This window comes from Parasteatoda tepidariorum, chromosome 8, assembly GCF_982258835.1.
Source record: "Parasteatoda tepidariorum strain Cologne lab strain chromosome 8, Ptep-v5.0, whole genome shotgun sequence".
Taxonomy (NCBI): Eukaryota; Metazoa; Arthropoda; class Arachnida; order Araneae; family Theridiidae; genus Parasteatoda; species Parasteatoda tepidariorum.
The window spans coordinates 112,185,806-112,329,984 of record NC_141762.1 but is presented as its reverse complement, the minus strand read 5'-3'; the positions used below and the strand labels follow the sequence as shown (position 1 = coordinate 112,329,984).

The following is a 144,179-nucleotide window of genomic DNA, read 5'->3' as shown; positions in this document are numbered from 1 at the left end:
GTTAGTTAAACAAAAGACATGAGGGGTGACTGCGACCTCCCTAATCTATCTATAAATATTTACTTAAGTAGGGTGGTTTGGTTCATAGAGGCCTACTTCCATTCCGAGTTTGAAAATTATAGCTTAATATTCAAGGGAGTTAGGCGGTCTTTAAATCTGAGCCTTTTTCCCGCCAATTTATTTTATTTAATTTTTTAATCTATTGTGCGTTCTTCTGCAAAGAAACACAATTGGTTTTATACATAGAACACCTTTGCTATGCTAAACTGTCGTGAATATATCGTAAAACAAGTTTAGAAAAATAATATAATTTAAACAAACTACTTTTCCGGGTTTTTTCCAGTTTTTAAGCATTATTTGAATTTTCCCGAACAGAAAAAAATATTTTTTATATATAGAATCCCTTAAAACATCGATAAACACGTTAAATAAATAATATAATGCAAAATAAACAAAAGAAAAAAAAATTTAAAAATTGACCACAGCCGAGGTTCGAACCCGGTCCCCCACGCTCCAATCGTAAGTCACTAGCGCATGGTCTTAGCCATTGGACCACGCTTATACGACGTTCGTGCTACTACATAGCTTTAATTACCCTCTCCCCGTTAGTTAAACAAAAGACATGAGGGGTGACTGCGACCTCCCTAATCTATCTATAAATATTTACTTAAGTAGGGTGGTTTGGTTCATAGAGGCCTACTTCCATTCCGAGTTTGAAAATTATAGCTTAACATTCAAGGGAGTTAGGCGGTCTTGAAATTTGAGCCTTTTTCCCGCCAATTTATTTTATTTAATTTTTTAATCCATTGTGCGTTCTTCTGCCAAGAAAGACAATTGGTTTTATACATAGAACACCTTTGCTATGCTAAACTGTCGTGAAAATATCGTAAAACAAGTTTAGAAAAATAATATAATTTAAACAATCTACTTTTCCGGGTTTTTTCCAGTTTTTAAGCATTATTTGAATTTTCCCGAACAGAAAAATATATTTTTTATATATAGAATCCCTTAAAATATCGATAAACACGTTAAATAAATAATATAATGCAAAATAAGCAAAAGAAAAAAAAATTTAAAAATTGACCACAGCCGAGAATCGAATCCGGTCCCCCACGCTCCAATCGTAAGTCACTAGCGCATGGTCTTAGCCGTTGGACCACGCTTATACGACGTTCATGCTACTACATAGCTTTAATTACCCTCTCCCCGTTAGTTAAACAAAAGACATGAGGGGTGACTGCGACCTCCCTAATCTATCTATAAATATTTACTTAAGTAGGGTGGTTTGGTTCATAGAGGCCTACTTCCATTCCGAGTTTGAAAATTATAGCTTAATATTCAAGGGAGTTAGGCGGTCTTTAAATCTGAGCCTTTTTCTCGCCAATTTATTTTATTTAATTTTTTAATCTATTGTGCGTTCTTCTGCAAAGAAACACAATTGGTTTTATACATAGAACACCTTTGCTATGCTAAACTGTCGTGAATATATCGTAAAACAAGTTTAGAAAAATAATATAATTTAAACAAACTACTTTTCCGGGTTTTTTCCAGTTTTTAAGCATTATTTGAATTTTCCCGAACAGAAAAAAATATTTTTTATATATAGAATCCCTTAAAACATCGATAAACACGTTAAATAAATAATATAAAGCAAAATAAACAAAAGAAAAAAAAATTTAAAAATTGACCACAGCCGAGGTTCGAACCCGGTCCCCCACGCTCCAATCGTAAGTCACTAGCGCATGGTCTTAGCCATTGGACCACGCTTATACGACGTTCGTGCTACTACATAGCTTTAATTACCCTCTCCCCGTTAGTTAAACAAAAGACATGAGGGGTGACTGCGACCTCCCTAATCTATCTATAAATATTTACTTAAGTAGGGTGGTTTGGTTCATAGAGGCCTACTTCCATTCCGAGTTTGAAAATTATAGCTTAACATTCAAGGGAGTTAGGCGGTCTTGAAATTTGAGCCTTTTTCCCGCCAATTTATTTTATTTAATTTTTTAATCCATTGTGCGTTCTTCTGCCAAGAAAGACAATTGGTTTTATACATAGAACACCTTTGCTATGCTAAACTGTCGTGAAAATATCGTAAAACAAGTTTAGAAAAATAATATAATTTAAACAAACTACTTTTCCGGGTTTTTTCCAGTTTTTAAGCATTATTTGAATTTTCCCGAACAGAAAAATATATTTTTTATATATAGAATCCCTTAAAATATCGATAAACACGTTAAATAAATAATATAATGCAAAATAAGCAAAAGAAAAAAAAATTTAAAAATTGACCACAGCCGAGAATCGAACCCGGTCCCCCACGCTCCAATCGTAAATCACTAGCGCATGGTCTTAGCCGTTGGACCACGCTTATACGACGTTCATGCTACTACAAAGCTTTAATTACCCTCTCCCCGTTAGTTAAACAAAAGACATGAGGGGTGACTGCGACCTCCCTAATCTATCTATAAATATTTACTTAAGTAGGGTGGTTTGGTTCATAGAGGCCTACTTCCATTCCGAGTTTGAAAATTATAGCTTAATATTCAAGGGAGTTAGGCGGTCTTGAAATTTGAGCCTTTTTCCAGCCAATTTATTTTATTTAATTTTTTAATCCATTGTGCGTTCTTCTGCCAAGAAAGACAATTTGTTTTATACAGAGAACACCTTTGCTATGCTAAACTGTCGTTAAAATATCGTAAAACAAGTTTAGAAAAATAATATAATTTAAACAAACTACTTTTCCGGGTTTTTTCCTGTTTTTAAGCATTATTTGAATTTTCCCGAACAGAAAAATTAATTTTTTTATAAAGAATCCCTTAAAACATCGATAAACACGTTAAATAAATAATATAATGCAAAATAAACAAAAGAAAAAAAATTTTAATAATTGACCACAGCCGAGATTCGAACCCGGTCCCCCACGCTCTAATCGTAAGTCACTAGCGCATGGTCTTAGCCGTTATACCACGCTTATACGACGTTCGTGCTACTACATAGCTTTAATTACCCTCTCCCCGTTAGTTAAACAAAAGACATGAGGGGTGACTGCGACCTCCCTAATCTATCTATAAATATTTACTTAAGTAGGGTGGTTTGGTTCATAGAGGCCTACTTCCATTCCGAGTTTGAAAATTATAGCTTAATATTCAAGGGAGTTAGGCGGTCTTGAAATTTGAGCCTTTTTCTCGCCAATTTATTTTATTTAATTTTTTAATCCATTTTGCGTTCTTCTGCCAAGAAAGACAATTGGTTTTATGCATAGAACACCTTTGCTATGCTAAACTGTCGTGAAAATATCGTAAAACAAGTTTAGAAAAATAATATAATTTAAACAAACTACTTTTCCGGGTTTTTTCCTGTTTTTAAGCATTATTTGAATTTTCCCGAACAGAAAAAAATAATTTTTTTATAAAGAATCCCTTAAAACATCGATAAACACGTTAAATAAATAATATAATGCAAAATAAACAAAAGAAAAAAAATTTTAATAATTGACCACAGCCGAGATTCGAACCCGGTCCCCCACGCTCTAATCGTAAGTCACTAGCGCATGGTCTTAGCCGTTATACCACGCTTATACGACGTTCGTGCTACTACATAGCTTTAATTACCCTCTCCCCGTTAGTTAAACAAAAGACATGAGGGGTGACTGCGACCTCCCTAATCTATCTATAAATATTTACTTAAGTAGGGTGGTTTGGTTCATAGAGGCCTACTTCCATTCCGAGTTTGAAAATTATAGCTTAATGTTCAAGGGAGTTAGGCGGTCTTGAAATCTGAGCCTTTTTCCCGCCAATTTATTTTATTTAATTTTTTAATCTATTGTGCGTTCTTCTGCAAAGAAACACAATTGGTTTTATACATAGAACACCTTTGCTATGCAAAACTGTCGTGAATATATCGTAAAACAAGTTTAGAAAAATAATATAATTTAAACAAACTACTTTTCCGGATTTTTTTCAGTTTTTAAGCATTATTTGAATTTTCCCGAACAGAAAAAAATATTTTTTATATATAGAATCCCTTAAAACATCGATAAACACGTTAAATGAATAATATAATGCAAAATAAGCAAAAGAAAAAAAAATTTAAAAATTGACCACAGCCGAGGTTCGAACCCGGTCCCCCACGCTCCAATCGTAAGTCACTAGCGCATGGTCTTAGCCATTTGACCACGCTTATACGACGTTCGTGCTACTACATAGCTTTAATTACCCTCTCCCCGTTAGTTAAACAAAAGACATGAGGGGTGACTGCGACCTCCCTAATCTATCTATAAATATTTACTTAAGTAGGGTGGTTTGGTTCATAGAGGCCTACTTCCATTCCGAGTTTGAAAATTATAGCTTAACATTCAAGGGAGTTAGGCGGTCTTGAAATTTGAGCCTTTTTCCCGCCAATTTATTTTATTTAATTTTTTAATCCATTGTGCGTTCTTCTGCCAAGAAAGACAATTGGTTTTATACATAGAACACCTTTGCTATGCTAAACTGTCGTGAAAATATCGTAAAACAAGTTTAGAAAAATAATATAATTTAAACAAACTACTTTTCCGGGTTTTTTCCAGTTTTTAAGCATTATTTGAATTTTCCCGAACAGAAAAAAATATTTTTTATATATAGAATCCCTTAAAATATCGATAAACACGTTAAATAAATAATATAATGCAAAATAAGCAAAAGAAAAAAAAATTTAAAAATTAACCACAGCCGAGGTTCGAACCCGGTCCCCCACGCTCCAATCGTAAGTCACTAGCGCATGGTCTTAGCCGTTGGACCACGCTTATACGACGTTCGTGCTACTACATAGCTTTAATTACCCTCTCCCCGTTAGTTAAACAAAAGACATGAGGGGTGACTGCGACCTCCCTAATCTATCTATAAATATTTACTTAAGTAGGGTGGTTTGGTTCATAGAGGCCTACTTCCATTCCGAGTTTGAAAATTATAGCTTAATATTGAAGGGAGTTAGGCGGTCTTGAAATTTGAGCCTTTTTCCAGCCAATTTATTTTATTTAATTTTTTAATCCATTGTGCGTTCTTCTGCCAAGAAAGACAATTGGTTTTATACAGAGAACACCTTTGCTATGCTAAACTGTCGTTAAAATATCGTAAAACAAGTTTAGAAAAATAATATAATTTAAACAAACTACTTTTCCGGGTTTTTTCCTGTTTTTAAGCATTATTTGAATTGTCCCGAACAGAAAAAAATATTTTTTTTATATAGAATCCCTTAAAACATCGATAAACACGTTAAATAAATAATATAATGCAAAATAAACAAAAGAAAAAAAATTTTAAAAATTGACCACAGCCGAGATTCGAACCCGGTCCCCCACGCTCTAATCGTAAGTTACTAGCGTATGGTCTTAGCCGTTATACCACGCTTATACGACGTTCGTGCTACTACATAGCTTTAATTAACCTCTCCCCGTTAGTTAAACAAAAGACATGAGGGGTGACTGCGACCTCCCTAATCTATCTATAAATATTTACTTAAGTAGGGTGGTTTGGTTCATAGAGGCCTACTTCCATTCCGAGTTTGAAAATTATAGCTTAATATTCAAGGGAGTTAGGCGGTCTTGAAATCTGAGCCTTTTTCCCGCCAATTTATTTTATTTAATTTTTTAATCTATTGTGCGTTCTTCTGCAAAGAAAGACAATTGGTTTTATACATAGAACACCTTTGCTATGCTAAACTGTCGTGAAAATATCGTAAAACAAGTTTAGAAAAATAATATAATTTAAACAAACTACTTTTCCTGGTTTTTTCCAGTTTTTAAGCATTATTTGAATTTTCCCGAACAGAAAAAAATATTTTTTATATATAGAATCCCTTAAAATATCGATAAACACGTTAAATAAATAATATAATGCAAAATAAGCAAAAGAAAAAAAAATTTAAAAATTGACCACAGCCGAGGTTCGAACCCGGTCCCCCACGCTCCAATCGTAAGTCACTAGCGCATGGTCTTAGCCGTTGGACCACGCTTATACGACGTTCGTGCTACTACATAGCTTTAATTACCCTCTCCCCGTTAGTTAAACAAAAGACATGAGGGGTGACTGCGACCTCCCTAATCTATCTATAAATATTTACTTAAGTAGGGTGGTTTGGTTCATAGAGGCCTACTTCCATTCCGAGTTTGAAAATTATAGCTTAATATTCAAGGGAGTTAGGCGGTCTTGAAATTTGAGCCTTTTTCCCGCCAATTTATTTTATTTAATTTTTTAATCCATTGTGCGTTCTTCTGCCAAGAAAGACAATTGGTTTTATGCATAGAACACCTTTGCTATGCTAAACTGTCGTGAAAATATCGTAAAACAAGTTTAGAAAAATAATATAATTTAAACAAACTACTTTTCCGGGTTTTTTCCTGTTTTTAAGCATTATTTGAATTTTCCCGAACAGAAAAAAATATTTTTTATATATAGAATCCCTTAAAATATCGATAAACACGTTAAATAAATAATATAATGCAAAATAAGCAAAAGAAAAAAAAATTTAAAAATTAACCACAGCCGAGGTTCGAACCCGGTCCCCCACGCTCCAATCGTAAGTCACTAGCGCATGGTCTTAGCCGTTGGACCACGCTTATACGACGTTTGTGCTACTACATAGCTTTAATTACCCTCTCCCCGTTAGTTAAACAAAAGACATGAGGGGTGACTGCGACCTCCCTAATCTATCTATAAATATTTACTTAAGTAGGGTGGTTTGGTTCATAGAGGCCTACTTCCATTCCGAGTTTGAAAATTATAGCTTAATATTGAAGGGAGTTAGGCGGTCTTGAAATTTGAGCCTTTTTCCAGCCAATTTATTTTATTTAATTTTTTAATCCATTGTGCGTTCTTCTGCCAAGAAAGACAATTGGTTTTATACAGAGAACACCTTTGCTATGCTAAACTGTCGTTAAAATATCGTAAAACAAGTTTAGAAAAATAATATAATTTAAACAAACTACTTTTCCGGGTTTTTTCCTGTTTTTAAGCATTATTTGAATTGTCCCGAACAGAAAAAAATATTTTTTTTATATAGAATCCCTTAAAACATCGATAAACACGTTAAATAAATAATATAATGCAAAATAAACAAAAGAAAAAAAATTTTAAAAATTGACCACAGCCGAGATTCGAACCCGGTCCCCCACGCTCTAATCGTAAGTTACTAGCGCATGGTCTTAGCCGTTATACCACGCTTATACGACGTTCGTGCTACTACATAGCTTTAATTACCCTCTCCCCGTTAGTTAAACAAAAGACATGAGGGGTGACTGCGACCTCCCTAATCTATCTATAAATATTTACTTAAGTAGGGTGGTTTGGTTCATAGAGGCCTACTTCCATTCCGAGTTTGAAAATTATAGCTTAATATTCAAGGGAGTTAGGCGGTCTTGAAATCTGAGCCTTTTTCCCGCCAATTCATTTTATTTAATTTTTTAATCTATTGTGCGTTCTTCTGCAAAGAAAGACAATTGGTTTTATACATAGAACACCTTTGCTATGCTAAACTGTCGTGAAAATATCGTAAAACAAGTTTAGAAAAATAATATAATTTAAACAAACTACTTTTCCGGGTTTTTTCCAGTTTTTAAGCATTATTTGAATTTTCCCGAACAGAAAAAAATATTTTTTATATATAGAATCCCTTAAAATATCGATAAACACGTTAAATAAATAATATAATGCAAAATAAGCAAAAGAAAAAAAAATTTAAAAATTGACCACAGCCGAGGTTCGAACCCGGTCCCCCACGCTCCAATCGTAAGTCACTAGCGCATGGTCTTATCCGTTGGACCACGCTTATACGACGTTCGTGCTACTACATAGCTTTAATTACCCTCTCCCCGTTAGTTAAACAAAAGACATGAGGGGTGACTGCGACCTCCCTAATCTATCTATAAATATTTACTTAAGTAGGGTGGTTTGGTTCATAGAGGCCTACTTCCATTCCGAGTTTGAAAATTATAGCTTAATATTGAAGGGAGTTAGGCGGTCTTGAAATTTGAGCCTTTTTCCAGCCAATTTATTTTATTTAATTTTTTAATCCATTGTGCGTTCTTCTGCCAAGAAAGACAATTGGTTTTATACAGAGAACACCTTTGCTATGCTAAACTGTCGTTAAAATATCGTAAAACAAGTTTAGAAAAATAATATAATTTAAACAAACTACTTTTCCGGGTTTTTTCCTGCTTTTAAGCATTATTTGAATTGTCCCGAAAAGAAAAAAATATTTTTTTTATATAGAATCCCTTAAAACATCGATAAACACGTTAAATAAATAATATAATGCAAAATAAACAAAAGAAAAAAAATTTTAAAAATTGACCACAGCCGAGATTCGAACCCGGTCCCCCACGCTCTAATCGTAAGTCACTAGCGCATGGTCTTAGCCGTTATACCACGCTTATACGACGTTCGTGCTACTACATAGCTTTAATTACCCTCTCCCCGTTAGTTAAACAAAAGACATGAGGGGTGACTGCGACCTCCCTAATCTATCTATAAATATTTACTTAAGTAGGGTGGTTTGGTTCATAGAGGCCTACTTCCATTCCGAGTTTGAAAATTATAGCTTAATATTGAAGGGAGTTAGGCGGTCTTGAAATTTGAGCCTTTTTCCAGCCAATTTATTTTATTTAATTTTTTAATCCATTGTGCGTTCTTCTGCCAAGAAAGACTATTGGTTTTATACAGAGAACACCTTTGCTATGCTAAACTGTCGTTAAAATATCGTAAAACAAGTTTAGAAAAATAATATAATTTAAACAAACTACTTTTCCGGGTTTTTTCCTGTTTTTAAGCATTATTTGAATTGTCCCGAACAGAAAAAAATATTTTTTTTATATAGAATCCCTTAAAACATCGATAAACACGTTAAATAAATAATATAATGCAAAATAAACAAAAGAAAAAAAATTTTAAAAATTGACCACAGCCGAGATTCGAACCCGGTCCCCACGCTCTAATCGTAAGTTACTAGCGCATGGTCTTAGCCGTTATACCACGCTTATACGACGTTCGTGCTACTACATAGCTTTAATTACCCTCTCCCCGTTAGTTAAACAAAAGACATGAGGGGTGACTGCGACCTCCCTAATCTATCTATAAATATTTACTTAAGTAGGGTGGTTTGGTTCATAGAGGCCTACTTCCATTCCGAGTTTGAAAATTATAGCTTAATATTCAAGGGAGTTAGGCGGTCTTGAAATCTGAGCTTTTTTCCCGCCAATTTATTTTATTTAATTTTTTAATCTATTGTGCGTTCTTCTGCAAAGAAAGACAATTGGTATTATACATAGAACACCTTTGCTATGCTAAACTGTCGTGAAAATATCGTAAAACAAGTTTAGAAAAATAATATAATTTAAACAAACTACTTTTCCGGGTTTTTTCCAGTTTTTATACATTATTTGAATTTTCCCGAACAGAAAAAAATATTTTTTATATATAGAATCCCTTAAAATATCGATAAACACGTTAAATAAATAATATAATGCAAAATAAGCAAAAGAAAAAAAAATTTAAAAATTGACCACAGCCGAGGTTCGAACCCGGTCCCCCACGCTCCAATCGTAAGTCACTAGCGCATGGTCTTAGCCGTTGGACCACGCTTATACGACGTTCGTGCTACTACATAGCTTTAATTACCCTCTCCCCGTTAGTTAAACAAAAGACATGAGGGGTGACTGCGACCTCCCTAATCTATCTATAAATATTTACTTAAGTAGGGTGGTTTGGTTCATAGAGGCCTACTTCCATTCCGAGTTTGAAAATTATAGCTTAATATTGAAGGGAGTTAGGCGGTCTTGAAATTTGAGCCTTTTTCCAGCCAATTTATTTTATTTAATTTTTTAATCCATTGTGCGTTCTTCTGCCAAGAAAGACAATTGGTTTTATACAGAGAACACCTTTGCTATGCTAAACTGTCGTTAAAATATCGTAAAACAAGTTTAGAAAAATAATATAATTTAAACAAACTACTTTTCCGGGTTTTTTCCTGTTTTTAAGCATTATTTGAATTGTCCCGAAAAGAAAAAAATATTTTTTTTATATAGAATCCCTTAAAACATCGATAAACACGTTAAATAAATAATATAATGCAAAATAAACAAAAGAAAAAAAATTTTAAAAATTGACCACAGCCGAGATTCGAACCCGGTCCCCCACGCTCTAATCGTAAGTCACTAGCGCATGGTCTTAGCCGTTATACCACGCTTATACGACGTTCGTGCTACTACATAGCTTTAATTACCCTCTCCCCGTTAGTTAAACAAAAGACATGAGGGGTGACTGCGACCTTCCTAATCTATCTATAAATATTTACTTAAGTAGGGTGGTTTGGTTCATAGAGGCCTACTTCCATTCCGAGTTTGAAAATTATAGCTTAACATTCAAGGGAGTTAGGCGGTCTTGAAATTTGAGCCTTTTTCCCGCCAATTTATTTTATTTAATTTTTTAATCCATTGTGCGTTCTTCTGCCAAGAAAGACAATTGGTTTTATACATAGAACACCTTTGCTATGCTAAACTGTCGTTAAAATATCGTAAAACAAGTTTAGAAAAATAATATAATTTAAACAAACTACTTTTCCGGGTTTTTTCCAGTTTTTAAGCATTATTTGAATTTTCCCGAACAGAAAAAAATATTTTTTATATATAGATTCCCTTAAAATATCGATAAACACGTTAAATAAATAATATAATGCAAAATAAGCAAAAGAAAAAAAAATTTAAAAATTGACCACAGCCGAGGTTCGAACCCGGTCCCCCACGCTCCAATCGTAAGTCACTAGCGCATGGTCTTAGCCGTTGGACCACGCTTATACGACGTTCGTGCTACTACATAGCTTTAATAACCCTCTCCCCGTTAGTTAAACAAAAGACATGAGGGGTGACTGCGACCTCCCTAATCTATCTATAAATATTTACTTAAGTAGGGTGGTTTGGTTCATAGAGGCCTACTTCCATTCCGAGTTTGAAAATTATAGCTTAATATTCAAGGGAGTTAGGCGGTCTTGAAATTTGAGCCTTTTTCCAGCCAATTTATTTTATTTAATTTTTTAATCCATTGTGCGTTCTTCTGCCAAGAAAGACAATTGGTTTTATACAGAGAACACCTTTGCTATGCTAAACTGTCGTTAAAATATCGTAAAACAAGTTTAGAAAAATAATATAATTTAAACAAACTACTTTTCCGGGTTTTTTCCTGTTTTTAAGCATTATTTGAATTGTCCCGAAAAGAAAAAAATATTTTTTTTATATAGAATCCCTTAAAACATCGATAAACACGTTAAATAAATAATATAATGCAAAATAAACAAAAGAAAAAAAATTTTAAAAATTGACCACAGCCGAGATTCGAACCCGGTCCCCCACGCTCTAATCGTAAGTCACTAGCGCATGGTCTTAGCCGTTATACCACGCTTATACGACGTTCGTGCTACTACATAGCTTTAATTACCCTCTCCCCGTTAGTTAAACAAAAGACATGAGGGGTGACTGCGACCTTCCTAATCTATCTATAAATATTTACTTAAGTAGGGTGGTTTGGTTCATAGAGGCCTACTTCCATTCCGAGTTTGAAAATTATAGCTTAACATTCAAGGGAGTTAGGCGGTCTTGAAATTTGAGCCTTTTTCCCGCCAATTTATTTTATTTAATTTTTTAATCCATTGTGCGTTCTTCTGCCAAGAAAGACAATTGGTTTTATACATAGAACACCTTTGCTATGCTAAACTGTCGTTAAAATATCGTAAAACAAGTTTAGAAAAATAATATAATTTAAACAAACTACTTTTCCGGGTTTTTTCCAGTTTTTAAGCATTATTTGAATTTTCCCGAACAGAAAAAAATATTTTTTATATATAGATTCCCTTAAAATATCGATAAACACGTTAAATAAATAATATAATGCAAAATAAGCAAAAGAAAAAAAAAATTAAAAATTGACCACAGCCGAGGTTCGAACCCGGTCCCCCACGCTCCAATCGTAAGTCACTAGCGCATGGTCTTAGCCGTTGGACCACGCTTATACGACGTTCGTGCTACTACATAGCTTTAATAACCCTCTCCCCGTTAGTTAAACAAAAGACATGAGGGGTGACTGCGACCTCCCTAATCTATCTATAAATATTTACTTAAGTAGGGTGGTTTGGTTCATAGAGGCCTACTTCCATTCCGAGTTTGAAAATTATAGCTTAATATTCAAGGGAGTTAGGCGGTCTTGAAATTTGAGCCTTTTTCCAGCCAATTTATTTTATTTAATTTTTTAATCCATTGTGCGTTCTTCTGCCAAGAAAGACAATTGGTTTTCTACAGAGAACACCTTTGCTATGCTAAACTGTCGTTAAAATTTCGTAAAACAAGTTTAGAAAAATAATATAATTTAAACAAACTACTTTTCCGGGTTTTTTCCTGTTTTTAAGCATTATTTGAATTGTCCCGATCAGAAAAAAATATTTTTTTTACATAGAATCCCTTAAAACATCGATAAACACGTTAAATAAATAATATAATGCAAAATAAACAAAAGAAAAAAAATTTTAAAAATTGACCACAGCCGAGATTCGAACCCGGTCCCCCACGCTCTAATCGTAAGTCACTAGCGCATGGTCTTAGCCGTTATACCACGCTTATACGACGTTCGTGCTACTACATAGCTTTAATTACCCTCTCCCCGTTAGTTAAACAAAAGACATGAGGGGTGACTGCGACCTCCCTAATCTATCTATAAATATTTACTTAAGTAGGGTGGTTTGGTTCATAGAGGCCTACTTCCATTCCGAGTTTGAAAATTATAGCTTAATATTCAAGGGAGTTAGGCGGTCTTGAAATTTGAGCCTTTTTCCCGCCAATTTATTTTATTTAATTTTTTAATCCATTGTGCGTTCTTCTGCCAAGAAAGACAATTGGTTTTATGCATAGAACACCTTTGCTATGCTAAACTGTCGTGAAAATATCGTAAAACAAGTTTAGAAAAATAATATAATTTAAACAAACTACTTTTCCGGGTTTTTTCCTGTTTTTAAGCATTATTTGAATTTTCCCGAACAGAAAAAAATAATTTTTTTATAAAGAATCCCTTAAAACATCGATAAACACGTTAAATAAATAATATAATGCAAAATAAACAAAAGAAAAAAAATTTTAATAATTGACCACAGCCGAGATTCGAACCCGGTCCCCCACGCTCTAATCGTAAGTCACTAGCGCATGGTCTTAGCCGTTATACCACGCTTATACGACGTTCGTGCTACTACATAGCTTTAATTACCCTCTCCCCGTTAGTTAAACAAAAGACATGAGGGGTGACTGCGACCTCCCTAATCTATCTATAAATATTTACTTAAGTAGGGTGGTTTGGTTCATAGAGGCCTACTTCCATTCCGAGTTTGAAAATTATAGCTTAATATTCAAGGGAGTTAGGCGGTCTTGAAATCTGAGCCTTTTTCCCGCCAATTTATTTTATTTAAATTTTTAATCTATTGTGCGTTCTTCTGCAAAGAAACACAATTGGTTTTATACATAGAACACCTTTGCTATGCAAAACTGTCGTGAATATATCGTAAAACAAGTTTAGAAAAATAATATAATTTAAACAAACTACTTTTCCGGATTTTTTCCAGTTTTTAAGCATTATTTGAATTTTCCCGAACAGAAAAAAATATTTTTTATATATAGAATCCCTTAAAACATCGATAAACACGTTAAATGAATAATATAATGCAAAATAAGCAAAAGAAAAAAAAATTTAAAAATTGACCACAGCCGAGGTTCGAACCCGGTCCCCCACGCTCCAATCGTAAGTCACTAGCGCATGGTCTTAGCCATTTGACCACACTTATACGACGATCGTGCTACTACATAGCTTTAATTACCCTCTCCCCGTTAGTTAAACAAAAGACATGAGGGGTGACTGCGACCTCCCTAATCTATCTATAAATATTTACTTAAGTAGGGTGGTTTGGTTCATAGAGGCCTACTTCCATTCCGAGTTTGAAATTTATAGCTTAACATTCAAGGGAGTTAGGCGGTCTTGAAATTTGAGCCTTTTTCCCGCCAATTTATTTTATTTAATTTTTTAATCCATTGTGCGTTCTTCTGCCAAGAAAGACAATTGGTTTTATACATAGAACACCTTTGCTATGCTAAACTGTCGTGAAAATATCGTAAAACAAGTTTAGAAAAATAATATAATTTAAACAAACTACTTTTCCGGGTTTTTTCCAGTTTTTAAGCATTATTTGAATTTTCCCGAACAGAAAAAAATATTTTTTATATATAGAATCCCTTAAAATATCGATAAACACGTTAAATAAATAATATAATGCAAAATAAGCAAAAGAAAAAAAAATTTAAAAATTAACCACAGCCGAGGTTCGAACCCGGTCCCCCACGCTCCAATCGTAAGTCACTAGCGCATGGTCTTAGCCGTTGGACCACGCTTATACGACGTTCGTGCTACTACATAGCTTTAATTACCCTCTCCCCGTTAGTTAAACAAAAGACATGAGGGGTGACTGCGACCTCCCTAATCTATCTATAAATATTTACTTAAGTAGGGTGGTTTGGTTCATTGAGGCCTACTTCCATTCCGAGATTGAAAATTATAGCTTAATATTGAAGGGAGTTAGGCGGTCTTGAAATTTGAGCCATTTTCCAGCCAATTTATTTTATTTAATTTTTTAATCCATTGTGCGTTCTTCTGCCAAGAAAGACAATTGGTTTTATACAGAGAACACCTTTGCTATGCTAAACTGTCGTTAAAATATCGTAAAACAAGTTTAGAAAAATAATATAATTTAAACAAACTACTTTTCCGGGTTTTTTCCTGTTTTTAAGCATTATTTGAATTGTCCCGAACAGAAAAAAATATTTTTTTTATATAGAATCCCTTAAAACATCGATAAACACATTAAATAAATAATATAATGCAAAATAAACAAAAGAAAAAAAATTTTAAAAATTGACCACAGCCGAGATTCGAACCCGGTCCCCCACGCTCTAATCGTAAGTTACTAGCGCATGGTCTTAGCCGTTATACCACGCTTATACGACGTTCGTGCTACTACATAGCTTTAATTACCCTCTCCCCGTTAGTTAAACAAAAGACATGAGGGGTGACTGCGACCTCCCTAATCTATCTATAAATATTTACTTAAGTAGGGTGGTTTGGTTCATAGAGGCCTACTTCCATTCCGAGTTTGAAAATTATAGCTTAATATTCAAGGGAGTTAGGCGGTCTTGAAATCTGAGCCTTTTTCCCGCCAATTTATTTTATTTAATTTTTTAATCTATTCTGCGTTCTTCTGCAAAGAAAGACAATTGGTTTTATACATAGAACACCTTTGCTATGCTAAACTGTCGTGAAAATATCGTAAAACAAGTTTAGAAAAATAATATAATTTAAACAAACTACTTTTCCGGGTTTTTTCCAGTTTTTATACATTATTTGAATTTTCCCGAACAGAAAAAAATATTTTTTATATATAGAATCCCTTAAAATATCGATAAACACGTTAAATAAATAATATAATGCAAAATAAGCAAAAGAAAAAAAAATTTAAAAATTGACCACAGCCGAGGTTCGAACCCGGTCCCCCACGCTCCAATCGTAAGTCACTAGCGCATGGTCTTAGCCGTTGGACCACGCTTATACGACGTTCGTGCTACTACATAGCTTTAATTACCCTCTCCCCGTTAGTTAAACAAAAGACATGAGGGGTGACTGCGACCTCCCTAATCTATCTATAAATATTTACTTAAGTAGGGTGGTTTGGTTCATAGAGGCCTACTTCCATTCCGAGTTTGAAAATTATAGCTTAATATTGAAGGGAGTTAGGCGGTCTTGAAATTTGAGCCTTTTTCCAGCCAATTTATTTTATTTAATTTTTTAATCCATTGTGCGTTCTTCTGCCAAGAAAGACAATTGGTTTTATACAGAGAACACCTTTGCTATGCTAAACTGTCGTTAAAATATCGTAAAACAAGTTTAGAAAAATAATATAATTTAAACAAACTACTTTTCCGGGTTTTTTCCTGTTTTTAAGCATTATTTGAATTGTCCCGAAGAGAAAAAAATATTTTTTTTATATAGAATCCCTTAAAACATCGATAAACACGTTAAATAAATAATATAATGCAAAATAAACAAAAGAAAAAAAATTTTAAAAATTGACCACAGCCGAGATTCGAACCCGGTCCCCCACGCTCTAATCGTAAGTCACTAGCGCATGGTCTTAGCCGTTATACCACGCTTATACGACGTTCGTGCTACTACATAGCTTTAATTACCCTCTCCCCGTTAGTTAAACAAAAGACATGAAGGGTGACTGCGACCTCCCTAATCTATCTATAAATATTTACTTAAGTAGGGTGGTTTGGTTCATAGAGGCCTACTTCCATTCCGAGTTTGAAAATTATAGCTTAACATTCAAGGGAGTTAGGCGGTCTTGAAATTTGAGCCTTTTTCCCGCCAATTTATTTTATTTAATTTTTTAATCCATTGTGCGTTCTTCTGCCAAGAAAGACAATTGGTTTTATACATAGAACACCTTTGCTATGCTAAACTGTCGTGAAAATATCGTAAAACAAGTTTAGAAAAATAATATAATTTAAACAAACTACTTTTCCGGGTTTTTTCCAGTTTTTAAGCATTATTTGAATTTTCCCGAACAGAAAAAAATATTTTTTATATATAGAATCCCTTAAAACATCGATAAACACGTTAAATAAATAATATAATGCAAAATAAACAAAAGAAAAAAAATTTTAATAATTGACCACAGCCGAGAATCGAACCCGGTCCCCCACGCTCTAATCGTAAGTCACTAGCGCATGGTCTTAGCCGTTATACCACGCTTATACGACGTTCGTGCTACTACATAGCTTTAATTACCCTCTCCCCGTTAGTTAAACAAAAGACATGAGGGGTGACTGCGACCTCCCTAATCTATCTATAAATATTTACTTAAGTAGGGTGGTTTGGTTCATAGAGGCCTACTTCCATTCCGAGTTTGAAAATTATAGCTTAATATTCAAGGGAGTTAGGCGGTCTTGAAATCTGAGCCTTTTTCCCGCCAATTTATTTTATTTAATTTTTTAATCTATTGTGCGTTCTTCTGCAAAGAAACACAATTGGTTTTATACATAGAACACCTTTGCTATGCTAAACTGTCGTGAAAATATCGTAAAACAAGTTTAGAAAAATAATATAATTTAAACAAACTACTTTTCCGGGTTTTTTCCAGTTTTTATACATTATTTGAATTTTCCCGAACAGAAAAAAATATTTTTTATATATAGAATCCCTTAAAATATCGATAAACACGTTAAATAAATAATATAATGCAAAATAAGCAAAAGAAAAAAAAATTTAAAAATTGACCACAGCCGAGGTTCGAACCCGGTCCCCCACGCTCCAATCGTAAGTCACTAGCGCATGGTCTTAGCCGTTGGACCACGCTTATACGACGTTCGTGCTACTACATAGCTTTAATTACCCTCTCCCCGTTAGTTAAACAAAAGACATGAGGGGTGACTGCGACCTCCCTAATCTATCTATAAATATTTACTTAAGTAGGGTGGTTTGGTTCATAGAGGCCTACTTCCATTCCGAGTTTGAAAATTATAGCTTAATATTGAAGGGAGTTAGGCGGTCTTGAAATTTGAGCCTTTTTCCAGCCAATTTATTTTATTTAATTTTTTAATACATTGTGCGTTCTTCTGCCAAGAAAGACAATTGGTTTTATACAGAGAACACCTTTGCTATGCTAAACTGTCGTTAAAATATCGTAAAACAAGTTTAGAAAAATAATATAATTTAAACAAACTACTTTTCCGGGTTTTTTCCTGTTTTTAAGCATTATTTGAATTGTCCCGAAGAGAAAAAAATATTTTTTTTATATAGAATCCCTTAAAACATCGATAAACACGTTAAATAAATAATATAATGCAAAATAAACAAAAGAAAAAAAATTTTAAAAATTGACCACAGCCGAGATTCGAACCCGGTCCCCCACGCTCTAATCGTAAGTCACTAGCGCATGGTCTTAGCCGTTATACCACGCTTATACGACGTTCGTGCTACTACATAGCTTTAATTACCCTCTCCCCGTTAGTTAAACAAAAGACATGAAGGGTGACTGCGACCTCCCTAATCTATCTATAAATATTTACTTAAGTAGGGTGGTTTGGTTCATAGAGGCCTACTTCCATTCCGAGTTTGAAAATTATAGCTTAACATTCAAGGGAGTTAGGCGGTCTTGAAATTTGAGCCTTTTTCCCGCCAATTTATTTTATTTAATTTTTTAATCCATTGTGCGTTCTTCTGCCAAGAAAGACAATTGGTTTTATACATAGAACACCTTTGCTATGCTAAACTGTCGTGAAAATATCGTAAAACAAGTTTAGAAAAATAATATAATTTAAACAAACTACTTTTCCGGGTTTTTTCCAGTTTTTAAGCATTATTTGAATTTTCCCGAACAGAAAAAAATATTTTTTATATATAGAATCCCTTAAAATATCGATAAACACGTTAAATAAATAATATAATGCAAAATAAGCAAAAGAAAAAAAAATTTAAAAATTGACCACAGCCGAGGTTCGAACCCGGTCCCCCACGCTCCAATCGTAAGTCACTAGCGCATGGTCTTAGCCATTGGACCACGCTTATACGACGTTCGTGCTACTACATAGCTTTAATTACCCTCTCCCCGTTAGTTAAACAAAAGACATGAGGGGTGACTGCGACCTCCCTAATCTATCTATAAATATTTACTTAAGTAGGGTGGTTTGGTTCATAGAGGCCTACTTCCATTCCGAGTTTGAAAATTATAGCTTAATATTCAAGGGAGTTAGGCGGTCTTGAAATTTGAGCCTTTTTCCCGCCAATTTATTTTATTTAATTTTTTAATCCATTGTGCGTTCTTCTGCCAAGAAAGACAATTGGTTTTATACATAGAACACCTTTGCTATGCTAAACTGTCGTTAAAATATCGTAAAACAAGTTTAGAAAAATAATATAATTTAAACAAACTACTTTTCCGGGTTTTTTCCAGTTTTTAAGCATTATTTGAATTTTCCCGAACAGAAAAAAATATTTTTTATATATAGAATCCCTTAAAATATCGATAAACACGTTAAATAAATAATATAATGCAAAATAAGCAAAAGAAAAAAAAATTTAAAAATTGACCACAGCCGAGGTTCGAACCCGGTCCCCCACGCTCCAATCGTAAGTCACTAGCGCATGGTCTTAGCCTTTGGACCACGCTTATACGACGTTCGTGCTACTACATAGCTTTAATTACCCTCTCCCCGTTAGTTAAACAAAAGACATGAGGGGTGACTGCGACCTCCCTAATCTATCTATAAATATTTACTTAAGTAGGGTGGTTTGGTTCATAGAGGCCTACTTCCATTCCGAGTTTGAAAATTATAGCTTAATATTCAAGGGAGTTAGGCGGTCTTGAAATTTGAGCCTTTTTCCAGCCAATTTATTTTATTTAATTTTTTAATCCATTGTGCGTTCTTCTGCCAAGAAAGACAATTGGTTTTCTACAGAGAACACCTTTGCTATGCTAAACTGTCGTTAAAATTTCGTAAAACAAGTTTAGAAAAATAATATAATTTAAACAAACTACTTTTCCGGGTTTTTTCCTGTTTTTAAGCATTATTTGAATTGTCCCGAACAGAAAAAAATATTTTTTTTACATAGAATCCCTTAAAACATCGATAAACACGTTAAATAAATAATATAATGCAAAATAAACAAAAGAAAAAAAATTTTAAAAATTAACCACAGCCGAGATTCGAACCCGGTCCCCCACGCTCTAATCGTAAGTCACTAGCGCATGGTCTTAGCCGTTATACCACGCTTATACGACGTTCGTGCTACTACATAGCTTTAATTACCCTCTCCCCGTTAGTTAAACAAAAGACATGAGGGGTGACTGCGACCTCCCTAATCTATCTATAAATATTTACTTAAGTAGGGTGGTTTGGTTCATAGAGGCCTACTTCCATTCCGAGTTTGAAAATTATAGCTTAACATTCAAGGGAGTTAGGCGGTCTTGAAATTTGAGCCTTTTTCCCGCCAATTTATTTTATTTAATTTTTTAATCCATTGTGCGTTCTTCTGCCAAGAAAGACAATTGGTTTTATACATAGAACACCTTTGCTATGCTAAACTGTCGTGAAAATATCGTAAAACAAGTTTAGAAAAATAATATAATTTAAACAAACTACTTTTCCGGGTTTTTTCCAGTTTTTAAGCATTATTTGAATTTTCCCGAACAGAAAAAAATATTTTTTATATATAGAATCCCTTAAAATATCGATAAACACGTTAAATAAATAATATAATGCAAAATAAGCAAAAGAAAAAAAAATTTAAAAATTGACCACAGCCGAGGTTCGAACCCGGTCCCTCACGCTCCAATCGTAAGTCACTAGCGCATGGTCTTAGCCATTGGACCACGCTTATACGACGTTCGTGCTACTACATAGCTTTAATTACCCTCTCCCCGTTAGTTAAACAAAAGACATGAGGGGTGACTGCGACCTCCCTAATCTATCTATAAATATTTACTTAAGTAGGGTGGTTTGGTTCATAGAGGCCTACTTCCATTCCGAGTTTGAAAATTATAGCTTAATATTCAAGGGAGTTAGGCGGTCTTGAAATTTGAGCCTTTTTCCCGCCAATTTATTTTATTTAATTTTTTAATCCATTGTGCGTTCTTCTGCCAAGAAAGACAATTGGTTTTATACATAGAACACCTTTGCTATGCTAAACTGTCGTTAAAATATCGTAAAACAAGTTTAGAAAAATAATATAATTTAAACAAACTACTTTTCCGGGTTTTTTCCAGTTTTTAAGCATTATTTGAATTTTCCCGAACAGAAAAAAATATTTTTTATATATAGAATCCCTTAAAATATCGATAAACACGTTAAATAAATAATATAATGCAAAATAAGCAAAAGAAAAAAAAATTTAAAAATTGACCACAGCCGAGGTTCGAACCCGGTCCCCCACGCTCCAATCGTAAGTCACTAGCGCATGGTCTTAGCCATTGGACCACGCTTATACGACGTTCGTGCTACTACATAGCTTTAATTACCCTCTCCCCGTTAGTTAAACAAAAGACATGAGGGGTGACTGCGACCTCCCTAATCTATCTATAAATATTTACTTAAGTAGGGTGGTTTGGTTCATAGAGGCCTACTTCCATTCCGAGTTTGAAAATTATAGCTTAACATTCAAGGGAGTTAGGCGGTCTTGAAATTTGAGCCTTTTTCCCGCCAATTTATTTTATTTAATTTTTTAATCCATTGTGCGTTCTTCTGCCAAGAAAGACAATTGGTTTTATACATAGAAAACCTTTGCTATGCTAAACTGTCGTGAAAATATCGTAAAACAAGTTTAGAAAAATAATATAATTTAAACAAACTACTTTTCCGGGTTTTTTCCAGTTTTTAAGCATTATTTGAAGTTTCCCGAACAGAAAAAAATATTTTTTATATATAGAATCCCTTAAAATATCGATAAACACGTTAAATAAATAATATAATGCAAAATAAGCAAAAGAAAAAAAAATTTAAAAATTGACCACAGCCGAGGTTCGAACCCGGTCCCTCACGCTCCAATCGTAAGTCACTAGCGCATGGTCTTAGCCATTGGACCACGCTTATACGACGTTCGTGCTACTACATAGCTTTAATTACCCTCTCCCCGTTAGTTAAACAAAAGACATGAGGGGTGACTGCGACCTCCCTAATCTATCTATAAATATTTACTTAAGTAGGGTGGTTTGGTTCATAGAGGCCTACTTCCATTCCGAGTTTGAAAATTATAGCTTAATATTCAAGGGAGTTAGGCGGTCTTGAAATTTGAGCCTTTTTCCCGCCAATTTATTTTATTTAATTTTTTAATCCATTGTGCGTTCTTCTGCCAAGAAAGACAATTGGTTTTATACATAGAACACCTTTGCTATGCTAAACTGTCGTTAAAATATCGTAAAACAAGTTTAGAAAAATAATATAATTTAAACAAACTACTTTTCCGGGTTTTTTCCAGTTTTTAAGCATTATTTGAATTTTCCCGAACATAAAAAAATATTTTTTATATATAGAATCCCTTAAAATATCGATAAACACGTTAAATAAATAATATAATGCAAAATAAGCAAAAGAAAAAAAAATTTAAAAATTGACCACAGCCGAGGTTCGAACCCGGTCCCCCACGCTCCAATCGTAAGTCACTAGCGCATGGTCTTAGCCATTGGACCACGCTTATACGACGTTCGTGCTACTACATAGCTTTAATTACCCTCTCCCCGTTAGTTAAACAAAAGACATGAGGGGTGACTGCGACCTCCCTAATCTATCTATAAATATTTACTTAAGTAGGGTGGTTTGGTTCATAGAGGCCTACTTCCATTCCGAGTTTGAAAATTATAGCTTAACATTCAAGGGAGTTAGGCGGTCTTGAAATTTGAGCCTTTTTCCCGCCAATTTATTTTATTTAATTTTTTAATCCATTGTGCGTTCTTCTGCCAAGAAAGACAATTGGTTTTATACATAGAAAACCTTTGCTATGCTAAACTGTCGTGAAAATATCGTAAAACAAGTTTAGAAAAATAATATAATTTAAACAAACTACTTTTCCGGGTTTTTTCCAGTTTTTAAGCATTATTTGAAGTTTCCCGAACAGAAAAAAATATTTTTTATATATAGAATCCCTTAAAATATCGATAAACACGTTAAATAAATAATATAATGCAAAATAAGCAAAAGAAAAAAAAATTTAAAAATTGCCCACAGCCGAGGTTCGAACCCGGTCCCCCCCGCTCCAATCGTAAGTCACTAGCGCATGGTCTTAGCCGTTGGACCACGCTTATACGACGTTCGTGCTACTACATAGCTTTAATTACCCTCTCCCCGTTAGTTAAACAAAAGACATGAGGGGTGACTGCGACCTCCCTAATCTATCTATAAATATTTACTTAAGTAGGGTGGTTTGGTTCATAGAGGCCTACTTCCATTCCGAGTTTGAAAATTATAGCTTAATATTCAAGGGAGTTAGGCGGTCTTGAAATTTGAGCCTTTTTCCAGCCAATTTATTTTATTTAATTTTTTAATCCATTGTGCGTTCTTCTGCCAAGAAAGACAATTGGTTTTCTACAGAGAACACCTTTGCTATGCTAAACTGTCGTTAAAATTTCGTAAAACAAGTTTAGAAAAATAATATAATTTAAACAAACTACTTTTCCGGGTTTTTTCCTGTTTTTAAGCATTATTTGAATTGTCCCGAACAGAAAAAAATATTTTTTTTACATAGAATCCCTTAAAATATCGATAAACACGTTAAATAAATAATATAATGCAAAATAAGCAAAAGAAAAAAAAATTTAAAAATTGACCACAGCCGAGGTTCGAACCCGGTCCCCCACGCTCCAATCGTAAGTCACTAGCGCATGGTCTTAGCCATTGGACCACGCTTATACGACGTTCGTGCTACTACATAGCTTTAATTACCCTCTCCCCGTTAGTTAAACAAAAGACATGAGGGGTGACTGCGACCTCCCTAATCTATCTATAAATATTTACTTAAGTAGGGTGGTTTGGTTCATAGAGGCCTACTTCCATTCCGAGTTTGAAAATTATAGCTTAATATTCAAGGAAGTTAGGCGGTCTTGAAATTTGAGCCTTTTTGCAGCCAATTTATTTTATTTAATTTTTTAATCCATTGTGCGTTCTTCTGCCAAGAAAGACAATTGGTTTTCTACAGAGAACACCTTTGCTATGCTAAACTGTCGTTAAAATTTCGTAAAACAAGTTTAGAAAAATAATATAATTTAAACAAACTACTTTTCCGGGTTTTTTCCTGTTTTTAAGCATTATTTGAATTGTCCCGAACAGAAAAAAATATTTTTTTTACATAGAATCCCTTAAAACATCGATAAACACGTTAAATAAATAATATAATGCAAAATAAACAAAAGAAAAAAAAATTTAAAAATTGACCACAGCCGAGATTTGAACCCGGTCCCCCACGCTCCAATCGTAAGTCACTAGCGCATGGTCTTAGCCGTTGGACCATGCTTATACGACGTTCGTGCTACTACATAGCTTTAATTACCCTCTCCCCGTTAGTTAAACAAAAGACATGAGGGGTGACTGCGACCTCCCTAATCTATCTATAAATATTTACTTAAGTAGGGTGGTTTTGGTTCATAGAGGCCTACTTCCATTCCGAGTTTGAAAATTATAGCTTAATATTCAAGGGAGTTAGGCGGTCTTGAAATTTGAGCCTTTTTCCAGCCAATTTATTTTATTTAATTTTTTAATCCATTGTGCGTTCTTCTGCCAAGAAAGACAATTGGTTTTCTACAGAGAACACCTTTGCTATGCTAAACTGTCGTTAAAATTTCGTAAAACAAGTTTAGAAAAATAATATAATTTAAACAAACTACTTTTCCGGGTTTTTTCCTGTTTTTAAGCATTATTTGAATTGTCCCGAACAGAAAAAAATATTTTTTTTACATAGAATCCCTTAAAACATCGATAAACACGTTAAATAAATAATATAATGCAAAATAAACAAAAGAAAAAAATTTTAAAAATTGACCACAGCCGAGATTCGAACCCGGTCCCCCACGCTCTAATCGTAAGTCACTAGCGCATGGTCTTAGCCGTTATACCACGCTTATACGACGTTCGTGCTACTACATAGCTTTAATTACCCTCTCCCCGTTAGTTAAACAAAAGACATGAGGGGTGACTGCGACCTCCCTAATCTATCTATAAATATTTACTTAAGTAGGGTGGTTTGGTTCATAGAGGCCTACTTCCATTCCGAGTTTGAAAATTATAGCTTAACATTCAAGGGAGTTAGGCGGTCTTGAAATTTGAGCCTTTTTCCCGCCAATTTATTTTATTTAATTTTTTAATCCATTGTGCGTTCTTCTGCCAAGAAAGACAATTGGTTTTATACATAGAACACCTTTGCTATGCTAAACTGTCGTAAAAATATCGTAAAACAAGTTTAGAAAAATAATATAATTTAAACAAACTACTTTTCCGGGTTTTTTCCAGTTTTTAAGCATTATTTGAATTTTCCCGAACAGAAAAAAATATTTTTTATATATAGAATCCCTTAAAATATCGATAAACACGTTAAATAAATAATATAATGCAAAATAAGCAAAAGAAAAAAAAATTTAAAAAAAGACCACAGCCAAGGTTCGATCCCGGTCCCCCACGCTCCAATCGTAAGTCACTAGCGCATGGTCTTAGCCATTGGACCACGCTTATACGACGTTCGTGCTACTACATAGCTTTAATTACCCTCTCCCCGTTAGTTAAACAAAAGACATGAGGGGTGACTGCGACCTCCCTAATCTATCTATAAATATTTATTTAAGTAGGGTGGTTTGGTTCATAGAGGCCTACTTCCATTCCGAGTTTGAAAATTATAGCTTAACATTCAAGGGAGTTAGGCGGTCTTGAAATTTGAGCCTTTTTCCCGCCAATTTATTTTACTTAATTTTTTAATCCATTGTGCGTTCTTCTGCCAAGAAAGACAATTGGTTTTATACATAGAACACCTTTGCTATGCTAAACTGTCGTGAAAATATCGTAAAACAAGTTTAGAAAAATAATATAATTTAAACAAACTACTTTTCCGGGTTTTTTCCAGTTTTTAAGCATTATTTGAATTTTCCCGAACAGAAAAAAATATTTTTTATATATAGAATCCCTTAAAATATCGATAAACACGTTAAATAAATAATATAATGCAAAATAAGCAAAAGAAAAAAAAATTTAAAAATTGACCACAGCCGAGGTTCGAACCCGGTCCCCCACGCTCCAATCGTAAGTCACTAGCGCATGGTCATAGCCATTGGACCACGCTTATACGACATTCGTGCTACTACATAGCTTTAATTACCCTCTCCCCGTTAGTTAAACAAAAGACATGAGGGGTGACTGCGACCTCCCTAATCTATCTATAAATATTTACTTAAGTAGGGTGGTTTGGTTCATAGAGGCCTACTTCCATTCCGAGTTTGAAAATTATAGCTTAACATTCAAGGGAGTTAGGCGGTCTTGAAATTTGAGCCTTTTTCCCGCCAATTTATTTTATTTAATTTTTTAATCCATTGTGCGTTCTTCTGCCAAGAAAGACAATTGGTTTTATACATAGAACACCTTTGCTATGCTAAACTGTCGTGAAAATATCGTAAAACAAGTTTAGAAAAATAATATAATTTAAACAAACTACTTTTCCGGGTTTTTTCCAGTTTTTAAGCATTATTTGAATTTTCCCGAACAGAAAAAAATATTTTTTATATATAGAATCCCTTAAAATATCGATAAACACGTTAAATAAATAATATAATGCAAAATAAGCAAAAGAAAAAAAATTAAAAATTGACCACAGCCGAGGTTCGTACCCGGTCCCCCACGCTCTAATCGTAAGTCACTAGCGCATGGTCTTAGCCGTTATACCACGCTTATACGACGTTCGTGCTACTACATAGCTTTAATTACCCTCTCCCCGTTAGTTAAACAAAAGACAAGAGGGGTGACTGCGACCTCCCTAATCTATCTATAAATATTTACTTAAGTAGGGTGGTTTGGTTCATAGAGGCCTACTTCCATTCCGAGTTTGAAAATTATAGCTTAATATTCAAGGGAGTTAGGCGGTCTTGAAATCTGAGCCTTTTTCCCGCCAATTTATTTTATTTAATTTTTTAATCTATTGTGCGTTCTTCTGCAAAGAAACACAATTGGTTTTATACATAGAACACCTTTGCTATGCTAAACTGTCGTGAATATATCGTAAAACAAGTTTAGAAAAATAATATAATTTAAACAAACTACTTTTCCGGGTTTTTTCCAGTTTTTAAGCATTATTTGAATTTTCCCGAACAGAAAAAAATATTTTTTATATATAGAATCCCTTAAAACATCGATAAACACGTTAAATGAATAATATAATGCAAAATAAGCAAAAGAAAAAAAAATTTAAAAATTGACCACAGCCGAGGCTCAAACCCGGTCCCCCACGCTCCAATCGTAAGTCACTAGCGCATGGTCTTAGCCATTTGACCACGCTTATACGACGTTCGTGCTACTACATAGCTTTAATTACCCTCTCCCCGTTAGTTAAACAAAAGACATGAGGGGTGACTGCGACCCCCCTAATCTATCTATAAATATTTACTTAAGTAGGGTGGTTTGGTTCATAGAGGCCTACTTCCATTCCGAGTTTGAAAATTATAGCTTAATATTCAAGGGAGTTAGGCGGTCTTGAAATTTGAGCCTTTTTCCCGCCAATTTATTTTATTTAATTTTTTAATCCATTGTGCGTTCTTCGGCCAAGAAAGACAATTGGTTTTATGCATAGAACACCTTTGCTATGCTAAACTATCGTGAAAATATCGTAAAACAAGTTTAGAAAAATAATATAATTTAAACAAACTACTTTTCCGGGTTTTTTCCTGTTTTTAAGCATTATTTGAATTTTCCCGAACAGAAAAAAATATTTTTTTTATATAGAATCCCTTAAAACATCGATAAACACGTTAAATAAATAATATAATGCAAAATAAACAAAAGAAAAAAAATTTTAAAAATTGACCACAGCCGAGATTCGAACCCGGTCCCCCACGCTCTAATCGTAAGTCACTAGCGCATGGTCTTAGCCGTTATACCACGCTTATACGACGTTCGTGCTACTACATAGCTTTAATTACCCTCTCCCCGTTAGTTAAACAAAAGACAAGAGGGGTGACTGCGACCTCCCTAATCTATCTATAAATATTTACTTAAGTAGGGTGGTTTGGTTCATAGAGGCCTACTTCCATTCCGAGTTTGAAAATTATAGCTTAATATTCAAGGGAGTTAGGCGGTCTTGAAATCTGAGCCTTTTTCCCGCCAGTTTATTTTATTTAATTTTTTAATCTATTGTGCGTTCTTCTGCAAAGAAACACAATTGGTTTTATACATAGAACACCTTTGCTATGCTAAACTGTCGTGAATATATCGTAAAACAAGTTTAGAAAAATAATATAATTTAAACAAACTACTTTTCCGGGTTTTTTCCAGTTTTTAAGCATTATTTGAATTTTCCCGAACAGAAAAAAATATTTTTTATATATAGAATCCCTTAAAACATCGATAAACACGTTAAATGAATAATATAATGCAAAATAAGCAAAAGAAAAAAAAATTTAAAAATTGACCACAGCCGAGGCTCAAACCCGGTCCCCCACGCTCCAATCGTAAGTCACTAGCGCATGGTCTTAGCCATTTGACCACGCTTATACGACGTTCGTGCTACTACATAGCTTTAATTACCCTCTCCCCGTTAGTTAAACAAAAGACATGAGGGGTGACTGCGACCTCCCTAATCTATCTATAAATATTTACTTAAGTAGGGTGGTTTGGTTCATAGAGGCCTACTTCCATTCCGAGTTTGAAAATTATAGCTTAACATTCAAGGGAGTTAGGCGGACTTGAAATTTGAGCCTTTTTCCCGCCAATTTATTTTATTTAATTTTTTAATCCATTGTGCGTTCTTCTGCCAAGAAAGACAATTGGTTTTATACATAGAACACCTTTGCTATGCTAAACTGTCGTGAAAATATCGTAAAACAAGTTTAGAAAAATAATATAATTTAAACAAACTACTTTTCCGGGTTTTTTCCAGTTTTTAAGCATTATTTGAATTTTCCCGAACAGAAAAAAATATTTTTTATATATAGAATCCCTTAAAATATCGATAAACACGTTAAATAAATAATATAATGCAAAATAAGCAAAAGAAAAAAAAATTTAAAAATTAACCACAGTCGAGGTTCGAACCCGGTCCCCCACGCTCCAATCGTAAGTCACTAGCGCATGGTCTTAGCCGTTGGACCACGCTTATACGACGTTCGTGCTACTACATAGCCCTCTCCCCGTTAGTTAAACAAAAGACATGAGGGGTGACTGCGACCTCCCTAATCTATCTATAAATATTTACTTAAGTAGGGTGGTTTGGTTCATAGAGGCCTACTTCCATTCCGAGTTTGAAAATTATAGCTTAACATTCAAGGGAGTTAGGCGGTCTTGAAATTTGAGCCTTTTTCCCGCCAATTTATTTTATTTAATTTTTTAATCCATTGTGCGTTCTTCTGCCAAGAAAGACAATTGGTTTTATACATAGAACACCTTTGCTATGCTAAACTGTCGTGAAAATATCGTAAAACAAGTTTAGAAAAATAATATAATTTAAACAAACTACTTTTCCGGGTTTTTTCCAGTTTTTAAGCATTATTTGAATTTTCCCGAACAGAAAAAAATATTTTTTATATATAGAATCCCTTAAAATATCGATAAACACGTTAAATAAATAATATAATGCAAAATAAGCAAAAGAAAAAAAAATTTAAAAATTGACCACAGCCGAGGTTCGAACCCGGTCCCCCACGCTCCAATCGTAAGTCACTAGCGCATGGTCTTAGCCATTGGACCACGCTTATACGACGTTCGTGCTACTACATAGCTTTAATTACCCTCTCCCCGTTAGTTAAACAAAAGACATGAGGGGTGACTGCGACCTCCCTAATCTATCTATAAATATTTACTTAAGTAGGGTGGTTTGGTTCATAGAGGCCTACTTCCATTCCGAGTTTGAAAATTATAGCTTAATATTCAAGGGAGTTAGGCGGTCTTGAAATTTGAGCCTTTTTCCCGCCAATTTATTTTATTTAATTTTTTAATCCATTGTGCGTTCTTCTGCCAAGAAAGACAATTGGTTTTATACATAGAACACCTTTGCTATGCTAAACTGTCGTTAAAATATCGTAAAACAAGTTTAGAAAAATAATATAATTTAAACAAACTACTTTTCCGGGTTTTTTCCAGTTTTTAAGCATTATTTGAATTTTCCCGAACAGAAAAAAATATTTTTTATATATAGAATCCCTTAAAATATCGATAAACACGTTAAATAAATAATATAATGCAAAATAAGCAAAAGAAAAAAAATTTAAAAATTGACCACAGCCGAGGTTCGAACCCGGTCCCCCACGCTCCAATCGTAAGTCACTAGCGCATGGTCTTAGCCATTGGACCACGCTTATACGACGTTCGTGCTACTACATAGCTTTAATTACCCTCTCCCCGTTAGTTAAACAAAAGACATGAGGGGTGACTGCGACCTCCCTAATCTATCTATAAATATTTACTTAAGTAGGGTGGTTTGGTTCATAGAGGCCTACTTCCATTCCGAGTTTGAAAATTATAGCTTAACATTCAAGGGAGTTAGGCGGTCTTGAAATTTGAGCCTTTTTCCCGCCAATTTATTTTATTTAATTTTTTAATCCATTGTGCGTTCTTCTGCCAAGAAAGACAATTGGTTTTATACATAGAACACCTTTGCTATGCTAAACTGTCGTGAAAATATCGTAAAACAAGTTTAGAAAAATAATATAATTTAAGCAAACTACTTTTCCGGGTTTTTTCCAGTTTTTAAGCATTATTTGAAGTTTCCCGAACAGAAAAAAATATTTTTTATATATAGAATCCCTTAAAATATCGATAAACACGTTAAATAAATAATATAATGAAAAATAAGCAAAAGAAAAAAAAATTTAAATATTGCCCACAGCCGAGGTTCGAACCCGGTCCCCCACGCTCCAATCGTAAGTCACTAGCGCATGGTCTTAGCCGTTGGACCACGCTTATACGACGTTCGTGCTACTACATAGCTTTAATTACCCTCTCCCCGTTAGTTAAACAAAAGACATGAGGGGTGACTGCGACCTCCCTAATCTATCTATAAATATTTACTTAAGTAGGGTGGTTTGGTTCATAGAGGCCTACTTCCATTCCGAGTTTGAAAATTATAGCTTAATATTCAAGGGAGTTAGGCGGTCTTGAAATTTGAGCCTTTTTCCAGCCAATTTATTTTATTTAATTTTTTAATCCATTGTGCGTTCTTCTGCCAAGAAAGACAATTGGTTTTATACATAGAACACCTTTGCTATGCTAAACTGTCGTTAAAATATCGTAAAACAAGTTTAGAAAAATAATATAATTTAAACAAACTACTTTTCCGGGTTTTTTCCAGTTTTTAAGCATTATTTGAATTTTCCCGAACAGAAAAAAATATTTTTTATATATAGAATCCCTTAAAATATCGATAAACACGTTAAATAAATAATATAATGCAAAATAAGCAAAAGAAAAAAAATTTAAAAATTGACCACAGCCGAGGTTCGAACCCGGTCCCCCACGCTCCAATCGTAAGTCACTAGCGCATGGTCTTAGCCATTGGACCACGCTTATACGACGTTCGTGCTACTACATAGCTTTAATTACCCTCTCCCCGTTAGTTAAACAAAAGACATGAGGGGTGACTGCGACCTCCCTAATCTATCTATAAATATTTACTTAAGTAGGGTGGTTTGGTTCATAGAGGCCTACTTCCATTCCGAGTTTGAAAATTATAGCTTAACATTCAAGGGAGTTAGGCGGTCTTGAAATTTGAGCCTTTTTCCCGCCAATTTATTTTATTTAATTTTTTAATCCATTGTGCGTTCTTCTGCCAAGAAAGACAATTGGTTTTATACATAGAACACCTTTGCTATGCTAAACTGTCGTGAAAATATCGTAAAACAAGTTTAGAAAAATAATATAATTTAAGCAAACTACTTTTCCGGGTTTTTTCCAGTTTTTAAGCATTATTTGAAGTTTCCCGAACAGAAAAAAATATTTTTTATATATAGAATCCCTTAAAATATCGATAAACACGTTAAATAAATAATATAATGAAAAATAAGCAAAAGAAAAAAAAATTTAAATATTGCCCACAGCCGAGGTTCGAACCCGGTCCCCCACGCTCCAATCGTAAGTCACTAGCGCATGGTCTTAGCCGTTGGACCACGCTTATACGACGTTCGTGCTACTACATAGCTTTAATTACCCTCTCCCCGTTAGTTAAACAAAAGACATGAGGGGTGACTGCGACCTCCCTAATCTATCTATAAATATTTACTTAAGTAGGGTGGTTTGGTTCATAGAGGCCTACTTCCATTCCGAGTTTGAAAATTATAGCTTAATATTCAAGGGAGTTAGGCGGTCTTGAAATTTGAGCCTTTTTCCAGCCAATTTATTTTATTTAATTTTTTAATCCATTGTGCGTTCTTCTGCCAAGAAAGACAATTGGTTTTCTACAGAGAACACCTTTGCTATGCTAAACTGTCGTTAAAATTTCGTAAAACAAGTTTAGAAAAATAATATAATTTAAACAAACTACTTTTCCGGGTTTTTTCCTGTTTTTAAGCATTATTTGAATTGTCCCGAACAGAAAAAAATATTTTTTTTTACATAGAATCCCTTAAAACATCGATAAACACGTTAAATAAATAATATAATGCAAAATAAACAAAAGAAAAAAAATTTTAAAAATTGACCACAGCCGAGATTCGAACCCGGTCCCCCACGCTCTAATCGTAAGTCACTAGCGCATGGTCTTAGCCGTTATACCACGCTTATACGACGTTCGTGCTACTACATAGCTTTAATTACCCTCTCCCCGTTAGTTAAACAAAAGACATGAGGGGTGACTGCGACCTCCCTAATCTATCTATAAATATTTACTTAAGTAGGGTGGTTTGGTTCATAGAGGCCTACTTCCATTCCGAGTTTGAAAATTATAGCTTAACATTCAAGGGAGTTAGGCGGTCTTGAAATTTGAGCCTTTTTCCCGCCAATTTATTTTATTTAATTTTTTAATCCATTGTGTGTTCTTCTGCCAAGAAAGACAATTGGTTTTATACATAGAACACCTTTGCTATGCTAAACTGTCGTGAAAATATCGTAAAACAAGTTTAGAAAAATAATATAATTTAAACAAACTACTTTTCCGGGTTTTTTCCAGTTTTTAAGCATTATTTGAATTTTCCCGAAGAGAAAAAAATATTTTTTATATATAGAATCCCTTAAAATATCGATAAACACGTTAAATAAATAATATAATGCAAAATAAGCAAAAGAAAAAAAAATTTAAAAATTGACCACAGCCGAGGTTCGAACCCGGTCCCCCACGCTCCAATCGTAAGTCACTAGCGCATGGTCTTAGCCATTGGACCACGCTTATACGACGTTCGTGCTACTACATAGCTTTAATTACCCTCTCCCCGTTAGTTAAACAAAAGACATGAGGGGTGACTGCGACCTCCCTAATCTATCTATAAATATTTACTTAAGTAGGGTGGTTTGGTTCATAGAGGCCTACTTCCATTCCGAGTTTGAAAATTATAGCTTAATATTGAAGGGAGTTAGGCGGTCTTGAAATTTGAGCCTTTTTCCAGCCAATTTATTTTATTTAATTTTTTAATCCATTGTGCGTTCTTCTGCCAAGAAAGACAATTGGTTTTATACAGAGAACACCTTTGCTATGCTAAACTGTCGTTAAAATATCGTAAAACAAGTTTAGAAAAATAATATAATTTAAACAAACTACTTTTCCGGGTTTTTTCCTGTTTTTAAGCATTATTTGAATTGTCCCGAACAGAAAAAAATATTTTTTTTATATAGAATCCCTTAAAACATCGATAAACACGTTAAATAAATAATATAATGCAAAATAAACAAAAGAAAAAAAATTTTAAAAATTGACCACAGCCGAGATTCGAACCCGGTCCCCCACGCTCTAATCGTAAGTCACTAGCGCATGGTCTTAGCCGCTATACCACGCTTATACGACGTTCGTGCTACTACATAGCTTTAATTACCCTCTCCCCGTTAGTTAAACAAAAGACATGAGGGGTGACTGCGACCTCCCTAATCTATCTATAAATATTTACTTAAGTAGGGTGGTTTGGTTCATAGAGGCCTACTTCCATTCCGAGTTTGAAAATTATAGCTTAATATTCAAGGGAGTTAGGCGGTCTTGAAATTTGAGCCTTTTTCCCGCCAATTTATTTTATTTAATTTTTTAATCCATTGTGCGTTCTTCTGCCAAGAAAGACAATTGGTTTTATACATAGAACACCTTTGCTATGCTAAACTGTCGTTAAAATATCGTAAAACAAGTTTAGAAAAATAATATAATTTAAACAAACTACTTTTCCGGGTTTTTTCCAGTTTTTAAGCATTATTTGAATTTTCCCGAACAGAAAAAAATATTTTTTATATATAGAATCCCTTAAAATATCGATAAACACGTTAAATAAATAATATAATGCAAAATAAGCAAAAGAAAAAAAATTTAAAAATTGACCACAGCCGAGGTTCGAACCCGGTCCCCCACGCTCCAATCGTAAGTCACTAGCGCATGGTCTTAGCCATTGGACCACGCTTATACGACGTTCGTGCTACTACATAGCTTTAATTACCCTCTCCCCGTTAGTTAAACAAAAGACATGAGGGGTGACTGCGACCTCCCTAATCTATCTATAAATATTTACTTAAGTAGGGTGGTTTGGTTCATAGAGGCCTACTTCCATTCCGAGTTTGAAAATTATAGCTTAACATTCAAGGGAGTTAGGCGGTCTTGAAATTTGAGCCTTTTTCCCGCCAATTTATTTTATTTAATTTTTTAATCCATTGTGCGTTCTTCTGCCAAGAAAGACAATTGGTTTTATACATAGAACACCTTTGCTATGCTAAACTGTCGTGAAAATATCGTAAAACAAGTTTAGAAAAATAATATAATTTAAGCAAACTACTTTTCCGGGTTTTTTCCAGTTTTTAAGCATTATTTGAAGTTTCCCGAACAGAAAAAAATATTTTTTATATATAGAATCCCTTAAAATATCGATAAACACGTTAAATAAATAATATAATGAAAAATAAGCAAAAGAAAAAAAAATTTAAATATTGCCCACAGCCGAGGTTCGAACCCGGTCCCCCACGCTCCAATCGTAAGTCACTAGCGCATGGTCTTAGCCGTTGGACCACGCTTATACGACGTTCGTGCTACTACATAGCTTTAATTACCCTCTCCCCGTTAGTTAAACAAAAGACATGAGGGGTGACTGCGACCTCCCTAATCTATCTATAAATATTTACTTAAGTAGGGTGGTTTGGTTCATAGAGGCCTACTTCCATTCCGAGTTTGAAAATTATAGCTTAATATTCAAGGGAGTTAGGCGGTCTTGAAATTTGAGCCTTTTTCCAGCCAATTTATTTTATTTAATTTTTTAATCCATTGTGCGTTCTTCTGCCAAGAAAGACAATTGGTTTTCTACAGAGAACACCTTTGCTATGCTAAACTGTCGTTAAAATTTCGTAAAACAAGTTTAGAAAAATAATATAATTTAAACAAACTACTTTTCCGGGTTTTTTCCTGTTTTTAAGCATTATTTGAATTGTCCCGAACAGAAAAAAATATTTTTTTTTACATAGAATCCCTTAAAACATCGATAAACACGTTAAATAAATAATATAATGCAAAATAAACAAAAGAAAAAAAATTTTAAAAATTGACCACAGCCGAGATTCGAACCCGGTCCCCCACGCTCTAATCGTAAGTCACTAGCGCATGGTCTTAGCCGTTATACCACGCTTATACGACGTTCGTGCTACTACATAGCTTTAATTACCCTCTCCCCGTTAGTTAAACAAAAGACATGAGGGGTGACTGCGACCTCCCTAATCTATCTATAAATATTTACTTAAGTAGGGTGGTTTGGTTCATAGAGGCCTACTTCCATTCCGAGTTTGAAAATTATAGCTTAACATTCAAGGGAGTTAGGCGGTCTTGAAATTTGAGCCTTTTTCCCGCCAATTTATTTTATTTAATTTTTTAATCCATTGTGTGTTCTTCTGCCAAGAAAGACAATTGGTTTTATACATAGAACACCTTTGCTATGCTAAACTGTCGTGAAAATATCGTAAAACAAGTTTAGAAAAATAATATAATTTAAACAAACTACTTTTCCGGGTTTTTTCCAGTTTTTAAGCATTATTTGAATTTTCCCGAAGAGAAAAAAATATTTTTTATATATAGAATCCCTTAAAATATCGATAAACACGTTAAATAAATAATATAATGCAAAATAAGCAAAAGAAAAAAAAATTTAAAAATTGACCACAGCCGAGGTTCGAACCCGGTCCCCCACGCTCCAATCGTAAGTCACTAGCGCATGGTCTTAGCCATTGGACCACGCTTATACGACGTTCGTGCTACTACATAGCTTTAATTACCCTCTCCCCGTTAGTTAAACAAAAGACATGAGGGGTGACTGCGACCTCCCTAATCTATCTATAAATATTTACTTAAGTAGGGTGGTTTGGTTCATAGAGGCCTACTTCCATTCCGAGTTTGAAAATTATAGCTTAATATTGAAGGGAGTTAGGCGGTCTTGAAATTTGAGCCTTTTTCCAGCCAATTTATTTTATTTAATTTTTTAATCCATTGTGCGTTCTTCTGCCAAGAAAGACAATTGGTTTTATACAGAGAACACCTTTGCTATGCTAAACTGTCGTTAAAATATCGTAAAACAAGTTTAGAAAAATAATATAATTTAAACAAACTACTTTTCCGGGTTTTTTCCTGTTTTTAAGCATTATTTGAATTGTCCCGAACAGAAAAAAATATTTTTTTTATATAGAATCCCTTAAAACATCGATAAACACGTTAAATAAATAATATAATGCAAAATAAACAAAAGAAAAAAAATTTTAAAAATTGACCACAGCCGAGATTCGAACCCGGTCCCCCACGCTCTAATCGTAAGTCACTAGCGCATGGTCTTAGCCGCTATACCACGCTTATACGACGTTCGTGCTACTACATAGCTTTAATTACCCTCTCCCCGTTAGTTAAACAAAAGACATGAGGGGTGACTGCGACCTCCCTAATCTATCTATAAATATTTACTTAAGTAGGGTGGTTTGGTTCATAGAGGCCTACTTCCATTCCGAGTTTGAAAATTATAGCTTAACATTCAAGGGAGTTAGGCGGTCTTGAAATTTGAGCCTTTTTCCCGCCAATTTATTTTATTTAATTTTTTAATCCATTGTGCGTTCTTCTGCCAAGAAAGACAATTGGTTTTATACATAGAACACCTTTGCTATGCTAAACTGTCGTGAAAATATCGTAAAACAAGTTTAGAAAAATAATATAATTTAAACAAACTACTTTTCCGGGTTTTTTCCAGTTTTTAAGCATTATTTGAATTTTCCCGAACAGAAAAAAATATTTTTTATATATAGAATCCCTTAAAATATCGATAAACACGTTAAATAAATAATATAATGCAAAATAAGCAAAAGAAAAAAAAATTTAAAAATTGACCACAGCCGAGGTTCGAACCCGGTCCCCCACGCTCCAATCGTAAGTCACTAGCGCATGGTCTTAGCCATTGGACCACGCTTATACGACGTTCGTGCTACTACATAGCTTTAATTACCCTCTCCCCGTTAGTTAAACAAAAGACATGAGGGGTGACTGCGACCTCCCTAATCTATCTATAAATATTTACTTAAGTAGGGTGGTTTGGTTCATAGAGGCCTACTTCCATTCCGAGTTTGAAAATTATAGCTTAATATTCAAGGGAGTTAGGCGGTCTTGAAATTTGAGCCTTTTTCCCGCCAATTTATTTTATTTAATTTTTTAATCCATTGTGCGTTCTTCTGCCAAGAAAGACAATTGGTTTTATACATAGAACACCTTTGCTATGCTAAACTGTCGTTAAAATATCGTAAAACAAGTTTAGAAAAATAATATAATTTAAACAAACTACTTTTCCGGGTTTTTTCCAGTTTTTAAGCATTATTTGAATTTTCCCGAACAGAAAAAAATATTTTTTATATATAGAATCCCTTAAAATATCGATAAACACGTTAAATAAATAATATAATGCAAAATAAGCAAAAGAAAAAAAATTTAAAAATTGACCACAGCCGAGGTTCGAACCCGGTCCCCCACGCTCCAATCGTAAGTCACTAGCGCATGGTCTTAGCCATTGGACCACGCTTATACGACGTTCGTGCTACTACATAGCTTTAATTACCCTCTCCCCGTTAGTTAAACAAAAGACATGAGGGGTGACTGCGACCTCCCTAATCTATCTATAAATATTTACTTAAGTAGGGTGGTTTGGTTCATAGAGGCCTACTTCCATTCCGAGTTTGAAAATTATAGCTTAACATTCAAGGGAGTTAGGCGGTCTTGAAATTTGAGCCTTTTTCCCGCCAATTTATTTTATTTAATTTTTTAATCCATTGTGCGTTCTTCTGCCAAGAAAGACAATTGGTTTTATACATAGAACACCTTTGCTATGCTAAACTGTCGTGAAAATATCGTAAAACAAGTTTAGAAAAATAATATAATTTAAACAAACTACTTTTCCGGGTTTTTTCCAGTTTTTAAGCATTATTTGAATTTTCCCGAACAGAAAAAAATATTTTTTATATATAGAATCCCTTAAAATATCGATAAACACGTTAAATAAATAATATAATGAAAAATAAGCAAAAGAAAAAAAAATTTAAAAATTGCCCACAGCCGAGGTTCGAACCCGGTCCCCCACGCTCCAATCGTAAGTCACTAGCGCATGGTCTTAGCCGTTGGACCACGCTTATACGACGTTCGTGCTACTACATAGCTTTAATTACCCTCTCCCCGTTAGTTAAACAAAAGACATGAGGGGTGACTGCGACCTCCCTAATCTATCTATAAATATTTACTTAAGTAGGGTGGTTTGGTTCATAGAGGCCTACTTCCATTCCGAGTTTGAAAATTATAGCTTAATATTCAAGGGAGTTAGGCGGTCTTGAAATTTGAGCCTTTTTCCAGCCAATTTATTTTATTTAATTTTTTAATCCATTGTGCGTTCTTCTGCCAAGAAAGACAATTAGTTTTCTACAGAGAACACCTTTGCTATGCTAAACTGTCGTTAAAATTTCGTAAAACAAGTTTAGAAAAATAATATAATTTAAACAAACTACTTTTCCGGGTTTTTTCCTGTTTTTAAGCATTATTTGAATTGTCCCGAACAGAAAAAAATATTTTTTTTACATAGAATCCCTTAAAACATCGATAAACACGTTAAATAAATAATATAATGCAAAATAAACAAAAGAAAAAAAATTTTAAAAATTGACCACAGCCGAGATTCGAACCCGGTCCCCCACGCTCTAATCGTAAGTCACTAGCGCATGGTCTTAGCCGTTATACCACGCTTATACGACGTTCGTGCTACTACATAGCTTTAATTACCCTCTCCCCGTTAGTTAAACAAAAGACATGAGGGGTGACTGCGACCTCCCTAATCTATCTATAAATATTTACTTAAGTAGGGTGGTTTGGTTCATAGAGGCCTACTTCCATTCCGAGTTTGAAAATTATAGCTTAACATTCAAGGGAGTTAGGCGGTCTTGAAATTTGAGCCTTTTTCCCGCCAATTTATTTTATTTAATTTTTTAATCCATTGTGCGTTCTTCTGCCAAGAAAGACAATTGGTTTTATACATAGAACACCTTTGCTATGCTAAACTGTCGTGAAAATATCGTAAAACAAGTTTAGAAAAATAATATAATTTAAACAAACTACTTTTCCGGGTTTTTTCCAGTTTTTAAGCATTATTTGAATTTTCCCGAAGAGAAAAAAATATTTTTTATATATAGAATCCCTTAAAATATCGATAAACACGTTAAATAAATAATATAATGCAAAATAAGCAAAAGAAAAAAAAATTTAAAAATTGACCACAGCCGAGGTTCGAACCCGGTCCCCCACGCTCCAATCGTAAGTCACTAGCGCATGGTCTTAGCCATTGGACCACGCTTATACGACGTTCGTGCTACTACATAGCTTTAATTACCCTCTCCCCGTTAGTTAAACAAAAGACATGAGGGGTGACTGCGACCTCCCTAATCTATCTATAAATATTTACTTAAGTAGGGTGGTTTGGCTCATAGAGGCCTACTTCCATTCCGAGTTTGAAAATTATAGCTTAACATTCAAGGGAGTTAGGCGGTCTTGAAATTTGAGCCTTTTTCCCGCCAATTTATTTTATTTAATTTTTTAATCCATTGTGCGTTCTTCTGCCAAGAAAGACAATTGGTTTTATACATAGAACACCTTTGCTATGCTAAACTGTCGTGAAAATATCGAAAAACAAGTTTAGAAAAATAATATAATTTAAACAAACTACTTTTCCGGGTTTTTTCCAGTTTTTAAGCATTATTTGAATTTTCCCGAGCAGAAAAAAATATTTTTTATATATAGAATCCCTTAAAATATCGATAAACACGTTAAATAAATAATATAATGCAAAATAAGCAAAAGAAAAAAAAAATTAAAAATTGACCACAGCCGAGGTTCGAACCCGGTCCCCCACGCTCCAATCGTAAGTCACTAGCGCATGGTCTTAGCCGTTGGACCACGCTTATACGACGTTCGTGCTACTACATAGCTTTAATTACCCTCTCCCCGTTAGTTAAACAAAAGACATGAGGGGTGACTGCGACCTCCCTAATCTATCTATAAATATTTACTTAAGTAGGGTGGTTTGGTTCATAGAGGCCTACTTCCATTCCGAGTTTGAAAATTATAGCTTAATATTCAAGGGAGTTAGGCGGTCTTGAAATTTGAGCCTTTTTCCAGCCAATTTATTTTATTTAATTTTTTAATCCATTGTGCGTTCTTCTGCCAAGAAAGACAACTGGTTTTATACAGAGAACACCTTTACTATGCTAAACTGTCGTTAAAATATCGTAAAACAAGTTTAGAAAAATAATATAATTTAAACAAACTACTTTTCCGGGTTTTTTCCTGTTTTTAAGCATTATTTGAATTGTCCCGAACAGAAAAAAATATTTTTTTTATATAGAATCCCTTAAAACATCGATAAACACGTTAAATAAATAATATAATGAAAAATAAACAAAAGAAAAAAAATTTTAAAAATTGACCACAGCCGAGGTTCGAACCCGGTCCCCCATGCTCTAATCGTAAGTCACTAGCGTATGGTCTTAGCCGTTATACCACGCTTATACGACGTTCGTGCTACTACATAGCTTTAATTACCCTCTCCCCGTTAGTTAAACAAAAGACATGAGGGGTGACTGCGACCTCCCTAATCTATCTATAAATATTTATTTAAGTAGGGTGGTTTGGTTCATAGAGGCCTACTTCCATTCCGAGTTTGAAAATTATAGCTTAACATTCAAGGGAGTTAGGCGGTCTTGAAATTTGAGCCTTTTTCCCGCCAATTTATTTTATTTAATTTTTTAATCCATTGTGCGTTCTTCTGCCAAGAAAGACAATTGGTTTTATACATAGAACACCTTTGATATGCTAAACTGTCGTGAAAATATCGTAAAACAAGTTTAGAAAAATAATATAATTTAAACAAACTACTTTTCCGGGTTTTTTCCAGTTTTTAAGCATTATTTGAATTTTCCCGAACAGAAAAAAATATTTTTTATATATAGAATCCCTTAATATATCGATAAACACGTTAAATAAATAATATAATGCAAAATAAGCAAAAGAAAAAAAAATTTAAAAATTGACCCCAGCCGAGGTTCGAACCCGGTCCCCCACGCTCCAATCGTAAGTCACTAGCGCATGGTCATAGCCATTGGACCACGCTTATACGACATTCGTGCTACTACATAGCTTTAATTACCTTCTCCCCGTTAGTTAAACAAAAGACATGAGGGGTGACTGCGACCTCCCTAATCTATCTATAAATATTTACTTAAGTAGGGTGGTTTGGTTCATAGAGGCCTACTTCCATTCCGAGTTTGAAAATTATAGCTTAACATTCAAGGGAGTTAGGCGGTCTTGAAATTTGAGCCTTTTTCCCGCCAATTTATTTTATTTAATTTTTTAATCCATTGTGCGTTCTTCTGCCAAGAAAGACAATTGGTTTTATACATAGAACACCTTTGCTATGCTAAACTGTCGTGAAAATATCGTAAAACAAGTTTAGAAAAATAATATAATTTAAACAAACTACTTTTCCGGGTTTTTTCCAGTTTTTAAGCATTATTTGAATTTTCCCGAACAGAAAAAAATATTTTTTATGTATAGAATCCCTTAAAATATCGATAAACACGTTAAATAAATAATATAGTGCAAAATAAGCAAAAGAAAAAAAAATTAAAAATTGACCACAGCCGAGGTTCGAACCCGGTCCCCCACGCTCTAATCGTAAGTCACTAGCGCATGGTCTTAGCCGTTATACCACGCTTATACGACGTTCGTGCTACTACATAGCTTTAATTACCCTCTCCCCGTTAGTTAAACAAAAGACATGAGGGGTGACTGCGACCTCCCAAATCTATCTATAAATATTTACTTAAGTAGGGTGGTTTGGTTCATAGAGGCCTACTTCCATTCCGAGTTTGAAAATTATAGCTTAATATTCAAGGGAGTTAGGCGGTCTTGAAATTTGAGCCTTTTTCCCGCCAATTTATTTTATTTAATTTTTTAATCCATTGTGCGTTCTTCTGCCAAGAAAGACAATTGGTTTTATGCATAGAACACCTTTGCTATGCTAAACTGTCGTGAAAATATCGTAAAACAAGTTTAGAAAAATAATATAATTTAAACAAACTACTTTTCCGGGTTTTTTCCAGTTTTTAAGCATTATTTGAATTTTCCCGAACAGAAAAAAATATTTTTTATATATAGAATCCCTTAAAATATCGATAAACACGTTAAATAAATAATATAATGCAAAATAAGCAAAAGAAAAAAAAATTTAAAAATTGACCCCAGCCGAGGTTCGAACCCGGTCCCCCACGCTCCAATCGTAAGTCACTAGCGCATGGTCATAGCCATTGGACCACGCTTATACGACATTCGTGCTACTACATAGCTTTAATTACCCTCTCCCCGTTAGTTAAACAAAAGACATGAGGGGTGACTGCGACCTCCCTAATCTATCTATAAATATTTACTTAAGTAGGGTGGTTTGGTTCATAGAGGCCTACTTCCATTCCGAGTTTGAAAATTATAGCTTAACATTCAAGGGAGTTAGGCGGTCTTGAAATTTGAGCCTTTTTCCCGCCAATTTATTTTATTTAATTTTTTAATCCATTGTGCGTTCTTCTGCCAAGAAAGACAATTGGTTTTATACATAGAACACCTTTGCTATGCTAAACTGTCGTGAAAATATCGTAAAACAAGTTTAGAAAAATAATATAATTTAAACAAACTACTTTTCCGGGTTTTTTCCAGTTTTTAAGCATTATTTGAATTTTCCCGAACAGAAAAAAATATTTTTTATGTATAGAATCCCTTAAAATATCGATAAACACGTTAAATAAATAATATAGTGCAAAATAAGCAAAAGAAAAAAAAATTAAAAATTGACCACAGCCGAGGTTCGAACCCGGTCCCCCACGCTCTAATCGTAAGTCACTAGCGCATGGTCTTAGCCGTTATACCACGCTTATACGACGTTCGTGCTACTACATAGCTTTAATTACCCTCTCCCCGTTAGTTAAACAAAAGACATGAGGGGTGACGGCGACCTCCCAAATCTATCTATAAATATTTACTTAAGTAGGGTGGTTTGGTTCATAGAGGCCTACTTCCATTCCGAGTTTGAAAATTATAGCTTAATATTCAAGGGAGTTAGGCGGTCTTGAAATTTGAGCCTTTTTCCCGCCAATTTATTTTATTTAATTTTTTAATCCATTGTGCGTTCTTCTGCCAAGAAAGACAATTGGTTTTATGCATAGAACACCTTTGCTATGCTAAACTGTCGTGAAAATATCGTAAAACAAGTTTAGAAAAATAATATAATTTAAACAAACTACTTTTCCGGGTTTTTTCCAGTTTTTAAGCATTATTTGAATTTTCCCGAACAGAAAAAAATATTTTTTATATATAGAATCCCTAAAAATATCGATAAACACGTTAAATAAATAATATAATGCAAAATAAGCAAAAGAAAAAAAAAATTAAAAATTGACCACAGCCGAGGTTCGAACCCGGTCCCCCACGCTCTAATCGTAAGTCACTAGCGCATGGTCTTAGCCGTTATACCACGCTTATACGACGTTCGTGCTACTACATAGCTTTAATTACCCTCTCCCCGTTAGTTAAACAAAAGACATGAGGGGTGACTGCGACCTCCCTAATCTATCTATAAATATTTACTTAAGTAGGGTGGTTTGGTTCATAGAGGCCTACTTCCATTCCGAGTTTGAAAATTATAGCTTAATATTCAAGGGAGTTAGGCGGTCTTGAAATTTGAGCCTTTTTCCCGCCAATTTATTTTATTTAATTTTTTAATCCATTGTGCGTTCTTCTGCCAAGAAAGACAATTGGTTTTATGCATAGAACACCTTTGCTATGCTAAACTGTCGTGAAAATATCGTAAAACAAGTTTAGAAAAATAATATAATTTAAACAAACTACTTTTCCGGGTTTTTTCCTGTTTTTAAGCATTATTTGAATTTTCCCGAACAGAAAAAAATATTTTTTATATATAGAATCCCTTAAAATATCGATAAACACGTTAAATAAATAATATAATGCAAAATAAGCAAAAGAAAAAAAAATTTAAAAATTGCCCACAGCCGAGATTCGAACCCGGTCCCCCACGCTCTAATCGTAAGTCACTAACGCATGATCTTAGCCGTTATACCACGCTTATACGACGTTCGTGCTACTACATAGCTTTAATTACCCTCTCCCCGTTAGTTAAACAAAAGACATGAGGGGTGACTGTGACCTCCCTAATCTATCTATAAATATTTACTTAAGTAGGGTGGTTTGGTTCATAGAGGCCTACTTCCATTCCGAGTTTGAAAATTATAGCTTAATATTCAAGGGAGTTAGGCGGTCTTGAAATTTGAGCCTTTTTCACGCCAATTTATTTTATTTAATTTTTTAATCCATTGTGCGTTCTTCTGCCAAGAAAGACAATTGGTTTTATACATAGAACACCTTTGCTATGCTAAACTGTCGTGAAAATATCGTAAAACAAGTTTAGAAAAATAATATAATTTAAACAAACTACTTTTCCGGGTTTTTTCCAGTTTTTAAGCATTATTTGAATTTTCCCGAACAGAAAAAAATATTTTTTATATATAGAATCCCTTAAAATATCGATAAACACGTTAAATAAATAATATAATGCAAAATAAGCAAAAGAAAAAAAAATTTAAAAATTGACCACAGCCGAGGTTCGAACCCGGTCCCCCACGCTCTAATCGTAAGTCACTAGCGCATGGTCATAGCCATTGGACCACGCTTATACGACATTCGTGCTACTACATAGCTTTAATTACCCTCTCCCCGTTAGTTAAACAAAAGACATGAGGGGTGACTGCGACCTCCCTAATCTATCTATAAATATTTACTTAAGTAGGGGGGTTTGGTTCATAGAGGCCTACTTCCATTCCGAGTTTGAAAATTATAGCTTAACATTCAAGGGAGTTAGGCGGTCTTGAAATTTGAGCCTTTTTCCCGCCAATTTATTTTATTTAATTTTTTAATCCATTGTGCGTTCTTCTGCCAAGAAAGACAATTGGTTTTATACATAGAACACCTTTGCTATGCTAAACTGTCGTGAAAATATCGTAAAACAAGTTTAGAAAAATAATATAATTTAAACAAACTACTTTTCCGGGTTTTTTCCAGTTTTTAAGCATTATTTGAATTTTCCCGAACAGAAAAAAATATTTTTTATATATAGAATCCCTTAAAATATCGATAAACACGTTAAATAAATAATATAATGCAAAATAAGCAAAAGAAAAAAAAATTTAAAAATTGACCACAGCCGAGGTTCGAACCCGGTCCCCCACGCTCCAATCGTAAGTCACTAGCGCATGGTCTTAGCCATTGGACCACGCTTATACGACATTCGTGCTACTACATAGCTTTAATTACCCTCTCCCCGTTAGTTAAACAAAAGACATGAGGGGTGACTGCGACCTCCCTAATCTATCTATAAATATTTACTTAAGTAGGGTGGTTTGGTTCATAGAGGCCTACTTCCATTCCGAGTTTGAAAATTATAGCTTAATATTCAAGGGAGTTAGGCGGTCTTGAAATTTGAGCCTTTTTCCAGCCAATTTATTTTATTTAATTTTTTAATCCATTGTGCGTTCTTCTGCCAAGAAAGACAACTGGTTTTATACAGAGAACACCTTTGCTATGCTAAACTGTCGTTAAAATATCGTAAAACAAGTTTAGAAAAATAATATAATTTAAACAAACTACTTTTCCGGGTTTTTTCCTGTTTTTAAGCATTATTTGAATTGTCCCGAACAGAAAAAAAATATTTTTTTTATATAGAATCCCTTAAAACATCGATAAACACGTTAAATAAATAATATAATGAAAAATAAACAAAAGAAAAAAAATTTTAAAAATTGACCACAGCCGAGGTTCGAACCCGGTCCCCCACGCTCTAATCGTAAGTCACTAGCGCATGGTCTTAGCCGTTATACCACGCTTATACGACGTTCGTGCTACTACATAGCTTTAATTACCCTCTCCCCGTTAGTTAAACAAAAGACATGAGGGGTGACTGCGACCTCCCTAATCTATCTATAAATATTTATTTAAGTAGGGTGGTTTGGTTCATAGAGGCCTACTTCCATTCCGAGTTTGAAAATTATAGCTTAACATTCAAGGGAGTTAAGCGGTCTTGAAATTTGAGCCTTTTTCCCGCCAATTTATTTTATTTAATTTTTTAATCCATTGTGCGTTCTTCTGCCAAGAAAGACAATTGGTTTTATACATAGAACACCTTTGCTATGCTAAACTGTCGTGAAAATATCGTAAAACAAATTTAGAAAAATAATATAATTTAAACAAACTACTTTTCCGGGTTTTTTCCAGTTTTCAAGCATTATTTGAATTTTCCCGAACAGAAAAAAATATTTTTTATATATAGAATCCCTTAAAATATCGATAAACACGTTAAATAAATAATATAATGCAAAATAAGCAAAAGAAAAAAAAATTTAAAAATTGACCACAGCCGAGGTTCGAACCCGGTCCCCCACGCTCCAATCGTAAGTCACTAGCGCATGGTCATAGCCATTGGACCACGCTTATACGACATTCGAGCTACTACATAGCTTTAATTACCCTCTCCCCGTTAGTTAAACAAAAGACATGAGGGGTGACTGCGACCTCCCTAATCTATCTATAAATATTTACTTAAGTAGGGTGGTTTGGTTCATAGAGGCCTACTTCCATTCCGAGTTTGAAAATTATAGCTTAACATTCAAGGGAGTTAGGCGGTCTTGAAATTTGAGCCTTTTTCCCGCCAATTTATTTTATTTAATTTTTTAATCCATTGTGCGTTCTTCTGCCAAGAAAGACAATTGGTTTTATACATAGAACACCTTTGCTATGCTAAACTGTCGTGAAAATATCGTAAAACAAGTTTAGAAAAATAATATAATTTAAACAAACTACTTTTCCGGGTTTTTTCCAGTTTTTAAGCATTATTTGAATTTTCCCGAACAGAAAAAAATATTTTTTATATATAGAATCCCTTAAAATATCGATAAACACGTTAAATAAATAATATAATGCAAAATAAGCAAAAGAAAAAAAAAATTAAAAATTGACCACAGCCGAGGTTCGAACCCGGTCCCCCACGCTCTAATCGTAAGTCACTAGCGCATGGTCTTAGCCGTTATACCACGCTTATACGACGTTCGTGCTACTACATAGCTTTAATTACCCTCTCCCCGTTAGTTAAACAAAAGACATGAGGGGTGACTGCGACCTCCCTAATCTATCTATAAATATTTACTTAAGTAGGGTGGTTTGGTTCATAGAGGCCTACTTCCATTCCGAGTTTGAAAATTATAGCTTAATATTCAAGGGAGTTAGGCGGTCTTGAAATTTGAGCCTTTTTCCCGCCAATTTATTTTATTTAATTTTTTAATCCATTGTGCGTTCTTCTGCCAAGAAAGACAATTGGTTTTATGCATAGAACACCTTTGCTATGCTAAACTGTCGTGAAAATATCGTAAAACAAGTTTAGAAAAATAATATAATTTAAACAAACTACTTTTCCGGGTTTTTTCCTGTTTTTAAGCATTATTTGAATTTTCCCGAACAGAAAAAAATATTTTTTTTATATAGAATCCCTTAAAACATCGATAAACACGTTAAATAAATAATATAATGCAAAATAAACAAAAGAAAAAAAAATTTAAAAATTGACCACAGCCGAGATTCGAACCCGGTCCCCCACGCTCTAATCGTAAGTCACTAGCGCATGGTCTTAGCCGTTATACCACGCTTATACGACGTTCGTGCTACTACATAGCTTTAATTACCCTCTCCCCGTTAGTTAAACAAAAGACATGAGGGGTGACTGCGACCTCCCTAATCTATCTATAAATATTTACTTAAGTAGGGAGGTTTGGTTCATAGAGGCCTACTTCCATTCCGAGTTTGAAAATTATAGCTTAATATTCAAGGGAGTTAGGCGGTCTTGAAATCTGAGCCTTTTTCCCGCCAATTTATTTTATTTAATTTTTTAATCTATTGTGCGTTCTTCTGCCAAGAAAGACAATTGGTTTTATACATAGAACACCTTTGCTATGCTAAACTGTCGTGAAAATATCGTAAAACAAGTTTAGAAAAATAATATAATTTAAACAAACTACTTTTCCGGGTTTTTTCCAGTTTTTAAGCATTATTTGAATTTTCCCGAACAGAAAAAAATATTTTTTATATATAGAATCCCTTAAAATATCGATAAACACGTTAAATAAATAATATAATGCAAAATAAGCAAAAGAAAAAAAAATTTAAAAATTGACCACAGCCGAGGTTCGAACCCGGTCCCCCACGCTCCAATCGTAAGTGACTAGCGCATGGTCTTAGCCATTGGACCACGCTTATACGACATTCGTGCTACTACATAGCTTTAATTACCCTCTCCCCGTTAGTTAAACAAAAGACATGAGGGGTGACTGCGACCTCCCTAATCTATCTATAAATATTTACTTAAGTAGGGTGGTTTGGTTCATAGAGGCCTACTTCCATTCCGAGTTTGAAAATTATAGCTTAACATTCAAGGGAGTTAGGCGGTCTTGAAATTTGAGCCTTTTACCCGCCAATTTATTTTATTTAATTTTTTAATCCATTGTGCGTTCTTCTGCCAAGAAAGACAATTGGTTTTATACATAGAACACCTTTGCTATGCTAAACTGTCGTGAAAATATCGTAAAACAAGTTTAGAAAAATAATATAATTTAAACAAACTACTTTTCCGGGTTTTTTCCAGTTTTTAAGCATTATTTGAATTTTCCCGAACAGAAAAAAATATTTTTTATATATAGAATCCCTTAAAATATCGATAAACACGTTAAATAAATAATATAATGCAAAATAAGCAAAAGAAAAAAAAATTAAAAATTGACCACAGCCGAGGTTCGAACCCGGTCCTCCACGCTCTAATCGTAAGTCACTAGCGCATGGTCTTAGCCGTTATACCACGCTTATACGACGTTCGTGCTACTACATAGCTTTAATTACCCTCTCCCCGTTAGTTAAACAAAAGACATGAGGGGTGACTGCGACCTCCCTAATCTATCTATAAATATTTACTTAAGTAGGGTGGTTTGGTTCATAGAGGCCTACTTCCATTCCGAGTTTGAAAATTATAGCTTAATATTCAAGGGAGTTAGGCGGTCTTGAAATTTGAGCCTTTTTCCCGCCAATTTATTTTATTTAATTTTTTAATCCATTGTGCGTTCTTCTGCCAAGAAAGACAATTGGTTTTATGCATAGAACACCTTTGCTATGCTAAACTGTCGTGAAAATATCGTAAAACAAGTTTAGAAAAATAATATAATTTAAACAAACTACTTTTCCGGGTTTTTTCCTGTTTTTAAGCATTATTTGAATTTTCCCGAACAGAAAAAAATATTTTTTTAATATAGAATCCCTTAAAACATCGATAAACACGTTAAATAAATAATATAATGCAAAATAAACAAAAGAAAAAAAATTTTAAAAATTGACCACAGCCGAGATTCGAACCCGGTCCCCCACGCTCTAATCGTAAGTCACTAGCGCATGGTCTTAGCCGTTATACCACGCTTATACGACGTTCGTGCTACTACATAGCTTTAATTACCCTCTCCCCGTTAGTTAAACAAAAGACATGAGGGGTGACTGCGACCTCCCTAATCTATCTATAAATATTTACTTAAGTAGGGTGGTTTGGTTCATAGAGGCCTACTTCCATTCCGAGTTTGAAAATTATAGCTTAATATTCAAGGGAGTTAGGCGGTCTTGAAATTTGAGCCTTTTTCCCGCCAATTTATTTTATTTAATTTTTTAATCCATTGTGCGTTCTTCTGCCAAGAAAGACAATTGGTTTTATACATAGAACACCTTTGCTATGCTAAACTGTCGTGAAAATATCGTAAAACAAGTTTAGAAAAATAATATAATTTAAACAAACTACTTTTCCGGGTTTTTTCCTGTTTTTAAGCATTATTTGAATTGTCCCGAACAGAAAAAAATATTTTTTTTATATAGAATCCCTTAAAACATCGATAAACACGTTAAATAAATAATATAATGCAAAATAAACAAAAGAGAAATAATTTTAAAAATTGACCACAGCCGAGGTTCGAACCCGGTCCCCCACGCTCTAATCGTAAGTCACTAGCGCATGGTCTTAGCCGTTATATCACGCTTATACGACGTTCGTGCTACTACATAGCTTTAATTACCCTCTCCCCGTTAGTTAAACAAAAGACATGAGGGGTGACTGCGACCTCCCTAATCTATCTATAAATATTTACTTAAGTAGTGTGGTTTGGTTCATAGAGGCCTACTTCCATTCCGAGTTTGAAAATTATAGCTTAACATTCAAGGGAGTTAGGCGGTCTTGAAATTTGAGCCTTTTTCCCGCCAATTTATTTTATTTAATTTTTTAATCCATTGTGCGTTCTTCTGCCAAGAAAGACAATTGGTTTTATACATAGAACACCTTTGCTATGCTAAACTGTCGTGAAAATATCGTAAAACAAGTTTAGAAAAATAATATGATTTAAACAAACTACTTTTCCGGGTTTTTTCCAGTTTTTAAGCATTATTTGAATTTTCCCGAACAGAAAAAAATATTTTTTATATATAGAATCCCTTAAAATATCGATAAACACGTTAAATAAATAATATAATGCAAAATAAGCAAAAGAAAAAAAAATTTAAAAATTGACCACAGCCGAGGTTCGAACCCGGTCCCCCACGCTCCAATCGTAAGTCACTAGCGCATGGTCTTAGCCATCGGACCACGCTTATACGACGTTCGTGCTACTACATAGCTTTAATTACCCTCCTCCCGTTAGTTAAACAAAAGACATGAGGGGTGACTGCGACCTCCCTAATCTATCTATAAATATTTACTTAAGTAGGGTGGTTTGGTTCATAGAGGCCTACTTCCATTCCGAGTTTGAAAATTATAGCTTAACATTCAAGGGAGTTAGGCGGTCTTGAAATTTGAGCCTTTTTCCCGCCAATTTATTTTATTTAATTTTTTAATCCATTGTGCGTTCTTCTGCCAAGAAAGACAATTGGTTTTATACATAGAACACCTTTGCTATGCTAACCTGTCGTGAAAATATCGTAAAACAAGTTTAGAAAAGTAATATAATTTAAACAAACTACTTTTCCGGGTTTTTTCCAGTTTTTAAGCATTATTTGAATTTTCCCGAACAGAAAAAAATATTTTTTATATATAGAATCCCTTAAAATATCGATAAACACGTTAAATAAATAATATAATGCAAAATAAGCAAAAGAAAAAAAAATTTAAAAATTCACCACAGCCGAGGTTCGAACCCGGTCCCCCACGCTCTAATCGTAAGTCACTAGCGCATGGTCTTAGCCGTTATACCACGCTTATACGACGTTCGTGCTACTACATAGCTTTAATTACCCTCTCCCCGTTAGTTAAACAAAAGACATGAGGGGTGACTGCGACCTCCCTAATCTATCTATAAATATTTACTTAAGTAGGGTGGTTTGGTTCATAGAGGCCTACTTCCATTCCGAGTTTGAAAATTATAGCTTAATATTCAAGGGAGTTAGGCGGTCTTGAAATTTGAGCCTTTTTCCCGCCAATTTATTTTATTTAATTTTTTAATCCATTGTGCGTTCTTCTGCCAAGAAAGACAATTGGTTTTATGCATAGAACACCTTTGCTATGCTAAACTGTCGTGAAAATATCGTAAAACAAGTTTAGAAAAATAATATAATTTAAACAAACTACTTTTCCGGGTTTTTTCCTGTTTTTAAGCATTATTTGAATTTTCCCGAACTGAAAAAAATATTTTTTTTATATAGAATCCCTTAAAACATCGATAAACACGTTAAATAAGTAATATAATGCAAAATAAACAAAAGAAAAAAAATTTTAAAAATTGACCACAGCCGAGGTTCGAACCCGGTCCCCCTCGCTCTAATCGTAAGTCACTAGCGCATGGTCTTAGCCGTTATACCACGCCTATACGACGTTCGTGCTACTACATAGCTTTAATTACCCTCTCCCCGTTAGTTAAACAAAAGACATGAGGGGTGACTGCGACCTCCCTAATCTATCTATAAATATTTACTTAAGTAGTGTGGTTTGGTTCATAGAGGCCTACTTCCATTCCGAGTTTGAAAATTATAGCTTAACATTCAAGGGAGTTAGGCGGTCTTGAAATTTGAGCCTTTTTCCCGCCAATTTATTTTATTTAATTTTTTAATCCATTGTGGGTTCTTCTGCCAAGAAAGACAATTGGTTTTATACATAGAACACCTTTGCTATGCTAAACTGTCGTGAAAATATCGTAAAACAAGTTTAGAAAAATAATATAATTTAAACAAACTACTTTTCCGGGTTTTTTCCAGTTTTTAAGCATTATTTGAATTTTCCCGAACAGAAAAAAATATTTTTTATATATAGAATCCCTTAAAATATCGATAAACACGTTAAATAAATAATATAATGCAAAATAAGTAAAAGAAAAAAAAATTTAAAAATTGACCACAGCCGAGGTTCGAACCCGGTCCCCCACGCTCCAATCGTAAGTCACTAGCGCATGGTCTTAGCCATTGGACCACGCTTATACGACGTTCGTGCTACTACATAGCTTTAATTACCCTCTCCCCGCTAGTTAAACAAAAGACATGAGGGGTGACTGCGACCTCCCTAATCTATCTATAAATATTTACTTAAGTAGGGTGGTTTGGTTCATAGAGGCCTACTTCCATTCCGAGTTTGAAAATTATAGCTTAACATTCAAGGGAGTTAGGCGGTCTTGAAATTTGAGCCTTTTTCCCGCCAATTTATTTTATTTAATTTTTTAATCCATTGTGCGTTCTTCTGCCAAGAAAGACAATTGGTTTTATACATAGAACACCTTTGCTATGCTAAACTGTCGTGAAAATATCGTAAAACAAGTTTAGAAAAATAATATAATTTAAACAAACTACTTTTCCGGGTTTTTTCCAGTTTTTAAGCATTATTTGAATTTTCCCGAACAGAAAAAAATATTTTTTTTATATAGAATCCCTTAAAACATCGATAAACACGTTAAATAAATAATATAATGCAAAATAAACAAAAGAGAAATAATTTTAAAAATTGACCACAGCCGAGGTTCGAACCCGGTCCCCCACGCTCTAATCGTAAGTCACTAGCGCATGGTCTTAGCCGTTATATCACGCTTATACGACGTTCGTGCTACTACATAGCTTTAATTACCCTCTCCCCGTTAGTTAAACAAAAGACATGAGGGGTGACTGCGACCTCCCTAATCTATCTATAAATATTTACTTAAGTAGTGTGGTTTGGTTCATAGAGGCCTACTTCCATTCCGAGTTTGAAAATTATAGCTTAACATTCAAGGGAGTTAGGCGGTCTTGAAATTTGAGCCTTTTTCCCGCCAATTTATTTTATTTAATTTTTTAATCCATTGTGCGTTCTTCTGCCAAGAAAGACAATTGGTTTTATACATAGAACACCTTTGCTATGCTAAACTGTCGTGAAAATATCGTAAAACAAGTTTAGAAAAATAATATGATTTAAACAAACTACTTTTCCGGGTTTTTTCCAGTTTTTAAGCATTATTTGAATTTTCCCGAACAGAAAAAAATATTTTTTATATATAGAATCCCTTAAAATATCGATAAACACGTTAAATAAATAATATAATGCAAAATAAGCAAAAGAAAAAAAATTTAAAAATTGACCACAGCCGAGGTTCGAACCCGGTCCCCCACGCTCCAATCGTAAGTCACTAGCGCATGGTCTTAGCCATCGGACCACGCTTATACGACGTTCGTGCTACTACATAGCTTTAATTACCCTCCTCCCGTTAGTTAAACAAAAGACATGAGGGGTGACTGCGACCTCCCTAATCTATCTATAAATATTTACTTAAGTAGGGTGGTTTGGTTCATAGAGGCCTACTTCCATTCCGAGTTTGAAAATTATAGCTTAACATTCAAGGGAGTTAGGCGGTCTTGAAATTTGAGCCTTTTTCCCGCCAATTTATTTTATTTAATTTTTTAATCCATTGTGCGTTCTTCTGCCAAGAAAGACAATTGGTTTTATACATAGAACACCTTTGCTATGCTAACCTGTCGTGAAAATATCGTAAAACAAGTTTAGAAAAGTAATATAATTTAAACAAACTACTTTTCCGGGTTTTTTCCAGTTTTTAAGCATTATTTGAATTTTCCCGAACAGAAAAAAATATTTTTTATATATAGAATCCCTTAAAATATCGATAAACACGTTAAATAAATAATATAATGCAAAATAAGCAAAAGAAAAAAAATTTAAAAATTCACCACAGCCGAGGTTCGAACCCGGTCCCCCACGCTCTAATCGTAAGTCACTAGCGCATGGTCTTAGCCGTTATACCACGCTTATACGACGTTCGTGCTACTACATAGCTTTAATTACCCTCTCCCCGTTAGTTAAACAAAAGACATGAGGGGTGACTGCGACCTCCCTAATCTATCTATAAATATTTACTTAAGTAGGGTGGTTTGGTTCATAGAGGCCTACTTCCATTCCGAGTTTGAAAATTATAGCTTAATATTCAAGGGAGTTAGGCGGTCTTGAAATTTGAGCCTTTTTCCCGCCAATTTATTTTATTTAATTTTTTAATCCATTGTGCGTTCTTCTGCCAAGAAAGACAATTGGTTTTATGCATAGAACACCTTTGCTATGCTAAACTGTCGTGAAAATATCGTAAAACAAGTTTAGAAAAATAATATAATTTAAACAAACTACTTTTCCGGGTTTTTTCCTGTTTTTAAGCATTATTTGAATTTTCCCGAACTGAAAAAAATATTTTTTTTATATAGAATCCCTTAAAACATCGATAAACACGTTAAATAAGTAATATAATGCAAAATAAACAAAAGAAAAAAAATTTTAAAAATTGACCACAGCCGAGGTTCGAACCCGGTCCCCCTCGCTCTAATCGTAAGTCACTAGCGCATGGTCTTAGCCGTTATACCACGCCTATACGACGTTCGTGCTACTACATAGCTTTAATTACCCTCTCCCCGTTAGTTAAACAAAAGACATGAGGGGTGACTGCGACCTCCCTAATCTATCTATAAATATTTACTTAAGTAGTGTGGTTTGGTTCATAGAGGCCTACTTCCATTCCGAGTTTGAAAATTATAGCTTAACATTCAAGGGAGTTAGGCGGTCTTGAAATTTGAGCCTTTTTCCCGCCAATTTATTTTATTTAATTTTTTAATCCATTGTGGGTTCTTCTGCCAAGAAAGACAATTGGTTTTATACATAGAACACCTTTGCTATGCTAAACTGTCGTGAAAATATCGTAAAACAAGTTTAGAAAAATAATATAATTTAAACAAACTACTTTTCCGGGTTTTTTCCAGTTTTTAAGCATTATTTGAATTTTCCCGAACAGAAAAAAATATTTTTTATATATAGAATCCCTTAAAATATCGATAAACACGTTAAATAAATAATATAATGCAAAATAAGTAAAAGAAAAAAAAATTTAAAAATTGACCACAGCCGAGGTTCGAACCCGGTCCCCCACGCTCCAATCGTAAGTCACTAGCGCATGGTCTTAGCCATTGGACCACGCTTATACGACGTTCGTGCTACTACATAGCTTTAATTACCCTCTCCCCGCTAGTTAAACAAAAGACATGAGGGGTGACTGCGACCTCCCTAATCTATCTATAAATATTTACTTAAGTAGGGTGGTTTGGTTCATAGAGGCCTACTTCCATTCCGAGTTTGAAAATTATAGCTTAACATTCAAGGGAGTTAGGCGGTCTTGAAATTTGAGCCTTTTTCCCGCCAATTTATTTTATTTAATTTTTTAATCCATTGTGCGTTCTTCTGCCAAGAAAGACAATTGGTTTTTATACATAGAACACCTTTGCTATGCTAAACTGTCGTGAAAATATCGTAAAACAAGTTTAGAAAAATAATATAATTTAAACAAACTACTTTTCCGGGTTTTTTCCAGTTTTTAAGCATTATTTGAATTTTCCCGAACAGAAAAAAATATTTTTTATATATAGAATCCCTTAAAATATCGATAAACACGTTAAATAAATAATATAATGCAAAATAAGCAAAAGAAAAAAAAATTTAAAAATTCACCACAGCCGAGGTTCGAACCCGGTCCCCCACGCTCTAATCATAAGTCACTAGCGCATGGTCTTAGCCGTTATACCACGCTTATACGACGTTCGTGCTACTACATAGCTTTAATTACCCTCTCCCCGTTAGTTAAACAAAAGACATGAGGGGTGACTGCGACCTCCCTAATCTATCTATAAATATTTACTTAAGTAGGGTGGTTTGGTTCATAGAGGCCTACTTCCATTCCGAGTTTGAAAATTATAGCTTAATATTCAAGGGAGTTAGGCGGTCTTGAAATTTGAGCCTTTTTCCCGCCAATTTATTTTATTTAATTTTTTAATCCATTGTGCGTTCTTCTGCCAAGAAAGACAATTGGTTTTATGCATAGAACACCTTTGCTATGCTAAACTGTCGTGAAAATATCGTAAAACAAGTTTAGAAAAATAATATAATTTAAACAAACTATTTTTCCAGGTTTTTTCCTGTTTTTAAGCATTATTTGAATTTTCCCGAACAGAAAAAAATATTTTTTTTATATAGAATCCCTTAAAACATCGATAAACACGTTAAATAAATAATATAATGCAAAATAAACAAAAGAAAAAAAATTTTAAAAATTGACCACAGCCGAGATTCGAACCCGGTCCCCCACGCTCTAATCGTAAGTCACTAGCGCATGGTCTTAGCCGTTATACCACGCTTATACGACGTTCGTGCTACTACATAGCTTTAATTACCCTCTCCCCGTTACTTAAACAAAAGACATGAGGGGTGACTGCGACCTCCCTAATCTATCTATAAATATTTACTTAAGTAGGGTGGTTTGGTTCATAGAGGCCTACTTCCATTCCGAGTTTGAAAATTATAGCTTAATATTCAAGGGAGTTAGGCGGTCTTGAAATCTGAGCCTTTTTCCCGCCAATTTATTTTATTTAATTTTTTAATCTATTGTGCGTTCTTCTGCAAAGAAACACAATTGGTTTTATACATAGAACACCTTTGCTATGCTAAACTGTCGTGAATATATCGTAAAACAAGTTTAGAAAAATAATATAATTTAAACAAACTACTTTTCCGGGTTTTTTCCAGTTTTTAAGCATTATTTGAATTTTCCCGAGCAGAAAAAAATATTTTTTATATATAGAATCCCTTAAAACATCGATAAACACGTTAAATGAATAATATAATGCAAAATAAGCAAAAGAAAAAAAATTTAAAAATTGACCACAGCCGAGGTTCGAACCCGGTCCCCCACGCTCCAATCGTAAGTCACTAGCGCATGGTCTTAGCCATTGGACCACGCTTATACGACGTTCGTGCTACTACATAGCTTTAATTACCCTCTCCCCGTTAGTTAAACAAAAGACATGAGGGGTGACTGAGACCTCCCTAATCTATCTATAAATATTTACTTAAGTAGGGTGGTTTGGTTCATAGAGGCCTACTTCCATTCCGAGTTTGAAAATTATAGCTTAATATTCAAGGGAGTTAGGCGGTCTTGAAATTTGAGCCTTTTTCCCGCCAATTTATTTTATTTAATTTTTTAATCCATTGTGCGTTCTTCTGCCAAGAAAGACAATTGGTTTTATACATAGAACACCTTTGCTATGCTAAACTGTCGTGAAAATATCGTAAAACAAGTTTAGAAAAATAATATAATTTAAACAAACTACTTTTCCGGGTTTTTCCAGTTTTTAAGCATTATTTGAATTTTCCCGAACAGAAAAAAATATTTTTTTTTATATAGAATACCTTAAAACATCGATAAACACGTTAAATAAATAATATAATGCCAAATAAACAAAAGAAAAAAAAATTTAAAAATTGACCACAGCCGAGGTTCGAACCCGGTCCCCCACGCTCCAATCGCAAGTCACTAGCGCATGGTCTTAGCCATTGGACCACGCTTATACGACGTTCGTGCTACTACATAGCTTTAAGCACCCTCTCCCCGTTAGTTAAACAAAAGACATGAGGGGTGACTGCGACCTCCCTAATCTATCTATAAATATTTACTTAAGTAGGGTGGTTTGGTTCATAGAGGCCTACTTCTATTCCGAGTTTGAAAATTATAGCTTAATATTCAAGGGAGTTAGGCGGTCTTGAAATTTGAGCCTTTTTCCCGCCAATTTATTTTTTTTAATTTTTTAATCTATTGTGCGTTCTTCTGCGAAGAAACACAATTGGTTTTATACATAGAACACCTTTGCTATGCTAAACTGTCGTGAATATATCGTAAAACAAGTTTAGAAAAATAATATAATTTAAACAAACTACTTTTCCGGGTTTTTTCCAGTTTTTAAGCATTATTTGAATTTTCCCGAACAGAAAAAAATATTTTTTATATATAGAATCCCTTAAAACATCGATAAACACGTTAAGTAAATAATATAATGCAAAATAAACAAAAGAAAAAAAATTTTAAAAATTGACCACAGCCGAGCTTCGAACCCGGTCCCCCACGCTCTAATCGTAAGTCACTAGCGCATGGTCTTAGCCGTTGGACCACGCTTATACGACGTTCGTGCTACTACATAGCTTTAATTACCCTCTCCCCGTTAGTTAAAATGGCGGGAAATGGTTCAAATTTCAAGTCCGTCTAACTCCTTTTAATATTAAGCTATAATTTTCAAACTCGGACGGAAAGTTGTCCTCTATGAGCCGAACCAACCTGCAAAGAAGATTTTTTATAGACCTATTAGGGGGGCGGCAAACGTCCATTAGGTCTTTTGTTTAGCTCACCGGGTGAGGGTACTTGAAGCTATGTAGTAGCCTGATCGCCGTATAAGCGTGGTTCAACGACTAAGACAGAGTACTAGCGTCTTACGCCTTAAACGAGGGGGTGCAGGTTCGAATTCCGGCTGAGATTAATTTTTAAAATTTTATTTATTATTTTCTTTTGTATTTTTTTACATTATATTAACTATTTAATGAGTTTTTCGGGATCCTACATGCAAAAAATAATTTTTTTTACTCGAGAAATTTCATATAATGCTTAAAAACTGGAAAAATCCCGGAAAATTAGTTTATTTATTATTTTTATTTTATTTTATTTTATTCTAAATTTTCGTGAAAATATTGTAAAAGGAGCAAAAAAAAAAATCTTATATAAATAAACTAATTCCGAAATTCGCACATTTTTGAAGTAGTGAACCATAAACGGCTGCATGAAAATGCTCATAACCCTGAAACAAATTGTCATATAAACTTGAAATCGGATTTAATTTAATTCTGCTTTCACTCTATATATATATATATATGTATATATATATTATAATATATATATATATATATATATATATATATATATATATATATATATATATATATATATATATATATATATATATATATATATATATATATATATATATAAGCACTGTTTTCACACGCATTAAATGTTATTTTTGACCTTTAAGATAAAAGGTTTACACTAAAAAGTACGTGTCATCGATATATATATATATATATATATATATATATATATATATATATATATATATATATATATATATATATATATATATATATATATATATATATATATATATATATATATATATATATATATATATATATATATATATATATATATATATATATATATATATATATATATATATATATATATATATATATATATATATATATATATATATATATATATATATATATATATATATATATATATATATATATATATATATATATATATATATAAGCACTGTTTTCACACGCATTAAATGTTATTTTTGACCTTTAAGATAAAAGGTTTACACTAAAAAGTACGTTTCATCGATATATATATATATATATATATATATATATATATATATATATATATATATATATATATATATATATATATATATATATATATATATATATATATATATATATATATATATATATATATATATATATATATATATATATATATATATATATATATATATATATATATATATATATATATATATAAGCACTGTTTTCACACGCATTAAATGTTATTTTTGACCTTTAAGATAAAAGGTTTACACTAAAAAGTACGTGTCATCGATATATATATATATATATATATATATATATATATATATATATATATATATATATATATATATATATATATATATATATATATATATATATATATATATGTATATATATATTATAATATATATATATATATATATATATATATATATATATGTATATATATATTATAATATATATATATATATATATATATATATATATATATTTATAATAAAGATAAAAGATAAAAGGTTTACACTAAAAAGTACGTTTCATCGATATATATATATATATATATATATATATATATATATATATATATATATATATATATATATATATATATATATATATATATATATATATATATATATATATATATATCGATGAAACGTACTTTTTAGTGTAAACCTTTTATCTTAAAGGTCAAAAATAACATTTAATGCGTGTGAAAACAGTGCTTATCTTAGTTTGATTCAACACACAGCGGCGAAGTTTCTGAAACAACGGTGGTCAGTTAATTTTATTTATTTAACTTTTACGATAAGGGATATTTACAAAACAAAATAAATAAAATTCCAATGAGGACTTGATTCGGCGATTCAACACTCGTTTCAAGTTTTTTTTTTAAATAGAATTAAGAAAGGAAATTTGTTTCAGAGCTTTTTTCTGTTTTTATTGCTGGTATTTCATAAAATGACGTCCCCCCCCTCTTTTTTTCATTTTAATATTTATTCGTGAATAATTTGATACGATAAAAGGGAATTTTCAGAGTGAACCTTAAATCAGATGTTAGTTTTTTTCTTACATTTTTATCTCCATATATTTTTATATGGGGGGGGGGGGGAATCAACGTGTTACTTAGTATACATCTAGTTTCTTTAGATATTATTTATTTATTTGATATTATTGAAATTTTTTTACTTTCTTTCCATAAAATTTTTAAATCTTACTGATTCTTTTATCTGTTCCTTATATTTTTTCTATTGCTCTTTTTCTTTCCTTCATTAATGCATGCATTTAAACTTTAAAAAAAAGCATGTTTTACACGTGTGAAAAGTATATCATTTCTGCTTACTGAGCTCTAAAGCAATGGCGAGATTTTTATTTTAGTTGGGTTTTCTCGTAAATATAATAAAAATGAAACTCGAGTAATGCCAGAGCCTGATTATTGCCTAGGCCCCATAGGCACGGGCCTAGTGCCCACACTTTCTGGGGGTGTCTAAAATTAGTAAACAGTTCACACTATTACATTTTTTTTTAAATACTGAAAGAATTAGTTTTTCTCAAAAAAAAAGAATTTTTTTATTTCAAATTTTCGTCATATCGCGTGATAAACGAAACTCGTGTAAACATTGCACTAATCAAATTCGAAAGTAAGGCTGAATTTTAATGGGTGCAAATTTTACTCCAATGGCTTAAGCAAATGCAACGAGAATGCATATTCGCAAAGTCTCTTATAAATGATTCGTAAGGCCCGGATTTTGATGACATTTGCATTTTTTTGCATTTTTGGACATTTTTTGTCCTTTAGAGCATTTTTTGAGATTTATAGGGCATTTTCTTTAAATTTTGGGGCGTATTTTGCATTTTAAAGCATTTTTTAAATTTTTTTTTAATTTTTTTCTAATTTTTCTAATTTTTTATTATTACACTGGCTTCCAAACAATGAAGAAAATCTCTAGGATATTAAAAGGTGAAGCAACATCTTTTCAAATTGAAGAAGAATTGTCAGTAAGTGTGACCGTCCTTTTCAAGTACGCACCAATAACATCAGTAGACGTTGAAAGAAGCTTCTCCTGGTATAAAAAATTTGCTTTCAGACAAGAGACGCTCGTTTACATTTCAAAATTTTAAAAAAAAAATTAATAATCCACTGTAATTCTGATATTTAGTAATATTATGAGATGGAAGTTGTTATATTCATTTAAGTTTCTATACAAAATGAAAATGTTTTGGAGTCAATATATTTTCCTTTTTTTTTGCTATTTTAGGATGTGAAACATATTTTTCAAACTTTAATGAACGTAGAACAAGTATTGCATTGCTTTATATTTTTGAAACGACTCATAATAATTTTAAAGAGTAAAACATTGTTTTAGTTCAATATTTTTACTTCTATTTAAGTCATGTCATAAGGCATTTTTAGCGCAATTTTCGCATTTTAAGGGCATTTTTTGCACTTTTAAGGGCATTTTTTGCAGTTCATAAGGGCATTTTTTGCACTTTTTAAGGGCATTAATTGAGATTTTTTAGGTCATCAAAATCCGGGCTCTAACGATTAGTGTCAACGAGAACTAAAAACTTATTCTTAACAAATATGTGTAGCTGTAGATGGGGAACGCCACAATATTTAATTCAGCTAATCATTGACTTTCAGCAAAAATCACTGATTTCAATTGTTTGTGGTCATCAAATTGTTTTTATTTTCACACAACATTTTATATTTTTCTTTAATATTTAGATGCGCAAACTTTATCTTAGAAAAATAATCTTCAATTGTCTGCTTTCAAAATTTTTTAGAATGTTTTTCTTGAACCATTCAGTTCAAAAAATTCTTCTTATTGTTAGGACTGCTCTTCAGAAATTAAATCTCAAAACATTTTGTTAGGGGCCCGGAAACTTTTGTGGGCCTTGGGCCTGTCTTGATCGGTCTCTGAGTAATGCGCAAATTCTAGTTTCACAGTTTAACTTATTTAAATTAATTTATACATGAAAAAATAATTTGAATCTCATATTTCATCCCCCCCCTCCCAAAAAAAAGAATACTTTTAAATGAAAAGAGAGAAGAAAAAAAATGCTGTTTTGTGGGTGAGTTGTTATTTTATTGACTGATGCGAATCAGGAATGAGAAACCCCTTAATTAAGGGGTTTCTCATTATTATTAATAATATCAATTATTAATAATAAGCATCCAAGAGTGTGCATTTGCAAACTTCCTGGAAAACTCAATAAATTAAAATTTCTGTCTGGCTTTTAAATGTTATAATTTTTTTATTCTAAACAATTTTACAGAGTCCCTGGCGAAATTATTTGGCGCTCAAAGAAATTCTATGTAAAATCTTAATTATCAGCCAATACTATACAGCTTTATTGCTTTTCTGCGGCTTGCACTTCGTTAGTGACGATAGCGAGACGATATATAATATAAACTCGACAATTGAAAAAAATGAGACGATATATTATATAAATATAGAATATTTATAACATCAGGTATATTAGCATAGTATAATAATTTGACCCAATTATTCGACACACTGTAGTGTTTTAATAATCGCATGTTTTGCACGAGTTTATATACAATACTTTAATATTTAAACAAACATGTAATGGGTTTTAATTCGGGAGATTCTTTATATACTTCCCATTTGTATTTATTTTTAACGTATTGCATGACAATGTTAACCCATTGATACAGGAACGTAAGCAAGTGCAAACCGGTTTCAGCAGCATAAGAACAATAAGGCAGTATAGTAACAGCTGATATGTAATTAAGATATGTATTACATAAAATCTCATTGTGCGTCGAATAATTTGGCCAGGGATGGTAAATGATGTTTTTTTATTAAATCACTTTGAATTAATCGCTCTGCTATCTTATATTAAACGTGTAAGTTACGTATTTAAATAATTTTTTTTGTGCTCATACCGTACTTAAACACTGTATGACTTTTATAAGGGATTTTTTTTTTTTAAACTTAAATACTATTCAAATCTTTACTTTTGTGAAAATTTCTGTTGCAGGCATGTAAAAATATTCACACCCGATTTTTAAAGTATTATTGTGGCTTATCTACCACTAAGATTATTAAAATACCAATTCCTTAATTAACTAGTTTTTATCTTGATGTACCCTTTGATAGATGAACGTTAACATAGTCGATCATAAATAACATTTTTTCCTGGTTAGGCCCACCAGTGAAAATGTCTGCGAGCACTTCGTGGTTTTATGTAATTTGTTTACAGTGTATTAAAAGTGCTGCTAATAATAATTATTATTATTTACATCTGTTATCTTCATTAGTTTATTTCATTCGGGATGATTTCATTTATTCTTAATATCATTCATTTCTTCATTTTTTTAAAAAAGATATTAAGGGGTCACAGTAGCTTTGCAACAATTTTTTTTAAATAAAGGTATATGATCATTCATTTTGTGGATGCTTCACATGCTCACTTAACTTATAATCAATAATTTATCTTCAAAAAATAATTAAACTGCTTAAATTTTTAAAGTTTTTTTAAAAAAGTTGAAAAAATTCAAAATTTTCAAATTTATAAGGCTTTTTTATTTTTACATATTTTCCAAAATTTTTTTTTTCTTAGTGCTTACACTATTCATCTTAACAATTTTGTGCATTCATTTGTAGATATATCAATTAGAATATTTTTTGTAGATTATTTTGTAAAAAAGTAGAAAAAAAGGGTAAAAATTCTTATTAGGTATATATGACAAGCTGTAAAAATTGTAATACCCCATAAAATATTTATTCCATGCGCAGTTTAAATAAGTGTATTATACTTAAGGTAAAAAAGGTTACTTCAAAGCTTTATCTTAAATAGAAAAAATTCCTTAGGAATTTAATTAAGATTAAAACCCGAAATTATCATCTATGAGAAAAAGCACTTTAAAGTTTGTCTGCTGAGCAAGTTTCAGTATTAGAACATTCTAAAATCATTCATAACTTTTTAAAAATATAGATAGAGAGAAGTTTTTTTTTCAGTGCATTTGAAATAGTTTGAAGTTTTACTATAAGCAATAAAAAAATTTTTTGGTCAATTTTTGGGTACTGTGACCCCAATTCATCATGTGATCATTTTTTTTAATTAACAAAATATAAGTTTTCTGTTTTCTTTCTTCTTCTTCTTCTTTTTTTTTTCTTTCTTTTTCTTCCTTAACTAGTAGCATAAAGTTATTCAAATTCTCGCTTTTTTCAATTTTGTTTTGCTTAAAATTTACAATTTTACAAAAATTACTAATTTTTTTTCTGGAGTATAAATAATTTTACAATATTGATTGTTAGATTTTAATGTAACCGTGAATATATAACTCAGAAGAAAAACAAAAAAGGAAAAAAAAGAAGAAGAGAAAGATAATCATCGCGTTAAAATAAGTTGAATTATTTATAATAAGAAAAATTTAATCTTTTGTATCTATTTTTATTTCCCTGAAGAGTCTCTGAATTAAATTGAGAAACTCTTAATAACCCAAACAAAAAACAGCCTTTTAAAAATAAAACGTTTTCGTTTTATTTATTACTAAGAAAAGGTCTAGAGAGAACAAAGCTCCCAACTGATCACGTGACGTCCAATCTATTGGCGAAACTCGTGGAAATATGAGGATTGATTCTCGATTTGGCGACGAAATGCGAGGAACTGTAGGGAATAGCAGTTCTTTCTTATGACTAACATAACACACGAGACCTTTTGTAAATAATCGCAAGGCCAATAGCCGCGCTAGATGGTAGCTTATCTGCTTAAATGCCTATTAATGATGATTTTCGTAAAGTGTGCCTATCCTTGAAAAGTGCTCGATCTTTTTAGTTTTGGAGTTTACCTCAATTAAACATTCCATTGTGTTGTCCAGAATGTAACAATGTTTTAAAGACTAAAATCGCTGTGCAGCGATCACGATTTTGTAATGGCTCTTTCAAGAGTTTCGAAAACTGTTATTCTTGTTGCTGTGGGAATTCTCATGGCTGTCATGGGTTTACTTTCCTATATTATGTTCCCTCGTATTTTAAAATGGCAAGTAGAAGAAGTGAGTATCAATATTTGGTGAAAATATATCCGCATGATGAACATCTAGGGCGGAAGTGATTTATCATGTGCTTTTGTTTTGTTTACAATGGAGGGTGTTTGTTTACATTCTTCAAATTTCATTATTTCCGAATGTGGGCAATTTTCGGTGTAATATATGTTCGAAATCTCATTTTTAAATAGTTATTTTATTGATTGAATTCCTCTTTAACGGAAATTATTAATTTTTTTGCTTCTTGTAATCGAACATTTTTTTAAACATTTAAATAAAAAAGCACAATTTACACCAAAGAATACTAGACATATATTGATCCATTTCAATTTAAAACTTTCATTTATATACTTATGTTAGATTTCAGTGAAGCATAAAATATTTTAAATGGCATTAATTCCTGTTAATATTTAATTTAACTATTTATTCTTAAAATTAGAATTTTTGTAAGTGTTGTTAATTTTAACTGTATAGATTACTGAAAGCTTGTTTTGTATCCTAGTCTGTGGCAGAATATTCGCCATGTCTTGGCAACGTCCGGATGGTGGTCTGCGAGAAACTAAAAAAAAAAATATATCACAGAAATGGACAAACTCAAAATGTACAACCCCAGGCAAACATTTACATATTTTTTTATAAAAATGTGAAAGTTTGAAATGTATATGGTACTTTGGCGACTGCAGTTGGTGCGAAACATAACAATACGGAAATATCCCCCATATTTTGGAGGATATTTTTATATCGTGATGTGTTGCAACAACGTGATGTGTTGTCAAATGGCTTTTGGGATGTTGCGTCATCCGCAACTTGAGGGGAGATTTCTGTATCGTGATCTGTGGCAGAATAATCGCCGAGTTTTGTCAACTTCCGGACAGAATCTACATATTTTAACATCTACATATTTTTTTAATCAAGTTTAAAATCTATTTGGTACCTTGGCGATTATAGTTTGCTTGGTAGATCATGATACGGAAATCTCCCCTAATCATTTTTATGCCTATTTCTTCAGGGCTATTTCCACTTCGTGATCTGTTGCACTAACTACAAGGTATCTGCGAACCTGGAAAGTCATGAATTTTGGTATTGAACAAAATTTGCCATAAAATGTCATGATTTTAACAATTTTAAAAAAAGGAAAAGGTCGCTGAAAAACCTAAATTTTATAACTAAGAAAAGAAAATAATAAAAGTTTCAATAATTGAAAATACTGTTTAACTTTTGAAATCAATATATATATATATATATATATATAAAATTAGTTGATTTAAGTCAACAAACCCTGCTCACAGTCTTATTTTATTAAAATATAAAATGTTTTTATCAGGTTCTTTTAAAATTATGGTGTTCTTTCAAAAAAGGATAGAAAAACATCATTTCTTGAGCGAATTATCTCTTAAACTCCTGCAATTGCGTAATTTTTGTTATTTATTTATTTTTTATTTTATCAATTTAAAATTCTACCTGAAGCAAGCCAGTCATTGGCGAATTTTTTTTAAATCTCGAAATGAGAACAGAAAATTCAGGAGTATTTATTTCCTTTCTGATAAACAAGAAATGTATCTTTAGAATATAATTCTGCAGCAGAAAAAAAAAGAAAAATATTTGCTTTTGTATTTTTTTCCCAGCTATTTTATTGCTTCAACTCTTTCTTTACTTTGTTTTTTAAATTTAGAATCCATAAATATAACAGTTTTGGTTACACCTATCACTTCAATTAATGTTATTATAATGCTTTTTTAAATTTATGTTGTGTTTTTGTCGAGAAAATAGTAACTTTGTTAAGTCATGAAAAATTATTGAAATGAGTCATGAAAAATCATGAATTTGAAAATCTAATATTTAGCGGATACCTTGCAACTACAAACGCCAAGGTGACAAATAGATTTTAAACTTGCAAATCTGTGGAGAGAAAAAACAAACACATGTAGACTTTTGTGGGCGGGTGTGTGCGTTATAACTTTCGAGTGGGTCCCTTTCTGTGATGTTTTTTTTTTTTTTTGTAAGTTTCTCGCAGGCTGATGCTTGGAAGTTGCCAGGACTTGGCGATTATTATGCCAGAGATCCAGGGTTGCGAAAAACCCAACCCGGGTGGGTTTTATTGGGCTTTTCTGGGTTTTTCATGTTTTTATGGGAGGGTTTTCAAAAGAGAGGGCAGGGATAAGTACCCTATTTTAAAAGAGCTTATTTTAATATTAATAATTAAGTTTAATTTTATAAATTGACTTCATATAGATAATTAATACAAATAAATTGATGTGAAAGTCTGAAAAAGTTTCTTCATGTATCATGATACAAAATGTTATATGTACTCACATACGTCACACATTTGAAACTTATTTTAACACAGGATTACTTTTTATTTATATTTTAATCTTAAAAAATGTTAGGGGAAAATTTTTTATTTGCATAGAAAGCGAATCAATGGCCATACAGTCAAATCTAGCCAGCAAGGTGACTCTCCAGTCTCCAACACAATTAGTTTCTTCACTGTAGGTTAATTTTTTTTTAGGATAGATTACATATATATTTCAATAGAATATCTCTTTAATATAACAGGGGATGAAAAAAGAAATCAATCTTAGAAAAACCCAGTAAAACCCACTTTAGGGGGGGTTTTACCGGGTTTTTCAGAGTGGGTTATACCCAGTAAAACCCGGGTGGGTTTTTTGCAACCCTGCAGAGATCACGATACGGAAATTTCCCCTTTTCTACCATTGCAGTTGTCTGAAACATAGCACAAATTCGATCACATTAGTTTGAAATAATTTTTTGGGAAAGGGGGCTTAAATTTCGAGAGAAACAGTTTACTAGTCAACAAGGTGTGAAGTGAAATTTTTGAAAGGGAAGAGAAAAAAACTATAAAATATATATATATATTTCTAATTTAACAAAACTATTTAATAATAAAATATTAAACAGAAATAAATTGCTTCATCTTACTCTACATTACTACTTAGAAAAATTGTTTTTATTTTCATAATTCACAAATACAAATATCAAGCATAAATGGGGTTTTTCTCTTCCATTTTAGAGGTTATGATAGGCCTCAATCATTTTGTGATGTGGAACATAGACTCTGCGCCTGTTATGCCTAATTGTTGTTTAAATTGTGCCAAACCTGATTCATTTAATAAAGTTCTAAAGAAACGCTTTATGCTAAGAACATGGTACATAGCCTTTTTTAAAAAGTGCTTGAAGGTGCCTATTTTCAATGTTTGTTCTTTTAAAAGCCCTTAAAGGTGCTTTTTTCATGGGGTGTTTTTAAAATGTGCTTAATTTTCCTTTTTGGAAAATAAGAATTTTTTCTTTGCCATGTCGATTATGCAAAAGTGTGCTTTTCACATTGTTCTATTTAACAATTCATTCGACCACAATCCATTTTGGCTTACATTCGGACCATAGCGTTTAAAAACTCCAATAATTTTATACGTTTGATAAATACTTTGGATTCTGCAGGGTGCTGAGCTGGGTTCGGTGTGCTGCATTTTGCAAGATATTCTCAATTTCAGGGTTTAATTTTCCTGTCCCTGAAATCGAACCGAAAAATCTCTCGATTTCTCTTTATGGTGACTAATATAATCGAGAAAAGAGTTCTTTGTCAGAAACTAGTTCAGGGTGCGTAGCTTTTTTAAAAAGTGCTTAAAGGTGCTTATTTTCAATTTTAGTTTTTTAAAGCCCTTAAAGGTATATTTTTCATCGGGTGTTTTTTAAAAGTGCTTCATTTTGAGATGGCATTTTATGGCAAATTTTGTTCAATACCAAAATTCATGACTTTCCAGGTTCGCAGATACCTTGTAGCAACAGAAGTGGAAATAGGCATAAAAATGATTAGGGGAGATTTCCGTATCATGATCTACCATCAAAATGAGATTTTTCTTTTACTATGTTGATTTTCGCTTCGAATTATTCAAAAAGACGCAGTTCATGTTGTTCTATTCAACATTTTCACTATTAATTCAACCCCAATCTATTTCTGCGTCTTGTCAGTATGAAAACAACATTCGTTTTACATGACTCAAAATTTTGATGATTTTTGACAATTGTCAAAAACTTTCCAGCCCTGCCTAATTATGATGTTTTTTTAAAGTGTTTACAAATATTTTTTGTGTGCTTGAAAAGTGCTTAAAAGGTGCTTATTTTTTGTTGAATAATTTCGCTATGCACCCTGTTAAAGGTGCTTATTTTTTGCTGAGAGATTTGGTTATGCACCCTGAAGAATGGAAAAAATAATTATAAAATATGCTGTCATTTTATGTTTATTATTTTAAATAAAAAAATTCATTGCGTTCAGGAGCTCCCACAGGTTGTGTACCCCTATACTAAGTGAAAAATTGTAATCTCAAAAGGGGCTGAGTTATAAAATGTAAGGGAGCCCCCCTGTTCCACTGTCCCTGTAAATCATAGTCTCTGAAATCACAGAAAAATAAATGGTTGCTTGGATTAAGCATCAGATATTACTTCATAGTTTGAAACTGATCTCTCTTTTGTTAAATTGAGATCTCCGTTTGACACTGACTGCTGAAGTAGATCACGTCTCAAATCATATGATGATGTCGAATGTAAAGCTGTCTTGTATTGTCAATGTTATTTAATCATTGTATTTTATAAAAACAGTATATAATTGCAAGAAATAATTTAGTGTTTCAGTTTGAATTAATTTAAGAGTTGCTCTTTGATGGAAAAAATTTAAGAAATAGGCTGCTGACTAAGTTTAGGCTGCTGACTTTTATAGGTTTTCTTATTTTTTTAATCAATTCTCCACAAATATATATATATATATTTTGTTTGTTAAATTAAATGGGTATTATTATGCATATAAGAAAAAGAAATGAACATTATGAATGTTTTATTTAGAATAAAAATATAAAATGTGACTGAGATAAAGTTATACATCATGTTTTTATTTCCAAATTCTCATTCTATCAGCAATAATGGGATTATTTTTTTAAAGTTTATTTTAAGAAAACTTTGACGTGATATGGCATATAGAAAGTGTCATAAAAAGCGTTCACAAATAAAGACTATATTGAAATTTTATTGCAGTTTCATTATTATAGTATTATTAGGTCCCGCAGTGGACTGATCTGTAAGATACGGTTCCCAGTAGAGCACCGAAGTCAAGCATCACTGGCTGCGGTCAGTGTGCGGGTGGGTGACCACTTGTATCAGTCTGTGTTGGGACCGAGGTTGTGCTGTAATGGTCCTCATTAAACTGTTCTACCTTGAAGTGCTCGACTTCGTGTGCTGGTCGTCGGGCCACTGAAGCGGGTGTGCCATCCCCTCTGCAGAGGATTTAAATTGCGATGGCATGTCTACCGATCATCCTCAGAGATGTTTCCCAATAGCCCATTGTACAGCTCTAGTGCAACGTAAATGAACTACAACAATAACTACATTATTATTACTATAAAAATTCATTATTATTATTGTAGTAAAATTTCATGATTATTATAACTAAGGACATAAAAATTGCAATTCTTGATTTTATATCTAAACAGGGTGCATAGCTTTTTAAAAAGTACTTATAGGGGCTTTTGGGGGGGATTTCGGTTTGGGGGGCATCTGGTGTTTTTAAAAAGTGCTTTTTTTTATGAATGATTTTTTTTTTCCTTCAAAGATATCTGGTGGACCCCATGGATTTCAGTAAAAATGGGGAGTTTGCTACGTAATCGTTAACGCCGACTTATGTCTTACCCACGCTGTGAATTGCGCATGCGCGCACACATGAAACCGAAACCAGAGTCCACCAATTCGGATAGAGATTATCAGATCTTTATGAAAAGTTTTTATTTTTAATTCATTTTAATTTTATTCTTGTTCATTTTATTTTACTTCTACCATTTTTTTGATGTAGGGGGTGAGGGCACTTTTGTTCTGAGTTCAGGGTCAAGTTGAATTCATTTAGATTGGACCAGCGATTAAGGAAAGTACCGATTGTTTCAATTTACGTCCATTTCTTTTGGGTTTTTTTTTTTAATGCTAAAAATGTTTATAAAAAGTTTTTGTTTTTCAATAATATAAAAAATGGGGAAATGTATTTTTAACCCCGTATGGACTGCAAAAAACGAATACAAGAGCTGGCAAAAATGCGCATGCACATTAATTTTTTATATGTGCTCGATTACTTTTTTATTTCATTGCTTAAATGTGAATTTTTTAGTGCTTGAAAACTTTTGTTAAGTGCTTAAAAGGTGCTTATTTTTATTGCAAAATTTGGCTATGCACCCTGCTTTTAGTTAATAAAAAAAACTAAGAAAGAGTTATGTTGTTAATTTTTTATTAATGTTGATCTTTGTGTGCTCATTTAAATTTAATGCTAGAGATATTGTTTCATGCTTAAAAAATTTTTTTTAACATCTTACAAATTTTTTTTTTAGAATCTTATACTGTCGCCTGAAGCTGAGCCTTATGAATTTTGGCGAGTGATACCTGTACCTATATACAGTAAATTTTATTTTTTTAATATAACTAATACCAAAGACATTTTAGAGCATAAAGCAAAACCTTTTGTACAGGAACTTGGGCCTTATACATTTAGGTAATTATATTATGAAATTTTTATCATATTTATTTGTATATTGTAACTAATCATTTTTGGTCGTTATTATGTCTAATTATCAATTATTACCATTGATGACAGGATGTCTCCCGAAATGAAATAATAAAAAAACTGTCTCTATCTGCCAAATAGGATGTCTATGTGCTGAGGAGATTTATTAAATCTAGGTTTCTTTTTAGATAAACAGAGTTCTTAATTTTTTAAGAACTCTGACCTTGACGTCCAACTCCCGATAGAAACATTTGAAAGAAAGATACTTAGAACTATCTTTGGTGCCATACCAGAGGGGGGATGTTGGCGAACACGGTACAACTTTGAACTTTATGGGCTCTATAAACATCCTCAAATTATGCAGATAATCCGAAGCAACCGACTAAGATGGCTCGGCCATATATGGAGAGGCTCTGAAGATAGCCCTGTAAAAATTGCCACCTTCAAGCACCCTCAGGGGTCCCGCACTAGAGGTAGACCACCTACTCAATGGCTCAACGACTTGTCAGGCTGGTCTTGACATATGCTTCTGAAGCTTTGACAATGACAAAACTGCAGGAAAATTGTATGGCAATATTTGAGAGAAATATTTCGCTCAGTATACTTGGTGGTGTAAATGGAAACAATAACTGGAGAAGGAGGTTTAACTTTGAACTGTACAAGTTTTATAAACAATCCGATATTATGAAATACATAAAAATAAATCGAATGAATGGCCTGCGTGATTCTAATGAGTGATGACAATAAAAAATGCTATTGCTTTTTAGACCCACTGGTACGAGGAAGCGGGGAAGGGTGCAGTTAAACCGGAGGAGTCTGATTTTCTTGCAGTTAATAAAAAGAATTGGTGATCAAGGATAAATCAGATGTCGTTAAATCTTCTGAGGAATTGGGTTGTTTGACCAACTCCCCTTTACACCAGTTATATGTTGACTCTCTCAGTTACAGATGATTCTTATAGCAAAGTTAACCTTCAAGCATTTTCAACAATATCTTCTGAGTCGCGATGGCTCAGGGGATAGAGCATTTGCCTACCAGGTTCAAATCCCTGTGATGGCTGGTCCATACGAATCCGCATTCGGCTTATACCTACAACGGTGCTGATGTGAAATACCCTTGGTGGTGGACGCATCATGCGTTAGAGTTCCCTTGACATCAGGCTAACCAGAGGAGATTACAAGCAACTGGGTGCACCTGGACTTAGACACGGGTCTTATGTTCGTAAACCGAAGAAGCCCAGTGCTTACTGTTGACTGACATGTAAAAGTTCCTTTTTGTTAAATTAGGTGCTATATGCTCGCAATAGAATATTTGCAATAATTAATTTTTAGACAGTTGGAAAGACTATGAATAAGGTTCTTTGGATTGCAAGATTTGAGCCCTGAAAAACTCCGAGAGATTGTAACTTTAAATTTAAAATTGGCTAATTAATTGCCTTCTATTGAAGTGCTGCGGGTTCGAATCCCAGCCACAGCTGGTGGATACGAATTCCGCTTTCGTCCTGCACCGACCACAGTTCTGACGTGAAATATCCTCAGTGGTATTCGAACCTTGGGTTTGTCCTCTTGCCGTAACACTAACCGTGGGATGTTCTCGAGGTCATCTTCTCCGTGTAATGCTAATGCGGGTTAGTTCCATCAAGAAGTCCTCCACGAAGGCAAATATCTCCGACTACTTGATCCAGGAGTCTTCTGGATTGGGTTCAAATTGACAAGGCTACGGAGTCGAACAGGAGTATTCGAAAATCCGAAGCTTGGGTCGGCCGTTCAACGACTGTTACAGAATAAAATATTGCCCAAAAGAATTATTTCACTCTTCTATCAATTTTGAATGATTGAGAGAAGGAGATTTCATGACAGAGTTAATGGTCGTAAAATACTGCATTTTTATAATTTTCTTTTATTTCATGTTGCACATAACCAACACAGTTGTTAAAGCTGAAATAATTCCTCTTTTTTATTTATTATCTTGTCCTTGCTTGTGGCTTTCCGTTATTAGAGTAAGCAAGGCATATTCATTCTGTCATGGATAAAAATTCCATGGTTGTTATTTTAAAAATGACACTTCTGATATAAAAGAACAATAACTGAAATAAATTTGGAAATATAAATTGTATAGTTTGCAAATACTGATTTTTTTTAAAACAAACTGTTTTTAGCAAATAATTCTCTATAATGTGTGATTTTTTTTTGATTTTTTAAGCATTTTAAAAATAATAATTATAAAACCACGTCATTAAATGTGATAAATAGTGCAGAATTTTTTAAGGAAAGAATATGTGTGTGGTTTTTCTATGATTAATTATGTTAGAAATCAGCTTTCTGCAATAATTCTGTTAATTTTTATTTAAATGAGATGAGTAGTAGTTTAAATTTTATAATGATTCATTTAAAATAGGATATCCGCAATCGACGTAGTGTGAGTGTCTCGATCCTGATCGGTTGTCGAAATTGTGTACTTGCAATGTTTCCGCAAGTTGTTAACAACTGTTCTTTCCATTCTATTTTGGGTAAGCCAAGCCCATCAAGTATCAATTCTCTCAAGTGATACATTTCAAGTTCTTTCACTCAGATTTCAATCCTTTCACTATATATTTACATAAAATATCCCAAACCGTCGACAATAGACCATTGTGCAGCTCTAGTGCAAAGTAAATAAACTACCTACCTACCAACTGTAAAATGACTCTGGATTTGCATTTTATAAAATAGTTCAATTTATCATAAATTTGTATTTTAATTTGAAGTTTTCTATGGGGAAAAAAATTATCATAAAAAAAAGATTTGCCTTTGTCAGAGACTGTTGAAATTTTACTAATACTTTTGATATTTTACTAATTTACTGACTAATAATTGGAAGTCCTAAGCGCGGGCCCTGATAGTTTGTAAAATGAAACGAGTTATTATCGTAAAACTCTTGTGTTTATCTTTTAATTTTTTCTGCTAATTATCTTTAGAAATCTCTCATCTGCAGCTTTCAAACTACCCAATTCTGTAGACAATCAAAAGTTAGTAAAAAATTTAACCTAAAACAGAAACATAGGGTGTATAAATATTTAACTTCAGTATTTTAATATATCAGACAGACTCTAATAAATTTCATTCAGTCTTTTTATGAAAAATACCGATTCCATTGATGAAAAGTTTTTTTTCCCCTTCTTTTTAGGGAGACTCGTGAGAAAGTGAACATAACGTGGCATCCAAATGGGACAGTATCCTATTTTCAAATTAAGAGGTGGTACTTTGAACCTAGTATGACATCTGGTTCCTTGGATGATCTTATAACGACAGTCAATGTGCCTTTAGCTGTAAGAATATCTTTCATTCACTTTTCCTTTGCATTGTTAAGAAAATGGATGTACTGATTTGTGGTTTTGACTGGATAACTAATCTGTGACTGTTCTGTTACTGAATTATTGAATTATTTATTTGTTAGGATACTTTTTAGGAATAATTGTAGTGTTTTTCCCAGTACAAAATTACAGTTCTCTGTCAGAAACTAGTTATCTTATTGCGATCACATAAAGTCTTTGAAAATTATTTTGCATTTTGTTAATGTATATAGTACTTCAAAATATTTTTTGAGTGCTTAAAAGGTGCTTATTTTTTGTTGAAAGCAGGGTTAGGTTTTATGCCGTCAAAAACGGGTTTTTGCCATCAAAAACTGGTTTTTGACATGACAATGGTAAAAAACCGTGTTTTTACTGGTAAAAACCGTCAAAAACTGACTGTTTTCTTTAATTTTTGGCATATAGCGGACAATATATTATTTTCATTTAATTGCCTTTATAAATGAATGTTGTAAATGATTGCTATTGATTTTGCAACTATATACATGTATTCCTATAGAAGGATATACATTCATACAGAAATATTGTAATATACTTATTGAAAATAGTGATACTTAACTTTTATCATTATAGCTTGATTTGCAAAGGATTCAAAATTTTGCTCTTCTTAATTGTTAGAAATAAACAAACAAACAAAAAAACTTGGAACTATTAATAAATTCAAGAACTAAAAAGAAGAATTTAAAATTTGGCATTTCTTAAATATTAGAAATAAGCTAAACAAAACTTTCAAAACTTGTAACTACTAACAAACTCTAAGTCAGGAATGACTTGACATTCTTCAGTAATGTAATATGCCAAACAAAATGATGCTTGGAAATGTTGAAAATTTTGTTTAGTATCCTAATATTTTACTTCAAATAGTATGATTTGATATAATCATGTTGGAAAAGTGCAAAAATCTGTTCTTAACCCTTTCGAGCCGACTGTCACATATATGTGACAGCAAGAAACGCGCTCACTTCCCGGGCGACACACCCGCGTGTCAGAGAGTTTTCTCGTTCACCCCCGACCGTCACTTATTTGTGCCAGCGTTTCGGAACGTTTTAAAAAATGAAATTTCTTCCAAAAGATGGCATTGTATGTCCATATGGTTTCAGATACATGTAGATTTGACCTTCTACTCAAGATGAAAGTACATTCACGTGGTTTTTAGGGGAAGGAGTGGAGGGGGGAATGTTTTATGAGGGCTCTTTAAATTAGCACGTGATATTTATTTACAGTAAGTAAGGGAGTTTTTTTTATCTCTCGCTACTTTCGATTTTCGGATTAGTTTTTAGTGGATAATTAGATCTTGTAGGCTTGAATTTTTTTTCTTTTTACCGTTAGAATGTCGAAGCGTCGAAAATTTTTAACTGAGCTGGAAATAGAGGAAATTATGCAAAATATTTAAACTTATTAATATTTATATTACATTTAAACAAGAAATAACTTAAGTAAATAAAGTATCCATAGAAATATATATAAAGCATATGTCACTTAAATACTCTATAGAACAATATTAAACAACGCGCTGATATTTCGGTAATTTCATGGAATTAGGCTTAACATCAAAAAACCCTCCGGCCCTGGGGAGACACACGCTAGAGAGACTGCCGGCCTCAGCGGTAAGCGCGCTTTGCGTCGCGAAAGGGTTAAATATCTTTTAACAACTTTTTTTCTAATTTTATTGCCCAAAAAAGAATTAATTTTAAATCACAAGCAGTTAAACTCAAATTATAATACAGTTTTATCAAAACAATGGGTTTTTGACAGTTTCTGACGTTTTTGACAGAGTGGTTTTTGACATGACGGTAAAAACCATGGTATAAACCGGTAAAAACCGTCATGTGTCAAAAACTTGCCAACCCTGGTTGAAAGATGTGGCTATGCACCCTGTAGTAGACTAAAAAGGAGAAAATGATTTTACTTTTGTCAGCTTTAAAACAAAATACGTAAGGCTCATCATTTTGAAATATGCACTTTGCTACTTGTATTATAGATTTGACGAAAATAAAATAATTTTCTCATTTTTGGTTAAACATATATTTTTGTTTTTTAAAAAAAATTATGTTATTTGTACTATTTATTGTGATGTGGATTAAAAAAAAAAGTTATTTATTTAACATAGACAGCTGTGAATAAGGGAATTAGATCTGGTGATACTTTCTACTTAAATGGTGTGGATGCCATGGCACAGCACACAAAGAGCACCCTCTACGTCACTAAAAATGTACGAGATCTATTATTTGATGGCTACGATGACGAAATTTTTGAAGCGGTCAAAGAAATGGGAATCGTTGTTCCCTACGAGAAGTTTGGTTGGTTTTATGCCGTAAGTTAAATACAGTATTATAGTGTAGCTACCAGTTTCTCTGGAGCAATCTTGTGATTTCTGTGTATTTTTTTATTTTTTAAAGTCCATCGGATGCAGAATTTTTATGGTTATGAGTAATTTTCGCAAAACATTAACTTGTGGCGTAACTACCACTATGAACATTAAAAAACCAATTAACTAGTATATGAGACATGTTAACTTCATTCTATCTTGAGGTATCTTTTGATAGATGAAAGACGTGATATGAATTTGCTAACAATGACGGATGGTTCACATTAAACAGTTGGTTTGCTTTAAAAAAAAATCTGGTGAAGTAAATAATGTCTCCTGGTCAATAAAAAATATTGAAAAAAAAATAATGATGGAAAATGATATAATCAAAAAATGACGGAAAATGCTATAAAAAAATGAAGAAAAAAAAATAAATAAAATTAACGAAAAGCTATAAAAACAAGAAGAAGAAAAAATGAAGGAAAATTAATGAGCGAAATGCTATGAAGAATGAAAAATATAATGAGCATAATTGATATAAATAAATAAACAGCAAGAATCAACTAGTGGTATTCGTTCATCGAATTCTATCACAGATAAAATTCTGGAAAGGGGAGTAATGTGGCTTAACTACCACTATAAATAAATACCAATTTACTAGTACAGTACAGAACCCGTTATCCGGAAATCAGAAAACCGGAAAACCAAAAAACCGGAACGAAATTCGATAAATTTTCCCGCCATTTTAAAAAAAAATTTTTTTCCCTCAAAAGATTTTAGGATTTTTCTTTCTTTTTTGAAATATGTTTACCTTGCCATCATTTTGGAAATAATCATTAGTGTATTCCTTCATCGTTTTTTCTTCTTTTTAAGATTATTTCCACAAAAAAAAATTTTTTTTGTTTGGTTTAACAATAAAAAAACGACTTTTTGTAGCGATTCAGAAAACCGGAAAAATCAGCTATCCAGAATAGTGATGGTCCCGATCGTTCCGGATAATCGGTTCCCTACTGTATATAAGACATGTTAACTTGATTCCATCACGAGATACCTTTTGATAGATGAAGGTTGACATTGCCGATTTATATTTCCCTATGAACTTTTAATGAAGGCAGGGAAATACAGGGAATTTAAAAATCACCTGTAATAACAGGAATAATACTGAGTAATTTCTTATAAACTGGGAAAATACAGTGACTTTTATTTCTTATTTTTGTCTTCTAAAAAGTGGATTTTTGAAAGTGGCTATACTAAACTATTTCATTTACTATAGCATTATTTGTAACTATAGCATTACTTTTCAGCTGTACTTTTTTCCTCCAAGTTTTTCCAGCAATCGAAATGAGTATATAGTTACAATTAATATAGCTCACACAAGTGATTATTGTGTGCTTACTCTTAATATATTGAGTAATTGGAAAACACACTTGGAATTTATAACACTTTCATATGTAAATTACATTAAAAAAGCTGTGTGTTTCAAGATAATGATATTTTATGTGCATTCATGGGTGTAAGTCTTCCGTCCTCAGGACGGATTTCCGTCTTTCGAAAATGTCCGCGGACGGAAACAAGACTGACTCGAAGACGGAAATCGGAATTATTTTTTTTTCTGTCCATAAAAATATTTTTTAGGTCTACGTTATTGGTCTACTTTCTTATGTCCTGTTGTTATTTTATCAAAAGACAGATGAATAAATATTTTTTGTACAGTATTTAAACTTGATGTATTATGGTAAAGCTTTCTTAGACAGTTTGCATATGTCGAGGGGGTATTGTGTATGTTAGGTATTTCAGTTAAAAAATTTTCAGTCTTGGCCTTTTTTCAAACTTGCACCCATGTGTGCATTTTAATTTTATTGAAATGTATAATTAAAATACATGTCTTTTATTGAGACAATAAAGACATTTTACCTGTATTTTATTTTAGCTAAGAAATATAATTTAAATACAAAATGTGTCCAATTCGTAATTTTCTTTTTACTCCTTGTGCTTTAAGCAAAGCATACCATTAACCTTCCGTTAGTCGCGCACTTGTTTCCGACATGGTTAATCGCGTTGCACCTATGAGGTGTTTCTGATTTTTTGAAAGCCAAATGAAATTTAGTCTAGTTTAAATAGTTAATTGTTACCAATTTAAGACTTTTTAGAGAGATAAATATCAAAAAACTTATTTAGCGAAGTACCGAAGATAAATTTTTCTTGCTCCCGTGTCGGATCTCTTCCTCCATCACAAGATGTTCAACCAATTGACGCAAGAAGGTTCTGCGGTTTTTTACTCCGTAACCATTTTCTGTGTATATAACTTGACCATTTATACCTGCTACGTTGAGTAGGACAGAAAATGAGATAAAATATATATATTTAATTCATAAAAAATATTATATCCATAATACTTGCGTCAATCGTCCCGCTGCACCAGAGGAGTGATTTGAGCGGTTCCAACTCTCCATCGACATGTTCTAAGGTCGGTTTTACACGGACATTAGAGTAATCCAAAGTTAGGGACATAACATTAGGCTCGACCCCCGGAAAAATCTATTGACTGCAAAGGAGGTGGAAGTGCAGTAGGGATGCACCTGTGAGGTGCGCACGTCTAATGGAAGGTTAAGTAAAAAAATAATTATTTTAATGAAAAATATTGCAATGTCGCTTTTCCTAGTCACTGGATCTAAAAAATTCGCGATTCAAAAATCCAATAATGCGATGTGAGTTTTCGCATTCTTAAGACCCAGTATCGTGATTTGTAGGAGATTCTTCTAGGAATGTGTCCTTAAATGAGTTACTCTAAAAGTGTGATATTCTTTATTGATAAGTAATTTAATTATATTAATTATGAATAGCATGTAAATTGATGTCTAGTTTTTACACATGAAATTTTCCGGGGTTTTCAGTTTGCGTCACAATCACCCCCGATAAGGATAGTGTCAGCTTCTATTTCCTCTTGGAAATCTTCTGGTTTCTCCATATTTTCAAAAAAAAAAGTGTTAAAGTTGACAATGTTCCTTAAGTTCCCTTTTTTTTTGTCTTTAATTTAATTTTAACTCTTTTGTGAAATTGTAAAGAAGACGTTTTTATATTTTTAGAAAAATGGAAGTGATGACGGAGAATATACAATATTCACTGGGAGAAATGATCTCGCCCAGTATGGATACGTTAATTTATATAAAGGAAGCAGGTATTATCTCTTTTTATTTATTTATTTATTTATTTTTTAAAAACCTCTTGCTGGGTTGCTACTCAACAGGGAAAACCTGGAAAATACAGGGAATTTAAAGCAGGGTTGGGGTTTTGGACAGGACACGTGGGTTTTACTGTCTTAAACTGGTTTTTACTGTCCTAAACTGTCTTAAAGTGTCCAATACCTTGAACTTTTGTAAAAGGTAAAAACTCTATAGGTGTAACCATTGTACACATAATAATTACATGTATCAATAAATATTTGATATTTTTTATACAGTTTACTATTAAAGGAAAATAATATAATATAATACGAAAAGATTTATAATTTTTGAAGCTCCACAATTCATTGAACAACAAAAGTGAATTCCTTTAAATATAAATATGCTTTTAATACTGATAAATAATATTTTTTCATAAGGATAAATATGGCAATATTAAAAAATAATAATTTTTCTTAAAAAAAAATACTAAATTTGTTCAAAAATTAACCTTTTATTTTTCACAATATTTTTTTTAAAAAAATTTTATAATTTCTGTATCACAGGATGATAAAAAAAGACATCTATTTTAAAAAAAAAATTGTTTTTAAATATAAATATATTAGTTTAAATTGAAAATACAAAATAACTGAAAAATGTATTAAGAGTTTTGAAGGGCATACCATCAGTTTCAGTTACTGACACTGGTGATGTATCACCACTATGCTAAAAGCATGAATGAAATAAAAGTATTCTTGAATAGTGCTATAGATAAATAAACCTGTTTATGATGAACCAAGCACTTAGTCCCTAGTATTTTAACCTGTATGGCAAGGCCAAACTTCAATTATGTACTATTGAATGAGAGGACCAATTGAACATGATTACTGATTAATCTTCCTTTGTTTAAATTGAAGAGTCAAACAATATTAATAAAACATTATACTTTTAAAGACAAATATTCTCTAGTATATCTAATTATCAATATGTTATTAGTTCTATGTTTATTTTACCTCTTAAATATTGTTCAGATAAAATTGTGACATAATTTGAGTAAAAGGGTTTTGGACAGGACGGTTTAAACCAGGGTTTAAACCGTGGATTAATCCATTCTGTCCTAAACCTTGCCAACCCTGATTTAAAGATATCGAAAAGAACAGGAAATTTTTATTTCTTCTTTACAAACCCTGAAAACTCAGTGAATTTTGTTTCTTAATTTTGTCTTTTAAACATGGTGCGTAGCATTTTTAAAAAGTGCTTATTTTCCCTTTACAAAAATGAGATTTTTTTCTGTACCATGTCTATTTTCGCCATGTACTATTCAAAAGCGTGCTTTTCACATGGTTCTATTCAACATTATCACAATTCATTCTAACACAATGCATTTTGCCGTAACGTCGGTCCATAGCGTAGGCAAGAGCCAAACATGTGTCTGATGAAATCAAATACTTCCAGATCCGTACGCCCGTCTACTGAGCTGGGTCTGGTGAGATTCTTGTGCTCTCGTGTGCAACTTTGCTCCAATTTCGAGCTTCATTTTCGAATTTCTGAAATAGAAACGAAAAATCTCTCGATCTTCTTAGGGTGGCTAATATAATCGAGAAAAGAGTTTTATATCAGAAACTAGTTATTTTATCTTGATCGTGTAAAGCCTTTGAAAACTATTTTGCATTTTGTTAATGTATATAGTGCTTAAAAGTATTTTTTGAGCGCCTAAAAAGTACTTAAAAAATGCTTATTTTTTGTCAAAAGATACTGCTACGCACCCTGTCATTTATTTATCTATTTTTTTGAAAAGCTTATCCATGGTAGCCACTCCACAGAGAAAACCTAGAAAATATAGGTAATTTTAAAATCACTTAAAATAACAGGGAGTTTTAATTTTTTCTTTACAAACTGTGAACATACTGGGAATTTTGTTTCTGAATTTCGTCTTTCGAAAATGGTGACCACTCAAAGCGTAATCTTTGGGATATTTAACTATGATATTTCAGCTATAATAAACCAATTCATTTACTATAGTAATATTTGTTTTAAGTATGTTCAGCTATTCTTTTTTTTCTCTAAATTTTCCAGAAATTAAGAATAGTATAATAGCTCATGCAAGTGCACAGTGATTCTTGTGTTTCCTCTTAATATATTGTGCATTACATGTACAGGGAATTTTTTTTTCTTCCAGATATGAGTGACAACCCTGTTTTGCATTTCGGTGTATGGCGTATCGAAAATATTTTTTGTCATAATTTTTTAAAAAGAACGTAATGTTTGATTACAGGGTTGCCGCTCCACAGGGAAAACCTGGAAAATACAGGGAATAAAAAAAAATCTCCTAAAATAACAGGGAAAATGCAGGGAATTTTGATTTTTTTCTTTACAAACTGGGAAAATATAAGGAATTTTATTTCTTATTTTTGTCTTTTAAAAAAATTGTGACCACTCAAAGTCTAATCCATATTTAACCATGATATTTCAGCTATACTAAACTATTTCATTTACTATAGCATTATTTAAGTATGTTCAACTGTTTTTCCAGCAGTTAAAACTTATAAATATAGTTAGCCCAATATAACTCACACAAGAGTTCAGTAATTGTTGTTTCCTCTTAATATATTGTGTATAATATGTACAGGGAAAACACAGGGAATTTTTTTTCCATTTTTCCGGCTAATTTCCGCTGAAATTTTTTTTTTGCTCAAGTTAAAATATTTTATGAGGAATTAAATTTTCCGCGGAGCGAAATTATTAAAGTCCTCATTCCTCCCTCTGAAGTTTCTCTAAAAATCATTTCCTTGGGATAAAACTGGTTGATCTTTTTACAGGGATGAGATTTTTTTCGCTTTTGTCTCTTGAATTTCAGCCTTTTTATCAAAAACTCAGAGTCTTTAAAAGTTTCGTTTTTTTATTTTTTATTTATTTATAAATATCTCGTTTTTTTTTTTTTTAAAAATTCAGTCGTTGAAGTCAAATTATTATATTTATTTACGATTTTCAAAGAAAAACAGAAAATTCAAACTACGTCCTAGCTGCTAATCCTTCCGCATGTTTACTTATTTCAGCTATTTTCTCCGATTTCACGCACAGAAAATAAGATTTTCCGTATTTTTTATCCGTCGGCGGGATAGCTCGTATTTTCGTAATTTAGACGTCGCTGCTTCTTGTATTCTGGAGAGAAAGCAAACAAAAAAGGCGAAAAAAAATAGAGGTGGATTTGTGGTGAAAATATTTATTTGCTCATTCAATTAATCTTGTAAATTTTTATTTATTGTGTAAACAAAAAACAATTCAAACAAGCCTTTTAGAAATCCCAAGTCCAGACTCTGCAAATATCTCGATTTTTATTCATGCGATTTTAATATCAATCATCGATTTTCGTATTTACCTGATTTAAAAGTTGTTCATTGCAATTCTTATTCACGCTTTTTAAATATCGCACATTATGACTCGTATTTACGAGATTTAAAAATCTAATATCGTGTTTTGTATTTTTGCATTTTTAAAATCGCGATTTTATTATCAAACATCGATTTTCGTATTTACCTGATTTAAAAGTTGAACGTTGCGATTCTTATTCAGGCCATTTAAATATTGTACATTGCGATTCTTATTTACAAGATTTAAAAAACCAATATCGCGATTTGTATTTACGAGCTTTTAAAACCCTAAGTAGCTACGCGAGCTTAAAATCCAATGTCGTGATTCGTTTTTGCGGTTGTAATATCGCGCGATTTTAAAATTATGCATCTTGATCTAAAAATTACGCATCATGATTTGTATTTTCGCATTTTTTAAGTTCGATGTAGAGTTTCATATTCACGTCATTTAAATGCCTCATTCGGGATTTATAATCACATGTATTACAAGTTTAAACAAAAATTTTACAAAAAAGTGCGATTTTTATATATATATATATCTTTATATATTCTTGGATTTCCTCTTTTTTACTCTCTGACTACTCTCATCCCTGGATTAGATATTTATTTTCGTAATTTCTTAGAAAGAATGTAATGTTTAATAAAATTTAATTGTTTTACTTTTTCTGACATTTTTTTTGCACTAATAAATTTAATTGTATTAATATATTTAATTATTTCTTTAGTGTGGTGCCAGGTAGACAACCACCTTGTAATAGTGTTGGCGGAACAGGTATTTACATCGCATTTTTTGTTTTTGCATTTTATTCAGTTTTTTTTTCATTATAAATTTTTATTTTTCACAAATATCTGAGGAAATTTATTGCCATCTGGTTTGCCAGTTGTGCTATGAAGAAAGTTTTAAAACCTTTATTTTGACTTTCATAAAAGAATGAGCACAATTTTATAATACTTTTTTCGCTTTCGTTCAAGAGAAGCTTTATTCATATGGCTTTGTATAGGACACCTGAACTATTGTCTGTTATTTGCCCTGGCAGTAAAAATTTCCTTGCATATTGTGTCTTAAAGATAAAACAATCTAAAAATTTATGTTATTAATTTTAAATGTGTAACAAAAATAAGTGACATTTTATTCTTACTAGGAGGCTCCTCTTACTAGCCCTTGTTTCGCATCTATGATTGCCTTCTTTTTTTAAAAAATTATATTTTCCAAAAAAAAAATTTGTGAACAAAATATACAATAATCAGGGGTCTGTTTAGAAGAAATTTGAGTCCGTTAACGGACCCTTCACAAAATATCATTTCATAAAAGCGGACCTTTCACAAAATAATTTATCTTTTAATCAGACCCTTCACAAATTTGTTAATTTTCATTATTGTTTTGTTCATCGAATAAACCCTTCCGGTGGAGGGGGGGGGGAGATGGTTCGAGACAAACTAAGTTTCCCTAAGTTTAAATTCCAAATGTAGTATTCTAAGAAAATATTTCTACTTTTACAAACATCGCGTGCACATTCTTATTAATATTAAATCATAATTTATTTAATTTTTGTAAATAAATAATTGATCGATTTATATTTATTTTATAAAATTAATTAATAGAATATTATGTAAATAAAAATAAATTTCTGGCAATTTTTTAAATAAGAAATTTTAAATTTAAGAATTGTTTAAGTTTACTTAATGCGTAACACATTAAAAGTGATACATTAATAAGTTGTCAATTGAAATTATTAAAAATGTGATTTATTTTGTTTCCATTATTCGTCCGAAATGATTATTCTGTGTTGAGCAGTATAGGCTAAATACCAAATATTTGTATGTTGCCTCTCTAATTTAGTAGCAGCAATTGTTGAGCAGAATCTTGTATCTATTTACAATTTAAAAACTTCTTGAAAAGGTTTCTAGCAAATTTTTGCAATAACAGTACCCTATTTGCATACATATTCACAAAAGCAGGACCCTGGTTGAAAGAATGTGACTTAAAGCTTATTTTATATTCACTAATTATGAAAAGTTTTTTCACAATTTTACAAAAACAGAACCTTTTACAAAATATCTGGACAGACTCCTGATAATTGTAGCTTTATGTACAAGCCTTTTGGAAATTTAGATTATCCGGTTTTGAAAAACAATGATCTGTACTTGAAAAATTTTTTTTTAAACTTTACGAATAGTGTTTGTGTTACTCAAAGAGAAGAAATAGACAAGAAGTTATTTGTAAAGTATGTTATGTCTACATATTAATTGGCATTTTTAAGACCTCTCATCATTACTTCCTTTAAACAAGTTATACAGTTGAACCTGTTTATCTCGAACCTCTTTATCTCGAAAACCTCTATATCTCGAAATTTCTAAAATTCCCTCCATTTACTGTCTAAAATCAATGTATTTTCCATGCTTATGTCTAAATTTTTTTTCTCCGAAACCTCCGTTTCTCGATTTTCTAATAATTGAGCACAAATTTCAAAACTTTCTTTATCAGTAGAACTCGTAGACAGACATGAATTGAGTGAATCCACCGGAAATAGGGATGAACAGGTTGGAGGTGTTTCTTGGAATTTCAATCACTATCCCTGCACCTCCGTAGCTAGAAAGGAATACAAAGATTCTGGCAGTAAGTGAGGAGTTAATGAGTAGTGACCATCAGGGGTTAGCTTTTCAACATAGATAAGAATGCAGCTAAGAATAGAAATTCATTTTGATTTCAAAATTGCAACCAATGGATCAAACAATAATTAAGAGTTTTAAAGTAAACTGTAGGAAACAGTTGGTATGCAGACTTGTAGATGCCATCGATGAAAAAAGTTTGCTATCAGAATTACTGTTTTGTTTAAAGAAATGTGTCTCTAAACACATTTCCAAAATGATTTTAAAAAGCTTGTTTTAAGATTAGCTGTGAAGATGATGAATAAGAGGTTGAAGGCATCAGTAAAGAAGAAGAAACTGTTAATGCTAAAAATGCAGTGCCAGATTTGCCAGAATGGAATGCAATAAAATCTAGATTTAATGTTGACATTAATTTTTGATGATTTTTACAAGTGGACAACTGCCTGGCAACATGTGGAACACTGACAGATGCGGAAATCATAGATAATGTCGAAGGAATATCAGAGGAAGAAGTTGAAGATCATATTGATGCATCAAAAGTGAATGCAAAAGAAGTAGAATTCTTATAAACTACTCTTGAATCTCAGAAAAATGTTGGCTATGAGGAATTTGCGATCTCTCTATCCTCAAAAGAATAATCTAAGCAAATAAGGTTATCAGTCAAAAATTATTTTCAGTGTTAAATGTGTGTTAAAAAACAATTATGTAAATAGATGTATATGGTATAATTAATTTAAAGAAATGTTTAAAATTTTCTACTAAAAACAATTAAAGCACTTTTATTAGAATTTCTTAATTAAATTAAATTTTTTTATAGTACCTGTATAGCTCGAAACCTTTTTATCTCGAATTTTTCACCTTTCCCGTGAGATTCGAGATAGACAGGTTCGACTGTATGTACTTTTCATAAGGATGACTTTTGCACTGTTTTAAAAGTTATTTTTCTCTTCCTCACTTCCCAGCTGGTGACATGTGGCCGCCGTTCAGAAATGACAAAAAAGAAAAATTGGATCTTTTCGTATCTGACATTTGCAGGTAATTTATAACAGTTTTTAATTCATTTTTTTTTGTGATTTCTCCTCGTACTGAAAACTGTAAAATAAAACAACACACCGAACTAAATTGAATGTCTGTTCAGTTTTCAGACATAATCCGCACAAGAAACTGAGGCTGAAAAATAAAAACAGATCGTTTTCGGTATTTATTAATTATTTTTCACATTGTTCCTACCACTACAAAAATACAATTCCAATTCACTAGTAGATGGTGCGTAGCGTTTTTAAAAAGTACTTAAAAGTGCTTATTTTCAATTTTTGTTTTTAAAAGCCCTAAAAGGTGCTTTTTTTCATTGGATATTTTTAAAAAGTGCTTAATTTTCCCTTCTCGAAAATGAGATTTTTTTTCTTTACCATGTCAATTTTCGACACGCCTTACTCAAAAGTGTGCTTTTCACATTGTTAAACGTTTTAGCTATTCATTCAACCACTATTTATTTTGGTGTACCGTCGGTCCATAGCATATGAAAACGTCAAACATGTTTGATGAAATACTGGCGAGTCCGCATGTGCTTCTACTGAGCTGGGTTCAGTGAGATTATTGCACTCTCGTCTCCAACTGCTGCATTTTGCAAGATATTCTCTATTTCAGGCTTCATTTTCCACCCTCAGATATCGAACCGAAAAATCTCTCAATCTCTATGGTGGCTAATATGATCAAGAAAAAGAGTTCTTTCTCAGAAACTAGTTATTTTATCAAGTCTTCGGAAATTATTTTGCATTTTGTTAATGTATATAGTGCTTAAAAATATTTTTTGAGTGCTTAAAAAGTACTTCAAGGATACTTATTCTTTGCTGAAAGATTTGGCTACGCACCCTGTGGTATATAAGACATATTAACTCGATTCTATGGTGGGATACCTTTTCATAGATGAAGGTTGACATTGTCGATATCTACTCTCCCCACATTGGTGACCCGGACATGGTGTGAACTTGATTTGAACACGCCTACTTCGATGGATAGTCCGCATAGGAAAGTTGACTTGTTACTTGTGACGGTTATAATATCCACCTTGTCTCGATCACGCGCAACGCCTGCCTGTGTATACTCGACTGCTAATGGCAGCACAGGGGTGACCACACCCGCAAACTTAATACAGCTCTCCTGGCTTCTCACAAAACAGCAACGAAACCACTAGTGGTATCCCATTCTCATCGAATTCTATCAGAGACAGGGTTGCAAAAAACTCAACCCGGATGGGTTTTATTGGGCTTTTCTGGGTTCTTTTGGACTTTTCTGGGTTTTTCATGTTTCAATGGAGTTTTTTTTCAAAAGACACGGCAGGGATAAGTACCTTATTTTAAAAAAGCCTATTTTAATATTAATAATTAAGTTTAATTTTATAACTTGACTTAACAAATAGGTAATTAACAATTAATACAAATAAATTGATGCAAAAGTCTGAAAAAAGTTTCTTCTGACATCACGATAGAAAATGTTATATGTACTCACATACATCACACATTTGAAACTTATTTTAACACAGGATTACTTTTTATTTATATTTTAGACTTAAAAAATATTTGAGGAAATTTTTTATTTATTTTTTGCATAGAAAACGAATCAAAGGCACTGACTAATCAATAGCCATACAGTCAAATCTAGCCAGCAGGGTGACTCTCTAGTCTCCAGCATAGTTAGTTTTTTCACCATAGGTTAATTTTTTTAGGCTAGACTACATATGTATTTCAAAAGAATAGCTCTTTAATATAACAGAGGACAAAAAAGAAATCAATGTTAGTAAAACCCACTTACTGGGTTTTTCAGAGTGCGTTTTACCACCCTGGTTTTACTGGGTAGGTGGGTTTTTTGCAACCCTGTCGCAGATAAAATTCTGGTGGGGGAATACTGTGGAGTATCTACCACTAGACGCTTCTTCCTTTATTAGTCCGAAATGAATATTCTTCGTTTGGCAGTATAGTTCATCATCGGCCCATTGTTTTTTGTTATTTAACTTTAATTTGATAATTATTCATGGTGCATACCATTTTAAAAGGTTCTTAAAGGTGCTTATTTTTGATTTGCGTTTTTTAAAGCCCTTATAGGTGCTTTTTTAATTCTAGGTTCGTAAAAAGTGCTTAATTTTCTTCCTTTAAAAAAGAGCTTTTTTCTTTGTCATGTCGATTGTCCTCGTAAATTACAAAAAAAAATTCATGATTTTCACAATTTTCTCTACAAAATTTATCAGTATTATGTAATTATGTTTTTATCATAATAATATACAGTTTTTGAAAATGCTTTTGAATTTTATTGATTTTATGATTATAAAATAAAGAACTTTAAATGCAGGGATGAGATTCTTCCGCGGATTCGCGGATTTCCGCTTTTTTTCAGATATTTCCATTTTTCCCGCTAATTTCCGCTGAAATTTTTTTTGCCCAAGTTAAAATGTTTTATGAGGAATTTAATTTTCCGCGGAGGGAAATTGTTGAAGTCCCTTTTCCTCCCTCTGAAGTTTCTCTAAAAATCATTTCCTTGGGATAAAACTGGTTGACTTTTATACAGGGATGAGATTTATTTTGTCTCTCGAATTTCAGCCTTTTTATCAAAAACTCCGTTTCTCTAAAAGTTTCGTTTTTTTAAATAAATATCCCGTTTTTTTTTTAAATTCAGTCTTTGAAGTAAAATAATTATATTTATTTACGATTTTCAAAGATAAACAGAAAATTCAATCTACGACCTAGCTGCTAACCCTTCCGCATTTTTACTTATTTTAGCTATTTTCTCCGATTTCACGCACAGAAAATAAGATTTTCCGTATTTTTTATCCGTCGGCTGGATAGCTCGTATTTTCGTAATTCAGATCTCGATTTTCATTCACGCGATTTTAATATCAATCATCGATTTTCGTATTTACCTGATTTAAAAGTTGCACATTGCGATTCTTATTTACGCTATTTAAATATCGTATATTATGATTCTTATTTATGACATTTAAAAATCCAATATCGTGTTTTGTATTTATGCATTTTTAAAATCTCGATTTTATTATCAAATCTCAATTTTCGTATTTACCTGATTTAAAAGTTGAACGTTGCGATTCTTATTCAGGCGATTTAAATATTGTACAGTGCGATTCTTACTTACGAGATTTAAAAAATCAATATCGCGATTTGTATTTCCAAGCTTTTAAAGCCCTATGTAGCAATTCGTATTCACGTGAGCTTAAAATCCAATATCATGATTCGTTTTTGTGGTTGTAATATCGCGCGATTTAAAAATTATGCATCGTGATCAAAAAATTAAAAAATCATGATTTGTATTTTCGCATTTTTTTAATTCGATGTACAGTTTCATATTTACGTGATTTAAAAGTCTCCTAACGGGATTTATATTCACATGGCTTACAAGTTTAAAAATCGCACTTTTTTGTCAAGTTTTTGTTTATATATATATATATATATATATATATATATATATATATATATATATATATATATATATATATATATATATATATATATTTTCTTCTTTTTTTTTCCTTTTTGTTTGTTTTTTGGATTTCCTCTTTTTTACTTTCTGACTACTCTCATCCCTGTAAATGACAGAAAAAAATAATTTTTATTACTGTACAGATCCTAATGATTTTTTTTGGAAAGTGATTAAAAATATTTCTTGAGTGCTTAAAAGGTGCTTATTTTTTGTTGAAAAATCTGGCTATGCACCCTGTTATTGTTTTATGGTTAATTGCTACCACATTTTGGAATTCTATGATTCATTTATAATCATTTAATGAACTGTTATTTTTGTTTGTAACAAAAACTGTTTATGAGCTATTTACTTTAGTTATTGATTATCACCTATGGAAAATTAATTTTTAAGGTAGGTTGGACCCTCCACAGGGAATATTTTGTTTTTATTATTGTTTTTTTTTTTTAAATGGTGACCACTCTATGCCCAATCTATGTAATACAGGGTGTCTATAAAAGAACTCCGGGGTTTTGAGGCAAAATATTTTAATGAAATAAAAAACATACATGTTTTATACATGACTGAAAAGCGTACATTTTCAAGTTTTTTTTAACACTTAGTAAAGTTCTATATGAGCCCCGTTAGTGGCAGGGCAGACGTCTAAACGGTATTCTACCTCTTCCCATGTCCTGGCGAGCATGCCTGGGGGGACGGTTGCCACACATTTGACTTTTCGTTTTTGAGATGTTGAACATCACGAATTTTCTCTGCATACACAAGATTCTGTATATGCCCCCAGAAGAAAAAATCCAACGGAGTCAGATCAGGGCTCCTTGGAACCATGGAATAGGTCCGTCCCTTCTGATTCACCTGTTGCCGAGCGTCCAATTGGTACGAATAAAACTTTTTGAGCTACTCTTTTCAGAGAAATCGACTAAATTTTGCTATCTTTTATAGTTAGTGAGATATGAATTTTTAAAACCCTGGAGTTCTTTTATAGACACCCTGTATTTCAAGATGATATTTCAGCTATACTAAACTATTTCATTTGCTTATAGCATTATTTAAGTATGTTCAGCTATTCCTTGTTTCCCAGCAATTAAAATTAGCATAATAGTCCAATATAGCTCACAAAAGTGCACAGTGATTGTTGTGCTTCCTCTTAATATAGTGTGCATAATATGTACTGGGAAAACAGGGAAAAAAAAATTTTCCTGACTTGAGTACCAACTCTGTGATTGCATTGATAAATTATTTGTGACTGAAAACTCATTGTTATAGTTTCATACCTGCCGAGTCTCCTTTTTTTTTTAATGAAGACTCCTGTATTTTACGGCTATCTCCTGTTTACCGGTATTTTCTCAAATTTCTCCGGGTGCTGATCCCAGCGATGACTGGTGGAGACGAATTCTGCATCCGACTTGCCCCAACCGCAGTGCTGATGTAAAATATCCTCAGCTATAGTAGGATCACCGGTCAGGGTTATCTGGCCGTCAGGTTAACTGAGGGAAGTTGTCGTAGTTTTTCTCTCCATGTAAAGCAAATTTCTCCCAATACTTGATCCAAGAGTTCCCTTGTCTTCTGGATTGGGTTCAAAATGACAAGGCTACGGAGTCATAATAATAGTCATAAACCAGAAATTGGGTCAGCTGTTCAACGATGATAGTTTAGTAATGATAGTTTAAGTAAATATAAATAATGGTTTGAAAAAATGTTCTTTAGATTATGATTTATATTCATACAGAGTATCTGTGCAGCTGGAAAGTCATGGATTTTGGTGTCAAACAAAATTTGTCATGAAATATCACGATTTTTAAAGAAATCATGGGTTTAGGTCACTGAAAAATCTAATTTTTAAAATGTAACTTAAACTCACAGTATTCCAATGTTCCAAATATCTAAATTTGTAGCAAAATCCCCTCTCCTAGTCATATTCTATTACAATTTAAAATGTTTTTATCCTGTTCTTTAAAAATGATGGTGTTCTTTCAAAAAATGGAAGAGCTAACATCGTTTCTAGACTAAATTATCTTTTAAAATTCTGTGATTTCAGAATTTTTTGTTATTTTTTTCCATTTAAAATTCTAGTTTAGGCTTTTTATATTACACTTACTTTAAGGAATAAATAAAACAGCTTTAAATAACTGCATATATCTGACAGTATTTAGTTTTTTGCTTTTGTATTTTTTCAGCTATTTTATTGCTTCAACTCTTTCTTCTCTCTGTTTCTTAAGTTTAAAATCAATAAATATGAAGATGCAGAATATAACAGTTTTGCTCATACCTACCATTTCAATTACTGTTATTATAATGCTTTTTTAAATTTATTGTTGTTTTTGTGGAGAAATTGGTAACTTCGGTAAGTCATGAAAAATTCTTGGAAAGTCATGGATTTGAAAATCTAAAATGTAGCAAATACCCTGTACTACATAGTTTTTACTTCGATAAATGTAAGGTGAATTTGAATTTCTCTTAATGACTAACATGATGTATCAAAACTTCACTCTTAGCCTAAAACATTTCGCTAGTGATATTTCCGTTATTTTATTTCTCCAATGTATGTAATTTTCAAATGTTTTTTTTACTATGCTTATCTACCTATGAATATGTTTGTTCATTTTCAGCACCCTTCAATTGACCTATCTCTCTGAAGTTGAAGTGAACGAAATAGAGTCGTACAGGTATTGGCTGGACGAAACAGCTTTCGACAACGGGAAACACAACGAGTTCAACTCTTGTCAGTGTTCCGATGTGTGTATGCCCCCTGGAGCATTAGATATCGAGACCTGCCAATTCGGTAACACTTTTTTCTCATTCAACTAGTATTACATAGCTGTTCCAGGGGTCACATTCCCCCTAAAATTCATAAAACTATGTGCAAATCCTAAAATTCCTAAAAATCTGATAAAATTTTGTTGGTGTTCCTAAAAAATTAGAGTTATAGGCTAATTATAAATAAAAAGCAATAATCTAAAATATAAGAATTCAACTACATTAATTAAAACTGTTTTAGTTTTGCCGCATGGGAATTCTGATCCTTAGAGAGTTTTTTCGATAAATAAAGCAATGCTTAATGTGAGTCACCATGAGAATACTATTATGTCTCTTAGACTAATCAAAGATACCATTCGAAATTATGGAGGAGTGTTGAAGATCACCACAAAACTATTGAGGGCAGTAAAAGAATCTCACAAATCATATCAAGAATATATTAGAAAAATGATCACGATTAATTGGTTTTTCTCTAACTTCTAATATAAATTGCTGATTTGAAATCTAATAATATTACTCAGTAGTTTTTCTTAATAAAGTAAGGTAAAGGGTAATAATAAAGTTTTGATCAAGAAGGTAAAAATTAAATAAAAATCCAAGTTGGTGTTAATTTATTTTTTCTCTTGATTTATTCTCACTTTTGCCTGTTCCTGAATTATGGACTTAATTTCTGATAGGTAATATGTAAAGTTGAAATTTCATTTTTACACTGTAGAGATTTCATTCTTGACTTAATAAATTTCAGAGCTTTATTTTATGGCTTGCAATTATTTATATGTGTGGATGAATTGTAATAATCTTCTGTTATGTAATAAACTACCGTGTGATCTGTTTTTATCCTAGCGAAATCATATATTACCCCTAAAATTTACCTAAAATTTTTTGAAAAAAGTTCCTAAAATTACCCTAAAATTTTAAAAAACTTTGCTGCTACCCCTGTGTTCAGAATTTTTCACATTTGTTCCTAATTTTTTAAATCAAATCTGAATTTATGTAAAATTGCAGTATTTTTGCTTTTAAACCAATCCCTTGTTTTGATCGCCTGCAAGCGCGCTTCCTGTGATCATTGTGCAGAATTAATTTTCAGTAGCTTTTTATTAGAAAATACTATTCCAATAGCTGCTGCTGATCATTTCACTAAATTGAATCTTAAACAACTATTATTATTTTTAAAAATTTGTTTTAGTATTTAAACACTTACATCAGAAATATATGTCTATGGTGTAGATTATTGTGTTTTATAATTTGGAGGCTAATAATTATATAGTATTAGGTAATTGTTGTTTTTAAATTATTATACTGGTATTCCTAATTATAAAATATTGATATTATAAATTTCCCACAAAATATAGTGTTTATAGTTTTGTTTTACTAATTTACATAAGGTATTTAAATATATGTCTGTTAATATTATTATTTAATAGTTGAATTTATGTAATTGGTGCGTATGATTTTGTTGCATATAGTGCTCCTAAATTTTTGATTATTAAGATTGGCAGCTATGGTATTAATTTTTAATTTTGTCTCCTGAAATAAAAATCCTACTCTATCTGGCAAATAGGGTTGTCTATCGGCTGAGAAGTTTCATTAAATCTAGGTTTCTTTCTAGAAAAACTTAATTTGCAGAACTCTTGTCGGGGCCGGTTTTGACGTGTGCTTCTGAAGCTTGGACAATGGCAAAACTGTAGGAAAATTGTATCGCAATATTTGAGAGAAAGATTTTGTGGAGAATACTTGTGTTATATCTTATTTTTGAATAGAGAAAAAAAATATTTAAGGAATCAAAAATGATTTTCTAAAAATATTGCGTTGTGAGAACTTTTAACTTTAACTAACATAATTTACCAGATATAACAAATAGAAGTAATTTAAGTTAATTTAAAATTATTAGCACGTTTACTATTACTGCAATAATAATCTTGATGAGCTGAAAGATAAAAGTAAATTAAATTTAAAGGATTCACATCCAACAACATAACTAATCTAGACTAAATGTTTTTATTTAAAGAACTTAATCATAAGTCAAATTAGTTTACAATTTAAAAAGGAGTTGGTTTACTGCTACATGACTTACATTTCAGATAGACAGATTATTTAAAAATAATCATTTTTCTTTAGTTAACATCATATCAAAATAAAATAATAATAAAAGAAATTATTGGGCACATAAAAATTAAAAAAAAAAGGTAAAAGACTTATCCTAAAAGCGCGCGTGGCCGGCCACCCCGCATCATCCCTCAGATCACGTTCATCACCAGTCGTCAGCACATGGAATGCCTAAAAAACGAATTGCCGCTCTTTTCTCTCGCTCATGTATTCATCCGCACCAAAGGGTGGCGCTACTATCGTTTTGACTATTCACACCTGTGAAGCAGTCCATTCTCAAGTAGGGGTGAAGGAAAAATATTGGAAGGTGTTGAAGGATAGGGGTGTAGGTGAAAATCGGATGGGGTTGTTGATTAAAGTAAAAATATGGATTAAAATACAGAATGAGATTATTTAAATTAAAACGCGGTGCCCAAAAAAATTAAATAAAATTGCGCCCATAAATAACTAATAAAAATAATTTAAACATACCAACATAACACTTGGTGGTGTAAATGAAAATAATAACTGGAGAAGTAGATTTAACTTTCAACTGTACAAGATTTATAAACATTCGGATAGTATTAAATAAATAAAAATGAATTGGATGACCTACGTGATTTGAATGCTTTTTACACCCACTGGAACAAGAGAGGGGGGGAAGGCCGTGGTTGAGATTGGGTGATTCGGTGGAGTCTGATTTTCTTGCAATTAATGAAAACAATTGAATTTTAAGGATATATCGGAAGTTGTTATGTAGAAATCTTCTGACGAAGAAGACCTTGGCCCACATTGGGCTGTCTGGCCAAGTATAATGATGATGAATTTTTAATTTTCAAAACTCACTATTATAACTTTTAATTTAGTGTTTAAGAGCTTAAATACAGGGTATCCGCGCACCTGAAAATTCATGAAAAATCTTTGATTTCGGTATTGAACAAAATTTGTCATGATTTTAATTATTTTTTTTAAAAAATCATGAAAAGTCATGAATTTAGGTCACCGAAAAATCTAATTTTTAAGATGGAATGAACCCCCTAATTTCTCGGGATATCTGAATATCTTATATCTTGCTCGAGGATATCTTGCTCGGGATATCTGAATTTGCAACAAAATTCCCACTCACAGTCATATTTGATTAAAAAATAAAATGTTTTTATCATGTTCATTAAAAATTATGGCATTCTTTAAAACAATGAAAGAAAAAAATTAATTTCTAGAGTGAATTATCTTTTAAACTTTTTTTCAGAATTTTAGCAATTATTATTTTTATTTCATCAATTTAAAATTCTAGCTGAGGCAAGCCAGTCATTGGCGAATTTTTTTATTCGGAAATGAGAACAGAAAAATCAGGAGTATTTCTTTCCTTTCCGACTGAACGAGAAAAGTATCTTTAGAATGTAATCCTGCAGAAAAAAAAGAAAAAATAATAATTTGCTTTTGTATTTTTTCCCAGCTATTTTATTTTCTTCAACTCTTTCTTTACTCTGTTTCTTAAATATAAAATCTCTAAATATGAAGATGCAGAGTATATGACAGTTTTGGTTATTCCTATCATTTCAATGAATGTTGTTTGTTTAAATTTATTGTTGTGCTTTTGTCGGAGGAAATAGTAACTTTGTTAAGTCATGAATTTGAAAATCTAAAATGTAACAGTTGTAATTACAGGGTATCCGCGCACCTGGAAAGTCATGAATTTCAGTATTGAACAAATTTTGCCATGAAATGTCATGATTTTTACTATTTTTTAAAAAAAATCATGGAAAGTCATGGATTTAGGTCTCCTAAAATGGAATCCCCTCCCCCTATTTCATCCTGTTCCAAATATCTGAATTCCTAACAAAATCACCACTTCGTCATATTTTATTAAAATATAAAATGATTTTATCATGTTCTGTAAAAATTATGGTGCTCTTTCAAAAAATAAAAGAAAAAACATTCTTTCTATAGCGAATTATTTTTTAAACTTCTGTGATATAAAAATTTTTATCATTTATTTTTTTAAATTTCAAATTGAGAACAGAAAAAATCAGGAGTATTTCTTTCCTTTCTGATGAATAAGAGAAGTATCTTTAGAATATAATTCTGCAAAAAAAGGGGGGGGGGTGGATTTTCTTTTGTATTTTTCTTTAGCTATTTTATTGTTTCAATTCTTTCTTTACCCTGTTTTTTAAATTTAAATTCTATAAATATGAAGATGCAGAGTATAGCAGTTTTGGTTATACCTATCATTTCAATGAATGTTATTATAATGCCTTTTTTTATTTAATTTATCGTTGCATTTTTGTCGGAGAAAATAGTAATTTCATTTAGTCATGAAAAATTCTTGGAATTAGTCTTAGAAAATCATGAAAAGTCATGAATTTGAAAATCTAAAATGTAGCAGATACCTTGTAATTAGTTAATGCAGATTACACTTTAAATTACAGACGCCTAACCATTTTTTCTCTAAATATGGATGCCTTGTTTTTTTACCTATTTTATATTATTATTAAAGAAAAGTGTAAAGATAGAGTTCATTCTGTTTATTATTAGAAAATTTAAAAAAATATTTTGTCCCTAAATCTTACTCTTCAATTGTTTATTATGAAACATCTGTGATAATTAAGTTTACAGATGATTAAAAATAATAAAATATTCAAACAGTTTTTTAGTAACATGATATAGGGAATGCTAATGTAAACCCGGTGCAAAAAATATTACTGAAATTGATTCAAGGAAAAGACGAGGCAAAATATAAAAGAAAACATACATTCAAGAGAAAATGAAATAAATTATAAATTTAAATGATGAATGAATTAATTTATTTTCTGAGACTGTTCTGATTAAAATATGCAGTCAGACCTCGACATAAGGTCACCCTAAGGGACATCGCAAAAGTGACTTTATAAGAGGGCAGACCTTTTAGCCGATTCATTAGCAGTTCGTAACTAAGCACACGTAAATAGTACACATTAAGACTTTTTAAAAATGTTGATGCAAACGAAAACGATCAGCCGTAAATTAAATGTTTAAGTCAATAAATTTTAACAGAACTAGTAAAGAATTAAAGAATGTTAGATTAAAAAAAAAATTTAATTTACAATAAAGCTGTTTACAAATTTCCTCAAAGTGCACATATATACATTACATCTTACCTTATTTAAAATAATCATTTATGCAGGTCTGTCTTGTTTTTGGTTTCATTTTTTGAACAATATTTTCTAGATTTTGTAACTTCTCAAAATGTTACTCAGCTCCCTCATGATTTGTAAAAAAATTTCGTATCACATTTATTGCATTGGAGGTTTCCACATGGGTTACAGCTACAGTCTCAGGATCACTGTCATTGTCCTCACTGTCCACAAAAATTTCAGAAATTGTAACTTGTTTGTTGGCTGCAACATTTTCCTAGAACTCGATAGGGGTAATTGCCTTGTAAGGAAGTTAAATAGGCTTTTGTTAGAAAAGAGCTTCCCTCGCTTCAGATAAAAATGACCTTATAAGCGATAACGATTTTTAAAACTTGACCATATATCCGATATTTTGTAACAAAGAATTCCTATTCAGTGAGCCGGGACTTTGGAAAAGTGACCTTATATGCGGGGTGACCTTATATGCGGGGTGACCTTATATGCGGATGACCTTATATCGAGGTCTGACTGTATTAATAGTTCAAAGTCTTGCTCCATTTTACTTCTGGTATTTTTTATAAAATCAATTTAGAAATTTGTTTTGCAGAGTTTCATTTTTTTTTTCTATCTGAATTTTCTTTCTTTCTTTGAAATTTAATCTTTTTTTTCCGACTGCGCTCTGATGGTCCTTACCTCAGTTATTCGGCAGAGCGGTGTCAACTTACGTACTCTCGTGTTTTCTTTTTCGTAGGCGCGTTTATTTCGTGCAGAAGCGTTTTTTTATTTTTACTCCTTATTTATTGTATACTTTGGTTAGCAAAGGAGGCCAAAATTTTTAATCAGCTTTGAAAAATAAATAAAAAAGAATTTCAACTAAAAGCAAAATTTGTATCGAGGCATAGATTAAAAAGGTTCTATTTTATAGTTTTTTGACAAATTGAAAATAAAATATTTATAAAGAAAGTATAGATCAGGATAGTATAATTGTCGGGGGTGGTTGAAGGAAGGGACATGAAGTGTAGATCATCCGCTAACTGCTTGTGATAGATTTGATACATCACCTTTCCTAAATCACGCCGATGATTGGTACATCTTTTTTTTTTTTTTGAAAAAAGAAAAACACAGGTTTTCGTAGATAACAGTTCATCCATCTTTTTATTTATTTTGGTTCTAAAAACATGTTCATTTCCAGTATACAGCTCATCAATTCGCGCGAAAGCGAATCCACCACGTGGATGCTGGATCCTCCCTGTGTGCTCCAGGGAGTAGATAGGAATTTGATTTAACATATTGAAATAATAATTGTTTTCTTGTAGAATTACATGCTGCATCAAATAAATAATTAGAAGATAAGGTAGCCGAAACTTATAACGGTAAAAAATCAAAGATTAAACTCTAGAGCACACAGGGGGGGAAAAAACAAAAATTCTCCTGCTCCTGAAAAAGCAAGGACTTGCTCGAGATCCACGGGGAATACTGGTCTATCTCCAAAAGATAGCGTCCCCTCCTTAGCGGTTGCAAGAATATCTAAAGACGAGCTATGAGTCGAGCCCTAGAGATCCTGCAAAGGCAATGAAGAGGGCGCTCCTGTTGGAGACAGCCCAGTATGAAAAGTAAACATTGTGGTGATCCCATGATCACACCACAATAATAGCGTTTATTCTTAAGTTACAAATTGGAATTTGTAGATGCCATATGGTTTTTTGTCTATTGAAAACTTCTTATATCAGCCCTTAATTTAATAAAAAATAATCAGAAATGAGAAGAAAAAAATCGTATTCAGAGCACACATTACGAAATAGGTTAGCAATTTCAGAAAATTTTCTGTAAAAATCTGAAATCCACTGTGATCACAAGGTTCTAATCTTGGCTTGGGAGAAATTAAATCTTCGTGTAACATTTGAACTTTTAAAGAAAAACAGGCTGCAGCCTACCTAACCGAAATTACTGTATGTAGTTTCTGTATTTTTGTCTTAAAATTTTTTATCTGTTATTTTTGTCTTAAAATTTTTTAAAAGTCCTTAAGGGTTCTTTTTTCTATTCGGGGTTAGTAAAAAGTACCTAATTTTCTAATTTTTTAAGAGATTTTTTCTTTGCCGTATCGATTGTCATTGTGAATTACAAAAAAAAAAAAAAAAACATGATCTTCTCAATTTTCTCTGCAATATTGATCAGAAACTAGTTATTTTATCATGACTATTTAAAATTTTTGAAAATGTTTTTGAATTTTATTGATTTCATGTTTATAAATTAAGCACTTTAAACGATAGAAAAAAATAATTTTTATTATTGCACAGATCCTAATAAGGTTTTTTTTTTTTTGGAGAGTGATTAAAAATATTTTTTGGGTGCTTAAAAAGTACTTAACAGGTGTTTATTTTTTTGTCGAAAAATCCGGCTACGTCTCAAGTATCTATAAATTCTAATTTTATGATGTACTTACTAAATTTGACTTTCCTTTATTGTGAATTTCATTTTGAAATGAATAATTGTGTGTGTTTTACATGTCACAGACACACCAGCTGTTGTTTCTTTTCCTCATTTTCTTTATGCGGATCAGCATTACATGGACAAGATAGATGGTCTGACACCAGATCCTGCAAAACACATGTTCTTCATTGACCTCGAACCTGTAAGTATTGTCGTTATGAGTATTATTGTTATTATCATATGACAAAAATACATACCTGCCAAGTCTCCTGTTTTTTTGACGAAGACTCCTGTATTTTATGACTATCTCCTGTTTACCTGTATATTCTCAAAATTCTCGCTATTTGTTGCAGAAATTAAAAAAAAAAAGGAAAATAGATGATAAAATATCCACTGATGGCAAAAATACTTCTCTTATTCCTCAACAGATGGTGCTATTGCCAGTACTGCAGTATGTTGAGTGTTAATTGTTTTAGTCGAGTCGTAATGGCTCGGGGGATGGAGAGTTCGCTTTCCAATGAGGTGAACCCAGGTTCGAATCCCAGCGATGACTGGTCAGTACGAATTCCGCATCTGGCTTGTACCTGCCACAGTGCTGATGTGAATTATCCTCAGTGGTAGACGGATCAGGGGTTAGAGTCCCCTTGTAGTTAGGCTAACCAAGAAAGGTTTTCGTGGTTTTCCTCTCTATGTAACACAAATGTAGGTTAGTTCCATAAGAAAGTCCTCCAAGAAGAAAATTTCTCCCAATACTTGATCCAGGAGTTCCCTTGTCTTCTGGATTGGGTTCGAAATGACAAGGCTACGTAGTTGAATATCAGTAGTCCTCAGCCCAAAATTGGGTCGGATCTCCGTTATTTTATTTCTTCAGTGTTGGCAGATATGAAAATATTTATTTCGCAAACTTTATCTGAATTTTTTTAACTTAAAATATTTCCTAAATTTGATGATATCTCGCGCCATTTTTTATGATATTTCTCTCTTTTGAGTGAATAGCTTATTCTTTTTGAGACATTTTGCTCGGGAGAAAGTTTTTAAATTTAAAATATATTTAATTAGCTAAGGAAACGAAAGGTATAATAGCAGATGATAGAGCGAAGTAAGTGACTGAAAAAGAATTCACTGTTTGTGTTTGGCGCACATTAAGGGTTATCTCAATTTCAAGAGCGGAGATATTTCTCTTTTAACTCCAGTGCTGAAATGAACTCTGCGTCCGATTAAATGGAGCCGAGTGCCAACTCCTAGTAACGAACTTTACTTGGGGTTCTTCAAATTACGATTGAAGGAAAAAAATTTTTTGGTTTATTTAAAAAGAAAAGTTAAATAATACTTTGTGCCCTAAATTAAAAGTAACTAAACCATTTAAAAGTAATCAGGCTTTAAAAGTATTTCTTGTTCATTCAGGGTTGCCACTCCATAGGGAAAATATAGGAAATTTAAAAATCACCTAGAATAACGGGGATAATGCAGGGAATTTTGTTCCTTATTTTTGCCTTTAAAAGAATGGTGATCACTCAAAACATAATCTATGGTTTATTCAAAGATGATATTTAATGGATGGCAATCTATGGATTATTCAAAGATGATCCAGCAATGAAAACCAGTATAGTTAGTCCAATATAGCTCATACAAGAGCACAACAATTGTTCTTTTCCTCTTAATATAGTGTGTATAATATTTACTGGGAAAGCACACTTTTTTTTTTCCTGACTTGAGTGGCAACCCTGGTAATTCTCAAAAATGTGTTAAGCAATGATTAATATTTTCAATAAAAAAATTTTAAAAATATTAGCTTTTCCCTAAATGCACAAATAGGATAGTGTTTTAATTGAAGATTTTGAATATACAGGGTGCGTTCTGAAAGTAATGCGCATTTTCTGGGGAAAATATATTTATTTATCCTATGGGTACAAATGGTTAAAATTCTTCAAAATAGTTCCCTTGTGCATCAATACACACGCGGAGACGATTCTGCCACGTCCGGAAGGCACCATGGAACTCCTCGACAGGAATACCTCTCAGGAACCTTGTAACATGAGCTTGGATGTTCTCCACCGACTCCCAGTGCTTTCCCTTCGGTTCTCTTTTCAGTCGGGGCAGCAAAAAAAGTCACACGGCACCAAGTCAGGGCTATAGGGAGGCTGGGGCACTAACTCATCAATTCCAGCAATTCTTCACTGCGCAAAACTCGAACTTCTTTTTGCTCCTCCTTTCGCATTTGCAAATCCTCTGTCACAATCCCATGTACCACACATTTTGACAAGTTTAGGGTGTTAGTGATTACCTGAATGCTTAACCGATGTCTGACTTCAAAACTTCACACACATGCTGAACGTTTTCATCGGGTCGGGCTGCTGTTGGGCGTCCAGAACAACGCTCGTCGGTGACCTTCTCCCCACCCTCCTTGGAGGCCTTGTGCCACCTTCCACACTGAGATCTCGAAATGCATTCCTCCTTAAAGTCGTCTTGAACCATGTGATGAGTTCCCGTCGCATTCTTCCCAAGTTGCACACAAAACTTAATCGCATACAGCTGTTCAGGCGTACGAACACTCCATCACGCCGTGACTCGATCGAAAAAAAGACATTGCGCGAAGACACGTCCCACCGCTCCTACTGCTCGGAGCGACCTGAGACCAGGCTTGTTTGGAAGGACAAATCCCCCACCACATTTTTTGACCAATCTGAGTGTGCTGCGATCAATAGCCGCGTCACAATAAAATCATGCGCATTACTTTCAGAACGCACCCTGTATTTATTTATTGCTGCATACCACTTAACATGCAAATAAACATTCCATATCTATATGCTATAAATAGGAATAGTCCTACATCGCCAAACGACATCCTCGAGGATAACTCCCTCCGAGAATTTTTTTCCTTACTTATGTTAAGATAATGCATATTTAAATTTAGCAGTATCCTTGCTTTTGAGTTGTATCATAAAAAATACAAGAAAAAAACTTATTTTGAATATATTTCTTTAACATTTTTTTTAATATTATATTAAAAATTTAATATGAAAATATTACAATAATGAATCAAAGTATACTGCATATATACAAAACAAATTTTTTTCACTATTAACTTAAAGTAGTTTGAAATTTAAACTGAAAATATTAAATTTAGAAAGGTACATCATTCCCATTTGTAGTTTTGAAAATATAATTGTTAGCAAAAATAGCATATTTATAAAGTAAATAAAAGTATAATTTGGGAAATTTTCTTATTGATTCCCTAATTACATTACTTATTTTGAAAACTAACAGAACATGAAATGTGTGATGATCTATTTTGTCTTAAGCATTTTTAAAAACTTTACAGTTTAATCTTAAATATGCTTTCATTAATTTATTTTACCTTGATATTTTATCAAAAACTGAGTAGCTCTATGTAAACTAAGTATTTCTATGATACAAATAACAAAAAGTTTTATTATTAAAAATTTTACAAAAAAACAAGCTTTTTTTACAAAAAAAAGTTTTTTAAACCACATTGATTTTAACCAGCCAACTCATATTGAAATATTAGACTTATCTCTCTCTCTCTATCTCTCTCTCCCTCTCTCTCTCTCTCTCTCTCTCTCTCTCTCTATATATATATATATATATATATATATATATATATATATATATATATATAAATATATGCAAAGTTTGCTAGTGCTAAAAAATTCTACTAGCAAAGCCATGGTTTATACTGGCTATCTTTAAGATGTATTGTAATACAATTTGCAATACTATTTATAACCTTTTTGTTAAATATTTATGCACATATTGAAGTTTAAATAGCAATGTTTTGTACTATTTTCCTTCTCTAAGAAGTTTCATTTAATCATACAGAAAGACAGAATACTTTATAAAAAAGTATATTCTCAAGAAAAATCATTGTATTTCACATATAACAGTTATTTTGTTATTTTCACTTTCTAGATATTTCTGTTATTTAAATTAAATTTTTTAAAAACATCAAAAATATAAATATTTTTAAAATAAATTAACATCTAGTGCTTTGGAGAAATTTATAATAATTCTTTTAATTGGAAATTTTTTGTTTAGTATCATAAGACTTTCTGGATATGGAATAGTATACCAGACAAAATTTTGGAAAAAGTAGCAATTTTATTGTTAAAAAGGAGTTTTGCATCCTAAATTTTTAAAAAAAAGTTTGTTTATTTTTAATTGTCACAAAGTCAATTGTCTTTTGATTCATTGTCGAAATGCAAAAATGTGAGGCAAAAGAAAGAAGGTTTTAACAGAAGCACAGTTATTTTAGGACAACAAATTAGATTAGTTGAAATTTAAAATTTAAAAAAAAAACTGAATCATTAAATTTTAATAAAATCATCAATAATAAAACATACTTTTACATCTAAAATTAATTTGTGGTGTAACGAGGGGTGATAGTATTCCGGTTGTACCCCTGAATTCCAGGTTTTTCGCATTATTCCTCCAGGTCTGGAAAACTAGTAGCCAAGGCATGTGATTTTTTCGCAGAATTCCCCACAACTCAAGACCGTTGATTTGCTGATTTCCGGGAATCGGAACTTATAATCCGATGAATTATCACTGCAATTTAGCATTTAGAGTAAGAATTAAGTTCTACAATCTAGAATTAAATTTTTTAAACCTTCACTGAATCGCGTTAAGGAGATTTTTTTCTAACACGTGTCTCTTCTGCTATTATACATTTTTAGCTTGTCCGCTCTTCATAGTTTTTAATGTTTGAAACTATGCCGGAATCCTCTAATATCGAGATTCATATTCACAAAATTTTAATATCTATCATCGATTTTCATATTTATCTAATTTAAAAGTTATTCATTGTGAATCGTATTTATGTGATTTAATAATCGAACATCGCGATTCATATTCGAGCTAGTTTAAAATCCTATTTCGCTATTCCTAGTCACTGGATCTAAAAAATCGTGTGCGATTCAAAAATCCAATAATGCGATTTGTGTTTTCACATTCTTAAAATCCAATATCGTGATTCATATTCATGCGATTTTTAAATCCAATAATCGCGATTCTTGTAAGAATGTGTTCTTAAATTAGTTACTATAAAATAATTAATTTTATTATAAAAAATTATATTAACTTGGAATAGTATATAAATTTATATCTTATTGAGTCTTTACACATAAAATTTTCAGGGTTTTTCAATTTGTGTCACAATCACCCCTGGGTGTAACTACCACTATAAATATTAAATACCATCAGTAGTATATAAGACATGTTAACTTGATTCTATCATGAGGTACCTTTTGATAGATGAAGGTTGACATAGTCTATAATTAAAATCCCCCTCATTGGTGACCCGGACTTGATATGAACATTGATGGATGGTCCACATTAAAATAGTTGATTTTCTTAAAATATACTGTTCAAAAGAAGAAAAAAAATCTGTTAAAGTGAATCAAGTCTCCCGGTCAATAAACAAAAAATGAAGGGAAAAAAATTTCTGAGCAAAATGCTATAAGCAAAAATAATAAATTAGAGAAAAAATTATTATGAGCATAATTGATATAAATAAATAAACAGCATGAATCAACTAGTGAAATCTGTTAACTGAATTCTATCACAGAAAAAATTCTGACAGGGGAGTAATGTGGTGTCACTACCACTATAAATATTAAATACCAATTCACTAGTATATAAGACATGTTAACTTGTTTCTATCATGAGGTACCTTTTAAAAGATGAAGGTTGGCATAGTCTATAATTAAATCCCCCTCAAATTCTATTTATTATTGTTTCAAAGTATGAAATTATTATTGCTAGATTTAAAACTTTTGAATGATGATCAATATTTTTAATACAGTTCTATTTTGTAATATTTTTTAAACAGTTCCATATTTTGAAAGTTCTTTTGGGAGCATTTTTTTGATAGATATTTGTATTTATCGAACTTTCAATCACTGTTAGAAAAATAAATAAAATTAAATGTGTTTTTCTTAGTGATGTAACGAATAGTGATGGGGCCGAATATTCGGCCAAATTTTAGACTGAATACCCAATATTCGGTGGTCGAATACTTACTTTTTAAAAATTTCTCTTTAGATTGTAATTAAAGTAATTTTCAAATTTTAAATTAAAAATGAAATAAATATTAACAAAATTGCTTTTTTAATCTTTGTATATTTAAAAAACTTTTAACAACTTGATTTATTTTTTGTAATAATTTAAATATCTTGATGCCAATAACAAGGCAATGTGGCTTTTATAAATCTAAATGATTAATAATAGCATATTTTAGTTATAGTTATACTTGTAATTTATATGCTATTATATTTAAGATAAGAACTCATTACTTTCTACTGTTAAATGTATTCTTAACTTTCTTTTTTGTCAGAAAAATTATTAAAACCCAGAAAATTAAGAACTTTTTAAAAAGTTTCACTTTTGAAATTTTAATTTTTTAATTAAATATTTTTCAAATTTTAAATTAAAAATGAAATAAATATTAACAAATTTGCTTTTTTAAACTTTCTATATTTTAAAAAAATTTAACAACTTTATGTATTTTTTGTAATATTTTAAATATCTTGATGCCAACAATAAGGCTTTCACAAATCTAAATAATTTATAATAGCATATACTTTAGCATTCGGCTAGGCCGAATATTCGGCAAAGGGGCCGAATACCGAATAGTGGCCGAATATTCGTTACATCCCTAGTTTTTCTATGTTTGTCTTTAATAATGCTGCTATGAAAATGTCAATGGATTTTGGTGTATTGTTGCTGTATTTGTCTTTATTAATGTCCGTGAATTTTAATATATTTTAGAAATTGGGTATTCCTGTAAATGTTGATGCAAGATTACAAATTAATGTAGCCATTCCAAACTGTGATGAATTAGAGTGAGTTTTCTTCTATTTATTTTTTCAAATGACTTGTTGTACCTCATGTTCAATACTAGATATCCTTTAATGCCTGGATAATTCCTTTAAAGTACTCTAGAAGCAGTGTCATTTTTAATTTGATATAAATGGTACTGTGAATGAACGAAATTAGTGGTTGATGACTTCCACCGGTTAATGTTAACAATCACATAGTCGCTTTGGTAAATGTCCGAAATATCTAGTTAAATGCCCGGTATGCGTTTGTCCTACCAGGGGTCTGTTTAGAAGAAATTTGGGCCCATTAACGGACCCTTCACAAAATATCTTTTCATAAAAACAGAACCCTTCACAAAATATTTTGACTTAAAAACGGAGCCTTCACAAAATAATTTATCTTTTAATCGGACCCTTCACAAATTTGTTTATCTTCATTATTGTTTTGTTAATCGAATAAACCCTTCCCAGGAAAGGGGGGAGAGAAAGACAGATGTAAACGAACTAAATTTTGTCTGCGGCAAGAGCTTCTTCCTTTATTCGTTCGAAATGAATATTCTGCGTTCAGCAGTATAAGCTAAATACCAATTATTTGTATGTTGCATCGCTATTTTAGGAGCTGTAATGGCTGTTCATTTTTTGAAATTAAATTTTTTTAATTATAATTTTACAGTGTTGAGCATAATCTTGTATGTCTTTACAATTCTTGAAAAAGTTTTTTTGCAATAACCGGACCCTATTTGCACACATTCACAAGAGCAGGACCATGGTTGAAAGAATGTGACTTAACGTTTATTTTATATTCACATATGACGAGTCATTTTTTCACAATTTTACAAAAACGGACCTTTCACAAAATGTCTGGACAGACCCCTGCCTGCATCAATGTTTTTTTAAGGTCAAGTGCCACTGCCCAGTATGCATTTAGCCAGTACTCCGTTCACTGTTGTTTCTTCTAATCTATCCTCAACATGTATTAAAACGTCGAATAAATATAATAATATCAATGAATACCAAATGGGATATAACAAATATTTCCTACATTCACCAAAGCGACTATGTGATTGTTGACATTCACCTGGGAAAGACAACATTCTCTTGATTTCGGTCATTTGCTGTAACATGCATATGTAATCATACAGCAATAATAATATAGCACAATAAATAAATACAAAAATGAGGAAAAAGAAGAAAATTAATAAATTTTATTTACTGTGCATAGGTTGCAAGTCCCTTTTGCAGATATAATCGTGTGAGCTGATAAAGAAATATCTTTTTTCTTTTTTAAGAATATGTTATTTTATTTTAATAATTTTCTTCTTCTCTTTTCATTGTGTAATTTATTCCATCTTTCCTCTATATTTTGAACTTTTATATATATTTATATATACAGTGCAGAACCTCTTATCCAGAAAACCAGATAACCGGAATGAAATTCGGAACCGGAAATTAATTTTCTTCCTTAAAAAAATTTTTTTTTCTTGCAAGATTTTGAGCCCATTTTGTTATTTAGAGCGTATGGCGTATCGAGTTGACGAAAGAACTGATTTAGAGGACGGATCATATGCGGTTTGTAGACGAATCTCACATAAGCACAAATAGCTTATATATGTTATTAATGTTAATAATAACATATATAAGCCTGTATATAATTTTTATTTCATAATTTCTTTCCTTATTTAAACTGAACTGTATTATTATTTATTATTATTTCTAAACCTATTTCAAAAAAAATTTTTAGTTTCGTTTTATAAACATTTAAAAAAAAAAAGGGCATTTTGTAGCGATTCAGAAAACAGGAAAAATCAGTTATCCGGAATCGCAATGGTCCCGATCGTTCCGGATAATCGGTTCTCTACTGTATATATATTGTAATTATCCCCATATAGAAAGCAAACAATAATTATCCAATCTTCTGTAAAAAATTCTATGTTAAACTTTTAAATACAGAGTTAAAAAATAGTAAAAATTTTAAACTTATTAATTTAAATAATAATATTGTCAATAAAAATTTTTTTGATTTATATAAGAGGTTAAAAATTAAACTTCGCACTATACAATTTCCTTACTTAATTATCAATTATTCAATAAATCAGTTATATGCTGGCTAGAGAGGCTTCAGCCTTGCATCCATCTTTTCATCCAGTTCCCCTTAGAAATGAAATTACCCCTTAGAATTGCCCCTTAGAAAGGCGGCTTATTTAGAGCAAATTTAGGCACAGAACAATATCTGCTAGGGACTTAGCTGATGGAAAGTCCTGGGCTAGCCTTCTTGATGGCCAGCAGCGCTCTCACCTTTCCCTCCTTCCCAGAGCCGAGGGAGTAGCTTGCCTTAGAATAATTACTGGACATGACTACTTGTAGGCTCATCTATTTAAAATTAACCTGGTTAATTCGCCTCTCCTGTGTCCTCTCACCTTCTGGAGCTACTTCAGTGTTGTATTGGACTGCAAAACGCCTTATGTCTGAGAAGATGATGGCGGGCGTAATTTTAAAAAAATAAATAAATAAATCTTCAAAAAATTCCTATGAAATTTAGAACAATCACATGTGGATCTAATACTTACCTAACTAAACCTGGCACCATTTTCTCTAACTACTAAAAATTATTAATGTTATTATTGAAGTTTCTTCTTGGATTATCACTAATAATCAACCGATTTTAGAATTTATTAAACATAATAAAATTAATTTTGTTGCGATTTCCAGGATTTTTTCAATACCATTCCCCATTCTAAACAAAAAGATGTCCTTTTGAACTATTACCATGATTTAAAAAACATCCTTAGTTGCAATTTTGATTATTGAGAAACTCTAATTAATTTTTGTCTTTTTAATAATTATCTTTGCAATAAAGGAGATATTTTTCTTCAAATTGATGGAATACCTCAAAGATATAATTTTTCATCTCTTTTAGCTGATTTATTTTTGCACTATTATGAAAAAAATTATATTCTTAATATTGATTTTGTTTTTAGATTTATTTAATTATCTTTAATTTTCAAGATTATACAATTTTATTGAATAATATTTAACCAGAGAAATTAGTCTTGCTTCGTAATCACGATGATAATATTTATTTTATTTTTTAAGAAGAAAATATCCGCTTTGTTGATTTATATGATTAAAGAAGTAATTTTAATTTCAATAAAATAAGCTAATTAATTGAAACTCTATTGTTTCTAAAAACATCTATTTAAATATCATTTTTATCAAATGAATAGAATCAAAAGAATATGTAGTAATGTTTATTTATCTAAAAAACAAATTTACAAACTTTTTCAAAATTTGATAAAGCAAAACAATGCATACCCGACTAAAGTAATTAAATTCTATATAAAAACATTGGGTTTGTTGCATTTTATTGTAAATAAATTTACTAAAAAACTTCTTTGTTAATTTATATAATTTTTGCCATGTGCAAATCAGTGGCTAAAATTATGTACAAAACGGGCAATTCGTGTTTTTTCCTCTTTTCTATTTTATTTTACTTTTTTCTTAAATAAAAGTTAATTTTCTGAAATGATTAATTTTCTAAAATTATTAATTGTCAACTTCTTTAAATTATCCAGTATAATATTACCTTGCGTGCATCCATTTTCGGACCCATCCTTGGTAACTAACAAATCAAACGTGCTTCAGTACTGCAGTAGAAACACTATGAAAGAAAATCCTTCTATTTATGCTTTTACCTCAATTTGCGCTTCTGTTTTCATATTTTGTGATCCAGCAATCTTGTTACTGAAATATTTTTATATAGTTTTTTGCAAGGATCAAACCGTAGGTGAAAATCTATAATGCAGGTCTGATAATGCTGTATTGTGAATAATTTGGTATTTTTTTTAAATATAACTTCTATGGGTGTATCTATTTTAAGTGCAAATAAAAGAAATGAATGTTGTCAAGTTTATTGTATTGTTACCAGTAAATGATAAGCGTTTTGAGTGTTGTGAACAAAGCAATTATTATGTTTTGAACTTTTTAAATGTAATTTCATACAAATATTTATATTAATGCTGCTCAAAGGAATTCAAGGAAAAATAATGTCACCCAAGTCTTTAGGTAGGAATACTACTCTTTTCTTTAACAGTTGTTGTATATCTAGAAAGATTGGAGGAGACAATTTTCCACTTTGCTTGTGTGTTTATCCATTAAACTAAACTCAGTGGCACGACAGCCCATAGAGGGCCTACTGTGACGCTACCACTCAGCCACCGGGCGTCGTGTTTATCCATTAGACATCCAAAATCTTAAAATATAATCACAGTTATTGTAACAAAAACCTATTATATAGACTTGATCATTAAAATTCTATGGTATTTTTTTCAGATTTGGTTAACAAAAATATTTTTTAAGCAAAACACTGACTTTTCAATGATTCATATATATTAGTTTCTTATATAATTGAGTTTCCTTTTCTCAATAAATAATAATTATAAATGTGTCGAGATACTTTTTTTAATGAAACTATGGTACTTTATACTGACCTAAAAGTACCTTATACTGACCTAAAAGTACCTTATACAGACCTAAAAGTACCTTATACTGACCTAAAAAGTACCTTATACTAACCTAAAAGTATTTTATACTAACCTAAAAGTACCTTGTACCCAATACCTAAAGGGGCCACTCTGACCCTTCCTGTCATTATAGGTATGAGGTTCTATATATATGTTTCTATAAGTCAAAGGCAGGAATGTTTAAATAAGCCCTTAAATTGGTACAAATTAGGAAAAGTCAGAAATACTAAACTCTTTCAGTAAATTAATTTTAAATTACAGAGCAACAAAAATGAGATGGCCCTCAATCGAGTGTTAAGATCTGAACAGTAACTGTGTGTTTTAAAAATCGTGCAACATAAGTTTGATTTTTATAATTGTGGCCAGGTAAGATAAAATGAAACATTTTCCCTGGCCAACAGAATTTTTGAGCTCTAGGCAACCTGGTATCGGTGTTATGCTATAAAGAATTTTTTTAATAGTTATAAAAATTTCAAAATCGTAGAATTAGAAAATAAAATATATTTAAATGTTTTTTCAAGTGGGGTTCTTGAAATTCCTCACTTCTGAACGCTTGTGCTTAATTTATCATAATTAAAAATAAACAGATAAATCAAAAATTTTAAAATAAAATTTTTAAAAAGAATTAAGATAATGATAAAAGAATAAATGTTCAAGTAGTTCATTTTTAGGAGTAAAATAAATAATTCATATAATCAATTTGAATAAAATGGACAAAAATTATATGGTAATCTAAATTATTCATTTTTCTTAAAACCTGTCAAATAGAGAATATTCAAAGGGTTTCTTAAAATTATTTGTTCAAGGCATAACAATGTCTAGCGCTGGCTCTATTTGCTTTGCACACAATTTTTACATGTTAGAATTATAAGAGTTTATTTTTATTTACACTCAAATCTTGTTTCAATCATATTTATGCACCGATTTGATGATTAAATAACTATTTTATTCAAATTTGATTTAGAAATCTTGAACTGCCTGATGAGAAGATTTTCTATCCTATATTTTGGTTCAGTGAGGTAAGTTCTTTACAATGTGTAATGAAATCATGATTATTATTTTATTATTTCCAGCAATTTGTTTTGTATGGATGTCAAATATTATAAAAGTCAAAAGATTAAAGAAGCAAAGTGACAGTACGGTAATGACTGGTTGCAGATAAGGATTTAGTTAACAAAATTACTCTTTGAATAAACTCCCATTTTATAAATTATAACAGTTCCAATGTTTATCTTATAGAAGAAAAAAAATTAAGACTGAAAACTCGCTGTAAAAATTCTGCTCTTTACGGCTCAAATTTGGGTTCAGTTGCAGCATTGTGCTTAACTGCTGTATCTTGCACACAAATCACAGATACACAGATTAATTATTTTATTGTATTGTTAGTAATATTATTGTGTATGCTGCTGTAAAGCACACATGGTTACCACTCTTCGGGACTGAAATCAGTCTTGAGAAGGAAAAAAATCTGTGGACTTAATTAATGTTTCTTTCCCAATTGTCTTTTAAATTAATTTTTCTTTTAGATTAAATTTAGTTATTAAAGATATTGAATTTATTAAAGGAAGTTATTACATTTATTAAAGAAGGAATAAAAGATATTAATTGAATTATTAGAGATATTAAATTTATGAAAACAATATATTAAATTTATTAAAGAAAGAATAAAAGATATTAATTGAATTATTAAAGATATTAAATTTATGAAAACAATATATTAAATTTATTAAAGGAACTTTTTAATTTTATTAAAGAAAGAATGAAATATATTAATTAAATTATTAAAGATATTAAATTAATTAAAAGTTTCATTTGAAAAATGAGAAGAAACTTTATCAAATCATAATATTTTTTAAACCAAATTTGTTTTAAAAACAAATGATTTGACTTATCTTTTGTCAAAAAATGTAAAATTATCTTGTCCGTAGAAATGTTCTAAATAGGTACTTTAGTTTAATTTTGTTGAAAAAGGAAGTATGGGTGAGCATGTTTGTATGTTAGTAATATTATATTTAGTTTAGTTAATATTTGAATGAATTATCTAGTTATTATTTCAAACGAGTTCCTTAAAAATGAGAAATATGTTCTTTTGAAATTAACAAAAATAATGAATTTTAAGGAGAATGCTATTTTAGATTTATTGTAAATGATCAAATAATGTCTTAATGAAAGAATAGGATTAAACTTCAGCATTTGCTTGTGTGTGTGACTAATCCCCTCACTGTTTAGTGGCAGCTAGACATTCGCCATGAGTTCATACACTCTCAAAAAGTCCGGGGCAAGCAATTTGCTTGTGTAAACAGAATTTGCACTATTCTTCAATATAAACCTGATTTAGTTAACACTTTTCCCACAACGTTTTGAAATTCTTTGCCAAAGTTAAATTAAGATTTTTTTTTTTTTTGAAAGAAAAGAAATTTGTAGAATTAGGAAAAAAAATATAATGGTGAAAGGAAAAACAAAGAAGTGAGTGATTTTACTTGTTGATGAGTGTGAGAAAGATAAATAAGGTTCGCTGCTATTTGTTTTTGTTTGCTGTAAAAAATAACTTAATAAAATAGAGAAAAATATTGTTTATTTTTCTAGAAAAATAAATTATTGATTTAATATACTAGCGATTGTCATGAAAAGTTGCCTTTTGCAGTCAGCAATAAATTTCTAAAAATTCTGGTAAACAATGCTGGACTGCATTAATGAATCAAAAAATAAGTTCAGTCTTAAAATTTCTTTTTAGAGTGGCACTCATGTGTTTGAAACTAATGTAATAAAATGAAATATAATCAAAATTTAAGGGGTCACAGTACCTTTGCAACAATTTTTTTTTTTGATATTAAGTCATAATTATTCATTTTGTTTATCTTTTACATGCTCATTTAACTTATAATCAACAATTTATCTTCAAAAGTAATTAAACTGTTTAATTTTTTTTAAATTTAAAAAAAAAGGAAAAAATTCAAAATTTTTAAATCTCTAAGGCTTTTTTATTTTAACATATTTTCAAACAAATTTTTTTTTCCTTGTGCTTACAACATTCATCTTAACAATTTTGTGCATTTATTTGTCGATATATCAATTAGAATATTTTTTCTAGATTATTTTGTAAAAAAGTAGAAAAAAAGGGTAAAAATTCTTGTTAGGTATATATGACATGCTGTAAAAATTGTAATACCCCATAAAATGCTTATTCCATGCACAGTTTAAATAAGTGTATTATACTTAATGTAAAAAAGTTTACTTTAAAACTTTATTGTGAATAGAAAAAATTTCTTAGGGATTTACTTAAAATTAAAATGCAGAATTATCATCTATGAGAAAAAGCACTTTAAAGTCTATCTGCTGATCAAGTTTCATTATTAGAACATTCTAGAATTATTTATAACTTTTTTTAAAATGTAGATAGAGAGATGATTTTTTTTTCATTACATTTGAAATTATTTTAAGTTTTATTATGAGCAGTAAAAAAACATTTCGATGTTTTGGTCATTTTTTGGATACTATGACCCCTTAAAAAAATCATTATTATTATATATAAAGTATAAAATATGGTTATGGTTAATAAAAAATTTTACATGTGTATGCAGTGTTCTGATATGCTCTTAAAAAGTAGAATGCATGTTTTCAATTGTGTTCATAATCAAATTGGCGAATAATTATCAACTCATTCAGATGGATTATTTCGATAAGGATAAAATCTTGGACATTAAATGACTGCTTAACATGATCAAAGGTGCCACTCTTCAGTCTTTAGGACTGAAATCATTAGACTAAGTTTCATCCATTAATATCTCTTTTCCTAATTCTCCTTCCATTGTAGACTAAATTTTATCCATTGATATCTCTTTTCCACTTGTTATTTTAAATGAAAATGTCCTCAATAAGTTAGCAATTTTTGTTAAAAATAAAATAATACATATTAATAAAAACATTACTATTTTTTTTATAATTATTGCTAAATGATCGAGTAATGATGTCACACCAAAAAGAAAGAAATGGGATTTATACTTCTATTACATGAGTATTCAAAAACATAAGTTATGCCGAAAAAGAGGCTCTATAAACGATGATTCAGTGCTTATTTGCTTACACAAAATGTCTACTAGTGTTGAATCTAAATTTGCTTCAGTTTTCATACTAACCCAATATTTTGAAATGCTGATCAAAGATTAATAAATTTTTTTTTTTAAGAAATGTTTAAAGATAAGACGCAAAAATAAAAGTGAAGAAAAAATATGTAGAGATCTGAATAGCTTCATGAAACAAATGAGTGGTTTATTATTCAGTGCTTGGTGAAAATGAAGATGTATAGAGTTAGCTGTTATTTTTATCTTGATTGCTGTAAAAAATAAATTGATAAAATGAGAAAAAAATTAAGAAAAATGATTAAATATCCGTGCCATTATCATGGAAGGTTACATTTTCGAGTCTGTGAGCTATAAATTTCTGAAAATGCTGGTAAACACCGTTAGATTCTGTTAATTGGTCAAAAAATAAGTTTCTAACTTATTTGAGCAAAAAAATAGTTTATTGCGCACATTTAAATATTAAATTATTTTATATTCACTGTGTCAGGCAAATTCAATAAAGAGCATTACGTGGTACCACGTTATTTAATTTATACTTTAGTTGTTTGATACCATGAGTCTCTTTTTTTTTTCCAATTCCAACTATTAGTTCACGCTCACCCTATATATCTTGATCAAATTTTCAAACGTTAATAATATATGTTTTTTCATCCACTCTAGTTCAAATATATTTTTTTAAAACTTTTAGTGGATCTTATTTGATGTTAATACAGTTATTTTAAAATATTAATTCACTCATTAAATTTAAACAATTAATTTTTGTTTTATATGGGAGAAAAATTTTTTAATTATTTAATAAAAAATAAACTAAAACAAAATTTTTCTTTGATGACCTAAATAGAAATTGCTTTTAATTTTTTTTTTTTTTATATATTACTTGTTTCTACTCCTGAAAAGCAAAGATGTCTTTTACTTTTATGATTAATTATTATATTTAATATTAGATAGTATTATATTAATTAATATATTAGTTGATATATTTAAACTGTACTGCATGAGAAACTTTGCATTGGAAATTCTCATTCTTGCTGTCAATTGTTTAAAATTTAAATTATCAGAAAAAAAAATGAAGTAAATCCAAAAGGTAAACTCTGAAGATTAAAAAAAGTTACAAATGTTTCCAACACATCAAAATACAAACAAATGACTGCTAGATAATTTTCGCATTGCATACTCCTAAGTAATCCAGCAGTCATTTGTTTGCAATTTAAAGCAAAAATCAACCTGAATAATCGGTGTGTAATGAACAACATCAAATGACTCGTGAACACAAATTTGTAGGTTCTGAGCCGACCGTGCGCTCCTATCTCCGAACAGTTGCCTGGGTTTGCCAGCACGAGATGTATTTCCCTTTTGGAAAAAAAAAACTCTTTCATCGTCTGGCAGGTGGGTGAATAAAATAAACACTGGATGAGAAAGAGCACCCAAGTGACACGTTCAGATCTATATTGCAGTCATTTCGACCACTATGGTCATTCTAGGTGTAACTTCATTGTATGCGCTTATTACATATAATAAATTTTTCTTTCATGCTTTTTAGGAGCTGAAAAACTTAAGAGGGAAATTGTTGAAAGTCAATTAAGCTCGCAGGGCATTTTGTGAAAGGTCTGTAGTTGTAAAATTATGAAGAAATGGCTCGTAATTTGTGAATTTAAAATAAACGTCAAGTCACATTCTTTCAACCAGGGTCCTGATTTTGTGAATGTGTGCAAATGGGGTCCTGTTATTGCAAAATAACTTTTTCAAGGAGTTTTTAAATTGTAAATAGATAAAAGATTATGCTCAACACTGTAAAATTATAATTTTAAAAAAATTAAATTCTCAAAAATAAACAGCAATTGCTGCTTCTAAATTAGAGTTGCAACATACTGATATTTGGTATTTAGCCTATACTGCTGAGCTCAGAATATTCATTTCGGACGAATAATGGAAGAATCGTCTGCCGAAGGCAAAACTTAATTCATTTACATTCATCTTTCTTTTTTTTCCCTTGGGAAGAGTTTATTTGATTAACAAAGCAATAATGAAGATAAAAAATTTGTGAAGGGTCCGATTAAAAGAAAAATCATTTTGTGAAGAGTCCATTTTTAAGTTAAAATACTTTGTGAAGGGTCTGTTTTTATGCAATGATATTTTGTGAGGGATCCGTTAACGAATCCAAATTTCTTCTGAACAGGCCCCTGGCTCGTATAATTATTTCATAACATAGCGCCCCTTTAAAGTTGATTTTTCAATCGAATATAGTATACTAGAATGGCTAGAATAGTATATAGAATAGTCGTTATGCTGGTTATTCTAATGTTAATGAATTGCTGGAAATAAATGTGTGTATATGCGTAACAAATTGAGTTGAGAAGTTGTTTATTGTATTGTAAACAAGTGCTTGATAAAAAAAAATTCTACCTCATTATTATTGTGTAATTTGTTTCTTTGATGTGTTTAGTCTGCTTCGATTAACCTGGAGACTGCTGAGAAACTGAAATTTGTGACAAAGATGTTGCCTCAGTATGTGACCATCGGATGTTTCTTGTCTGTTGCTTGTGGTGGAGTCATTATAATTGTTGTTTTACATCAAACAGTCAGGCATATCAGACAAAAAGTAAGATTTATTTTTTCTTCGAATTAAACCCATCTGATACAAGGTAAGGAAGGGGGCAGCTGCCTTCCAAATCGAATAGAAAGTTTATTTTACGTTACATTCTTTAATGAACTTTTTTAAAACAAAATAGTACAGTGTAAAATCCGTCAGTTTTAAGTTAGCTTCTTCATTTATCTATCAGCTAAATTTTCGCAAATACCATGGACAAATTGGGCCAACCAAATGCCTGTATTTATACATATTGCAAAATGCGATATGTTTACATAACTACAGGCTTCTGATTAGCTTCATTGAGCCGTCGTAAGTCCAAAAATTTAGCCCTAATGTCGGCAAGGATATGAATTTTTCGCTGCTAGGAGACAAAGTTAACAATCAGAAAACTGAATTCGGCATGATGGACATGGAATTGTCAAAAAATCAATAAAATAGACGGCGATATTTCGTCTGGCCGATGGAGGGGGAGAGACTTTATAGCTATTTTAGGTTCTAGTTAATTTTCTTGTTATCGATAATGAGATGAAGAATTTATATACCTCAAAATTAAATACCTTTAAATTCCTCCATGTTAAATATCTTCATTACGGAAGTAGTAAGGCTGTAGGGCCCCCCCAAAAAATGTTTCCCCAGGCCCGAATTGGGCTGAGGTGTAAGATTACTTAAAGAGCAGCTTATACTAAGTTAAGCAAAAAATATTTTTATTCATGGTTAAACAAAGAGTGTTTTTGATGCTAAGTTAAGCAAAAAATGTTTTTTAAACGAGGTTAAGCAAAGTATTTCTGAAGTAATTTTTATTTTTATCAAAAATTAGTTAGCAGGTGTAAGAACAGAAGTCACAAATCAAATTATGATCTTGTTCCTCTACAATGCTACAACAGATTTCACGTGCCTGTCATTTAAAATGGAGACTCCGTGGTGGCCCAGGGGGGTACAGCCTTCCAAGGAGGTGAACCAGGTTATAATCCCAGCGATGGCTGGTCGATATGAATTCCCCAACCGACTTGCACGGTGCTGACGTGAAATATCCTCAGTGATGGACGGATCACGGGTTATGAAATTCTGCATGATTTTTTTTTTAAAAACAAAATTTTAATACAATATTACGATGCGTAATTTTTGAATTTGAATAATCACTTCACAATATATATGAGTATATATGTATATTTGCTTAATCAATTCTTGGTTAAAGTGAAATTTTTTTTAGAAAAAGTATGTTTTTTTCAATGAAAAATTATTATGTGTTTGAATGATTTCTAGTAATTAAAATCATTTAATTTTCTGTAAATATACAATTTTTGCTATAAAAATTTAGTGCTAGAACACTATTGTTTATATGAAGATTATCATATTTTCCACCAACTTGACTAAATGCATATATGACAACTAAGACATTTAATAAAATTTTAGTCATATTTTTGTTATTTAGGCAACTATTTTCATAGTTTTTGGCAACTATTTTCGTGCTTTAGGCTACTAATAGCAACTATATTGATAATTTTTTTTTCTGTGGCAATCCTGGATTCTGTCATCTGTATTTAAATGAAAAGCACCTATTCATTTTACATATTAGATGAATTACTTGCAGATCTGAAGGATTTGGCGGAATCTCTTGCCATCGAAATTTTTTCCCAATAAAATTTTTTTTTTCCTTGTTCATTTTTTCACTGGTCCAGCATAGTTTTGATCGCAAAGAAACTCACGGTTCTCATAATAGACCCGTACCACAATCTGATTGTGTTAAGTATTTTCATGTAGTTTCAGAGCTGTCAATAATCACATCACTTATATTCTCTGAATAGTATGAAATAATTTAGGCTTTTTATTATTGTCTTATCTTACTAGATTTGTCATTAGAATTTTCAGCTTTCTTCAGTTGTTTGATGGTGAAAAAAATATTTTCGAAACAAAATTTTAAAAAAATTATGAATTTAAAATTTTTTTCACTACTTTAACCTTTAGCTAATGCAGTAAAATTGTAAGTGATTCATAATAGTCATTTCAAAATAATACAATTCATGTCCTCAATCTAAATCAAATCTACAATTCGTCATACAATACAATACAATTCAGTCATCTCACATTTGTTAAGTATAATAAATATAGGGACTCTATAATAATTTTATGTTTAGTTTCTGTATTTATTGTTTATTTCAAAATCATTGAACATTTTTGGATATTTTTTTATTTAAAAAAAAAAAAATACTGCACCAATAGAGGTCATTCACTCATTTACATTTGTGATATGATGTATGATTTTATATAATATGATATAATTTGTGATATTAAGCTTTTCTATACACCATTATCAATTCACTCTATTAATCTCATTAAACACTTCTATTTAGTATACATTTATATACAATTTTGATTTAAATCTAAAAAATTACACACAATAACATTTTTTGAATCAAAGTTTAAGCAATCGTCAGTAAAAAAAAAAAATATGTAATTAAATAAAGTAATTATTCATTTAAAAGAATTGTGCATAGAATGTTTTTATGGTTGCTAATAAAATCTAGAATAGAGCTCTTGGGCAGAAGCTATTTATTGTTTTTACATACAGGTCAGGGACATAATATTATCATAGCCCCAAAAATTTGTGGCAATATTAATATTATGGTGGCATAATATTAATATTGCCACTAAAGATCTCTTAATGTGCACATTAATTACCTAGCTAATCTGTAAATTAAAAGATTTTCTCCATTAAAGTATAAAAAATCAAAAATTTTCAGATAATCTGCTTAGTATTCAAAATTTTATTTCTCTCCTTTCTTTATAATAATATTCTCATTTAATTCTCATTCATTTAATTTTCATTTAAATGTAATAATGTTTTAAACAGTTTGTTTCTTTGTATTATAACTATTTAATTGATTGATGATGGATTCAATTAACTGAGTTGTTGATTATTCTTTTTAATTAATTAGATTCTTTAGGCATTAAAAAGGGATTATTTAAGCATACTGAATTGTTTTTGCTTTTGCAGCAATTATCTTATTTTTGCATTAAGAGCTGCTTATTAGGTAATATGCAGATTGCCTCAGTAATTTAAGGAAATGAAAGAAATACATATACATATTAATAAAAAAAATACATATTAATAAATATATGAAGTATTTTTAACAATAAGAAGAAATTTCATTTGTTTGTGATTGGGAGCCATGATTATGATATTTTTTTTTTTTATAGAAAAAAAGTTTTTAAAATTATTTCATTCTGATGAAATTCTGGATATTTGATCAGCAATCTAACTAAAAATAGACATTATTTAGATATTTTTTATGTAGCATTATTTTTTTGTATTACTTGAAATCATCATTGTATTTTTGGCAATGGCTCAGTGTGGGCCAAAGCCTACTATAGAAAATCTCAACCAGACGGCTTATTTTCTGACCTGGACTGCAGGCTCTTACCCCAATCACTCCAAAATTTAATTCTGCTGTGTCGAGCTATCGTTGTAGCCTTCCTCTTTTCTGGATGAAGAACTGTGGCACAAAAAAAAAAATTTCTGACCATTCTACATGCTGGGTAGCATTTTTAAAAAGTACTTAAAAGTGTTTATTTTCAATTTTTGTTTTTTAAAAGCCCTTAAAGGTGCTTTTTTCATAGGGAGTTTTTGAAAAGTGCTTCATTTTCCTTTTTCCGAAATGAGATTTTTTTTTTCATCACCGTGTTTATTTTCTCTGCGTGTTACGCAAAAACCTGCTTTTCCCATTGTTCAACGTTTTCACAATTCATTACAACCACAATCTATTTCGCTGTACCGTCGGTCCATAGGGTATGAAAACGTAAATCATTCAACATGTATGATGAAATACTTGCGAGTCTGCATGTGCGGAGCTGGGTTCAGTGAGGCTCTTGCATTCTGGTGTGCAATTCTGCTGCATTTTGCAAGATATTCTCCATTTCAGGCTTCATTTTCAACCCTCAGAAGTAGAACCGAAAAATCTCTATTATTTTATAATGATCAAGAAGAAAGCTCTTTGTCAGAAACTATTAATTTTATCATGATCATGTAAATGAAAATTATTTTGCATTTTGTTAAAGTATATAGTGCTTAAAAAGTATCTAAAAGGTGCTTATTTTTTGTCAAAAGATATGGCTGAGCACCCTGTAGACAATCTAGTTCTTGTTTTTAATTTTAATAACTAACTAACTCCCTGGCATTACAGTCCATGTTGGACCATGACCTCACTAACAATTTTTCTCCAAAGTCGCCTGTCTCTAGTTCTTTGTTTCCAGTTTCGAACTTTTAAGGTCTTTTTCCACCTCGTCAAACCATCTGTTGGCCGGCCTTCCTCTTTTCCTTTGGCCCTGGCACTGCCCCTTGAATATCTTCTTAGTGCCTTTGTTTTCCTCCGTTCTCTCAAGGTATCCTAGCCATTGAATTCTCTTTGCTTTTACATAATTCATTATATCTTTTTCTTTAAATAGTCTTGCAATTTCAAAATTGTATTGCCTTCTCCACAGACAAGGTTGGCAAGTTTCTGCCGAAGTGGTTAAAACCACTGGTAGAAACAGGTTAAAACCGACATGGCAGGAACCTTTTTCTGCCACATTTGTGGCAGAAATTCAGAAAATGACATAAAAGTACTGAGATTGACATACAATGGATAATTCATAGAAAAGACACTTGTGTTTAACAAAGTACAATTTATTTACAAAATTATCACCATTCAAAATCAAATATTACATTGTTTGCACTCTGCAGTAATCTATAACAAAAGACAAGTTTTGATGCAGTTTCTAAACCTAAACAATTTCTCAATTTGCCTATGCACGATCGAGAAATTTGAGAAGATTCTCTCAAGTCCAGCAGAACTAGCAGACATTGCCATCAAGGAACAAGCAAGATTTGTGGAACTTTCATCTATTGCATATTTTTTAAAACTGGACCACCGTGTAGTAGCTGGGGTAGTTGTCGAAACTTGACAGGAAAAATAAGTTTCAGGAAATGGGTCCGATTTGTTTTATATGAATATTTGATTTACTGCACTCTTTATAATTAATGTAAACAAAATCATATATATTTACAAACAATGAATTAAAAAGTTTGTTACAGTTACATTTTTCAGTTTACTTAAACAAAATGTCATTAAGCAATTACTTGAACTAATACAGACGTATTTTTAGTTTCTGCCGGTTTTTACCGGTTATAACCAGTTTCTGCCACTGGCATGGCAAAAACCAGTTTCTGCCAATAAAAAGCCAACCCTGTCCACAGATCACCCTCTTTGACAGGTCCGAAAATAGTTCTAAGAATTTTTCTTTCCCAGGTAATCAGCATTTTTTATTGTTTCTGGGTTGGAGTCCATGTCTCTGATCTATAGATAATGGTTGATCTGATTGTAGTTTTATAAACCTGAAGTTTTGGTTTAATTTTAATAGTTTTGTTTATGTCTGGCTCTTTAAAAATTCTATAAATTTCCGAGTTAAAAACTTTAAAAAAAAAAAAAAAGACTACCGAAAGATGCGTTTGGAAACCTTTCTTTCAAAAGATTGTTGTGTATAATTTGTAAACTTAACTTAAATTTTTTGCTCAACATTTGTTTTCATAGGGTTAAACTAATATCTTACTTGCCTCATTCAACTGTGGTTTTTAGAATGGTTCAGTTTTTATAAAATATTACTCTATAACAAAAATATCGACGCACCAAGAAGCAATCATCCGATTGCTTTGAAATTTCGTATGCATGAATGTTTTGAACAGATATGGCTGGAATGATGCCGACTGGGGACGTATAGTCTTTTGCGACGAATCCTGCTACTTACTGTGTCCTGACGGTCATTGGAGACGCAGAGGGGGGATCCTGCCTTCACTATTGCGCTCCACACCGGCCCTCAACAAGGCATCGTGGTCTGGGGTGCCATTTCCTTTGACAGCCGGACCCCTTTGGTCGTCATTAGAGGTACACTTACTGCGCAGCGGTACGTTGACAACATCCTAAGACCTGTTTTGCTACCGTTCCTTTTGCAGCTCCCTGGGCTGGTTTTTCAGCAGGACAATGCCAGAGCACATACGGCACGTGTTGCTATGAACTGTCTGCAAGCTTGCCAAACTCTTCCTTGGCCTGCCAGATCACCAGATCTCTCTCCCATCGAGCATGTCTGGGATATGATGGGAAGGCAATTGCATCTGGCACGGAATGTTGATGACCTCGTTCGACAATGGGATCAAATTTGGCAGGAAATACCGCGAGAGACCATCTGGGAGCTTTATCGGTCTATGCCACGCCGTGTGGCAGCTTGCATCCAGGCTAGAGGCGGGTCAACACCTTATTGAACTTGTTACTGTAACTCTGCAATAAATTATTCAATTGTTCTGAAATTTTAATCATTTACTATTCTGTACATTGTCTTCCTATCCACCAATTTTCGTTTCAATCGGACAACTCCTTGGTGCATCGATTTTTTTTGTTATAGAGTGTATTACTCTTTAGTTTAAAAATTAGATAAAGAATTCTGACTAAAGAAATAAAATAATCTAAGAATGGCAGACAATCTACATATTGTTCTAAACAAAACTCTAGAGTTATATTTTATTTCAGCCCAAGAAACAAATGGTGTACACAGCAGTTCGAGTCGTGCCTCAAAACTTCAAATGAAAACAACGAACTTTGGTGCCAACATTTTTATAAAACATGTAAATAAACTTTTTTTTCTTCCACTTTTTAATGTTTACTTTGTAAATTTTATGATATACACATCTAGTGATATTAATTCAGTTACAGATTTATTTCTTTTTATAAAGTTATAAAGGGCCATCTATAAAATATGTTTGCTTTATAAAAATGAAAAAAAGTTTTCTCAGACTTTGCCATACATGGGGAAAAATTAGTTTTATGTTATGCTATCAAATTTTTATGTCATTACTGCATTAGCAAACTCAAAAATTATTTAAATTTTATTATTATTAGGAAATTTTTATAGTCCTACATAAATTTTGTGTTTTGATAATGAAGGCCTCTGTATTCATATTTAATTGTTTTTTATTAATTTCTAATTTTTCATAGAGTTTGAATATAATTGAGTATTATCTTTGGAAGTTATTTATAAAAATTTTAAGTAAAGAATATGGGAGCGGCATACAGTGAAGTGTGTAAATTTTCAGGGGTCCGTCCAAGGCAAATTTACAACAGTCCTTCACTAATTCAACTTTGGGAAAAACGGTTGTTTCACAAAATTCTTTTAAAAGAGAAAATTTTAAGATTCTCCTTCCCGCCTCTTGATTTTGTTTTTGTATCCCCTCAATAAACTATAAATCCCTGGTTAATTGAGCATATGCAAATCGGTAGCACGTGATTGGTCAGATAGTGTGGTAACCTAGCCGATCGCTTACGCCATATTATAGAGATTTTTTTTAGCAGAGTTTTCTTTTAAATTAAACGACGAGGTACTACCTCTGCAAAATTTTATGAGAAGTTGAAATTCGAACATTGTTCTAAATTTATTCTAACTGACCTTTATATTTGTATGAAAAATGTTTTTCTCTGTGAAGCTTCTTTCTATATGACACCGCAGGGAAATGTTCTCATAATGAAAATAACTTTTAGTGCAAGTACTGATAAATGCTTGTTTTTGAAAATTCAAGTTGAAATTTAACAATGGACGATGATTTTTATGGATTTTTAAATTTAGCCTAAAATTTTGCAATTGAAAATTATTTTACAATAACAAAATTAGATAAATTTTTATTTTACAATAGCAGAATTAGATTCAATTTTTATTTTGCAATAACAAAATTAGATTTTAAAAAAAAAAAACTTTTTTTCTTGCAATAACAAAATTATATACAATTTTTATTTTACAATAACAAAATTAAATACAATTCTTTTTTCTTTTTTTTTATTGCAATAACGAAATTAGATACAATTTTTATTTTACAATAACAAAATGAGATGCAATTTTAAGCCCAAAATTTTAAAATAGCAATTTTTTTTTTAACATATGGGGAAAAATGTATAAAAATTTACCTGTCAAAAATGGTTTTTATTTCTAGTGACAGTTTATGAAATTATCTTCTTACTTTACTATACTTTTGTATTGATTTTTTAATACAATTTTTAATTTTGACAAATTATGGCTAAATTTTCACAAAATAGGTACCTCTCATAATGATCATTCGATCCTGAATAAATTTTGATCTAATGATTGGATCTTTCACATTCTAGTAATTCTGTGTGGACTTCAAATATACTAATTAGTTAGTGCAGACGATATATAATAAGTTATGAAATCGGACATAAAAACCTACATTCTCTGAATAAACTTAGTACTTTTTTTCCCTCCTGATTCAGATTTTTGACCCCCGAGATGTAAAGGTAGCCAAAATGTTACAAAGGAAAGGTTGCTTTTTTGACAAACATATTTTACAGTGGTACCTTACTTGATCTCATTGTCAAGTGGTTGGTTACATGAAGGAAAAAAATATATATATCTAAATTTTATTTTGTTGTGTGTACTACAGTAGACTGTGCTTGTTTTGGAAATATTTTAATAAAATCTGATATAGGACTCCTTTTGATTAAACTATTTTGTTTTTCTCAGAATATTTGTTATATCAATAAATAGTGTTACATATCACATTTCTTTCTGCAGCGCTCATTCTAGGCAGGGTAAACAGGGCGCAGCACCCTGCTGCCCTTTTAGTCATAAGAATCCACCCTGTTGCCCCTGATCTAATAGACTCCATACCCTTTCTTTCCTATACCCTTCTTTATTTTTTCCCCAAACTCTACAATGGATTTCTTAAACTTTTGTTATTTTCAACTCTTTTTATTTAGTTTGTCATTACTGTCAATCAGGGTTGGCAAGATTTTGCCGCAGGTGGAAAAAACCGTCCTGGCAAAAACAGGTTTTTGCCAAGCAAATTGGCAAAAAGTGGCAAAACCCTATATTTTCCAAGATGAGAGGACAAAAACACATTTTTGGAACAAAATTATTCCTAAAATTGAAATATATACTATAGAAATAAATAATTACAAAAAAATTAACAAAATTATTATTCCATAATTAAATCATAATTTAATAATATTTCATTTTAGTAGTTTAAAACATTATTGATTGAAAAAATTTGCGATTATTCTCTTTTTTCCAGTAAAATAAACTTATTTTAAACTAATATAACTATAATTTAAAGCATAAAATATCTATCAAGATGTGTAGTTAATTATTGTACAAATAATAATTTTTTACAATATAATAATAATAATATTATACAAATAATAATATTTATTTATTTGTAAAAAAACATTTATTTAAGGATTCTAAAATGAAAAGAGGTCAAAAACTTTCAATATTCTAAAAATTATTGCCTTTATATTAATTATTAATATGTTAAAAATAATTTTTTCATATGATGTATCAAAATTATTCTTCCTTATGATTGATTTAAATTTGTTTCAAGTATTTGGTAATAATATTTAATCAGCAATTTAGATAATTTGGTTTTTGCCGGTTTTTACCAGGTTTTTGCCACTGCCTTGGCAAAAACCCCAGCCCTGCTGTCAATACATAGATTTATATGGGAAAGGAAAAATAGCCATCACCCCCCCCCTTGTTGCACTTGTCTTTGAAAGCTTGCAGTTACTTCCACTATCATTAAATCTTAATTATTATTAATTATTAAATCATAACTACTGACACTTGAAATCATACATTTATTATTTTATTAATATATGCATGCATTTTAAATAAATTACTAGGCTAATTAGCTCATTAACTCGATATATATGTTAATTTATTAATATGATTGCTTTGCTACTTTTAGTAAAATAAAAAAAAATTCTTTTACTAATTGACAATGTTTTTTAATAGAACGTGTAAAGCTCATAGAAAGAAATTATTGCCGTTTTAGAATAATAATGCCCCTTTTTTAAACTTTTGCACCCTACCCTTTTTTCTGCCTAGAATGACCTCTGCTTTCTGTGTAAGTTGTAAAGTGTTTGAACTTTTTGTAAGCTTGAAACTATATTAACTTTTAATGCAGCATTTGTGTGTTTTTGTGTCATTATATATTTCAACATAAATGATGTGTTACAGGTTTGTGTGTTGTCTATGAATTGTACTATTAAAATTATTTTCTTTAGAATATAAAAGCTTTGTTTAAAAATTGTTGTTATATACTGTCACCAAATAAATATGTATTTATAATATTTACACACACATTTATATATATTGTTGAAAAGGTTTGAACATATTTTAACATGAATGCCCTTTTTGAAAACCTTTTTTTTTTTAAACTTGACATACTAATGTTATGTTTACTGTATGATATTTAACATTCTAATGAAGATATCACTACTCTTTCTTAGCACTTGTGAAAGTAATATAGTTGTTCAGCATTAATGAAGTTATAGGTCGGTTATTTTTTCAATGTTTCTATATTTTTACATGAAATTTCAGTAAATAATCCTTAGCATTGTTGTAAAATAAATTTTAAAAATTTTTCATAACCTATTTCTTATCAACAAGCTATTGTCTAAAAATTGCAATGCTCTACTGATATTTACATATCTATTTTGAAGCATTGATCTTAAATATTTTCTATGTACATTTCTAACTGAAGAATATATTGAAATATTTCAAAAGTTGATTCTGAGGTTTAAATTAATTTGTTGAAGTATAAAAATAAGAAATATTTTTAAGCTAAATGAAAAAAAAGGTTAATCAAATAAGGTGTCAACTTTATTTATTTCCTTCCGTCAAAAAAAAGTAATAAAAATATTTTTTTTTCTTTATTTTCTAAATTATCTTTTAATCTATGCAATGAACAAAAATAAGATATAAGTCAGAAAGATAAATTTTGTTGTCTAAGATAATGATATGATCAACTGAATTTATACAATAATAGATGATATGAAGGAAGAAATCTAAACTGGTTTTATAAAATTGATTTAATTTTAGATAAATGAGCAAATAATTCAAACTTTCTCACAAAGAAACTCTTTGTTTTAAAATGTTTTTGCTTAACTTTAAGAAAAACCAAAATTATTCGATATTTACTCAAATCTTATATTTGAATTTAGTGCTTAAAACATCGTTTTGTTACTTTTTTAGGTCAAATTTTAAAAAGAAGAAAAAAATTGAATTTGAAACCATTATCAAATTCTTATTTTTTAAATTCCATATATACCCGTGTATATATATATTTATTATAAATATATTATGTAGTTCTGCCTAGTTTTGAATCATTGCCTATTTTTAAGTAAGTCATCCTACCGTCTTATTTATTGGAACTAATTTCTTAAAGTTAGACCTAAATCAAAATTTGTCATAATTTAACTTTCATTCCTATTTTACATAAAATGAGAAATATAAAATATAAATATTTGAATCCAACTAAAATTTCATTTATATCTGAAGTTTTATAAAGTCAATAACTAAATATTAACAGTAACTTAAACTCAATAGCTAAATTTGATTTTTAAGATATATATTCAATTGCATTTTAATATAGGTTCCTGTGATTATCTTTTCAGAGAGTGAAGTGACTCTTAATTCTTTTTCCAAAATAGCGAATTTTAAGATCTATATTCAATTGCATTTTAATATAGGTTCCTGTGATTATCTTTTCTGAGAGTGACTCTTAATTCTTTTTCCAAAATAGCGAATTTTAAGATGTATATTCAATTGCATTTTAATATAGGTTCCTGTGAATATCTTTTCTGAAACTGACTCTTAATTCTTTTTCCAAAATGGCGTTGCTTGGTAAAGAGTTGTCTTGTGTGACATAGTTCCAATTTTTTATTATAGTGACAGTTTTGTCATTTATTGCTCAATAGTTTTTAATGTATTAAAAAAGACATACAAAAATTGTTGACACAAATTGTAGCTCATTATATACATTTTCCTATATTATGTAAATTGTGAAGCCTCGACTTCCATGTCCACAATCCAGGCTCAAAGAAGACTGTTTTAAGAATGCTTTTATATATTCCTCTCCTCATTTATGATCATGTGTCATATCATAAACATATACAGTCAAACCCCGCTATAGTGAACATTCAAGGGACCGAAATTTCAGTTCGCTATAACCGGGAGTTCACTATATCCGTTCCGTGAGCAATTTTAACTTGTGGTTCCGAACTCCTTCTTTTTCTTATACATTATAAAAATAAATTACCCATAAAATGAATTACAAAAATGACTGAAAAATAATCCGTAGTAGCAAAAAATTTGTTAACTTGCTTTTATTTTTTATTAATCTTCGTCTGTGAAGAAAAAAAGATTAGTAATCTTTAGCTGATGCAGGGAAAAATTTGTCCATACACCTGCCTGGGTAGGCCATTGTTTAGGGATGAAAAAGTGAGACAAAAGAAGCAAACAATATAACTCTATAGATGGTTTTGAAAATAAGTATAAGTATTTACTTTGAAGTAGACATTTCAAAATTATTTGAAAAAAAAATGTTGTTAAAAAAATCAGTCGAAGACAGAAGAAAGTTCATAATATCCAACTTCCTCACTTTTTTAGTTCACTATATCCGGGAGTTCACTATAGCGGGGTTCGACTAAAGTTATTAAACATATGATTTGCTATTAGTTTAATAAAATAACCATGTCATATTAAATAATAGTTGTAATTTAAGAAAAAAGATGTAGTTATCTCAATGAAATTTTAATTTTAATGATTATAAATTTATGCATGATTGATTTTGGCAATTTATTTAATATCTTATATGTTTTAAATATAAATATTAATAGGTCTGTATCTGTTGAATATGTATCTGTAATTTGATTTTTTTTTCACTCAAAATGGTGTTTCTGAAATCTATCTATTCTGAATCGCTTTTGACAGTTAAATGTGGTTGATTTCTTGCATAGTTTTTCTATTTGTTATTTAATTTTAAAAAGAAAAGAAAATATTTAGTTAGAAAGCGTGCGTGCCATTTTGCCAAATGTTTTAGCATTTCAAGAAAAAATGAAACATTTTCATGTAATGTAAGTAGTATTCCTGCTATTTTAAGAATTTCTCAAAATGTTTTTTAAAACATCATTCCATTTAAAAAAGAAATTAGGTCAGTGCAAAGTGAATGCTCTTGTTTTCCAATGGATTCCATTACTTCAGTAACCCATAGTGTTAGGAAGAAATAGATTTATGAAAAAATTCTTTTTTAATTTAAAATAAAATTAAAAACATGCTTTTATTAAAAATTTGAAAAACAAAGAGCAGCATATCATTCCCGATAGCAGAAACCCTCCATCACTGCAGACTCTCAGATGGATCCTTTTTAAAATATCTTTAAACTTGTTTCAAACTAAAATTATAAATCTAAGATGAGAGAACTTTGCAAAGAATAAAGAATTAAGAAAACATTTTTTTTTAGTTATTTATAAACTATACAGTATGAGAATTCATACCACTAATTGTTCATTCAAATAATTTTTTTATGTATAACATGGTGTGTAGCATTTTTAAAAGGTGCTTAAAGATGCTTATTTTCGTTTTTGTAAAGCTTTTATTGGGTTTTTGTTTTTTTTATTGGTATTTTAAAAAAGTGCTTAATTTTCCTTTTTCGAAAATAATATTTTTTTTTTCAATACCATGTCAATTTTCGTTCCGCTTTATGCAAAAAGCGTGCATTTCACATTGTTCTGTTCGACGTTTTCACAATGCATTTCGGCGTACCGGCAGTTCATAGCGTAAGAAAGCGCCAATCATTTTACATGTTTGATGAAATACCTCATGTGCGTCTACTGAGCTGGGTTCGGTGAGATTCTTGCACTCTCAATTCTGCTGCATTTTGCAAGATATTCTCAACTTCAGGCTTCCTTTGTCCATCGTCTGAAATCGAACCGAAAAATCTCTCGATCTTTTTAGGGTGGCTTATATAATCGAGGAAAGAGCTCTTTGTTAGAAACAATTTATGTTATCATGTCAATGAAAATTATTTTGCATTTTGTTTGTAGTATATAGTGCTTAAATATTTTATATAAGCACTGTATATGTATATAGTGCTTCGAAAGTACTTAAATCGTGCTTATTTTTTGTTGAAAGATTTGGCTACACACCCTGGAATAATTTTTGCGAATTTTGCTACGTGTGTGTTCAATTAAGCTGACTCCGTTGGGGTCACAGATAAATTTGGATTTATGACGATACCGATCCAGATTTACTCCATTAATTCTGCTACCGGGATTGAATGCAGCTCAGGTGACCGATTTGATTCATTATAGATTATTAATTAATATTATTATAATTATCATGATTAATATTTTCATATTATATAAGTAATATTATTATTAATTTATTACATATTTAATTATAGAATATCAATAATCAATTAGTTGAAAGTTAATATTGACACTGATACACTAGCTATATAATTATTCCATCCTAAAAAGTTGCATTAAAAACTCATTGAGCATTTGTATTGCATTGACCTCATCATTTATTTGCTCAACTCATTTCACTTCAGATTATGTCTGTGATGTTTATAATTAAAAAACCATTTATGTGCCTTTTCAAATGCAGCTTTTTCACTCAGAGTTGCCACTCCACCAGGGGAAAATACAGGGAATTTAAAAATTCTCCTAAAATAATAGGAAAAATACAGGGAATTTAAAAAATCACCTGAAATAACAAAGGAAATGTAGGGAATTTTAAGTTTTTCTTTAGAAACTGGGAAAATACAGGGGATTTTGTTTCTTATTTTCGTCTTTTAAAAAATGATAACCATTCAAAGTGCAATCTATGGGATATTTCAGCTATATTAAACTAGTTCATTTACTATAGCATTATTTGTTCAGCTGTTCCTTTTAATTTTTTTCGTCAATTATAACTTGTATAGTTAGCTCAATACAGCCCATGAAAGAGCAAAGTGTTTTATCTTTTGACATAGTGTGTATAATATTTCATATAATAGGGGGAAAAAGTTAGGAAATTTTTTTTTCCGATTTGAGTGGCAACTCTGTCACTACACAATGAAATAGTTTTAAAATTCAACTTTCAATATTTTAAAACAACGTCCTAATCATTAAAGTGTTTCATTTTATATAAAAGTAAAGAAATTCAACATAAGATGGATAAATGAGTAATGTTACTTAGAAGAATTCCAACCATTTATATGCTGTTACTTAAATAAAAGTATGAATTCATAGTTTTTTCTCAGTCATTTTTGTTAGAGCTGTTTATAAGTTAATCAATAGACGTGAAACAGTTAACAATAAGTTGGTCAACCATCACTGAGTTAAACATTAGACACCAAAATTAAGTGTTTTATTATTAATTCCTTAAAAAAAATGTAAGTTTGTAAAAAAAAAAAAATCTTTTCAAGAGAAAGTTAAATTAAATTTAACAATTATCAGTATATATATATATATAAAATTTAATAAAGAAAAAAGGAAATTTACGTAGAAAAATTAAGAATTTAAGTTTTACTGATTGCGCATAAGTTACAAGTATAAAAATAGATGGAGCAGGAAAAAAATTTTAAAAAGAGGAAACGAAATTTTTTATGTGTTACAACAGTTGTTTTAATATTAATTTCTCAAATATTATTCTGTAAAGAGAAAGAAAAAAAAGTGTTGCTTAAAAAATTGCAGCTCACAGTAAACATGATCTCATCATGTTGCTTTTTTTTTTTTTTTTTTCATTTTAATTTTAGAAGAAAAAAAATTACAGGTAGTCACCGTTGCACTAAAAATATATAATATAATGTCAATAATTTAAATAATATTACAATAAGGAACTGATTATCCGGAACGATCAGGACCATCGCTATTCCGGATAACTGATTTTTCCGGTTTTCTGAATCGCTACAAAAAGCCGTTATTTTATTGTTAAACCCAACTAAAAAAAAATAATAATAATATTTGGAAATAATCTTAAAAAGAAGAAAAAACGATGAAGTAATACACTAAAATGATCGTAAGGTAAACATCTTTAAAAAAAGAAAGAAAAATCCTAAAATCTTATGAGGAAAAAAACATTTTTTAATAAAAATGGCTGGAAAATTTATTGACTTTCGTTCCGGTTTTTTGGTTTACTGATTTCCGGATAACGGGTTCTGTACTGTAACATATAATATATAGTTAATATGAATATTTATTTATGCATTGAAAAATAGTTTTTATTTTAAATATAATCTATCTAATGATTATTTTGCCAAATAAAATTCTTGCCAAAGTTGTATTGTTTTTTCTACTCTAAAGAGAAATAGATATATATATTTTATATGTTTTTTGTGTATTTCACTTATTGAGAATATTTTATGCTCAATTTTTTGTTCTCTCTGAAATGTCATCATCTGAGCTATTTTATGTGAATACTATAAATGAAATGCTATTTTGCTACTATTTATGTACGTACAAATATTTGCATTTTTAATGAGTCATTCTTTTGAATTTGTTGAATAACAGTCATTAAATGTAAGTGAAATGTGTGTGTGTTGATCTCATTTAATTGTTTTTAGTGACACTCTTAATAGTAGCAGGGTATCTACACACCAGGAATTTCGGCATTGAACAAAATTTGTCATGATTTTAACAATTTTTTGAAGAAAAAAAAATCATGGATTTAGAATCTAATTTTTAAAATCTAATCTAATTTTTAAAATCTGAAAAATTTGAAAAATCTAATTTTTAAAATGGAACTCACCCCCCCCCCCAGTGGCGGATTAAGCGTACGCAGGGCCCTAAGCCATTCAAATTTTTGGGGCCCTTAGATTAAATTTTTTTTTCTCCTGTATTTTTTATTTATTTAAATATAAAAGTATTTATATATCTTTTCATTTAAGAGTCCCGCAGTGGACTGATCGTTAAGACATGGTTCCCAGCAGATCACCGAAGTCAAGCATCACTGGCTACGGTCAGTGTGCGGGTGGGTGACCACTTGGATCAGTCTGCGTAGAGACCGAGGATGTGCGGTATGGGTGCTCGTTAAACTGTTCTACCCGAAAGTGCTCGACTTCGCGTGCAGGTCCTCGGGCTACCGAAGCGGGGGTGCCATCCCCTCCGCAGAGGATCAAAATTGTGATGGCATGTCTTCGGATCATCCTCCGGGATGTTTCCCAGACCGTCGCCAATAGCCCATTGTGCAGCTCTAGTGCGACGTAAATTAACAACAACAACTTTTCATTTAAGAAAGCATATTTTAAATAATACTAAATTAAATTTTACTTTATTCTCTTAAATTAGAACTAAAAAATCATCATAACATTTTATAATCATAACATATATATTTGAAATTGATTTTTTTTTTAAATCATTGTTTTTCTTAATTTTTTAAAATTTATTTTCAAAAAATCCATTTCAAGGGGGGCCCCTAATCATTGGGGGCCCTAGGCCATGGCCTAGTCTGGTCTAATGGGATATCCGGCTCTGCCCCCCCCCCCCAATTTTCATGGTGTTCCGAATATCTGAATTTGTAACAAAATCCCCACTCACAGAAATATAGAATGTTTTTATCGTATTCTTTAAAAATGATGATGTTCTTTCAAAAAATGAAAGAAAAAACATTTCTAGATCGAATTATCTTATAAACTTTTGTGATGTTAGAATTTTTCTTATTATTTACTTTTTTTTATTTTATTAATTTAAAATTTTAGAGGAAGCAAGCCAGTCATTGGCGAATTTTTTTATTCCGAAATGAGAACAGAAAAATCAGGAGTATTTCTTTCCTTTCCGATTGAACAAGAAAAGTATCTTTGGAATATAATTCAGCAGAAAAATAAGAAAAAATAAAGATTTGCATTTGTATTTTTTTCCAGCTATTTTCTTGTTTCAACTCTGTTCTTTACTCTATTTTTTAAATTTAAAATCTTTAAATATGAAGATGCAGAGTATAACAGTGTTGGTTATACCTATCATTTCAATGATTGTTATTATAATCCTTTTTTGAATGTGTTATTGTGTCAGCGAAAATAGTAACTTCGTTAAGTCAACTTTTTTAATTAGTCATGAATTTGAAAATCTAAAATGTAGCAGATACTCTGTCAATACGATAGGGAAAAATATGAAGGGGAAAAAAAAGTAACATCAACATCTAATAAATATTTCATTGCAAAAGGCAAACGATTTTAAAACCGAAATTTTTTAAAAAAAAAAATAAAAAAAACAGCTTCCTGTGCTGATGTCAGCATTTTTTTTTTTCTTATTAATTTAGCGATATCTGAAGTGTGCCTCAAAAGTTTAGAACAGATGGTATTAAACCTAGAATTTAATTCTAGTCGTGCGCAAAAGAATTTTTGCTACATTAAAATTCTTTGTTTTACGTTGAAAATTTTTTTTCTATTCCTCTACGTTAAAACATGGCGCGTAGCGTTTTTAAAAAGGTGCTTATTTTTGATTTTCGCTTTTAAAAAGCCCTTGAAGGTGCTTTTTTTATTGGGTCTCTTTAAAAAGTGCTCAATTTTTCCTTTTCGAAAATGAGATTTTACTTCTTTACCATGTCGATTTTCGCCATGTATTATGTAAAAGCGTGCTTTTCACATTGTTCTATACAACATTTTCACAATTCATTCAACTACAACCCATTTCGACGTACCGGCTGTCCATAGCGTATAAAAGCGCCAATCATTTTACATTATTTTATCATGATCATGTAAAGTCTAAAAATTATTGTGCATTTTTTTAATGTATATGTTACGGGCAATGTAATTATTTAGGTCAGTATTCATAATGCTTAGTTATTATGAATAATGACCATTAAAATTGGGCAATTTGATAAATTTGGATTTCTTTACGATAATTTCTCACATTGCCCGATCATAATAAGTACCGCTATTATTTCTTTGGGCACTTTGATTAATTGACAGCAATGGGACAACCACGTGCGTGTGGTGTGATTCTGGCTGGCCAATGTTCACCGGTGAATGTTGACAATCAAATTAGTCGCTTTGGTGAATGTCCGAAATATTTATTACATCCAATTTGATATTAATTTATTCGTGGATATAATTACATTTATTCGATATTTTAATACTTACTGACGATAGATTAATGTAAGAAACAACTTTTAAAAGAAAAGCAAATCAATACTTTATTAAAATTTACACACACCGTTATTCTAAAAACTCAAAATCTATATCGTACACAAGAACTGCTGTTGCCAAAACATGGAATACTAAATACTGCTGTTGCCAAAACATGGAATACTAAATATGTAATAAGAATATAATTAATGTTCACGTTCACACTTTTACACTCGACCATCCTGACTTTTGGACGACCTCGTCCCTTCGAAACAACTTATAATCCTTCAAGTGAAGCGGCACACTTTTACACCTCTTTGGTCTACTGTTATCTTGGCTTAAATTTTTATTTGGATCGTCGTTGCATTGATTTGTACTATTGTTGTCGTTTATGGGCTCACAAGCAATGAAGTTTTTCTTACTTCCAGTAATATTGTCCCCATCATCAGACGGATCTTCGTCGTTGACCAGATGAAATAGTTTCATTTGCGAAGCGTGGGCGGTAGTCGTATAATTATGTTGCCTTCTTCTTCCTTGTCCAACTACGCGTAAATCAGTTACTTGATAAGTGTCGGATGGTAATATTTTGATGACTGTCAAAGGACCTCTGTACTTAACTTGGGTTTTAGTGTTAGATAAGGCAGTTTGTTCAGGTAATCGTCTTACGACCACAACGTCACCTATATTGTACTTAAATGCATCACATCGATGTTTGTCATAATTCCTTTTCATCTTTTCTTGTGCAATGATAATACTTTCTTGGGCATTTCTTTGCAGTTTTGTTGGATTTACGTAGTCATTTGATGTTGGTAGTAGATCTTGCGTTACCAATTGAACTGTACGCGGTTCAATCACGAACTTTTCGAGGGTCTTCAACACAACCCTATCAGGCATTTCATTAATCTGGAAATCATGCAAAAAATCCAGGTCTTCCACATGAACTAACTTGGACCTGCCTTGATTTCTAACCGTTATTATCTCGGGTGCGTCAATGATGTCCTTCCCGATGAGAACATCCGGGCCTTCAAATGTATCATCAGTCACTACATAAAACAGAACTTCCTTCAGCTTTACCCTGTCTATAGTCACATTAAGTATGATAATTCCTAGTGACTTCCTTACACCTCCAATACCCCGAATTCGTGTAGCTATATTTTTATGAATATTTTTATTAAGCGTTTGTGCAAAACTATATTTTAACATAGATATATCAGCAGCGGTATCCATAAGAGCACTTGTATTTACTTCTTCTATGATAATATTCTTCGTTGTACTATTACTGGAACTGGGTGAAAACGAAACTGCATTGACTAATGGGAAAGACGCTATCTTTGGACATTCCTTTGTACCATGTCCTTCTGTTTTGCAGGCAGTACAAAACTTTGGACGTTTTGGATTTACACAATCACGGGCAAAATGGCCGGTATCATAACAATTGTAGCAAACAGTTTGATTATTATTTGTACTTCGACTTGGCTCTGTTTGTTCACCTTTGGCGACATTTTCTTCTTTCAAAAACTTATTGTTACTATATTTATTATTATACTGAATATGATTCTTAAAAACATCTTTGAGTTCAATAAATTCATCTACCTTTTCAGCTAATGTATAAGGTGAAATTATATGGGTCCACTGATCCAAGTAACGTTCTCGTATATCTGGCGGCACCCGAGCTTTCATTCGATCTGTGATGATCAGGTCTTTTAAACTCTCAAAACTACTTATTTTAAGTCCTGCAGTCCACCCATTAAAATACGTTTCAAGCTCGTGGTAATATTCTTTCCATGACTTTCCATCAGTATTCTCATGAGAATAAAAAAGTTGTCTAAATTTTTCAGGACTTAGTCTGTAGCACTTAAGCAAAAGAGATTTAACATAGTCATAATTTTCTGACTGTTCTTCTGGTTCTCTCATTATCATTTGGACAATTTCACTTGGTAACTGGTTAATTAAACATGCCATCCACAATGAACTTGGCATTTGTACTCTTTTCATTACTCTCTCGAAATGTACTAAATAAAGGCTGATATCCTCATTACTCGTAGAAAACTTTCTCAGTTGTGACTGCCAATCAACTTTTGGCGACGATGTTATTACTTCAGTTTCGACTACTTCTGAAGTTTTAGCAGCAATATCTAACTTCTTGAGTTCCAATTCATGTTCCCGATCGGCTTTTTCTTTTTCTAATGCATGTTGGCGATCGGCTTTTTCTTTTTCCAATGCATGTTGGCGATCGGCTTTTTCTTTTTCCAATGCATATGCATGTTGGCGCTCGGCTTTTTCTTTCTCTTCTTGACGAAGGCGCTCGGCGTCTTCAACTAAATTTTCTACCATTCCTCGAACCATTTCTTCATCGTATTTCTCGCTATTCAATATTAACTTTCTCAAGTCAGGGATTTTCAAAGTAGTAGACGAAACATCTTCAGATAACTCATTAGCTACGTAACGTAACTGATCTTTGCGAAGTCGCGATAAAAATGCCATTTCAAACTCAAAATTAATTACAGTTGCCTGTTAATCCCACTTCTGATAATGTAAGAAACAACTTTTAAAAGAAAAACAAAGCAATACTTTATTAAAATTTACACACACCGTTATTCTAAAAACTCAAAATCTATATCGTACACAAGAACTGCTGTTGCCAAAACATGGAATGCTAAATACTGCTGTTGCCAAAACATGGAATACTAAATATGTAATAAGAATATAATTAATGTTCACGTTCACACTTTTACAATAGATTAGAACAAACATCAGTGTTTGGAGTATTGGGCAAATATATACCGGGCCATGGCACTTGACTTTAAAAAAATATCAGTGTAGGGTATACCGGGCAAATGTATACCGGGCAGTGGCACTTGACCTTAAAAAAACATCAGTGTAGGGTAAACCGGGCAAATGTATACCGGGCAGTGGCACTGAACCTTAAAAAAACATCAGTGTAGGGTATACTGGGCAGTGGCACTTGACCTTAAAAAAGCATCAGTGTAGGATATACCGGGCAATGGCACTTAACCAGACCTAGTATGACTAGACCTTTGGTAAATGTCCGAAATATATACTAGGTCTTGTGCCACTTTTGCTACAGCTTAAATATTTTTAAAAAAAAAACTGCGCCAGATAAGAGTAATTGAAGTAGTTGCTTTATACAGCGCATGTGCGAGAAAAAATTTTAAAAAAAATTATCCATGTGCATCTAAAAGTGGATGAATATCCCAAGACACACTGTGGCTGTGTGTGAAGCAAATTGCCCACTTAGCTTTTAGCATTATACATAATAACCGGGCAATGTAATAATTGCAACATAATTTATCATTTTGTCATATCCTTTTAGGCACTTTTTAAATTCCCCGGGCATTATAAACAATGCCCAATTATTTACATTGCCCGTGACATATATAGCACTTAAAAATATTTTGTGAGTGCTTATTTTTGACTGAAAGATTTAGCTACGCACCTTGTAAAAACATGTTCGATAAAAGCTTTGTGCAAGAAATTTTGTATTCATTGGCATTGGTTCGCAGAATTTAAGAATTGCGAATTAAACTTTTATTTATTTATTTAAAGCACTTTTTAAGCCAATACGTCAGTTGCCTTTTAATGAATAAGAAATGAAGCTGAAAGAGTTTTGCATTCGTTTCCCGCGTTATTTCATTTGCTAATGTAAAGGATATTTGAAGCCATTGATTTCCCATCTCAAGTGAGTATCTATTATTATAAATTTTAATTAGAAGTTTTCTTTAAATGGTCATAATCTATTATTAATATATTAATTTACTAGTTACAATTTTTCGTCTTTTACATGAGAGAAATAAGTGCAGCATGAAGCAATGCATATGAAATATCGTAGTTATTACAGGAATAGTCCAGAACGCTTATTGATCTTATTTCATCTATCATTTGGTAAGTAAAATCAGTCGGAATTAACAGTTCATTTAATATGGTATCCAAGTAGCACAGGGATATTGTAACAGTTTTAGTCTACATCAACCGACATTGTCAATATTGGCGAAAATCGACATTGTGTGTACGATTCCCGTCGATTTCACATTAAAAGCCTGTTTGTAAAACTTTTCATTTTAAACTTTATTGTGTTCTTAAATCAAAATTAATGATGTAAAAGACAAAAAATGACGTCAAATTGTTATAATTCCAAAAAATAAATTTAGAGATATCCGAAATGCTGATAGAGATATCGATCGACGTTCCCCAACGTTTTTACGATATCGAACAATATTGTTTCGCGATATTGAATATACCTTATAAAAGGGGTCCACTTTTATAAAGTACAATGTTTCGCTACGATATTGTACCATGTTCAAAGCTAAGTTTTTACGATATTGTTTTTGTGAATTGTGCTACTTGGGTATAACTATATTAAATTATAGAACGAAAGAAACATTCGACTGGTCTTATCCCCGAGTAGCACATATCTCAAATACATCGTAAAAACGCAGCTGCGAGCATCGTACGATATCGTAGCGAAATATTGGACAGTAAAAAAATGGACCATTATTATAACGTATGTTCAATATCGCAAGAAGATACTGTAAAAAAACGTTGTAGAATGTCGATTGATATATATCAGCATTTACAAACGTTGTAAAATG

At 31.6% G+C, this 144,179-nt stretch overlaps 1 protein-coding gene across 2 annotated transcripts; it reads left to right on the top strand.

Annotated features, from left to right (window-relative positions):
• The first annotated feature begins 65,997 nt into the window (after positions 1 to 65,997).
• Positions 65,998 to 137,040, top strand: LOC107436415 (protein croquemort). Of its 2 annotated transcripts, XR_015428517.1 has the most exons (14): positions 65,998 to 66,412; positions 72,781 to 72,941; positions 76,119 to 76,260; positions 78,413 to 78,616; positions 81,697 to 81,788; positions 85,868 to 85,914; positions 88,715 to 88,787; positions 94,844 to 95,016; positions 102,703 to 102,821; positions 109,406 to 109,479; positions 114,940 to 114,994; positions 120,501 to 120,656; positions 127,205 to 132,211; positions 132,304 to 137,040. XR_015428517.1 is itself a non-coding variant. In XM_087149346.1 (13 exons), exons 1-13 carry the CDS (start codon positions 66,293 to 66,295, stop codon positions 127,259 to 127,261), a joined length of 1,473 nt encoding a protein of 490 aa, XP_087005472.1. In that variant the 5' UTR covers positions 65,998 to 66,292; the 3' UTR covers positions 127,262 to 137,040. The 2 variants fall into 2 exon arrangements, 1 of the variants encoding a protein (XP_087005472.1); XM_087149346.1 differs by having other exon boundaries at positions 127,205 to 137,040.
• Positions 137,041 to 144,179: the final 7,139 nt, after the last annotated feature.

Coding starts and splice junctions, on each gene's coding strand:
- LOC107436415 (XM_087149346.1), top strand. CDS start 66,293: ATGGCTCTTTCAAGAGTTTCGAAAACTGTTATTCTTGTTGCTGTGGGA. Junction 76,261..78,412: donor CAGTCAATGTGCCTTTAGCT/GTAAGAATATCT, acceptor TATTTAACATAG/ACAGCTGTGAATAAGGGAAT. Junction 114,995..120,500: donor CTATATTTTGGTTCAGTGAG/GTAAGTTCTTTA, acceptor TGATGTGTTTAG/TCTGCTTCGATTAACCTGGA.